Below are 144,179 nucleotides of genomic sequence, written 5' to 3' on the forward strand. Positions count from 1 at the left end.
CCTGAGATTCTGACATAAATGGTCTGGAGTTTAGCCTGGGCATTACATTTCTCAAAGCTCCCCTGGCTGATTCCAGTTGCTGTAGGTTCTGACCAGGATTGCCTGACTCTGGAAATCTCTTTGGATCATCTCTCCTGTGGAGTTGGTATAAACTTCTCTCATATAAGTGCTATTCTTTGTAAGCTTCCTTGAAACCAAAGCTTAATCTAAGACTGCTCAATGTGATCTGGTGGCCGGCAGCATCCGAGTCCAGGTACCTACCCCACCCCCAACAGCTGAAACAGAATCTGCACTTTAACAAGATCTCCAAGTGTTTCATTGCTTATTAAAGTTTAAGGAGCACAGCAAAGTGGCCTCAAACTACGCATTTCTAAAAGCTCCCAGATGGTGTAGTTGGCTGGTCTCTGGTCCACAGAGTCAAGAATCTAAACCACTTTTGTCAATGTGGCCCAATGAGGGTGTTCAGAAAAATTATGGGGGAAGCTCATTTTCCATGTCACCACAAATCTCCTGAATCATACTGTCTGGAAATCTGCCTTGTTAACAACCTGCTCATTCCAAGATAATGCTTGCTTACACAAGAGGAGCACTGAGGCACAGCCAACGTCTCCCGAGAGTGGGAACCATTCTCTCCTTTGAAAAACCAGCCCTCTCTAATTGTTTCAAAGCTCCCCTGCATTTAGCCTAAATTGGCCCACAGGAAACAGCATGACTCTCTAAAGAAAAATAAACTGTCCCTTCCTTAGCCTTTCAGATTACTCAAGATAGTGTTTCTCTTGCCTCCATGGATCTTCATCAAGTGTAGATTTCCCAACAATTGCTCCCCTTCCTGTTTCTTACTCTCCTGTCTATTCCCCTCATCCCTACACTGGAGACCTTCCAGTTTCCCAGACCCCTCAAAGTAAGGCAGCTCCAACCAGAGAGAAAACCTCCAAGGTGAGCAACGTAGTATACGAATCATATCATCATTAACTCTGACCAGAACAAGCTGTTTTTTAATAGTGCAACTAGCCTTAGCTTTTTTTTTAAGAATAGCTATATATGTCGTATTAATTCAATATTAACCTTCTGAAATCCCCAAAAGATGGGGTATATGTATACATATAGCTTATTCACTTTGCTGTACAGTAGAAACTAACAACATTGTAAAGTGAAGTGGCTCAGTCGTGTCCGACTCTTTGCGACCGCATGGACTGTAGCCTATCAGGCTCCTCCGTCCATGGGATTTTCCAGGCAAGAGTGCTGGAGTGGATTGCCATTTCCTTCTCCAGGGGATCTTCCCTACCCAGGAATTGAACCCAGATCTCCCGCATTGCAGGCAAACGCTTTACCAGGGAACATTGTAAAGTAACTATACTCAAATAAAAATTAATTTTTAAAAAATGTTAAACTTCTGTTTAACCACAATTCCTATGTTCCTTTCCCCTTGCGTCACCAACAGCTGTCAGCCTATCGCTATACTTTCATAATTATTTATTCAGGTTAAGTATAACATTTCTCCCTACAGTGAAAAAGTGAAATTGTTACTCACTCAGTCGTGTCTGACTCTTTGCAACCCAATGGAATGTAGCCCGCCAGGCTCCTCTGTTCATGGAATTCTCCAGGCAAGAATACTGAAGCAGGTAGCCATTCCTTTCTCCAGGGGAACTTCCCAACGCAGGGATCGAACTTGTGTATCCTGCACTGCATATTCTTTACTATCTGAGCCACCTTATTCATTCAACTTAAGTATAGCATTTTCCCCTATAACCCAGATACATTTCATCACCGTGATCTCTGACAAATGTGTACTGGTTCAGGTTCTAATACTGAAAAAACAGTCTCCAGATTCAAGTTCAAGTCTGATCTCTACAGCTCTTCTGTTGGTCCTTAAGCAAGTTCCTTAGCCTTTAAAATAAAGCCTACTTTTCATCTATAAAAAGGCATAATAGCTCCTATCTTATAGGATAAATGTGAGAAGTCACTGCAGCCTACCAGGCTCCTCCATCCATGGGATTTCCCAGGCAAGAGTACTGGAGTGGGTTGCCATTTCCTTCTCCACAATAAAGTATAAAGCTGTGTAAATAATAAACAAAAGCATCCCCAAGCTATGAAGAATTTACAAATTTAATAACCACAATGCTGACTCATTCATTCATGTCTTCCACCCCCACATAAAGTAAACAGTGCTCCTGAAATTTTATGAGAAACAAACAAAAATCTGTCTCTACTACCATCCAGGACCCATTCTGGTTTAGCTTTTCCTTTTGTGAAGAGTTTCTGTGCTCTGTTGACAAAAGAGGAAGGGAAACCTGGCCCAAGAGCCGTGAAACCAAATCGCAGGATGGCTCTCTAGAAACCAGCCACATGGAAGTAGACAAAAGCAGAAAACCCCTTTCATGTCACTGACATGGGTGTCAAAGTGTTCAGACTGGGTATATACTTCCAATTTCTTACTTAAAGAGGAACTCAAAGTTGCTGAGGGTTCTGACTGTGAGAATTCCGTAGAGCCAGGGTTCCCAAGCTAAGGGGGATATGCAGGGAAATGTAAACTATAACATAATAGATGAAATGGAAAGTAATATGTCCCAGCCACATAAGATGCCATACTTCCCAGAAAGTTCCCCATAGTTATTCAGGGGCAATGGGGCTTCATATAGAAGTCTGTGAACTTGTATAGATCCACCCACGAGTGTTAGTTTCCTAGATGGAAATGAGTAAGAAGCATAGAGTCCAAGGCCTAGTCAGCAATTAAACCTCTCCACCTCCAAATCCTCACTTCTTAAAGTAGAGACAATTTCAAAAGCACAAGCCTCAGATTCATCTCCACAAAACTAGGAAACGCTTGGTCACCTTCAACGCTTGGAAGTCTTTGTCTATGAAATTTCCAGGTGCCTTTTCAAACACAAATCTTTGCTAATATGCATGATTCACAAATTAGAAAGGCTGAAGTTTTTATTTTTTTAATTTTTGAAATGCTTTTTTCTTTCCTTCTTGGGTCGTGTTGTGTCTTAGCTGCCTCACATGGGTCTTTCGTCGAGGTACGCAGACTCTCCGGTTGTGGCGAGTGGGCTCTCTAGTTGTGGCCCACGGGCTCCAGAACACGTGGGCTCAGCAGTTGCAGCATGGGGGCTTAGTTCCCCGACCAGGGATCAAACCCAGGTCCCCTGCATTGCAAGGTGGATTTGTAACCACTGAACCACCAGAGAAGTCCCTAGAAAAGCTGAAGTTTTTAGAATATACTTTTCTAAGAGACTGATTAAAGAGTTCTGCCTTGAACACACAGATAAGACAAGGATTAAATATACTTCAACTACTCAAGTAACAAACACCTAATATTTATTAATAAATTAGTACACTTGAAGGCATTTTTCTGATATCAGTCCCTCACCATTATACCCACAAACCCCACCCACACAAAGGGAGTCCACACCACCTCTGCTAGAATCCATCAACTGAGCATCAGACAGCACGTCTATAAATGGGAGCAGAGTTGCAAATATATCAGTAAGAGTTCTTACAGCTGCAGCCATTTTTAATTAAAGTGATTGAATGAAGGAAACCCACCAAGACCAAGGCCTTGAGGGCAGACTGGACCTATTGACTATGTGTGTATAAAAAACAAGACATCTTGTCAAGCAAAGCTGGGCAAATTCCCTTTGGAAAAGGTGCCGGTTGTCACCAGCACTTCAATTGTGACTTTCCAAAGTGCAGCAATAGGTTCCAGAACAGCTCAATCCCTAAATGATGAAGTTCAAGTTCTTTGGTGGCCTGGTTGTCAAGCCACTCGAATAGTAAAGTCGTGATGGCTTGTGAGGACTTCATGTCTCCAGCCCAGAGCAGATTAGCGTAAGGGGAGCACAAGTAATCAAGCATTCAACACGGTGTCCAGGTGAAAACCATACAATCAGCAACAGTGTGGTCAAGTTTCAGCCATGAATATGAACTATCCAAAAAGGCATATTAAAAAGATAACTCAAAATCTAATTGCATTACAGTAACTCAATGGGGTCTTACATTTCTCAAACCCTTAAGAAAATCCATAAATGACGAATAATAAAATAGTAATAATAAAAGCAGAAGTGGATTTTGAGACACAAAGACGGCTTATAGCATTCATAAGATGCCATGACACTTTTGAGAAGTTAAGAGCCTCACAATCCAGTGTGTGAGAAAAGCCACACTGCCTTTGTGGTTCATTAAGTGAATTTAAAGTGCACAGAACAATTTTGAGAATACATACAAAGGCAAAACAGAGAAAATAGGGAACCTAAAAAAAAAACTTCAGTGGTGGATATTCTGAAACAGTCGAAAAGGCTTATATGCTAATTTCCCAGATGGGTTTTTAAAAAGAAAGAACTCAAAACACTGGCCATATACTCCGTTAAACACACACGCGCGCACACACACACCAAAAAAATAAAAATTAAAAAAGAAAAAAAAAACCACCACCCTGCCACTAAATTGAGTAATTTCCAGAGTGCAGTATTCCTCATGTTCTACAACAGGTCGGGAAGGTGACTATAAACAGAGTCCAGGAGGGTCTGGCTGGCTTCCTGGCTCTTGACTCCAATGATCTCAAAGAGCCGATCCAGCTTGTCCTCGGCCTGCGGAGTTTCTTCAATCACCCGCAGCTCCTCAGGGTTCAGGATGTGGAGCATGTCATCAAAAATAGGCTGCAAGTCGCAGGGGTCCAGGCGCACCTGCCGCAGCACTGTGTCCTTCTTTTCTGCAGGGAAGAGAAGGGAGAGGACAGCTGTAAAGGGACCGCGTTAGGGAACAGGAGGGTTAAGGTGACAGTGATCCCCTCCCCAGGCTGTCCCCACCCCTGACAAGGTGAGGGAGTGAAGCTCTGGCACATTGTAAACAACACGGTGGGTTTTGCCAATATTGTGCATAAGATAACAAGCAAGACTGGCCTAAGGATATGCTTGATTGGGTTGTTAATGGAACATGACATTTTGCCTGGACTCAAGTGACTTCTAAGTTCTTCCAAAACTCAGGAGGATGCTGAAATACTTAAAAAAACTTAAAAGAAAGAAATGTCACTACTTTTCCCATCTGTAGTGTGTGTTAGGAAGCAAAGATCAGCCCAGTCTTTCCCCCACAAACATTCCAAGTTAATAATCAGCTCATCTGACTTTCTAATTACACTGTTATATTTTGGGCTTCCCTGATAGCTCAGTTGGTAAAAGAACCTGCCTGCAGGAGACCCTGGTTCAATTCCTGGGTCGGCTACGCACTCCAGTATTCCTGGGCTTCCCTTTGTGGCTCAGCTGGTAAAGAAACCACCTGCAATATGGAAGACCTGGGTTCTGGGTTCGATCCCTGGGTTGGGAAGATCCCTTGGAAAAGGGAAAGGCTACCCACTCCAGCATTCAGGCCTGGAGAAGTACATGCGGTCGCACAGAGTTCAACACGACTGAGCGACTTTCACTTTGTTATATTTTAAAAGTAAACTTCTAAGAGCCAAGGCACATAAATAAAATAATGCTTTGTTGGGTCATATCTTAAAATGGGGTAAGAAACTAAACTATTATTACCATTATAAAATGTATTCTCTAAAAGATGATATGTACCAAATTACAAACTAAAATATAAATCTTTATAAGAATAAATATATGACTATATAAAATATAAACATGTAAAATAGAATATATTTTATAAATATGTAAACTATAACATAAAATATAGCCCTTTCAGTAAAATATAACTGGTGTTACCCAAACTAGGAAATTTCTAACAAAAGTCAGTCATCAATATAGTATACCTGTTAATTCCCTACCCTGCTATTCAGAACTGCAAGTAGCAGATTATTTACCAAAAGCGTCAGTCCAGAATCTTTAAAACATTATTTGCAACCAAGCTTAATAGAGCGAATTTTAATGTGAGTCAATAAAACCTATACTCCAGACTCTCAAGATAAGTTATACTTTAAATCCCTGTGTTCTACAAGCCTGGTAAATAATTTGCAAAAAGGAAAAAAGAAAACCCTGCCAGACTACACGTTATCGGACTTTCCCCGAAACACTTGATAACATCATGAGGACTAAGGGTGACTGATACTCCTGGACACAGGCTCCCAGCCAGACAGGAGGGGCTGTAAAGATTTTCCAGGCAGGTCCCGGGTGGGTAATGATGTAGTTTCTCACAGGCTAGCCTCACCTCAGAGGCCAGAGTAGGTCATTCAGCTGATCCTACTCCTACTGGAACGAGGAACTGATAGAGGGAGAGATCCCAGGGGCTGTTCTGGAGGAGACTTAAGAACGAATGCGGGTTGCCAGCCATCTGTACCTTTGGTTATAAAGGAGCCATTCCTGCTCAGCGCGGAGGACCCGCTGGAAGTGGAGTCACAGCGAAGGAGGGGCTCAGACTCATCCACGAAGAAGCCCTTGTTCTTGTCCAAAGGGGACGGTTCCACTGTCAGGAGCGTGGAATTCTCAAGTTTCGTGTTGGGGCTGGGGATCGGGCTGGGGCCGAGCGGGCTGGGGCTCATGGGGAGAGCCAGCTTGTCAGTGTCCAGCTGTGGGAAGAAACAAACCATTGTGAACTACATAGTCCAAAATTATAGAAATTATAATGGACAAGAATCTGAAAAGGAATATATATATATATATATATATATATATAAAAAACTGAATCACTTTGCTGCACACCAGAAACTAACAGAATATGGTCAATCAACTCTACTTCAACTGAAAACATAAACATAAAATTTTTAATTAAAAAATTATAGAGAAAAATGAAATTAAAAGCCCTTTCCAGACACTTTTTGTTCCACTTAACATTTTATAGAGAAATTCTCCCATTTTGACAGTCCATAACTTACATTATTGCTATCTAGCAATACATACACATACACACAGACTCATAAACCCTTCAAAATACACCTGAGGATTATGTATGAAGATTAAAAATGAGGAATTATGTGTATATCAAGCTGTTACCTCACAGGAGTGTAACTGGACAAGAAAGTGAAAAGGAAGATCCCCAACCTACAATATAATTTTGTACCACTGGAAATAGGTTAGATAATATACAGCATATTCTTGTCTGTTTCGAGATGAATTTGTGTGCCCCTAAAACTCATATGTTGAATTCATAACTCCTGATACCTCAGAACATGACTGACTATTTTGGGAGACAAGACCTTAAAGAGGTAATGAAGGTGCAACTGGGCCCTCATCCAATGTGAACAATGTCCTTGTAAGAAGAGATGAGGACACGGACACACAGAGGGGAAGCCACACGAAGACACGGAGAAGATGGTCATCTTCTGCACACCATAAAGAATCAACCCTACCAACATTTTTATCTCAAACTTCTAATCTTCAGAATTGTGAGAAAATACACTTCGGATGCTTAAGCGTCCCTGTCTGTGATACTTTATCACAGCAGCCCTTGCAAACGAATATACCGTTCTCTTTACAGGTAAGGAAAGAGGCCCAGAGAAGATAAGTGACTGTCTTCAGGGCACTCAGCCAGGAAGTGGCAAAACTCAGACTAGACCCTACATCTCCTGATTCCCATTTCAAACTAGCTCTGGGACTCAACCGTGTGGAGACCAGGTAGGATGATGCCATGGTGGCCAAGTGAGGTATAATTGTGGCTTGTACCAGGATGCACATGGAAGATGGGCAGAAGTGACAAGCAGTATCACCCCATTTTGCAGGTGAAATAACCGAGGCCCAAGAGGGCACACAGATCCTGGGAGAAAGCCAATGTTCAACTCAGCCCAGCTGGTTATCTCTACTTGCCCTTGTCATTTGACACCATAGGTTAGAAATGTGGCAGGTACTGGTGGCATCTCCCAGTCGGTTGACTTATCTTTTTATTTGCTCTTCTGGCTGGGAGGGATATCCGGGAGCCAGGTGGCCAGATGACACAGGGCAGGGTTCAAGGGATGATGTGTGCTCTTCCCAGAGCTATTAATCACCCTCATTATAAACCTCATGACTCGACTCCATGCATGTCAAGCGAAACACTTTCAAGTTCCTCAATCAGGAGGACACTGACCCTCATCTCAAAGCCTGACGCTGACCAGTGGTAAAATGTACAAAGAAAAGCACAACTGCTTCTTTTACAACCTCTGAGCCCAGATAAATTCTTGCAACTGAGTGCAGATTCTGAAGACCTCTGATGATGGCACGTCTAATGTCCCCAAAGCATCTGTCCCCTGTACAAACCACCAACATCCTGCTTCTGCTGCCAGTGCAAGCTTAAGATTTGGGTAACATGCATTCCCACCAGTCCCCTTCTGATCCACAGCCAAGCTTTACAGATACGTTTTTTTTTTTTTTTTAACGTGGACCATTTTTAACGCCTTTAGTGAATTTGTTACAATATTGTTTCTGTCTCATGTTTTGGTTTTTTGGCCTGAGGCATGTGGTATCTTAGTTCCCTGACCAGGGATCTAATCTGTACCCCCTACACTGGAAGAGCAAGTCTTAACCACTGGACCACCAGGGAAGCCCTTATAGATATGCTTTGAAGATCTGAATTCATTAGGCCTTGGCATGCGCCCCTCCTCCTTGAAAATGCACATGGCCATTCATGAACTCAATTAGACAAAGAACACTTGTCTACACTCCAGTACACGGATAATGCAGTCAGCCAATATATAGTGCACTATTCTTGCTTTAAAAAGAAATTCCCACCCACAAGTCACATGCCAACAGACTAAGAAGTCCACCCACCTGTTTCCTGAACTCAGTTCATTATTTAATTTTCCCCCCATTTTTACCAAAGGATCTTATCAGTGGAAATTAAGCACATGATTCCCAACACAATTTGGAAAGATAGAATGCTGGAGCGGTGCTGTCCAATCATTAGCAGTGAGTCGAGTGAATGGGAAAATGCCACTAGGAATGGTTTTAGCATCTCCACAATAGCGCTCACAATCGACTGTTTGACAAGCATCTTTCTAGAAAATCAGTTTTGCTACCAAGTAGAGATATCTGTTACTAGGTACAAGATACACAGTAGTTGGTTGCATTCCAGATTTCTCTAGAGTTACCTGCATTTTTTTGCCTATCAGAAAAAGAAAAAACTGCCCCTAGAAACTTCTTTCCTCCCTTTATTTTCCTGTTGACAATATCTATCAAAATTGGTTTGCAACACTGAAACTCAAACATTGTATTACCTGTGCTTTCTCTAACAAGAAATTGAGGCTTGGACTTGCGTGGTGGTACAGTGGATAGGAGTCCACTGGTCTGGGAAGATGCCACATGCTGTGGAGCAACTAAAGCCTATGCTCGACAAATACTGAGCCTGTGCTCTAGAGCCTGCGAGCCTCAACTCCTGAAGACCAGGCACCTAGAGCTTGTGCAACAAGCGGAGCTACTACAATGAGAAGCCCGAGTACTGCAACGAAGAGTATCCCACGCTCACCACAACTAGAAAGCCCCCATACAGCAAGGGAGACCCAGTGCAACCAAAAATAATAAACAACAGAAAAAGAAATCGGGGCTTCAGGATGTGTGTAATAATTAATTCTTTATCAGTTCAGAAAGTTCATGGTTCAGTATTGAGTTTATAGCAAATAAAGAGCACTTATAAAAAGATTCAGGTACTAAAAAAGAAGACAAATGCTCTAAACAAGAAAGCCAGATGTCTACAGAAACAGGCTATATCCTCCTGGAAAAGATCTGAACATAAACTTATCAAAATATTCACAAAAGAGATCCTGAGTAACTTAGTTTTTCCTTTTTCTTCTTGAAGCTTTCCAAATGCTCTACAGGGACATTAACTTTTTTAAATTAATTCTTTTATTGAAGGATAATTGCTTTACAGAATTTTGTTGTTTTCTGTCAAACCTCAACATGAATCAGCCATAGGTATACATATATTCCCTCCCCTCTGAACTTCCCTCCCATCTCCCGCCCCATCCCACCCCTCTATATTGATACAGAGCCCCTCTACAGGAACATTAATTTTTATAATTAGAAAAACAATGTTATTTTAAAAACACACTCACCACTGGTAAGTGTGTTTTCCCTGTTAACTTGAAAATGTGGCTGTAATAGTTCTTATTTTTATTGATAGCCACGGAACAGGACAGCTGGAAAATCATCTACTTGACTGAGCACCTCTCTATACTTTTCTTAAGCGTTCACAGGTACAAAAGGACAACAGTCCTCCCAACTTATTGCAGCGAGGCAAATACTGACTTAAAGGCCTCTGGGAAAACTTGGCCAGTAAAGGCAATGGATCCACCAGATAGATATTTGAAGTTCCTTTGGAGAAACTTGAATAGTAGAGTTGTTTTTGCTCTATAGCCATGAGGTAATCGTGCTAACTTAGAAGACTCAGTTGAGAAATAAGGGTTAGACAGAAAGACAGACCAAGAAGGGGGAGGGAGCAGGGACTGTGAGGAGAGAGCTTCCCAAGTAGCCCAAATCTATATGGGTCTATGGTGTGAAGCTCAAGACCACACGATTTGACATGACTCCCCTCTTCACATACATACACTACCATAGATGAAGCAGATGATCAACAAGGACCTACCATGTAGCACAGGGAACTCAGTATTCGGTAATAACATCTACAGGAAAAGAATCTAAGCAACAATATCACAATATATGTGGATGTATAACTGAATCACTTTGCTCTACACCCAAAACTATAAACCCAACACCACATTGTAAATCGCTAAACCCCAATGATTTTGGCCAAATGAACCCCAAATGTTCTCCTGATTAGTTTCCATGCAAAGGCACTTTGTCCTTCCAGATACTGTATTTATTGGTCCAAACGGATAAGAAAAGAGAGATAAGTGGTTCACCGTACTTGACACCTGAGTCATACCTAAAGCTTCACTGCTGACTACTTGCCTTTCTGATTTACCAGAACCACTGAGTACAAGGAACCAATCAAAGAGATTAGGTACACAAGCTATTGACTGAGATTTGTGGCCTTGAATGTCTCTGGGTTACAGAGGCTTGGGCAGCGTTGGTGAGAACAACGATGTAACTTGTCCCAGGTAGCACCGGAAAGAGCAAACTCTAGTTTATTCTTGCAACCCACCCCTCCCTCCCTCAACCAGCTCCCCAAATCCACCTGCCCGTTTTGGGTGCGCAGTCAAATCACAACCTGAAACTGAAGCTCAAAACTCACTCCCCTCTTAACACACATACACTACCATAGATGAAGCGGATGATCAACAAGGATCTACCATGTAGCACAGGGAACTCAGTATTCTGTAACAACATCTACAGGAAAAGGATCTAAACAACAATATCACAATATATGTGGATGTATAACTGAATCACTTTGCTATACATCCGAAACTAACACCACATTGTAAATCAGCTATACCCCAATGAAAAATTAACGCTCCTCTTTTAATATCAAACCAAAACTCACTTCCCTGTTGACTGGCCTTTCCTAGGATGATGCACTGTGGAAGCCTGAAGAGTTTCTCCAGCCCCAGGGATGGTGGACCGTGGATGCAGAAGATGTAGTTACGGCGAGGGTGGTAAATCAACAAAACAAGGGTTTGAGAAGACTTTGCTTCTCTCCTGTGATGGAACAGCATCCCTGAGGATACTCTGCAAACATGAAAGGGTGCAGGACTCCAGCCCCAGAAGCCTTCTTTTCAGCATGTTTCATGATCTTCAAAGTCAACTCCTAAGAATCAAAGTCATGCCAATCCTGGAACATCATGGCAAGGGAAGAAAAGAAACCTATGGATAACTAGCTGTGTGGTCTTAGAAAAACCTTGTCCCTTTTCAGACTTGTTTCCTCATTTCTAAAAGAATAAGGTTACTCTAGGTCATCTCTCTTCACATTGTCTCGCTTATTGTTTGTCTCACTACGGCTTTTTCGTTCTCTCCCCTCACCACCTGCAGACCCCCCAGCTCCCTTTCTCCTTCCAAGTTACTCCCACTGGTTCCTCAACTAAGGTTTAGCACTGAGTTATTTTCAATTACTACCCAATTACAATCTCCCCGTGGTTGTACAATCTGTTTTCATAAAACTAATTAACAACTTTGATGCATCAGTGATCTCCTGAAATGAAGCCTTAATTACCCAGCCTGAATGCCCTTTGCCAATCTGCCAAAATGGTTCAACTTAACCCCTTGGCTCCTGGCATCACCCAGTCAGATTCCATAAGACCCTTCTTTCTCCCCTCTGTAGCCAAATATGCCTGATAGGGTTAAGGAGAAAGCACCTTACAATCAAAAGTCTCCCTTCCAACTGAACCTTCCCTCCGGCATCCAATACTTAGAAAGTAGGAAGAATTCTTATGCCACATTTGTGAAAATTTCTATCACTTAAAGATGGTTTTCAAAAACACATTTGCTAAATTCAATGGAAACTAATTGTTATTCCATCTGAGTTGACCAGTTGTTACTCAGCTCCAGTAAACAAAAAAGGACTTAAAAAAACGTCATCATCAATGCTCAGCTAAATGATGCAACACGAATATACAAATCTATTTGATGCTAAGGTAGCTCTTATTAGCTCCATTTTACAGATGAGCAAACCATGGCTCAAAGGGGTTTAAGTAACCTCCCCAAGATGACAGAAGCCACTGTTATTTTCTCCAAAGCTCCAGATGTGATTCTAATGAGCAGCCATGTTTAAAAACAACTGGACTATATGATCATCTTTTACTTTCGTTGTTTGTTTCACTTTTTCTGTTTCATGTTTAGCACTCCCATCTCATTTACGTTCTCCAGTTTCTCTGTCTCTCTTTCATTGTTGTTCTTTTTCAAGCTTTTATCAAGTGTAATAGAAAAGCATTTGTACACACAAATACATAAATAGTATTATAATGTAATATATATTTTAGAAAACTTCTCCATTTTTGTCTAGCTAAAAAATTTATGACATTTTGATTCCACTTGTTTAAGTATGAATAGAATACTAAATTTCTAATTTATATTCACTCAAAATTTTGATACAGTTCCACTTATTCAGACATCTAGTGTTACTGCTAAAAGGCTAGAAAGCTTACTATCTAGTGATTTTAAAAAAAAAATTGAGGTTTGAAACTTCTAATCCAATTCTGAGAATATACAGAAATACTATGTTGTAAAAAAAAAAAACAAACAGGAAATTAACATGTGATACAGTATTATTAACTAAAATACAGATTTTGATCAAATTTCACTAACACAAAAATATGATGTCACAATTACATTTAAAATATATTTTAAAACTGTGGGCTTCCTTGATGTCTCAGTTGGTAAAGAAACCGCCTGCAATGCGGGAGACCCCAGTTTGATTCCTGGGTTAGGAAAGTCCACTGGAGAAGGGATAGGCTACCTACTCCAGTATTCATGGGCTTCCCTTGTGGCTCAGCTGGTAAAGAATCCACTTGCAATGTGGGAGACCTGGCTTCGATCCTTGGGTGGGGAAGATCTCCTGAAAAAGGGAAAGGCTACCCACTCCAGTATTCTGGCCTGGAGAATTCCATGGACTGTACAGTCAAAAGAGTCGGACATGACTAAGCGACTTTCAGTTCAGTTCAGTTCAGTCGCTCAGTCATATCTGACTCTTTGCGACCCCATGAATCGCAGCACGCCAGGCCTCCCTGTCCATCACCAACTCCCGGAGTCCACCCAAACCCATGTCCATCGATTCGGTGATGCCATCCAACCATCTCATCCTCTGTCGTCCCCTTCTCCTCTTGCCCTCAATCTTTCCCAGCATCAGGGTCTTTTCAAATGAGTCAGCTCTTCCCATCAGGTGGCCAAAGCGACTTTCACTTTCACTTAAAATCTGTAGTTGTTTCTTAGAAAGTTAAATGAAGAATTCTCATATAAGTCAGCAATTCCACTTATGCATATGTATCCAAAATAATTGAAATCTGGGAATTAAACAGATACTTGTACACCAATGTTTAGAGCAGCCAATTCCCAATAGTCAAAAGGTGCAAATAGCCTAAATGCCCATCAACAGGCTAATAGTTAAACAAAATGCTGTTTATACATATAGGGAATATTATTCAGATTTTAAAATGGAATGAAATTCTGATACATGCTGCAACATGGATGACCCTTGAAACTGTTAATGCTGAATGAAACAGACCAGACACAAAAGATTAAAAATTACATGATTCTACTGATAAGACACACATAGAATAGGCAAATTCACAGAGACAGAAAGTAGAACAGTAGTTACCAGAGACAGAGGAGCAAAGATCATGTGTCATTATCATTCAATGGGCAGAGAGTTTCAGTTTGGGATGATGAAAAAGTTCTGGAGATGGATGATAAAGGTTCACAGCATTGGGAATAGACTTAATCCCTCTGAATCGTACACTTAAAGATGATTAAAATAGTAATTTCATGTTATGTGTATTTTACCACAAAACTTCAAAAAAAAAGATCAGGTTTGATCTAGTTTCCATCCAAGTTAATCCTCTTTGCTGTGTCATATCACTTGCTGTCTAGACTCACTGTATTTACAGATACTGACAAACCCTGTAAACTCAATACAAAGATATCACATGACCACAGGGAGCTGCTCTGCCCTGTCCATCAGACTGCAGGAGCCAGAGGACCCATAACTCAATGGCAGATCTTGCACCCAGGCTGGATGGCTGCCCGGAGGTAAAGATGAGAGATTATGTAAATACCAGATACTTCAACTGTGGCCAATAACCTTGTTTTCTATTAGAAAATATTTCAGATCCCAACAGACCAGTGACTACTTAAAAAAACACAAATTCAATTTCCACTAAAGGTCTATCTCAAATGAATTACAGTCACAAATAAAGAGATAACTACAACTATTTAAGGATGATGATATTATCTCAAGCTTGTTTCCCCCACTCTCCCAGCTGCCAACATCAAATTAAATTTCATGACCTTTGATAGGTCTACGTAGGTATGTAAGACCGGGTTCTGATAAAAAACGAGCACTTTCCTCCTTACCATACAAGTATCTCCTGATACTGGAATCTATGTGGTTCCTCTGTTTAGAGAAAAGGAATTCAGATAATAAGAAAGGTTTTGTTACCCAAAGTTATGTGGTTCCTGGACTTCAGATCTAAATGAGAGTTCAGATAATGATGGTTACCAGCCCCACCTCCTCAAAATATGTACCTGAATCTATTTAATTCCTAAGTTCAGATACTAAAGAATTCCTGTACAAGATGATTTCTCCCTTAAAAAAAATCCCACCGCCAATAAAAGGGGAAAGTTTCGTTAAAGTCCCTGCTGATAGGAAACAATGACTTTATTTTTCTGAGTGTGAATTCTTGTTTCAATACAATCCAGAGAAAGGGGTCATGAGAAACAGCAGCCAAGTTTACTCAGGAAAAAGTTTTGCAAACATAAAGAAAAAAGAGGAAATTGAGAAGACGATGATTCCTAAACCTTTAAAAGAAAGGTTGGCAGTTCTAACAAATTTGGAGGGAAGTCTTACAGAAAGAAACGTGGAGTGGAAATATACATATACACATACACACACATAAACACAGATAAAGCAAAGATGTCAAAACATAATTGTTCAATCTAGGTGGTAGGTTATGCATGTGCGTTGTACTATGCTTTAATTTTTCTTTGCTTCCTGAGTCTTTTTTTTTAAAGGAAGGACAATAAATGCATAAAGAAGGGCTATGGGCCAAATAACCTGAAGGCAAAAATTCCCCAAACTTTTCCTAAGCTTCTGACTGTTAAGTGCTCTGTCAATCTTCCTTCTTAACTTCTCCCGCCCAGCCCAGATTATAGGAAAGGGAAGCAAAGAGGGGCTTCTATTGCATAACTAGGGGACAGAGCTAACATTTAAATCTAAATCATCAACTGGCAAGCGATGATTGCCACTAAGACACTGGCAATGATTGCAGCTAAGACACTGCAGCCTTAATGCTTTCTAGATCTCCTTTCTAGAGGTCAGGAGATGGAAGCAGCAACAGAAGTACAATGTCAAGATGCCAAGATGTTCAAGGTCCCTGGGAACCCCCGTGCCAGACAACAGAGGTAGCAGAGTTGAGTGAACACTAAAATATGCATTTCCCAGGTGAGCTGCAAGCCAATAGCAAAACGTGTGGAACAAACTCACCCACCCTCAGGAAGCTCTCAGGATTAACTTGACCCAAACATGCCAAAACCACTAGAGTATTATTTTGAAAGACACCCTCAACCCACCCTAGATTGGTCCAAGCACAGAATAATTCAAGAATTGTGTTTCAACTGCAACCTTACTTAAGATTCTATATAAACATCAGCCCAGGTTATATAAGCATCACCAACTCAATGGACATGAATCTGAGCAAACTCCCAGAGACAATGAAGGATAGGGGACCCTGGCGGGCTACAGTTCATGGGGTTGCAAAGAGGAAGACAGGACTTAGCCACGAACAACAACAGGTTAGCTGGCCATGGTGTTTCTCCTTTAAGCATCTCAAGCCCCAGTCAAAGCAGTTGCTATAGTCTTATACATGGTGGTTTAGACCCTAAGTCGAGTCCAGACTCTTGCAACCCCATGGACTGAAGCCTGACAGGCTCCTCTATCCATAGGATTTTCCAGGCAAGAATACTGGAGTGGAGTGCCATTTCCTGCTCCAGGGGATCTTCCTGACCCAGGGATCGAACCCGAGTCTCCTGCACTGCAGGCAGATTCTTTACCAACTGAGCTACGGGCCAGGGAAGCCATCTGTCTATAGCGTATATATACATACCATTTGCTAATCCTGATCTTAAGAGTTCATTTCAAAACTGAATCCCAAGGGCTAAAAAACCAGCCACATTTAAGCCAAGGTGTGGTTGCTAGCCAATCCTTGCCTTAAGCAAGAGAATTTAAGAGAATTGGGCGTGCAGGGTAACAGGCACAGGAAGCCACAAGCAATGCGGTATAAAGCTGCCAGAGCTGGTAAGAACCAGCTGGCTCCGGAGGGAGGCGAGGAGGGCGTGGCCGCCCAGCTGCGGAGCGCGTGTGTGTCTGCAAGCTGTCCAGGCTGCTGACATCAACCCTGAGCTGATTCACCAACCGGCTTTCTCAAAAAACGGAAGTGAGGAGAGTAAGTCAGGGGGGCTCTCTGAGTTCACAGCTGGAGCCAGCTCACAATCAAATACACCGCCCAGCCTTACAAGGGCTCAGCCCCCATCATTACAGGAGGAGTTGGCCCTGTTGGAAACGACAGGGTTCCCTAAACCTCACTCAGTGAGACCTATTGCTCATTAGGAAACCTTTCCCACAAAAAAAAAAAAAAAAGCCTTGGGACTACTCTCATCACGAAAAAAAGACTGCAAGAATCATAAGCTTGCCTTAAGACACGATAGAAGTATCCAACTATATAAAAGGAGGTCCTGTGAATTTATAATTTTCCAGGTACCTGTGTACTTAAGATATGTATGGAGACTTATTGTGCAGTAGCTTTGATCCTTTAATTGGGGTTTATTAATCCTATGGTAGGGTTTCCAGGCGGTGTGCTTAGTCGAGCTCGACTCTTTGCGACCCCATGGACTGTAGCCCACAGGCTCCTCTGCCCATGGGGGTTCTCTAGGCAAGAATACTGGAGTGGGTTGCCACACCCTCCTTCAGGGGATCTTCCCAACCCAGGAATTGAACGCTGGTCTCCCGCACTGCAGGCAGATTCTTTGCCATTTGAGCCACCAGGCAACCCCGCCCTCCCCCTCCCCCCAGGTGGTGCTAGTGGTAAAGAATCCACCTGCCAATGCAGGAGAGGTAAAAGATGTGGGTTTGATCCCTGGATCAGGAAGATCCCCTGGAGGAGGGCATGGCAACCCACTCCAGTATCCTTGCTTGGAGCATCCCATGGACAGAGGAGCCTGGTGGGCCGACTGAGGACTGAAGCGATTTAGCATGCATGCAGACAATCAATCTTATGGTATTGACCCACCCAACCAGAGGCTGAGGTATTGTTCCAAAGGGCCTTTGGTAGCTGCCAGTAAGTTATTTTAATATTTGTCTTAAAGTTAACAAGTATTATAATGAAATAGTCTACATGATGCTAAATAAAGGCTTTAGAATGGTTTTTTTTAGAAGTGTGGACAGAAAATAATTTCATAAAAACACATGACCTTGAAATAAGTAGGCTCAAGCTGATCTTTCTGACTCAAATTCTCTGAACTTCCCAAATCTGATTAAATTAGTGTCACTTAATAAAAATCTTAGTTGAATTTATGCCATTAGAATTAGACTATATGTGGTACACAGTGCATGGTACAGGTGCAAAAGAGAACTCTGAAAGTACTTGCCCCTCACTAATCAATGATGTCAGCTTCTCATTTTCCTTCCAGTGTTAACTGTTACCAACTCCCCATGGATTCTTCCAGAATAGTCTACACTTACACCAATCTGGTAGGTACATATATTCTTCACCCTATTCCAGACCTTCTCTTTCATTCTTTACAATTTTTTTTTACAATATGGTAGCACAGTTTAGGTCCATACTGTTCTGTACCTTTCACTTTTTTGTTTAAAAATGTATCTTGAGGTTAAGCACATAAAGAGCTGACTCACTGGTTTGGATAAATGCATACTGTTCCACTGTATGGATGTTCCAGAGCTTACATAACTAGTTCGCTATTGAAGGGCATTTGTGTCGCCTCTACCTTTTTGTTACTAGCAAGTGATGCTACAATGAATAATTTACCTGAACCATTCTGCACGTATGTAGGATGTATGTAAGGATATACGTAGGATGAGGTGGAGGAGGGGTGGATTGGGGGGTTGGGATTAGCAGATGCAAACTACTACATAGAAAATGGACAAACTACAAGGTCCTATTGTATAGCACAGGGAACTATACTCAATATCCTGTAATAAACCATAATGGGAAAGAATAAGAAAAAGAATGTGTGTGTGTGTATATATATAGAGAGAGAACTGAAACACTTTCTTGTAAAATAGAAATTAACACAACATTGATTTACAATATACCTCAATAAAGTAAATTTTAAAAAAGAACATATGTAAGATGTATTCCTAGGAGTGGGCTCCATGGTCAAAACACGTGTATTTTGGTCCATGCCAGATGGCCCTCCACTGGGGTGGGCTCATGTGGACACCCATTTGCAATGGATACTGTTCCACCTTCTCTATTCCCTTTACAACACAAGAGTGGAGTTATACCTTTCTCTCTCTGCCAGTCTAAGAGGTTAACATTGCATCTCAGTGCAGGTTTCAATTTGAATTTTTCTATTTTGAGCAAGGTTACAAAAAAAAATCCCTATACCTTTAAGAGCCTTCAGGATTTCTTTTCTGTGCACGCGCTTATTCACAAACCATCCATTTTTCTTTTGGATGGTTGGTTTCTTAATTAACTTGCAAAAATCCTTCATTATTAAAGGAAATTAACCCTATATTGCAACTTTCCCAGTTATTATTTTGTCTTTGGTTTGTATATGGTGTTTTCTGGCTCATATACATATTAAGTAATTTAATTTTTCTTGTATGGCTTGTGTGTTTCATATCATTCTCAAAAGACACTTACTTATTGTGTAAATAAATGATTATAAAAACCAAACACTTCCTCCACCTCTTTCCCTAGTACTTTTTTCCCTAAGCCATTTTAATGTTTGGTCGTTTCAGCCTGCCCCTGACTCAGCCCAAACTGTGGCTAAATCAAAGTTTCTTCTGTTACAAAAAAAAAAAAGTAATAGGGAAATTAGAAATGACAGCTGTCTCTCCCTCAAGGAAATGGTGAGGAATAAGCAATTACCAGATGGTGCTAGTGGTAAAGAACCCGCCTGCCAATGCAAGAGACAAAAGAAACTCGGGTTCGATGCCTGGGTTGGGAAGATCCTCTGGAGAAAGGCGTGGCAACCCACTCCAGTATTCTTGCCTGGAGAATCCCATTTTCAGAGGAGCCTGGCAAGCTACAGTCCATAGAATCACACAGAGTCGGATACAACTGAAGCGACTGAGCACGCACGCACAATTGATCAAAACAATGAAATTAACTAGTGTACAATAAAGCCTACTGCTGACTGAAATATAATTCCTTAACAGTCAGTGTATATGCTTTTGGCACTTGGGTTATAACAGATGAAGAGACAAGTCTCATGAACATAGGATGGAGAAGCCAGGCCAAAACCGAAAGATATTAAACTTTGTCTGAATATGAGTTTTGGCTTTAAAAAAACAAAATATGACATCCAGCACTGGTAATTCATGGAGAAAACAAGCTTCTTTTCATAATATTGATTCTGTTTCTCTCGAATGCACTTTTTGAGGAAGCCAGTAAGGATGTGGATTAAAGGGGCAGAAAATAGTTTTACCTCCCACTCCCCGTCTCTATCATCCACCGATAGACTCAGCCTTTTCTGAATGTAGAGACACCGTCCCAAGAAAAAAAGAAAAGCCCATTTCAAGTCCCCTGTATGGCCATTTCACAGAGGATATTCCAACATCTGGCTCACACATGCACCCCTCCTATAAAATGCCGGCATCTTGAGCGATGATTCTGTTTCTGTGTGTTTTGGTGTGTGTCTGTTTTCTTTGTTTTTTTAATATAATTTTGAAAGATTACTTTTCATTTACAGCTATTACAAAATATCGGCTGTATATCCTTTTAGCCTATCTTACACCCAATGGTTTTACCTCCCTCTCCCCATCTCTTATTTTGCTCCTCCCTGCTTCCCTTCCAAACTGCTAGTTTGTTCTCTATTATCTGTGAGTCTGATTCCTTTTTGTTGTATTCACTTGTCTGGTGTATTTTTTTAGATTCCACATATAAGTGATTTATATAGTGTTTGTCTTTCTCTGTCTGATTTATTTCACTAAGCGTAACACCCTCCAAGTCCACCATGTTGCTGCAAATGGCAAAATTTCATTCTTTTTTTTTAACGGCTGAGTGGTATTCCATTGTATATAATGTGTGTTTTCTTTTAGTATCTCTAGTGCCTAGTACAGACATTGAAACAAAATGGGTGTTCCTTTAATGTTTGCTAAATAAATTGCTTGTGTCAAACCATCCCACCTTTAAAGGCTAGGAAAGGGACTTCCCTGGCAGTCCAGTGGATAGGACTCTGTGCTTCTACTTGCAGGGAGCACACGTTCAATCCCTAGTTGGGGAACTAAGATCCTGCATGCCACGTGGTGCAACCAAACAAAAAAATTCATTAATAAAAAAGTAAAGGCTACTAAAAAAAAAAAAGAAAGAAAGCATGTCTAAGTATGTGTGTGTTAGGGAGGGAGGGTATACCCAGTCCCAAGATCCCAAGAATCTGTTTCCCAGACTTTTCTATCACCTGTCACACTTCAAATGCTTTAACATGTCTGAAATTGGGCTGTATCTAACAACTATAATTCACAATGTTTTCATTGCTTTCTTAGTGGTACCTATAATAATGGTACATACATGGCTGACACAGCTTTCAACAAAATACAGAAATATATGTTAATTCTAATACCTGTTTCTCACAGGGCCATGAAGCTTGCTAGATAAAAGCAGATGCAAAGCACCTAGACAGTGTTTGGGACACGGCAGATATGTGGCAAACACTGGTTCACTTTCTCCATAACATGCATTTACAGAAAGTAGACTGCTATTGCTTAAGTCAAAAAAGGAGTGTATGGAACTCAAATTCCAACCATAAAACAGTAGCTAAGATGTACTGAGCCCCACTAGTAGATGTCAAGTGCAGGCCTGGGCATGTACAATCATTATCTCTACTATTTACATGAGATTTCACCAGATGTTTATGAGACAAAGGTCTAATTGTTGGTTATGTCAGCTCCTTTTGCTAGTTCTTGGAGATTCAAAGTTCCAACTCCTGCACTTGATGTGAAGTGAGACACTGAAGCCTCATTCTTGTACCTTTCCTATTACAGAACAATGAACCTTCTGATAAGCTTGCTACTGAACCAAATGAAACAAAATTCCAAGGAAAATACATGTTCTTCGTAGACTCAAAAGTTTGAGAAGACCTTAGTGTAAAAAAAACAGATGGGGCTCCCTGGGCAGAAACCTCATGAGAAAGTCTTGGACAAGAAGACCAAAATATACTCTTGAAAGAAATTAGAGTCTGTCTTTAAAAAAAAAATTTTTTTTTAATAGAAATGTATACATCTGTCCTTATTTTCTAGGTATATTGTCGTGGGTTGAGTACCCTTATCTTCTGATGTTACAATTCCTCATGCACACTTCTATTACAACACTTGCCTATGCCACTAAATTGTCATTATTTGCACATGTGTCTCCATCTCGGTGAGTAAGCTGTTGAAAGGCACACACCTTTCTTCTTTACATAGTATTAGGCACACAGCTGCTGCTCTACAAAAGATTGTTGACTAACTGAATGAAACCATGGAGTATGACAATAAGTAGAATGGCCTGAAATGTCATTAAATGTCTAAAGGCTTCTTCATAGGCCTGGCTCCTTTGTACACAACCACCACCTTAAACACAAGCATTGCTCAAAGTATCTGGCCTTTCGTGTGTCAGCATGCTTTTACAGAGTCGGCTTCTCACCATACGGCAAGTTCCCCAGAACCCACAGTCACACTCTGCAAATTAAGTAACTTGACCTGAAATGACCCCCATGCAGTGGCCACATAGCAGAAGTCAGGGGCTCGATACATGCCAGTTTAGCTAACATCTCAAGGCCTTAGGACAGTAATCCCTGTTTTCTAAGAGACGGTCAACTGGCAAGTTAAGGGCAAATCTGAAAAGCCAAAAAGTCAACAGCTAACTGTACAGCTGGTATTTGCCTCCACTCGCCCTCACTATATTAAATTTCTGAAAAGAGCTGCTCTCAGACAACGTAGATCAAGACAGCTGCATCCTGTAGCTGATAAAAAAAAAATTCAGTAACTATAGTTCCCTTTTCAGCAGAAGCAGTGGTACTGTCCTCACAGACAGAATGCCAGTGCTCATCATCTCACAATTAAGATTCTCCCAGCAGATTATACAGAGCAAAACCACTCAGTCTCCAACACAGAGTCCACTATGGTTGAGAGAGAGAGAACTGTCCCTGGGACCGAGGTCTCCAATGTGGTTTCTGGAAAGGATTAAGAATTTCTAACAAAGAATCATTCTACTATATAGACATTAACCACAACAATACTGGTTTCAGATTCATCAATTCATCAATAAAACCATACATTACAGTATGGTTTTAATCTAGCTAATCTCATGAAAGGAGGGAGAGAGGGCTGAGACACCCCAAACCCTCTGCCTGATCAACACCAACCCTTTGTATTTGTGAATCTCTGGTCAAAGCAGGCAGCTAAAGTAATGCTTTATACTATTTTAAATGATTGTGGTTGTTTTTAATATGATCATTCCCTTTTATTGAAATGCAGCTGATTTACAACGTTGGGCTGGTTTCCGATGTACAGCAAAGTGATTCATTTTCACAGATACTTCCTTTCTCATATTCTTTTCCATTATGGTTTATTACGAGATATTGAATATATTAATAGTTCCCTGTGCTACATGATAGGACCTTGTTTATCATTTTTAAATGTACATAAAATTCCTTTTCCCTCCCTTTCTCAAAATGAAACTCTAAAGGAAGGCTGGGAAATTCAAATTACCACGACTTCTGAACCTAGCCAGTAAGCATCACTTTCATATCCTACGTTTTTACATCCCATAGTTTAACAAGCCATTATCTGATTTAATGCTAAAAAAAAGAAAATATACCACTTGAATTCCCATTTTAAATAGAAAAATAAGAAGCAGAGAAATCATTTGCCTAAGGTTTCCTACAGAGAAAGAAGCAAGTCCAAGATGAGGGGGGAAGAAAGGAAAACCAGTACACTGGGTAAGCCTATTTGAATATAAAAAGATCCGAAAAAAAAAAAAAAACCAGCAACAACATAAAAGGAAACCTAGAAATCCAGTTGCTCAATTCTGTATCCTTTTTCTGACAGCCCTTGAAAGAGCAGGCCGTTGTCTACATACACCATCCCCTTTGTTTCTTCACTAGAGAAAACATTCCTGCCAGCCTAGGAACACTCACTCAGGCAGTACAAGAATAAATATTTACAACTAGCTGGAATTTCCAGTTCTTGGGCACTGAATGCAGATGGCAACCCTCATGCTTAACCGTCTGCCCATCAAGCAGTCTTGAACTTGGCAGTCTCTCCCTATCCGACACAGTGACCCTTGGTGTTCAGGATTTAAAGAATCTATTGATACGTGAGTTGGAGCTGGTCAAGAACATTCTTCCATCTCTCTTGCCTCTAGAGCCTGGGAATAATTGCAGTGATTCATGGTAAACATTCACCAAGGGTTTTCTCTGGGTCACACTCACCTAATTTCACAACAGCTCAGAGGACAGGCACTAAGGGTGTTCCCATTTTCTCATGGAAAAACCGAGTCAGTGATGCCACGTATGTGACCAGGACAGGAATTTAACCCGGTACGCTCTTCACACTGACATCCTGACTTGGAGCCTTTATGTTGATAAACTGCACACCCACCAATTCCCTCCTCCCTCCCTCCTGGGTTTACTCCCTTAGATAAAAGATGTACACCTTTCTTCCCTTCAATAGCAGGTTTCTCTGTCAGCAATGACTCCGTTTTTCCTTGTCTTTGCATTGCCCAAAGTGCCTGGCATAATAGTGCCCATGCAATTTGTTATGTAATACAGATTTAAAAATAAAATTGCATCCTCTCCCTTGCTATTTAGCAGGGGAAACTTAAACTCGGGCTAGAAAGTACTGAAAGAAAAACTAACTGTCAAGTTTAAGTTCCATTTTTCCGGCTCTCCTTCAAAAACAAAGCCCAAATAATGCAATTTATTTTAGTCAGTGGGCATATTCCTGATGAAGAAAGACAGAGTTTATTGCTGGAAACCAACGCTAAGTATTCTTTAGGCCAAAGAAAAAGGATCTCAGGCAAACATGGGGAGTGAGCAACAGAAAAAAATCAGTAAGCAGGTAAATCTACATGGAGTGTGACTGTGTAAAATCATAATAATTATGCCTTTGGGAGGCTAAGAAATGTGTAGTGTTAAAATGTATGACAGTAAGTCAGAAAGAGAAAAACAAATACATAATATCACTTAATATATGATATCCAGAAAAATAATACAGATGAACATATTTGCAAAGCAGAAACAGAGACACAGGCATAGAGAATGGACATATGGATACCGGGGGACGGACTGGGAGACTGGGATTGAAATATATACACTACTGATGTTATTGTTTAGTTGCTAAGTTGTGTCTGACTCTTTGTGACCCCCTAGACTGTAGCCCACCAGGCTCCTCTGTCCATGAGATTTCCCAGGCATGAATACTGGAGTAAGCTTGCCATTTCCTTCTCCAGAGGATCCTCCTGACCCAAAGACTGAACTGTATCTCTTGCACTGGCAGATGGATTCTTTACCAGGAGCCACCAGGGAAGCCCATACACTATCGATACTATTAAAATAGATAACTAATGAGAAACTGCTGTATAGCATAGAGAACTCTACTTAGGGATCTGTGGTGACCTAAATGGGAAGGAAATCCAAAAAAGAGGGGATATAACTGATTCATTTTGCTGTACAGCAGAAACGAACACAACATTGTAAAACAATCATACTCCAATAAAAATTATTAATAACTTAAAAAAATAAAATGTATGACAACAAAACACAAGAGGGGGATAAATATGTTTAAAGTCTTTTAGGGCTGTTGTGTTTTCTGGAAAATAATAAAAAGTACACATTTATAAAACAGTTCATAATTTAACTGTGTGTGGTAATCTCTGGGGTATCCATTAAAAGTAAAGTAAAAAGAAAAAAAAAAGTGTACCTAAGAAGTTAATGAGAGGAAAAGTAGAATAATAAAAACACCCTATTTACAAGAAAGGAAAAGGGGAAGAGAACAGATAAGACAAATATAAAAAATAATAAGATGGTATATTTAAACCCAAATATATGAGTAAAGAAAGCATTTTTAAATTACATTAAAAAATGTTACCACACTGAAATTTTCTTAACAACAAAACTATTAGAATAGATTTTTTTAAACCTTCAATATATTTACTTACAAAAGGCTTTCTTTATAAGACACAGGAAAAAAAAGTTAAAGGATGGAAAAAAGAGACAACATACAATTTGGAAAGTTGTATTAGGCTTTTGTTTTGTTTTTTAAAGAGTTCTGGCAAAATCCCAGTAATTTCCAACTACTGTCCTTTGCCGATTCTCTCAAAAGTTCATGCCTGGGACGGAAAGAATAGAGATGATTCTGGAAGGCTGGGGTCCATTTTCTTATTGAACTTGAAAGAAGAGCATCCTGAGAAACTCAGGCCACACTTCAGATAAGAAAAGAGTCAGGCAGGTGAATGAAAAAACAAACTGTGATACACCCAGACAATGAAACAGCACTAAAAACAAATCCGCTATCAAGTCATAAACAGACGTGCAGGAAGCTTAAATGCAGACGCCTGAGTGAAAGGCGTCAATCTGAAAAACACCCCATGACTCCAACTACACGACATTCTGAAAAAGGCGAAACTGTAAGAGACGCTGAAAAAGCTTAGTGGTTGATGGGGGAGGTGTGGGGAGTGGGGAAGAGAGAAATGGGTAAACCATGGGGAACTGTTTGGCCAGTGAAAATATTCTGTGTGATAATGATGGACATGCGTCATTTACCCAGACCCACAGGACTGTACAGCACCAAGAGTGAACTCTAAGGCAAACTATGGACTTTGGGTGATTATGATATGTCATTATAGGTTCCCTCTTGGTAGAAACTCTTTTGACGGACACCCCTGATACCCCTCTTTTGACTGATAACTGATAATGGTGAATGAGGGGGAGGCGGTGCATGTAACTTCCCTCTCAATTTTGTTTTAAACCTAAAACTGCTCTAAAAAATGGTCTTTAAAAAAATTCAAAGAACAGTACACCATAAAGTAAATTGTACTTATAATTTGTTAATGCATAATTTTGTTTTTAAGTCAGACTCTGGATGTGTTTAATACATAAATGGCTAATAGGCCACCAAGGTTAATAATGGACCAGCTGTTCCTGACAGAGGTAACCAAAAGGAACACCAGGACCAATCCTCTGAGTGGAACATAACATAGGTGTTCTCAGGCTCATGAACAGGAAAAAAACATTAACCATTTTAAACACACACACAAAGTCATTTTCACACATTAAGAGCCCATTAACTCCTGGGGCAAAGTCTCAAATTGCCAGCAATACCACCATACACACAGAATACAAATCCACCAGAAAATGGAAAAACTAAGTCTCAATTAGGCCCCCTGTGTTCTCTGATTCTCTTGTTTGACTCCACAAATCTGAGAGATAAACTAGGAACAAGCTGCACCATTAATAAGAGCTGGCAACCAGAAATCCATGCTCACTGGCTATTAAAATTAGAATCGTAGCTGGGTCCACAACACTGCCAGACAATGATGGACATAGTTAACACATGGAACAAGAAGCTTCTGCCCTCTCAGCCTTCATCCCTAAATGCGGGCCAGACGAGAACCAAGGAGAAAGCTACAGAATGTTTGAGTGCTGGTGTCTCTTAAAAAAGAACAAAAAATAGACACTAAAATATTTTATATATATGGAGGAGATGTGAACAAGGAAAAAACTACTCTCCCTGACATGCAGTCTCCTCCATGGAGTCTGCATCTTTGGGCCCGCCTTTCCCAGGACCTAGGACAGAGCCTGGAATAAAGCAAGTGCTCCGTTGATGGAACTCAATGGAACCATCAGAGAAACATACCAAGGTTACTTGCCAAGGTCACCTGGTGTAGACGATACTCCACTACCGTCATCACCAACCCCAAAAAGAAAGTACTTTAAAGACTAGGAACAAATTCTAAATGACTGCTGAGTGTACACAGAGCAAGAGGACACAGATGTGCAGAAACCAAAAACGAAATAAGTTTTAGGCAAATCTGACCGAACATCGCAAACCTCAGCCAGTCCTCCCAAGAAAGAATGGATTGGCACATAAACCACTGTTGGCTCTTCCTCGATTAAAACGAGGATGGCTCCCTCTTTCAAGTTAGCACAGTAAAACAAAGCCCTACCTATCTTTCTCGTGGGTCCTTTCAGCTGTCATTTTTTTAAATGTTTTAAATCACAAAATAATATTTTCATTATAAAAAATAATTTTAAAAATCACTTCTCATTCTACTGCCTAAATTTAATAGAATATTAGCATTTATGCTTTTTCATTTTCCTGTGTTTATATTTGTTTTTTCTAGTCAGAAACCTCCTTGTGAACCCTTAACAATACCTCGTGATCATCCTTCCACATTATTAAATATTCCATTTAACCAAATCCTATCACTGCATCAATTATATTTTCTCTTTTTTGGAGGCAATATCAAGGTGATCCAGTGACTTATTCCCAAGTATCTAAATCCTTCTTCAATCTGCTGCTTGCCCTGACAGTTCTTTCCTTAAAGCTGAGACTCCAAGGAAGCACAATGTTTTGCCTCCTGAGTCCCTTTGTTTGAACTGCAGTCTTTTATTTAATTGGAGGCCAAGCATCTCCTTTTTCTTTCCCCAAATCCAGCTACTCAAAGCCTTGTTTTAGTTGAGAACCATACTTAATTGAGATGGTTTCTCAGAAAGTCAAAAGACACCGTGTGTGCCTTTGAATGCTTACCCCTGCCTCTATTAGTAAATCTTTTTTTCTGAACTTCCACATTTCAAAGGAGTTAAAAATACACCGAGATTGTAAAGTAATAATCCTTCAATTAAAAATAAATTTTAAAAAGTATACTAGGAGCTTTAAAGACTATCTTCAGAGTCAATTAGCACCAACGAACTTTTATCCAGTCAGTCACTTAGATAAAAGATTCACCTGATGAATGTTTATTTCAATAATGAAGTACACTGCTAGTATAGAAAGATGAAGGCATTGGGACTTCTTAAATATATAAAATTGAGTCCCTTGATACACAAATGTGGTGCAGAATGATAGCAGATTAGAGTGGACCAGGGAAAAAACTCTCTCCCTCACTCTTTTAGGTAATGAGTTTAGACCACTGGAAAAGAACACAGGCAGAATGGTCTTTTAAATTTTAAGTGGTTTTTATCAAGTCTCAGCAGCAGTGTTTTTCCTTGAGAATACATTGCAAAACTTCAATCGAAATCTGAGAACTATGATTCAATAGCCAAATTTGTAGTTAATTCACAGCCTTTCAGAGAAGTACTTTATGATTAAGGAAGGGCTAAGTAAATACATCATAACTGTAACTGTGCTATGTATAACACCTTCAGTAGGTCAGGTATTTTATATACTTTACTCCTAGAGTCTTAATGAACTCGGGTAAGAACTGAGATAACAGAGGCAGAGAAAGTTGAAGTGAAACATACTTGGTCACTCAGCTAGTGTCAGAACCAGGGTTCCTATCCCGTGCTTCCTGATGCCAAAACGGGGCTCATGGACCAACGACTATAAATAAATCACCCTCCCAGGTCCCATCAGTTTCATCTGAGACACTGATTGGACAAGCCCAGGGAGAAATATCAATCTTGTTACTAAACACTGCCAGCCCCACCTGCATCCTCGCGGTTACTTGGTGATACGAGGGAGCCTTCTTAAACCACATCACTGAAAACATCAGCTGTTAGAGGAAGGGAATAGAAAAAAGTCTTCCTTCTTGCTTTTGTTCAAAGTGTGTTATGCAAAATGAAACCGTAAATTGGGGAAAAAAGGGAATAGATCTAGATGTACAGTTTGATGCCAGAATCCATCCCAAAGGCAAACATTCTCAGTTTTGTACATTAGAAGCACTTGTAGGGCTTTTAAATATACTGATTTCTAAAAGTACTCGTTCTGAGTCCTGTCCTCAGAAATTCTAATTTGGTCTACAGTGAGGTCCAAGTACCAGAATTTTTTAAAAGTTCTCTAGATGATTAATGGGAAACCGCTTAGAAGCACTGCCCTAGAAGAGGTGTGTGTGTGTGTGTGTGTGTGTGTGGTGTGAAGCTTAATAGCAACGAGCAGTTCTTTTCTCTTCTGACATATACCTGGTAAAATCTGGAGCTCAGGGACCTAAAGGTTAGTGGGAAGGACAGACAGCTGGGCTGCGTTACCTGGGCCGTGTCCTCCATGAGGCCACGGATCTTCTCCACCACATCGTTGCGCCGGTGCTGGCGCAGGGCGCTAATTAACTGGGCCAGGCTGGCCTCGGGGCCCCGGATGGTCCAGTGCTGAAGCGCTGCGTAGGCGCGCTCGTGGTCTGCCGTGTACCCGTTGGAGAAAGCGGCCACCTCCCTCTCGCTGGCATTGCACAGAAACTGATAGATATCCTTCCACTGGCTTCCCACTTGGGCTGCTACCAGCTTCAGGATGTCAATACCTATACCAGACACAAAACAAAATAAAGAAAAAGTACAGAAACATGAGGGCTTTATAGAAGGCTGTTCTGGTTTAACAAACTTAAAGAAGCATGCTTTCCCATGCTCTAATCAAGGGAGTGCAGTGTCTTCTAGAAGCGCTTGGCATACGCCACCCATCCTTGGGATGAGTTAGCCCACCTTCTGCAAACGTCACCTCAGGAAAGTGGAACCAGAAGAAGGAGCAACCTGGAAGAATAATAAATCACCCCTTAAAGATGTTTTGAAAGCCAAACTCAAAGTACTCAAGGTGAGTCCTTTATTTGCTGCTAAAAACTGGAATCAAATAAACAAGAGGCTCCCAGATGAAAAGAAAAAAACGGTGACTTCATGAAATCTAGAAAAAGGTAAGTCACAGGTTCAAACTGCAGTGGAGTTAATCCAGCACTGTCTGGGTAAAGGGTGTTGAGAGTTGAGGCTATGGTGTCCAATACACAAACTGACAAAACACCCATCTGATCCAGTCCAATTCCTTCTCACGCTTTAAAATACTGTAAGGCAACTTTCTCATCTATTATTATTCAGTCTCCTAAGTTGACTTGCACAGTTATAATGAAGACAACAGCAAAATGACAGTATAATAACAATAGCTATTATCTTCCAGATATTATGTGAAGGCATTAGCTCCTGGAACATTTTTATAAAGTATTAACATTTCAATTGTCTGGGTTTAAAAAAAAAAAAGAAAAGTAAGATAATTTGCCCAATATCACAAAGGTTGGATTTTGAACCCAACTCACTGGATACCGAGTCATTCTAGCTCATTGGTTACTTGTAAACCCGTCACCGTGGATCTGTAGTTCCCAGATCTGATGATCAGAGTGTAAAATGCCAAAATCAAATCTTGGGGTCTGATAACTAGGATAAGCACCTGCATCCACCTGCTGTGAAGTAGGGGCTTCCCTGCATGGCAAAATTTGGTGTCCTCCTCTATAAGGCACCATCTCTCTGCAATTATGCATTGGCTTTGCCCAAATTTATCCAATATAACCCCACAGTAAGGGCTCTGGTAGTTACTACGACAGGTGAATGAGTCCTCTGAGTCAACACCATATCGTTCAATAGCCATACTCACATGCCCAGATACCAGAGTTATTATAGCTAACAATGTCGGCTAACTGTAGCTAGCAAAGATGATGTGGTGTATACACACACGGTGGAATACTACTCAGCCATAAAAAATGAAATAGTGCCATTTGAGCAACATGGATAGACATAGAGATTATCATACTAAGTAAGTCAGAAACAGACAAATAACATATGATACCACTCATATATGGTATCTAAAATATGACACAAAAGAACTTAGTTACAAAACAGATTCACAGATGTAGAAACAAACTTATGGTTACCAAAGGGGAAAGGGAGTGAGGGAGGAATGGATTAGGAGTTTGGGATTAGCAGATACAAACTACTATATAAAAAATAGATAAGCAACAAGGTCCTACTGTATAGCATAGGGAACTATATTCAGTACCTTGTAATAAACCGCAATGGAAAAGAATCTGAAAAAGAATATATATGTGTCACACTGAATCATTTCATTGTACTCCAGAAACTAACACAACATTGTAAATCAACTATACTTCAATTTTTAAAATAAAAATCTTGGGAAAAAGTCTTTAAAGCATTTACTACTCAAAAAAAAAAAAAAAAAAAAAATGGAGTCAAGTTCCCAAGTGAAGCTTGGGGAAGAAAGCAAAGGAAGAAGAGTTTACCAGGATGGTTAATTGAATTTTTCAATTAACTAGAAGTTAGTCAGGAGGGAAAAAAACAAAACATTTTTTGCTCCAAGTAAAATAAACTATCCATTTGTGCCTAAGAAGAGAGCACTAAGAATTCCAGAAGTGTCCTTGTAAATGGAAGACTCTGTGGTTTGCACAGCCATGGAAACCCTTCCTCAGTCACAGCGTGCCACTGAGGCAGATGACTTGGAAGACTGTGAATATCCTGAACCAATCCCCCGAAAATGGTTTCAGAAAGTAAGTGCCTGGTAGCAGGCTGCTTTCTTGAAAACTGTAAAACTGGGATACCACACTTTGAGAAATGACTGTACTTCTCACACTATTTTCCCTGGCGGTGTGAAATACTCTTGAACCCACTGCTTGTTAGTTTTCATAGCAATCATTTAGCGATACATAGCTTTTGATTTCAAGCAAACAGACTCCTCAAAAAAAAAAAAAAAAAAAAAGTCCTATTTAAAACCCCGCAGGTAACTTTCAGAAGCAAACCAGTTATTTGTGGTTGATGTAGTCGATTCTTCCAAACACCAAAAGGCTGCTTCGTCCCTGAATCTTAATGTAGGTCAATTCGAGGAAGGCCCACAGTGTCTTGCATGGAAACACGACTGTGTTTTCTTGTACGTGGGACCTTTGCTTAAATCTTCGTGATGCCAGCGACAGTGTGGCTTTGGGCAAACCACTAACTGTCATGTTCATTTCCTCATTTGTACAGTGGAGATACTCAGGACGGTCCCTGGGGATCAGCTGATTAACATTTTCTATAGAGTCGATTTATTTTTGGAAGTACCCTATCATTATAAATGCTCCATACACTGAGCACTACAACTTAAGACAAAATGCATTTCTGATGCAAACACACAGGCTTTATGGAGTAATTACAGAGTTTAAAAGGCTTACGCTTAACAATAGCTCCTTCTTCTGAAAGCCAGCATTTATACTTTTTTTTCAGCCACAAAAATTACAAAAAAAAAGAGGAAAACACGAAGAATGGGTTCAATGAGATTTTCCTTCAACTAAGATTGACTGGAAGCTAAATTTAAGGACCATGAATCAGGTTTCACCTTATTCTTCTACTATGTAAACATGGAGTCAACTCATGTGAACCAGCCTGGCCCCTCCCACTGCAGAGCTGATAAAGACAAAGATGGCAGAGGCAACCACTAGCTCTGGAGACCCCAGCCTCTCAGCCTAGCACAGGATTACAGACCACCACAGAAGAAGACCACTCTGAACTAGCCCATGACTCTAGATGTACCTTGCCCAATCCCACCATCGCCACCAAAGGGAAAAGAAAAACCTGCAGAGTATTTCAAGAGTATTCACTGGGCAGCCACTGTGTGCTAACTGTTTGCTGGAGACTGAAAGCCCTTGTGAGATTTTAAGACAAAGAGTTTAGCACCAAGAAAATGAAGTCAAGCCGATGGAGCACAAAATTTGATGGGATCTGAAAGTGTTCTTTGTTTAGAAAAAAAGTTTCAGGCAAAATCAGTAATGCAAGTATAGGAAATGCAGTAGAATGATTAACTGAGATCACTACCTCTGGGGAGGGAGGGGGGCATTACTGGACAGGTGCACAGAGGGGACTTCAAAGGTATCCACAAGGTTCAACTTCCAAAGCTGCATGGTGGGAGAACAGGTCTTTGTATTTTATTACTGTACTTGATATTTATTTTTATTATTCCTTTTAAAGCTATATATGTAACATATATATATAACACTTCTACAGACATGTATTCATATACAACTCATATATACACATACTATTATGTGGGATATATAAATTTTCTTTAAGTGTTTAATTTTATTGGTGAGGAATCTCATGGAGTAAGACTAGAGACTAGTTTTAAGGCTGCCTAGCTAGCTCGGAGAAGGCGATGGCACCCCACTCCAGTACTCTTGCCTGGAAAATTGCATGGACGGAGGAGCCTGGTAGGCTGCAGTCTATGGGGTCGCAAAGAGTTGGACACAACTGAGCGACTTCACTTTCACTTTTCACTTTCATGCATTGGAGAGGGAAATGGCAACCCACTCCAGGGTTCTTGCCTGGAGAATCCCAGGGACAGGGAGCCTGGTGGGCTGCCGTCTATGGGGTCATATGGAGTCAGATACGACTGAAGCAACTTAGCAGCAGCTAGCTAGTGGTACCCCTGCTGTGGATCATATGGAATGTGGTGTCATAGAGGAACATTATTATTCACTTGAATTCTGCTCCTAGGGCACAGCCCACATATGAATGCACTCAGGGTTGGCCATGATGTGTGTGCTTCTTCCTGGCCTGTTATTACTGACCAAGCAGATGCTGGGAAAGTTTTTCTCTGAGGATACCAACTGTAGTTCTTTAAACTACGGTCCCTTTAAAAAAAAAAAAAAGGAAGTTTCAGCAAGCTTTTTCTGTACAGGGCGAGAGTAAATACTGAGAACTATACAGTCTCTGCTGCAGGTTCTCAATTCTGTTGTTAGGTGACAGCAGCCATAAGCAACACAAACGAGCCCATGTGCTGGTAGCAGTTTAAACTGCTTTAAACCAGGACGTACGGAATGAAAACAGCGAAGAGACGAATGTGTTTAAGCATAAGCTTTTTGCTGGTACTACATTCTCATCAGTTACAAGACTGAAGTATCAAATGGCAAAAAGACTTAGAGAAGCACTGTGTGAAAAGAAACACACACACAAAAATGAAAGTTCCTACTGCAATGATTAACCTCACTGTGAAATGCTAGTGAAATTGAGATTGAGACCAAGTCCCTGCTTGGCAGGGCGCCCTGGTCATCTGTCCATCAGAGTTCGGAGAATTTTCACTGAAGACAGTCACTAGGCGTTAAATCAATCTCAACTTGTTTAGCCGAACTTCTTTTTCCTTAGGTTGAAAAGCAATATAATTGTCAACCCATCAAAGTGCTGACTGATGGGCAATGAGGTTAACTTCGCTTTTCTTGTGTTTGCAGGTCCTGGAGCTCTGGGGGATGGTAGAAGTTTCTAAAGAAGTAACTGAAGGAGTCAAGTCCTATAAACCAGGGGATGTACTAGCCAGGGGCTGCATCTGAGAAGGTGGGCCTGGCCCAAGGGAAATGGCTTGTGATTTTTAAGGCGCAAGAAGTAGAAAGATCACAAATGTATAAATCCCAAGATATGATTTCAAACTCTATGACCTGTTAGTTGTGTGACTTTGGGGCAAATGACTTATAAGATTTCAGTGTCCTCATCAGTAAAATGAAAATACCACTTCTTATTTCATAGGCCGGATAAGGAGATGGATGGGGTCAAGTGTTAAAACTATAAAGCACCTTGCTTCTCCTTCCTCTGTTTCTTCCACTTCTGGACCAGGGTCACTGGAGCAACGAATCTGAAAGGTAGGAGGAGTTCTACAAAGACAGAGGCTGTTAGCACCAGGATCACGGGCACTGGACGATGAAGACAGGCTCCAGCATCCCAACCTCCTGGGTTTCTTGAAATCTCTCTAGTATATGTCCGAAGGGGCATCATTGCACAAGACAATAGCCACCCACAGAAAGGGACGGGTGAAAGGTCAATGCCGCCTCCCCTGCCACTCGCAGAGTATCAAGACAACACTCGGGGGCTCCCTCTTCTGAGTGAGCAGAATGCCCAGCTCCACCCTGAGGAAGCTCAAGAAAAAGGGATGAGGTTATCATGAAAGACACAGTATTTTCCCAAACATTATAAAACCCTGAGTTAGATATGATCTGGGTGACAATCCTCTCTGGAGGCTCATTTCTTTTCAAGCTTCATGTCAATGCCAGCATGCAAGAAAGGGTTTGTCCTCTTTTAATAACAACCCGAACTGACTTTTATAAAGAAAGTATTAAAGCTCTGTTCTTTTGGAGATAAACATCTGAAATGAGTGCCATCATTAAGAAGCCACTGTAAAGCCTTCCCTGGAAGAGACACAAGAAACAGTGATGAAAGAACTGGAGGAAACAGAGGTCGTGTGGACCCCACGATACAGCCCTCTGAATTTCATGCTACACAACCATGAAGTACAGGAGTGAGTACATCGAAGGGATGAATGTGTTTAGTATAAGCTTTTTGCTGGTACTACATTCTCATCATTTAAAAAGATTTCCACTGTATCCCCCATCCTTGTGAAATGTATAGCAGTTCTCATTATCCTTCTAGAAAAAGAAGTGGGGGAAGAGGAGGGACAAATAATGAAAAAACTCTCATGGAGGCAATTAGTACACAAACTCTTCCCAGGACAGATGACTCCACAGTTATCCCTGTGCTGGTTTCTACACACACACACACACACACACAGACACACATACACACACAGTCTCCTGAGACATACATGTCTCAGGAAAACAGGACACATGAGCTCAAAACCACTTCACTTCTACCCCCAGCCTGACTCCTGACCCCAAACATGCTCTTCACCAACACATGTTGTAAGCTCAAGTTTGCCAACAGCAGACACAGGGCAAAGACGGACACAACACAGATAATGTTTGTATAGCAATGGAGGTCAAGTTCAGAAATCTGAATAAAAGCCTAGCTTTAGCATTCCATGATGCCCTATGCAACGGTCATGTTCTCAGAGATGCCTTTTCTGGACCTCTTTTGCCTGAGCCCCATGCCTGCTCTCATCACCATGATCCCCACTAACTCCCGGAACCTAGCAATAATAAAAAGTACAATGAGTGTCTCTGAATGAATGAATGGGAGCCATTTTGTCATCCCGTCCCTCTTGCCTAAACTGCTCACCCCCACCATTTATCATCCCCTTAGTCTGTAACTTAAACCCCTGAGAATGTGAGGGACCAAAGGCTATCACATCCTTGCTGTGTGGTCTGGCCAGATCGACAGTCTTTATCATGATCAGAAGTTAGGCCAACGTGTGGCTTTCAGTGAGGGGAACCCAGGCTTCCCGGCACAGGAACCCAGGTATTGTGCAAGAACCTCTCCCTCTGCCAGGGGTTCCATGGAGGGTGGTCCACTGTTTGCACATCTGAGCCCAGAGCTCATGAGGCAAAGAGGTCCCACCAGGGTGGAAACCCCCTCCAGAGATAAGCTATCCAAGTCACGGTCTGTCTGGCCTGATAACACAGTAAATGCTCCTAAAAGCAGACACCGCACACATGAATGTGTTTTGCAGTAACCAGCATGTCATAGGACGGTTAGAACATGCTCTATCGGGACTTCCCTGGCAATCCAGTGGTTAAGACTCTGTGCTTCCACTGCAGGGGGCACAAGTTCAATTTCTGGTGGAGGAGCTAAGATCCCGCATGGTCAAAACATAAAAATAAAAACACACTGTGTCTACAATGATCACTCCCAAAAGCATCACACGGAAAACTGCTTCATCCACGCCGGGAACTTGGTTTGCCCCAAGTTAAAAATACTCCTTCCCTGTGGAGGTGAAAAGCTGGGGGAACTGTTTCGATTTCATTTGAAACCCTAACGTGGTTTCCAAGGCAGAATTCATCACTATTTTGTTGGAGGTTCAATGGGCAATCATTACAAGCTCAGATGAATCTAGGGAGCCGCTAAAAACCACCGTGCAAAGGTCTCGTGGTTTATGGAGGAACTGTTTACCAAGGGCAAACTCTGTCAAGACAGTAGATGGTTTTCCAGATGGAAGATATCAATTTCACTGAGGCTGTGAGAACAACTAATAACCTTTTCTTTCATTTCTCAGAGGAACACACACACAAAAAAACACAAAGCCAAAAATGCCCTCTTCCTTTATCTTAGCCTGTATCTAAAGATGCTGATTTATTCATTCAATAAAAATGCATTGAGCTCTTACTGAGCACCAGACACAATTCTAGGCACTGGGCAGTGGCAATGAATGAAGCAACACAAAATCCTTCCCTGGTGAAGCCTACATTCAGTTGGGGGATACGGGAAGTAATGAAATTCCATGTGTTAGACAGCCAGCCAGGAGAGCTAGGGAAGAAAAGAAAGCAGAGGGAAAGCGATGGAGCAGGCTGGGCTGCAATTTTAGATACGGGCCTGCTCCCTGGTATCTCAGAGAAGGGTCCACTGAGCTAACGTTGGAATCAAGCCCTAGAGGTGAAGGAGTGAGCCCTGTGGGAGAACACCAGATGCGAAGGGAGGAAGGGTGTTGACCCGTACACTGAAGGGCAGGAAGGCCGGTGTGGCTGGAGCAAGTGAGCCATGGGGAACATGGTAGGCACTGGAGGCTGGAGCTGACTGGCTGGCAGGGGAGCACAGATCACACTGGGCCTCCAGGCTGCTGCTGTGCATGCAAAGGAAAGTCACTGGGGTCTTTGACTTGTCAATGACACGAATGACACTATCTGACTTACATCGAACAGGATCACTCTGGCCATTGTGTCAAGAATAAACTAAAAGGGCCACAGGCAAAAGCAGAGCAACCAGTTAAGATGTCAAGGCAATGATTCAGGAGAGAGGTGACAGTGGCTTGGGCCAGGGTGGTGGCTGTGAAAAGGAGGGGAAATGGTCAGCTTCTGCATCTGTTTTGAAGGTAGAGCAGGTGGGATTGGCTAATGGATCTAATATGGGGTGAGAAAGAAGGAAAGGAGTTAAGGATGACTCTAACACGCATGAGTGCTCAGTCGTATCCGACTCTTTGCAACCCCATGGACTGCAGCCCACCAGGCTTTTCTGTCCTTGAAATTCTCCAGGCAAGAATACTGGAGTAGGTTGCCATTTCCTACTCCAGGCGATCTTCCCAACCTAGGGATGACTTTAAGGTTCTGCTTTAATCAGGGGGAAGACTGGAGGCGCCATCTTCTGCACTGGGTAACTGATGTGGACTGGATGGTTCAGGATTCAGATTTTCCCAACTGAAGTGGGAGGTGCCTATTGGACATCTGGGTCCGTCAGGCAGGTGGGAGGCATTCTGCCTGAGTTCAGGTGCAGGATCCAGGCTGGGAAGATGCACTTGGAAATGAGCAGCGGATAAATGGTATGTAAAGCCATGGGTCACCCAGGGAGGGAATGTGTGCAAATGGAGCCTGCTCTCCGTTATTCAGAGGTGGGGTCCAAGAGGAGGACCTAGCCAAGGAGTTGAAGAAGGAACAGCCAGAGCTGTGGGAGGAGACCCAAAGGAAGGAAGAAAGGAACCCAGGGAGCCAACAGGCCATAGCGGAAAACTCAGAACTGAACAACGCAGTTACAATCAGGCTGTCAGACTTCATGGAGAAGAGGCAGGACTGGGGCTAAAAGATTGCCACCATATTTTAGACATTCTAAGATATCTGAAAGCACTTTTTAAAAATTGCAGTACAGCTGATTTATAATATTTCAGGCATACAGAAAAGTGATTCAGATACACAGACAGGCTGACAGATAAGACAGATACTCTTTTTCAGATTCTTTTCCAGTATAGGCTATTACAAGATATTGAATATAGTTCCTCGTGCTATTTGGTAGGACCTTATCATTTATCTATTTTATATATAGTGAAAGTCACTCAGTTGTTTCTGACTCTTTGCGACTCCATGAACTCTATAGTCCATGGAATTCTCCAGGACAGAAAACTGCAGTGGGTAGCTTTTCCCTTTTCCAGGGGATCTTCCCAACTCAGGGATCAAACCCAGGTCACCCACATTGCAGGTGGATTCTTTCCCAGCTGAGCCACAGGGAAGCCCTATATATAGATAGTAGTGTGTATCTGTTAATCTCAAACTCCTAATTTATCCCTCACTCACCCCTTCTCCCTTTGGTAACCACATTTATTCTCCATATCTGTGAGCCTGTTTTGTAAATAAGTTCATTTGTATCATTTTTTTAGATTCTACATATAAGTGATATGTTTTTAATCAATGCCTTTCCATAGCTCAGTTGCAGTTTTTTGTTTTTTTCCTTATTTTCCTTATAAAATAACAGTGCATCCACAATCAGTGGCATCTTTAATTTGACAAAATATAGTAAGAATTTTTTTAATTTGTAAACTTGAACCCACCTACTTTTTACAATTTGACATATTAGCAACCCAACACATCAAATTCTGTACACACATTACAAGGGTAATAACTAATTACTCATGAAGAGCAATCAACAGAATTCTAGCAACTCTTCCTCCTCTGCAAAATCTGCTTACATAAACCTGACCAGGTTGATTCAAGGACACTCACTGGTAAGGAACTTTTTTTCCCTGCTTGTATTTTAGCCCTACGTGGTGAAAATGCTGATGTGTTTTTCCAGTATCCCAAATAGCTTAAATTCAAAAACTGTTAGTTAGATAAATGAGAGACTAAAATATACATCAAAAACAAATATGCTCAGTAGCTCAGTCGTGTCTGACTCTTTGGAACCCCAGGGACTGTAGCTAGCCAGGCTCCTCTGTCCATGGGATTTTCCCAGCAAGAGTAACAGGAGTGGGTTGCCGTTTCCTCCTCCATAAAACATAAATACCTGTCCTCTAAAGTCTAGAGGAAGAAGTCACCATAGGGTGGGCCTGGGAAGGACAGCAGCCTTCCAAGAGCAAAGGCCACACCTCCCTCCACTCTGCACGAGGTAATGCTTTTGAAGTTGTCAGGGTAAGAGGCTTTTCTCCTACAATGGCTGTGTGTGCTTTATAATTCTCAAACATCCTAGAATCCACCGAAAGGTGCCGTCTGCTGGAAATAGCATTACTGGAAGCAGAGGTGGCAAAGACAGAGGGTGGAGAGTTGGGGACTGGAAAGCAGCCCGCCTGCTCCTGCCTATTCCCCGTGAGATGACTGCAGCCCTAAGGACACAGCAAGGACTGGGCAGCCTCGTCAATGGAAGAATCTGCTCCCTTCAGCCCGGCTCCCCGGTGTTTACACTTCAAGTCTACTTCCCATAGGAAATTTGGGCTGACAGACAGGATGACTGTCTGGAATCTGGAGTCCAGGAGGCTTCTGGCAAAGCAAGGAAGGTTTCTTGGTTGCAGCTGCTGCTACTGCTGCTGCCATCCAGGGCTGAGAAAAGCACTACCAAGTTCAACAGATGTGAGCTCCTATGAGCACAACTCCATCACCTCGGACTTCTTTGAAACAGCTTTTCTGTTTCCAAACGGCCCTCAGAGCCTGCAGCCCTTGGGTACCTGGTTTGAGAATGCTTCTACTGCAAGCGATCCAAGAAAAAGGGAAAAGGAGGAAATCGGAGTGGCTTCCGTGGAGGCAAACTCATTACTGATGACAATTTTATGGTTGTTTTATTTCAGAACAAGTTGGGTTTTGCGAAGGGAAGTAAATTTTTCTTGATTGGGCATGGTAAAAAAAAAAAGTCAACCACAGAAACCTAGAAATTTCTAACACTGGAAAAATTAAAATCCAGATTTTTTTATAAATCCAGACTCTGAGAATCAGAGAGCAGTGTCCACAGTCAGATCAGTGCCTGAGATTAAAACCTGGCACTATTTCTTTATAGCTGTGTGACCCTGGGCAAGTGACTCTCCGAACCTCGGTTTTCCCACCAGTTAGAACTGGACATGAAACAACAGACTGGTTCCAAATAGGAAAAGGAGTACGTCAAGGCTGTATATTGTCACCCTGCTTATTTAATTTATATGCAGAGTACATCATGGGAAACACTGGGCTGGAAGAAGCACAAGCTGGAATCAAGATTGCCAGGATAAATATCAATAACCTCAGATATGCAGATGACACCACCCTTATGGCAGAAAGTGAAGAGGAACTAAAGAGCCTCTTGATGAAAGTGAAAGAGGAGAGTGAAAAAGTTGGCTTAAAGCTCAACATTCAGAAAACGAAGATCATGGCATCCGGTCCCATCACTTCATGGGAAATAGATGGGGAAACAGTGGAAACAGTGTCAGACTTTATTTTTCTGGGCTCCAAAATCACTGCAGATGGTGACTGCAGCCATGAAATTAAAAGACGCTTACTCCTTGAAAGGAAAGTTATGATCAACCTCGACAGCATATTCAAAAGCAGAGACATTACTTTGCCAACAAAGGTCCATCTAGTCAAGGCTATGGTTTTTCCAGTGGTCATGTATGGATGTGAGAGTTGGACTGTGAAGAAGGCTGAGTGCCGAAGAATTGATGCTTTTGAACTGTGGTGTTGGAGAAGACTCTTGAGAGTCCCTTGGACTGCATGGAGATTCAACCAGTCCATTCTGAAGATCAGCCCTGGGATTTCTTTGGAAGGAATGATGCTAAAGCTGAAACTCCAGTACTTTGGCCACCTCATGCGAAGAGCTGACTCATTGGAAAAGACTCTGATGCTGGGAGGGATTGGGGGCAGGAGGAGAAGGGGACGACAGAGGCTGAGATGGCTGGATGGCATCACCGACTCGATGGACATGAATCTGGGTGAACTCCAGGAGTTGGTGATGGACAGGGAGGCCTGGCGTGGTGCAGTTAGTTCATGGGGTCGCGAAGAGTTGGACATGACTGAGTGACTGAACTGAAGTGAAAATGGTGATGGCAGTAGCTCACCTCATAGGGTTAAGAAAATTAAGTTAAACTTATAAAAATGTTTAGAACAGGATATGGCATTCAGTAAGGATGATAGCCCGCCAGACTCCTCTGTCCATGGGATTTCCTGGGCAAGAATACTAGAGTGGGTTGCCATTTCTTTCTCCAGGGGATCTTCTCGACCCAGGGATCAAACCAGAGTCTCTTGTGTCTCCAGCATTTGACAGGTGGATGCTTTACTGACGAGCCACCACGTAAGCCCAAGGACGGTACCAGTCATTGTTAAAGAAAAGTAGACAATGAAAACTTAATGGTGGCAGAAACCTTTCTTATAAGGTTAGAAAATCATATTAGAAAGTCACAGTTTATTTGGGTGATTTGCACCCCAAATCACCTCAAGATCTTGCCTGTGTGGGTAGTAGCAAACACCCCCTAGTCCCACTTCAGAGAAACATGTAAAGTGGAAAAGTACTCATTATTGAATTCCTAATGCACTTCATTTGTTCTTCATTTCTGAACACTGCTTATGGTGGCTTTAATAATTCAGATGAAATGTTATGTCATTCTTGAAATCTGATTGAAGAGTATATTAATGTTGTTCAGATACATCCAGGGCACAGCTTCCAGTTACTGCATTTGTCCCCAACTAACCCCTGCAACTTCGGAGAAATATTTATAAGAGAAACACAATCACGGTTCCCTTCCTACAATTTGATTGTTTCTTACTGCTTCTCCTGGAAAGAGGGTGAAGTTCTGCAGAGCTGTGAAACCGGGAAATGGTCTTCCTTCATAAGCCCAATAAAGACCAGTTCGATCCCGAGTTTGAGGCCTGGTTTGGGAAGATCTCACATGCCACAGGGGAACTAAGCCCTGCACCACAACTATTGAGCCTGTGCTCGAGAGTCTGAGAGCCGCAACTACTGACGCCCGAGTGCCATAGAGCCTGCGCTCCTCAACAAGAGAAGCCACTGCAGGAAGAAGCCTGTGCATCACAGCTAGAGAGTACCCCTGCTCGCCACAACTAGAGAAAGCCCTGGTGCAGAAACGAAGGAAGATCCAGCACAAACAAAATTACATAAATGAATAAAAATTTGAACAAAGACAAATTCTCCTACACTGGACCAAGCCCAAAGGAGTACAGTGCCAACTGGCCAAGCAAAAAATTGCTATGACTTTAGAAGTGAAGGAAACATATAAAACACACAAAATGCCACAGCATTCTCAGTCTCCCTTCCTCCTGGCCACGTAAGACCTCATCTTGTGTTTCCAGCACTAGGATTCCATGAAAGTAGGGTAGCAGTTTTGTGGAATTCAACTTTAGAACCATAAATCCATAAGGGGTGAGAGGATTCTCCCCACAAAAGAGATGGTCTTGATGAGAAAGGTAGGAACCACTGGTCTGGCTTCAGAGTGCTGGGGTCTACAGGGCATTCAGGAATACAGCACCGTCTGCTTAAGGTGAGCAAGGGGTAATGACCTCTTATACAGAACACCCAGGACTAGGTGATTTTATCCTCACCCTTATCCTCCTGAACAATTCAGTGTGAAATGGATAAGGACCAGAAAATGATCTTACTATACAGGATTATCTGCTGCCCAGAACTCACTGCAATCAGATCAACAAGGTATTGTTTCCAGAGGCCTCTCTGAGCACCTGGAATGGTTTTTCTGAAACAGAACCTCTCTTTGTTATGGGATTTTACCTGAGTGTACCTTTGAGGACAGCAATTTGGAAAGAACAGATCTTCCTTTAAAAAAAAAAAATCTTAAATATAAACCTCCCAAGGCAAAATCCTAGGGAAAAAGGTTAAACTGCTGAAAGAGATAGTAACATCTGAATGAGATGACTGTGATTTAGCTGGAAAAACAGAATGCTGAAGCTCTGCTTCCTCAGAAGGTAGGGTCAGGTATTGTTTGATTTGGCTTTTCCATTCTTTCTACAAAATAGGATTGTTTCAAGGACACAGACATGGTAGTTTACAAGGTTACGGCGGCCATAAAAACGCCTAAGATCGTTGTATTAAGTTGCTTTGTGTTGCTGGACTAGATTTACTTCTATAATTTCCTGTATTCTTGAGAATTCTGAAAACTACACCACAAGAGACTTTTAGAAATACAGCTGTCCATAACCTAATCCATAAACACAGCTACTGAAAGAATGGAGTCGCTTCTTTAATTGAACAGAATGGACACATTGTTTTCTGCTAACTATATATTAGAACAAAGGTTCTGCCTGGCCACTTAAAGGACAATTTAATGAAATACCAGATCTTAGGCAAGACCCTATATCACAGGAAAAAGTACACTGTCTATCACAGGCCTTTTACTGGGTCAGCTGACAACTGAGGAATATGCATGGTAAATTAAAATATTGTATCCATGTTAAACTTATTGAAGTTGAAAACTGCTATTCTTTAAGACTATATCCTTTTGTTAGGAAATAAATACTGAAGTATCTGCCATAAATGTTCATGAAATGGTTCAGAAAAACTATTTTATGTCTAGCCCTCCAGGCTTCTCTGTCCATAGAGTTCTCCAGGCAAGAATATTGGGTAGCCAAGCCCTTCTCCAGCGGATCTTCCTCACCCAGGGAATGAACACAGGTCTCCCACATTGCAGGCAGATTCTTTACCATCTGAGCCATCAGGGAAATTACCTATATATTGCATATTATGTTACATGACATTTTATATATAACTAAATTACCTGGCACATTTTATAACATAAAACATATATATTTTTATAGAAAAAGAGCAAATGATAATGCAGAAGGGCAAAATGTTAGCAATAGGTCAAGTGGGGACATGAATATATTCTTTGTACTGATTTTGCAATTCTTGTGTTTTTGCAATTATATCCATATAAAAATGATTTTTTTTAAAAAGGGAGAATTGGAGTCTTCCTTCTTCAGCTGCCAGCAAAAGGTTGTTTCATTCAAATCTGTGCAGGCTCATCCCAAGTAGGAAGTTCACCCGTCTTTCACTTGGTTTGACATTCACACAAATTAGCAAAGGGAAATAAAATGAGTTGTTTTGTTAAACTTCCTCCACATTTCTGATTATAAGCCTAGCATGTGCTTATTAAAGAAAATTTGGGTAAAAAACAAAACCAATAAGGGATAAATCCACATAAACACCACCAAACTGAAAGAAACTTCATTGTCACTTTGGCATATTTCTTTTCGGAATTTATTCCCAAGTTTTAAGACAGCTAAGATTATATTATATAAGGTGCGTAGTATGGTGGCTTTTTCTATTCTTTAATCTAGTATAAACATTTTCCCATGTCATGGGTTAAAAAAGAAAAAAATCTCATAATCCTCAACCTCAACATAATATTCATAGTCATAATATGGATATGCCACAATTTACTTAGTCAATTCCCTAAAACCAACCCTCCGATTACTTTTGGTTTTTATTTATTATACATGATGTTGAATTAAAAGTTCAAAATCCTGTGCTTAAATTTTTTTTAGTATTTCTGATTTATATCTTTATGATAAATTCACAGAAATAGAACTGCTGGGCCAAAGAGTATAAGCAAGTTCAAGACTCAATACAAAAGGTCAAACCACTTTACAGGAAGTTAAGCTTTATGCCTTTATCTTTAAGGAGAAAGATCCTGAATGGGATTATCAAAACTTGGGCTGAAATCTTATTTAATATTAAAGAAATGGAAGTTTTACTGCCACAGTCTGAAAACTGCAGCCTTCAGATCACACTTAGCTACCAGGACAAGTTTCATTAGCTATGATTTGCCCTCCAAAGAGAAAAAGCTGAAATACTCCAGCCCGTACTCCTACACACTGATAACTAGGTAAGAGATATGGGGCCAGCCTCAGGTGATCAAGATACTAAGCTTTGGGTGTTTAAAACCCAAAAAACCTTCCTATCTTCCCAATAGAAATGAGATCCTAAAAATATAAGGGGGGGGAAATACATGTGGGTAAAGTGATAGGAACCTAAAGGCAAGGTTCAAATTTGAAAAAGTGCACTTCAGACAAGTTGCCTTTTTCCTCCCTCTATTTTCTCAGCAGCCTCCATCAGGAGATACGGATTCAGTCCCACCTTCGCTGAAACAAAAGACTGACTCCCCTGGGTCAAGGCAGCCAAACCTCTCTGAACTTGATCCCTTCACCTGTTAAACGACAAAGTTGAACAAAGACCCTGAAGGTCACTGTCACGTCTCATTCGGAAATAACTGTCCTTTAAATGCCCAGGGGAACCAGGAGAGATGAGTTATTCTCTCTGAACATTACCACATCACATGCTATCCACCTGATTTCTCCTATCACAAACAGATCAAACAGCACTTGGTATAAAAAGAGATTCCAAAAACTGTGGAATCGCTTTTTGGAACGAGTTTGGCAGGCTCACCATGGCCATTGCAGTAGTAGATCCACTTCTCCCGGTTCTGGGTGGGGGCCATGGATTTCTTGAGCCCTGCCTTTTCCACAATGGCGCTGGGATCCTGCCGGGGCCCCTTCTTGAGAGTCCTCGAGCTTTTCCGGATACTGCACACCACTATCACCACCAGCACCAGCAGCAGGAAAAGCACAATCATCCACGGAAGGTGCTCGTTGATGTCAAAATGCTTGTGTGGGTTCTGCCTGGGGTGGCCCCTCTTGAGGCCTTTGATGGGCGTGCTTGACTTCTCACCCCCAGTGGCCTCCATGGACGGCAGCAGCTTCAGGATGTGTCTGTGGTGGGGCCCTTGCTGGTGGTTCGCTACCTGGAGCTTGGGGAAGGTCTTGTTCACGCCCTCCTCCCCACTCGCTGAGCTTGTGTTGTCAGGGGCTGTCCCTTCCTGGGTGCCACTTGGCACCTTTGGTCTAACAGAGGCAGAAGAGTTGGATTCTGTTGAGTTGATGCCTAGAAAAAAAAGAGTAAGGAGGGGGGAAGAGCTTTTCTATATGGGGGGTATCTACACATTCCATCCTCTTCCTAGTCATCTCCAAACCAGGTCAGATAATCCAAGAAGAGATGACCTATGGAGCTTTAGAATAAATGATACTGTACATTTTCACAAAGACCTTGACAATGCCTTTATGTGAGAGGTTAAAACTCAGCTTAACAGCTAAACTCACTCTCTCCTGCCAAAAGCAAGGGCATCCTCAGGGACCAAGCCTGAGCTTCACAGTAGCTTCCCCTGTGCCACGCGTACCACGTCAACTCTTACTTGTTTTGATTATTAGAAAACTAGCTCCAATTGAATTCCGCTGTCTTTTAATTTCTTTATTCTTCCTCTCCCACCAACTAGCTATTTCAAGATACAGTGGTAAAATGAAAACATGACTAAGATAAAGGAAAGAGTTCAAACTCCAGTCTAAGTTAGACCAGAGAAAGGTTTGGTGGGATTCTCAGTGAACAAAATAAAGCAGGACTTGCTTAGTATGTGCTAGTAATACAGCAGCAAGATTTGGGCAGGCAGCTTAGTGGACTGTTTTCAGAGAAGCTTCCACAAGCAATTTTCCATTAAGGAGTGAAAGCCAGGGATTTCAAGTCCCGAGAGACAGGACCTGACCCCTGAGGAAACCTGGAGAGATCACAGGAGCTCTCTGAGGCTGCTTCTTCATTTCTAGTGGCGGTTGTGAGAAGGCCTTCCTTATGGGGTCTCATCAGAAGGTCAAACATAACCACATGTGAGAGCTCGCTGGACAGTTTTCGGCCATCATCTCATGAAAATTAAACTCAATCAAAAGGAATGTGAAAATAAAAGCTAAATGTTATTCTTGCCTGAGATTCAAAGAATTCTGAGGAAAACTGGGATATACTTGATGAAGGACATAAAGTCCTATGGGAAAAAAATAAAAAACTCTTTTCCAGACGTGAACGCCAGTTACCTTCAACATGACACACCATCTGCTTGTTTCCTGACACTCCTGCCTGATCTTCCTTTTCTCAGACTCCCCTCGGATCCAACATTCACCTTTCCTTTCCAGATGTCGTGGTATTTTTCTCCCCTTCTCCTGACCTTCCAGCTATGTCTCCCCAGGACTGGCTGGGTGTTAGAAAACTTTTAATCTGAAGGGACCTTAAAGGAGCCAAATCACTCATTTACGGTGTCATATGCTTGACAAGTTTGTGACCAGGGCCTGCAGAAGTTCAGTGATTTCCCTAAGGCTACATGCTGACCTTGTTTCTCCTGGTTCTAATTTTCTAGCTTGATGTCACCTACTTCTCAGATATTTATTCCTCCCTAATAGCTAACACTTCTGAGTCTCAATGTTTCTAATAGGTCCATGGAAGCTAGACTTTAAACAGCCACAAAAGGCAAGCCCCATCTTCAAGGGGTGACTTTGGAATAGACAAGATGGAGAAAGCATCGTGGCTCCCCGCCCGTTCTTGGTACCGCCCCACAGGGCTCGGAGCCTTCCTCACATACACGATTCACGAGGTTAAGTTACCTTTGGGAATGAGAGTGGAGGAAGGGACATCGTGGGGTTCCGTGTGCTCAGGGCGTGAAAGGCTGGTTGTGCCAGGGGAGGGTGGGGCGGTGCTGGAGGAGGACGGGAGCGGGCCGCAGACATTGTCTGCCTCCTTGGTCCCCAGCTTGATCACCACCATGTTCTGACTCAGACAGTCTGTGTACGCTCTGCATCTCATCACACTGGAAGGCACGTCGGAGAAGGTCCCCCGAGCACACTGCTTACACCGCACGTCCTCCATTTCTGTCCCCTTCTTCCGCACCCCCCACCCCACGGGGCACACCGTGTGGGGGGCACAGGTACCATTCGACTGGAACATGCCAGGTGGGCAAGTGCATTCTCGGTCAGTCAAGGCAGTACAAGGTAATTTCTCGATCATCGGCCAGGGGCACCGCTGACTACACTCGTGGCATTTCTCGATGCCATTCTCGTGTCTGGTAAAGGTCCCCGTGGGGCAGCTGCTGCAGACACGCAGGCTTATGTTGGTACAGTGCTCGGACACGTAGGTTCCTGCTGGACACTTATCACAGGTGAGCACCTGGCCGGTGATGCGGTCAACGTGGTGGTATTTGCCAATGAGACTTGGTGCCTTCTGCTCTGGTTGAGCCCTGGTGGTACTGAGGAATCCAAGCTGAAAGAAAAAAAAAAGGGGGAAAGGAGGAACAAAAGCTAAGAAGATGTTACACAGGAAGAGGAGGAGAAAGGATGGAATAATCCCTACCCGACCATCATCATTCCCATTAAAAGTCTGACCAGTACTTTGCCACTTTTTTTAACATTCATTCATTCTCTCTAGTTGTGGCACACAGGGGCTTAGTTGCTTGGTGGCATGTGGGATCTAGTTCTCAACCAAGGATTGAACCCAAGTCTCCTGCACTGGAAGGTGGATTCTTAACCACTGAACCACCAGGGAAGTCCCCAGTACTGTGCCCTTTTAACAGCTATGTCATAAGAGAGAGAGAAAAAAAACCAGACTACAATTCCACAGGGGATCTGATCTCCTGGCTGCAAAGTTTTGGTTTTGTTGCCTGACTTTTGCCTCAGCTTTCTTTTTTTCCATCTGTAAAGTGAAGCTGCAAACTGATTATAAAATCAATGGAGAAGATGAACATGAAAGCACTTTGGGACTCATATTAAAAATGCTACACATTAAAATCTTAATGCAAAAGGAAAGTAACTTGCCGAATAGTGTCTTCCTGCTGCAACCCAACTAATCGGTAGCCATTTCTTGACACCTGGACAAATCAGCTGAGATGGCAGGATGACAAATATTCAAGCTGCTACTACAGGTGACCCAGTTGGCGTTAACCAATAGACAAAGTGTGATTTTTTTTTTCCAAAGGTTTTGTCTTTACAAAGCTAAATGACCTTTTCTTTTTATTTTGTAAACCAGAGGCAGGCCCTTGGTGTTCTGAATGAGCTTTAAACAACAGAGTTAATACTTTCAGATGCTCCTATCTGTTGAGGCCAGGCTCAATGGAGCATGGACCTGCAGCCACCTAAGCGCCTAAGAACAAAGCATGGGAAGGAGGGCAGTTAAAGTTCAAAAACAACATTTAAGAAAATTCCCTATAAAATGTAAAAACAAGCTGAGATGATGCCTAAAAGCTGATGCTAGGGAAGACATCTAAATCAAGAGACACAGTCAATGAAAAAAGCTGAGGAGAACAGGAGCCAGAAAACCTGAGGCTGGTTCTCTTTGATCGAGATTCTTCCATCTCTCCTTGATACAGAGGCAGGGGAATTAAATCAAATTGCTTCAAAGCAAGCCTGGGGCCTCAACTGCAACATCAACATTACCTTGAGAAGCTTTTTGAAAATCCACATCCCCAGCCCATCACCTGAGATCAGGTGGATCTGCAATGAGGCCAAGAATCTGTTTTCGTCTGATTTGGTTTTTAAGCTTTCCCAATGATTCTGATCCCCAACTAAGTTTTGGACTTCCTGAAACAAGATGGGCCCCCTTGGGCTCTAATCACCTGAGATTCCGAGACCCACTTTGGAGACAACCCAGTTCAACTGTCAGATCCTTCCCTCCAACCCTCACACAACCTGGCACTTTCTACTGTTTTTTTTTTTTTGGCTGTGTCATGTAGCCTGTGGGATCTTAGTTCCCCAACCAGGAGAACCCTAACGTTGAACTGGGAGCGTGAAGCTTAATCACTGGACCACCAGGGAAGTTCCCTTATTGCTTTAATATTTCTCTTTTAAAATCATTATTTATAACAAAAATAAAAATTCTTTTTTAACTTTTTATTTTATATTGGCACATATTTGATTAACAATGTTGAGTTAGTTCCAGGTGTACAGCAAAGTGATTCGGTTATACTTATATATGTTATCTATTCTTTTTCAAATTATTTTCCCATTTAGGTTGTTACATAACACTGAGCAGAGTTCCCTGTACAGTAGGTCCTTAATGGCTATCAATTTTAAATATGGCAGTGTGTACATGTCAAACCCACATTCCCTAACTATTCCTTGTAACCACTCTAATAATTATGGAATAGAGTGAAATGTTTAAGTCTCTGCTCAAAGCCACCCACCCCCAGAGAAACACTCTCTTGATTATGGTGTGCATCTTTCCAGACCATTTTCTGGGCATTTACACATAAAATACACATACATGCTTTCACTTGGCCAAGTTGGCTACCTCAGGTTTGGGTTTGGTTTACATATATAAAGGGGAAAGGCTATATATACCCACTATTCTATGACTTGCTTTTGTTCATCTTCTAATACTGCATCACTGAAATCTTTCCACATCAGAGCACACAGACTACTTCCTTCTTTATAGCAGTCAAGTACTCTAACAGCACGGATATGCCTTTGAACGTGCACATGTAAAGAATTTAGAGATTCTTCTTACTGAGGACAGGTAGATTGCTTCCTTGTCCACATGTCAGGTACCCATGCATCTTTCTATAATCCATATTCACCTCCTTCCCTTCCCACTCCACACTAGTTTCTCTTTTCTTTCCTTCTCATCGCAAATAATAGGTACAATCATGCTATTCTCAGCCTTTTAAGAACCCCTTTCTTCAAGGACCAAAGAAGCCACCATATAACCCATAATTTGGAACCTCTTGGTCCTTCTCTTCTTTACTACTATGAATTTACTAGATAGGTATTTTCAGACTGTGGGAGGACCAGACCTGAAAGAGAAAGACTACCTGGGCCAAGATGTAGAGAATCTTGTCCAGATTCTGCCTTAAGATCAATTCCGCCTGGGTTCACATGCTTGTAAAATTAGCAGGTTGGACGAGGTTGTATTCAATTTAAGGTGTATTCAACTTCAAGGTGTCTGTGATTGTCAAAGTTCCACCTTCTCCACGAAGCCTTTACAACCATTCCTAGACACTCATTCCAAGCCAGTGAGCAAACTCATCACATTTCCTGTTTCTTTTGTTCATCATGTTGGTGCCTAATTACATATTGCCTTGTAATGTTAGTTGATGACTTCCAAAGTGTATATACTTATCTTCCCATAATGACTGTAAGCAGCTCGAGGCCAGGGACAACCACGTAGATTGCATTTCCTCCCTTGCTCAACCACCTCAATGATGAAGACCATGGAAATGATAAACAAAGCATCCTCTGAGCCAAGGGTCAGCAAACTACATCCCACATGCCACCTGTTCCTGTAAATAAGACTTATGGGAACCTAGGCATTTATTTGGGCTTCCCTGGTGGTATAGTGGTAAAGAATCCACCTGCCTTGCAGGAGATCCCTGCATGGGGTTCAATTCCTGGGTCAGGAAGATCCTCTGGAGAAGGAAATGGAAACCCACTCCAGTATTCTTGCCTGGGAAATCTCATGGACAGAGGAGCCTGGTGGGCTACAGTCCATGGGGTCGCAAAAGAGTTGGACACGACTTAGTAATTAAACAACAACAACAGGCATTCATTTAGGTATTGTCCATGGCTGTTTTCATGCTATAACGGCAGAGATGGATAACTGCAAGAGACCATATGGCTGCAAACTTATCTGCCTCTTCAAAGGAAAAAAACAAAAAGCCTGCCAATCCCTATACTGAGCAATCAAAAGAAATGTCAAAAATGCAGGGACCAGGAGCTCCCTCACTGGAACACTCATACCTCCTTGGAGAGTCTAGCAGAGGATGGAGTTCATGGCTTCCTTTCTTGAGCACTCATTCCAACTCACATGCCAAATCTGATCCTTCCAACCCTTGTTTAAAACTCTCAGTGGCCCCTCACATGACTTAGGGTGGATGCAAAATCTTTACCAGAGTTAGGACTTCCTCCAAAATCCCAACCCTGCTGTCCCCTTCCCCACTTAAAACACGTCTCCCATTCACCCCTTACGCCCTTTCCTTAGGTTAATAAATGTTTTGTTTTTAAAATTTATTTCACGGAAGTATAGTTGATTTATCAATACAACGTTGTGTTAATTTCTGCTGTCCAGCAAAGTGACTCAGTTATACATATATGCACATTCTTTTCCATATTCTTTTCCAGTATGGTTTATTGCAGGACACTGAATATAGTTCCCTATGCTATATAGTAAGGCTTTGTTGTTTATCTATTCCCTATTCCTTTGTTTTCTATATGACAACCATCATTCTGTAGTTATACATTTATCTGTGTAGTGTGTCTTCCCCTCTGGACCACAGGCTCCATGAGGATAAGAATAGAATCTATGTTATATGCTCATGTTCTCCAAGCCCTCGAGGACAGTACTCAATGCATGGTATACCTGACCAGGGTGTGTTGGCTAAATGAATGAGTGGATTTGTAGACCATAATTAATTAGAAGCAGCAAAGTAAAGGGTGGGAGTGGAGGAGGTTGCTGGGGATGAACGCAGGTATAAAAGCAAGTGACAGAAAGCCAAGATGCCTCCACCATGTAGCCACCATATCTCAAACAGGCTGGCACCCATTAGAGTTTCACCTCTAAAGCCCCTGAGGATATCATTCCGTTTTCACAGAACCGTAACTGGCTTATAAGAATTATGCTCTGTGTGGTGCTTAAGATGACAAGAAAATGTAGCTCTCATTTCATAAAAAGATTAGAGTAACTTGGTGATTAGAATGATAAGCAGTATAACAAGATTAATTCTCCAGAAGTCACCTATGTCCCATCCTGATTTCAAGTTTAGCTATTCGAAAATTTTCATTTACTTAGAGGACACTTATTTCAACAACAACAATGATAGATGGACAAAAATCAGTGTACCATCCCAAACTGCACAGGATACAGAAGCACGACAAATACTTGCGAGCTGATTAAAAGGGAAAACCCAGGACACAAAGCACTTTTCAAGGAGGGAAGGTCTCCACGCTCACCTTGATGACTTGCATCACACCTGTCCTGTTATATCACTCTTACCCTAGGACACAGGGATGGGCCCAAGAGACACCGGATGTGCTAATGTATGTCAGGATGTTGACGCTTATTTTTGTTTGTTTTCCTTTTTAAGATTTTTTTTTTTTTTTTGATGTGGGCCATTTTTAGTCTTCACTGAATTTGTGACAATACTACTTCTCTTTTCTGTTTTGGTTTTTTGGCTGCCAGGTATGTGAGACCTTAGCTCCTCGACCAGGGATTGAACCCACACCCCCCTGCTTTGGAAGTCTTAACCACTGGACTGCCAGGAAGGTCCTGACGCTTACTTGTCTTTAACAATTCTTATCCCATGACCTCATCCTTCTAACAAATGAGGCAAAGAGCCTGTGCAGTTTATTAGTAAATGTGTTTGTCATTCTTGCTCCCTATCAAATCTCAATCACTTTTCATAGAAAATGAGCAAACTCAAGGCAATGATAAACTTTTGTCTATTCATAATGGATCAGCAGGAAGACTGCTTGTGAGCTTACTATAGAAAAATTGTTAATACTGCCTAAAACTAATATGTCAAAAGGAATCTCAGCTTCCTTGGATATGATAACTAAGGGAAACAAGTTATTCCTGAGATGGTAACTCTAAAAACATGGTGAGGATGAAACATACTAACAGGGACTTCCCTGGTGGTCCAGTGGTTAAGACATCACCTTCCAATGCAGGGGTTACAGGTTCAATCTCTGGTCGGGGGGGGCCAAGATTCCACATGCCTCTCGGTCAAAAAACCCAAATGTAAAACAGAAGCAATATTGTAACAAATTCAATAAAGACTTTAAAAATGGTCCACATCAAAAACATCTTTAGAAAAATAAAATATACGAACAGATGCTCATATGGCAAAAAGCCAGGCAGAGTAGAGATACTTCCAGAAGTTCTGACCATTTTATTTTCCACATCACATTAAATTTGTAATCCTAAGACACTGGCTGCTTGGAATTCTAGAGATTTGAAGGGAGAAAAAGAATGTACCAAGAGAAAGGTGCCAAGCAAAAAGCTTCTGCAAAGCACAGAGACCCGTTACCAGTTACGTTATATAAATCTGGCCGACTCTGGCACTGTCTACTATCCTCTCTGATTTAAAAAAGCCTTCTGTTGCTAAGGCAAAAGCAGGGACTGCCGTTCAAGCCGGCGAATCCAGAGAATGCTGAGGCTAGAATGTGCTGACGACAGGACCAGAAGGAGGCAAGCTCAGAGGAGATGGAGGGGAAAGGGGAAAAAAAAGCAAGACAGAACCAACCCAGATGCTGTCTTCCTTGGAACCTACAATGCAGGAGAGTGTGTGTACTCAGCCTTCAGGGGCCTGGACCACAGAAACACATCGCCCGCCACCCATCACAATGTTAGTGTGTCACGTTAGTTGCTCAGTCGTGTCTGACTCTTTGTGACCCCATGGACTGTGGCCCACCAGGGTCCTCTGTCCATGAAATTCTCCCAACAAGAATGCTGGAGTGGGTTGCCATTCCCTTCTCCAGGGCATCTTCCTGACCCAGGGATCAAACTCGGGTCTCCGGCACCGCAGGCAGATTCTTTGCCATCTGAGTCACCAGGGAACCCCACCCCGTCATCCATCACAACAGCTAGTCCTATAGGCTAAGACCCCACCTACATGGAGAAGCCAAGTTATAAATAAGACAGTGGTGAAGGTGAAGAATTTACAGAATCCTCATTAAAACTGCCACCACCAGCCAGGGCAGCAACTCTAGCCTGTATAAACAAAACCTAATTTAGGCTGAAGCATCTGAGCAAGCCCGCTCTACCAGATCCTGATCAGGGTGCGGGGGAGGGGGAAAGCAGTTTAACCTGTGTCTCCATTTCTTCATTAGTAAATGGAGATGATAATAATAATAATATAATTAAATAATAAACTAAAAATAATTTTTATAATACAATAAAAATAATACATAAGATCACAACCATAGGATTGTTTTCGCAATTGTTACTACAGATAAGAGCAGGTGAAACAGTGATGATACAAGGTAGTTCTTCACGAATGCTATTTTAATCATCACTCCTTCTATTTATCATCGTACTCTAGTTTAGCTTCAGTCCCTTGGGCTTAGACAACTTTTCAAAACACTCCAATTAAAATACACATATCCAACAGAGAAGAAACTAGTGGTTACCAGTGTAAAGAGGAAAAGGGGAGAAATGATATGGGGAAGGGGGGCCAAAAGGTTATTATGGAATTATATGAAATCATATATATAAGGGACTTCCTGGGTTGAGTGGCCTAGTGGTTAAGAATCTTCCTTTCAAGACAGGGGACTTGAGTTTGATCCCTGGTCAGGGAACTATAAGATCCCACATGCCTTGGAGCAAATAGGCCTGCATGCCACAACAAGAGAAATCCAGGCAATGCAACTAGAAAAGTCCGAGTGCCTCAAGGAAGAGCCAGTACAAAAATAAAAAATAATTTCAAAAAAGAAATATGTATGAAACTTCCGAAATTTGCAAAGCACTATAGAATTTGAAGAATCTTTAATTCAATAAAAATAACAATAATCCCTGTTTTTTACACTAGTTAAATAAAGGTGTAGCCTTCTTTTATTTGAAAAAAAAAACAACAACAATATGCCAATAACCAATTCCTGATAAGTGTGTCAAAGACTCCAGATTTTTAAAAAACTGTAATCCTAAAACATACCCTACTAGGCTTGGAGCCCGCCACAAAACCAAAAATACAGACTGCATGGCAAGGAGGTAAAAGAGAAGCAAGAACCAACTGGCATTTCCAGACAGATTTAGAATACACAGTACTGAGCAGATGAGCAAACGCAGGAGGAGAAAGGATTCGTTATTTGTTGGTACACTGTAGATGAATGGAGGGAAAGCTAGGGAAATATTTTCCAGAAGGAATTTTTCTGATCTTGTCCCACAAGATGTTGATCATTCTAGGGTCTAAAACACGGGTGAATAAATCCCAGCCAGCTCCCTGCTTTTTCATAACCCACAAGCTTAAGGTTTTCCCATTTTTAATAGTTGGGTTAAAAAAAATCAAAAGAAGCATAAAATTTTATGATACATGAAAATGATTTGAAATTCAAATTTCGGTGTCCACAAATCAAGTTGACTTGGAACCCAGCCACACCCCTCTTCTGGGCATTGCCTAGGTCTGCTTTCAAAGCACAGAGGCAGATCTGAGTGGTGTCCACAGAGATCGTAGGGTCCACATGGTCAGAAATACTATCTAGCTCTTTACAGATAAAGTTTACCAACCCCTGGCCTAGAAGTTTAGGAAATGATCCTCACTGGAGTCTTCTCTTGGAGAGGCACAGCTCATGGCAGCCTCATGAAGGCTGCAAGAGGCCCAGCCCAACCCAGTAGGGCTGCAGAAAATGGTGACTTAGCTTCCCAAAGCTTCCCAAACTTATGTGACCATGAAATCCTTTACTCACATCAGGAGTATGAACATCCTGCACAACACACTGATGTAGTTCTCACCAGCAACATGCTAAAGTCCAGAAATGTCAACAAATCCAGCATTACTAAGATCAAATATAAAATTCAAAGTTGGACTTCTTTGGCAGTCAAGTGGTTAAGGTTCTGGGCTCCCACTGCAGTGGGCATGGGTTTGATCTTTGGTAGGGGAACTAAGGCAATGGCACCCCACTCCAGTACTCTTGCCTGGAAAATCCCATGGACGGAGGAGCCTGGAAGGCTGCAGTCCATGGGGTCGCTGAGGGTCAGACATGACTGAGCGACTTCACTTTCACTTTTCACTTTCATGCATTGGAGAAGGAAATGGCAACGCACTCCAGTGTTCTTGCCTAGAGAATCCCATGGACAGAGGAGCCTGGTAGACTGCCGTCTCTGGGGTCGCACAGAGTCGGACACGACTGAAGCGACTTAGCAGCATACAGCTAATAAAAGCTTATAACTGAAAACGTAAAAAATTAACACAAAGCAGGTTAACAAAAATTGCACTCAACAGTGGAGACAGAATACTAATTTTAAGGATAAATTGTTTAGTTGCTAAGTTGTGTCCGACTCTTTTGTGACCCCATGGCCTGTAGCCCGCCAGGCTCCTCTGTCCATGGATTCCCAGGCAAGAACACTGGAGTGGGTTGCCATTTCCTTCTCCAGAGGATCTTCCCAACCCAGGAATCGAACCCACGTCTCCTGCATTGCAGGTGGATTCTTTACTACCGAGTTTCCTGATGGATAAATTGATAATATCCCTTGCAACTATTGAAATGTAAATTTACACAACCAAGGACCTTTACATCTCTCTATTAAAGCAGCATAAGTAAATTAAAATGATAAACTTCAATGTTGGCCAGCTTGTGGGGTAGTAGGTACATTTGTAGGTTGCTGGTGACAATCTAAATGAAATCGGTCTTTCTAAAGACAATCTGGCAACATGCAGCAAGAACCAGAAAATGGTTCATTCATTTCCTGTGACCCAGCAATTCCACTCTGGAGAACACACATCAAAAGGACCTCACTTTTGGGAACAACCCAAAAGACAAAAGAGCAACTGGTTTGTACAGAGACAACTCTGTCAGTGCTGTTTGCTTGCAGCAGGAAAACAATGAGAACCACCACCACGGGTCCAACGACAGTAAGGTGACGCAACACACTGGCAACCAGGGGAGACGTCGGCATAGAAACCGGCAGGCAGGAGGGCTGCACTGACGTGAACCACAGCACCTCAAATTCACACCCAAACTTTGGGTGACCCAATCTTATCCGCTCCTTCCCCACCCACCACTTCAAAGCAGTCAGACCATCAGAGACTCAACTTAAGAACCAGGAAATCATGGGATTTCCCTGGTGCTCCAGCAGTTAAGACTCCATGTTTCCACTGCAGGGGGCATGGGTTTGATCCCAGATGAGACCAAAAAAAAAAAAAAGTAAAAAATAAAATGTTCTTTGTTAGTAAGTCAAACACCCTTGAGATACAGCTCAAAGTCCTGAGACTCAGTTCAAGCTCCCACTACACTCTAACTTGTCCAGAATGAATGAACTGTTAGTTTAGAGCAAAATCCTTCTGGAATTCATTCAACAATCATTTATTGCTTAAATATTGTGTGTCAGGGCATTGAGCTAGAAACACAAAGATGAATAGTGCGTTGTCTGTCGTCTATAAGGAGCTGAAAAGGAATAATAACAACAATGGCCTTGAGCATGCTGTATGGAGAACCAAACCCAATCCTTATCTAATCAGTATTTCTGGACCAGGTACAGAAGATTTCAACCAAAGGAGAGAGAGGAGCCATGGACTTGCAGAAGTAAAGAGCAAGGAGTGACTAACGACTAGATTATTCTGGGAAGCTGTCACCATTTGCCTTTTTTCCTCCTCATCCTCTTGCCTCTTTTAATCCTGGATATACTGACCGGGCCATACCTAAGATGACATCTGATAATTCATCAGAATGCCAACCTCCTTCCAGGAGCAATGATCAAATTTCTTCTCACCTTCTGCCTTTCTTTAGTCTACTCAGCATCTACAACCTATGAAAAGACATGCTGAAAAGTTCCCTTAGGAGAGAGCGCCACGTTTGACAAACCACATACAAACAGCTCACGTGAGACGAGACTGTGCAAATCACAGAGCTCAACCAGTTTCTAAGAGACCTGAAATGAAAAGTTAACAAAGAAAATGCTAATAACAGATGATGCAAACCTGTGGTCTGATCCTGTATGAATAATCAGGCCGTCAGCAAAGGAAACCCTGAGAGGTCCTCGAGTTCTCAGGATGAGTTGAAACTAGCCTGCTAAGCAGAATTCATGTCATACTGTTACTCACTAGGCAAATATTTTTCAAAATGACCCCAGAAGCAGGAAAGCACAGCATCTATTCCCTATTTATAACATTTCAGTTTGCAAGAGAATCTTTCCATCTTAACTGTGGAACCAATGCCGGTCAGAGTCACACCATAGGAAAATGCTTGCCAGTGGCTCCACGCCCTTCCCTTTCAATCGGCACACACAGGTTACTCTTACGCTATAATCAGCCCTTTAGGCTAAACTTCCAAATGCCACCATGGAGCAGAACCACTCACCCAGTGGAAAGAGAATGTTCGACTCTCAGGTAAAAGTATTCCTTTAACGGGAAACAAAATTCCAGTAAATTAAGGTTGCTTGTGCCCGACTCACACCTTGGCAGAAAGAGCAGTGTGTATGAAGTCAGGCTGACTTAGATCTGAGTCCTTGCTATGCTGCTGCTGCTAAGCCACTTCAGTCGTGTCCGACTCTGTGCAACCCCATAGACGGCAGCCCACCAGGCTCCCCCGTCCCTGGGATTCTCCAGGCAAGAACACCGGAGTGGGTTGCCATTTCCTTCTGCAATGCATGAAAGTGAAAAATGAAAGTGAAGTCGCTCAGTTGTGTCCGACTCTTAGCGACCCCATGGACTGCAGCCTACCAGGCTCCTCCGTCCATGGGATTTTCCAGGCAAGAGCACTGGAGCGGGGTGCCATTGCCTTCTCCGAGCCCTCGCTCTGGCAGTTGCCAATTTCTTGACCATGGCTTCTCCTAAGCCTCATTTCCTGTAAAAATGGGGCTAATGCTACTGCCTCATGGACTTGAAGGGTCTATTGAGATCATTTGTAGAAGCTATTCAACACAATACCAATAGTATGTGCTCAATAAATAGAAGTTTGATAATAATCAATATCAATGATTCATCTTAAAAGCCGTTAATATTCCTCCCCTCTATCAGGACCAAAGCCCTCTTAGAGCCACTGCTGCTCATTTGATTCCAGAACCTGTCTCACTCCTCTCCTCCCTGCTAAATCCATTCAACTCAGGCTCCTTTTCCCAAAACAGATTTGCAAATGGCTCCAAGCGCCACACCCTGAGGACACTTTGAGCACAACTTTCCCACCACAGAAGCACCTGTCATCTTCACGGCCAGGGTGCTGATGACTGGGATTTTTTTCCAGAATCCAGAAAAAAGGACTCTTCCTGGTGGCCTTTAGCATTTCTCAAGGAGAGTGAGATCACGGGACTTCCCTGGTGGTCCAGTGGTTATGCCTCCACACTTCTAATGCAGGGGGCACAGGTTCGATCCCTGGTCGGGGAACTAAGATGCCACATATCTACCCTTTGGTGTGGCCATAAAGAAGAGAAAGAAGAATGAGATCACCACTGCTCTGAAGCAACAGCCTAAACATCCGTGAGCCCTGTGTTTCTACAGCCCCCGTGAGTGTTCAGCAGATACCTGCTGACATCAGCCAGTTCCTTCCTACTTACAAGCTCTGCACAGATCCTCTTCTCTCTTGGATTCAGGCTGGACATGGAAGGTGGTATGGAAGCCAGGTGGCAGCACACAAACCAATTTAGGATGCCTGTTTACTTTCTGGTATTTGACAAATACAAACACTGGGGCAAGGCCAGTATTTATTCACCATCTTGCCCCTTTCCTAAAGAATCGCAGCTCAGCAGCTGCTACTCCAACTACAACGCCCAGTGTCCTACGAATGCTAAAGGGGGTTTCAACTTGGGGGCCAGGATAACTCCTCTTGCAGCTTCAGTTTTCATTCTGTCCAACAGACATTATCTGCGCCTAATGCTCCAGACCGAATCCATTCCAAATGGTCATCAGGCACAAGCCCAAAGGCAATGAGAGACTTCTGTCACTGAAGAGAAGCACCTGAATCTTCCAGGAAGTTGCCGAGTGACCTGGTATCACCAAGTCTTTGCCAGGCCTGCTTGGGCGAAGAGGGCCAGCAGAGTCAGTGCTTCCTGGAAAAAGAGGCACTGCAGTTGACAAAAAGCCACTCAATTCACTCTGGCCCTGGAATAATCTGATGATGCCTCTGACCATTTCCCATTGCACACATACACACTCACACACACACACAATTAATAAAGTTCCCTTAAGCCAATTATAGTTAACATGCTTTACAAACGGCCAGATGAGCACAAAACCTATTTGCAACGTGTCCCCAGAGTCTCTAAAGAAACTTCACCTCTCACCCTCACAGTCAAGCCTAAGGCTGAAAAGTGATGTCTCCTCATTCTGATCTACAAATAGACAGGATGCAGAGCACCTGCTGAAGCCAACTTGAACCCACACCCACTCACTCCATCTACTTGGAGAAAGGGGCCTGCTGCAAATGGTGCTGGAAAATATCTTACTAACTGTGCTGATCACCTCCAGCTGGAAAGACTGTGTCCAAATTTAGCCACACTAAAATATGCAGTTTATCGAGTTGGTGGATCGAGGCTGACCTACTCCTGGTATTTTCTCAGCTTTGGGTAGTCTGCATTCCATTACAAGGAATTGTTTTCTTGCTGATTTGATGTGCCTGTGTGTCTTCTTTATACTGTAGCTTTGTTTATTTGCTTTGTACTGGGCTTGTGGCAGATTCAGCCATATGACTTTAGAAACAGCTGAGAATTCGGATGAAAAAGCTCAATCCCATCCTATACAGTTTGACAATAGGGATGGGAGATTCACATCGTATGTGAGAAACCCTGCCTTCCAGGACAGGTCAACATACCTGACTTGCGTGATCATGGGTCATTTTCTCTACCAAGACTAACAGATGTTATTCTGAGACTACAAAAATTTTTCTTTTGACTTTCAGACTAAAAGCCACAATTTCTTCAAGTGGTTTTTTTTTTTTTTTTTTTTTTTAATGTAGACCATTTTTTAAGTATTTAGTGAATTTGTTTACTATATTGCTTCTCTTTTTGTGTTTTGGTTTTTTGGTGGTGAGGCATCAGGGATCTTAGCTCCCCAACAAGGGATCAAACCCTCACTCCCTGCGTTGGAAGGCGAAGTCTCAACCTCTGGACCTCCACGGAAGTCCCTCAAGTAGTTTAAAGATGCTAACATGCATCACATTTTGTGTATGACTTTGAGTATAGTACATTCATCTGTGGGTTCTTTCTGAAAGTGTGAAACTCAACCAGCACTACTGATAGCTATGTACGTTTATACACCATATACTTCGTACCTATAGGGCAAGATCCAAGTTCTAGTTCATCCCTGGGTTCCCACTACCAAGAACAGTGCCTCCCAGAGTAAGCGCTCAATGTAGGTTTGTTAACATGAAAAAATAATCTGCTTCCCCCATCTACGCTGTTTTTCCCCTCCAAGTTTTCCCTTGCAGCTTTCACACTCTAGGACTGTGAAGTTCAGGTGTATATAAAGGAGAAAATCTTTTGGATATAACATTAGCTCTAATTTGAAGTTTTCCTTGAACTTGTCACTTAGTCTAGAATCTTTTCAGGACTTCAGCCCCAACCAGCTGCTCCACACCAATCTAGTCAAATAGCCGAAGTCAAATGCCAGGATGCTAGATGATTAACTTTAACAAGCAAAGGTCAGGAGATGGCACCAAGACATTTAGTCTCAACAACAGTGACAAACACCCATATGTGGGACTTTCTAGGTCTTACTGTAAGAGCACTCACTTGAAAGCTCTTACAGTAACTGTCCTTCTATCTGGAATTCATAATATATGCAGATTAGTGGTTTCTAAAATTTCAGACCTCATTTTCTTTATCAATAACATCTCCTTTTTCTTCTGACTGCCCCACTGCCAATATTCTATCTGTGCAGTCAAAGCAAAGCTCCTTGAGGGCAAGAGACATCTCTGAGTGTGTTGTTAGCCTATTCTAGGGCATTTCTTAACACTGGCACAAACCTCAAGGTCTCATTCATCTGCTCTCCAGATTTTTGGCCTGAAACACACAATATTTTGCCTTTCAGTGTGTGGTTTACTTTCCAATATCATGCAGACATCTCAACACATCAGAAACACAAGTGCAAGCAGCAAGAACACTTTCCTCCAAAAGTATTCATGCAATTCTCATCAGTGTCCTACAACAAATCAAACCACCAGCCTCAACTCTCCCCCAGTGAGTCTTCTCTCTTGTTACATTTCCTCATCAGGCAATTTGGAGTTGTGAAACCTGCAGAGTGGCACAGCAGGGAGGCAGTGAGTTGTGAGAGAGAGACAAGTGATCCTGGGTCCCAGTACCAGTGCCCGCAACACTTGGGAGCAGGGTGACCAGAACTGCCAGTGAAGTTTTTGCAGTCTCCATTTTCTCAACTGGAAAACTGAGCTCATCCCACTGGCTTCACAGAGATGTTGGGACTAAGATAGGTACTATCTATAAAGCACCTGTCACCTACAATAATCATGTTATATGCTGTATATATATTATATAAAAAGGGTTTTTAAAGCTTACAGTAAGTTCTCCTTCAGTTAGCCTGTCATCACAAGAAAGAATCAAAAATGATGGCAGTAACAAATATCTTCGCCCTAAAAGAAGAAATATTTGAAAGAGGAGTAACAGAAAACCATGTGCCTTGAGCATGCTGCCGTGTGGACCTGAGCTGCAGTACCTGAAGTCTGTCATTTTCACGGGGCCAAGAATCCCAATGGGATAAAGAATCCTTATAACAATATCATGAAATCATCATTTTTTATTTCGGGCCACATTGTACAGCATTTAGGATTTTAGTTCCATGACCAGGGATGAAACCCGTGCCCAACCGTGGAGTCTTAACCATGAGATCATCATTTCATATGCTATCATTGCCTGGGCTAAGGACTGTAGCTGGTAGAGTGGGAAAAATAAAAGACATTGCTTCCCCACCCTGGTGACCCCTGTCCACCCTCTCAGTTTCCCTTCAGGACAAAGGGGTCAACTCAGGCCACTCAATGAACTCCAGTGGAACTTTTCTATTATAATTAGCAAAAGAATAAGGACTCTCATTTTAGTTAATATCTCAAGGTTGCATCTAAGCTCCACTATAAATTACTTTTCAAAAAAAGACAGGCAAACTTACTTTCTCAAGTCTTCAGTTGCAAATCCAGTGCACAATTTTTTAGGTCAACCAGACTTAATGATTTCAGAACTTTCTCTGGAGGTTAAAGCAACCTATGCTTTAATTACACCATGACCTTACTTAAAGCATCTCATGCAGAAATGTAAAGTCAATGAAATATTGCACTGACTTAAGACTTAATCCAGGAGTGGACTCCAAGGGGAGCATAGGTGTAGGGCAGTAGATCTAAGACTGAGAAGGAGGCAGCTTGAGGATGGACCTACCTCCACTGATATTGGGCTCGATGTTCCCCAGGACTTAGATGGGTTTCTCTCCACACCGACTGTCCAATCCATGCCCACTGCTTTCAAGGACCCTCCCAGCCTACTGCCCACCATCCAGCACCCTTGTGTCAAGGACACAAATCTTGACTTTGCCACTGCTATAGAATGGGCAGAAAAGGGTCTTTGAAGGGAGTCTGGGACCTGCCTCATTATAAATCCGAACAGCACCAAACTTTTCTTTAGTGTCTCTCTTCCCCTTTAAAATCAGCCTCGCACAGGGAACCAGAGTGTCTGTAGGATGAATTCCCAGGCCATAGCAACTGCAGTGCCCTGGGATCTAAGAGATCTTGGTTGGCCGGGCATTGAGCCCTTTTCGGGAAGGAGACAGCAAGCCTGCCTCTCCCTGACACGGCCTTGCCATGAAAATAGGCTCTTGCTTTTTTGTTTTTGTTCGGTTCTTAGCTAAGAATCTCCATCCACCCGGCGGACACAGAAAGATAAGCACGGAAGCTTATGGTGGCTCGTGGGTTTGATCTCAAATCAATTTTCTTCTTCCACCTAATTCATCCCATCCCCCCGCCAACATATGGAAAGGCCGGGAAGGGATGTGGGGAAGTTGGGGACAAGTTTTGGGTCGAAGGTGCTTTCAGGCTTTGGCCAGATAAGTGATGGAGAGAACTAGCTACAGGGCACGCCCTGGAGCTGAATGCAGACCGGGTGCAGAAGAAGGAAGCTGCTCCACCCTCCATGCGCACCTGCCCGGCCACAGGTAAGCGAGGGATGGAGAAAAACGGGGGGGAAACTCAGCTTCCTTTATGGTGGGCTCTCCCCTTCCCCCACTCAAGTGTCAGCGCGCTGGCCGCCTGGCTGGGAGCCGGCGCTTTCGGGGCGCCTGAGAGTGGGTCTCAGGATTCCTTCTTGGGCGTGCCGAAACCGGGACCCACCCAGCCAAGGCGGAGAGAAGGGGGAAGGGGGCCAGGCGCCCGCTCCGAAGGCGAGGCGCCGAGGTACCCGGCGTTCTGGGGGGCCGGCGCGCCCGGGTCCCGCGCTCTCCCACTGCAGTAGCATCCCGACATGACACTGCAGCTGCAACAAAGCGGCGGCCGCCGCCAGCCTCGGCTCCCCGGCCCCACACCCCGCGGAGGGGGTAGCGGCTGGTGGCCATGGGGGTGCGCCGAGGAGATGGGGGCCCCGGAGGGGCGGAGGAGGTGAAGAAACCCTGAAATGCGCAGGAAGCCGAGTGGCCATCTCCAGCGCCTCTCCCGGCGCAGCCAGACTGCAAGGAAAACAATTCGCCTTCATTCCGGAGTCGGGCTGAGCTCTGCGGCTCCCCCAAAATGACCCGATCCAAGCCCTTGGATTTGTTGCCTGCCCTCGCTCGCAACCTGCGCCCCCCTGCACCCAGCACCCCGAAGCCCCGGCCCCGGGACCCGCCCCGCTCCCCGAGCGCGGCGTCCTCGGCTCCAGCGCGGCCGCCGCCCCCGGCTCCCGTCTACCCCACCCGGACCGCTCACCAGGAGAAAGGAGCCCGCGATCATCGTGGCTCCGGCCATGCGGCTGCAGGAGGCCAGGGCGGTGCTGCTGCTCGTGAAGGTCCCCATGGCTGAGCCTGGGGCTCGCAGGGCGCCCGGGGCGCGTGGCCCCCCGGCAGCTTGAATCGGCGGCTGCTTCTGCCCAGCGCCGCATCCACAGCCGCCTCCCGAGCCGGGAGCCCATCTACCTCCAACACCCCATGTGCACTGCGGCAGCCGGACGGCCGGACACAGGAGGGAGGCGGCGAGCGAGGCTCCGGGGGCGCTTAGCACCTGCCCAGCTGCGCGCCTGTCCGGACCGGGAGAAGCAGCCGCTGCTGCAACCCGCACCTCCCCGTGCTCTCCTCCGACAGCGGCTGCGGAGAACCAGGGAGGAGGGCTGGGCGCGAGAGAACGAAGGAACAACTTCCCATAGCGAAGCCTCCGGCCGCTGCCAACCACCGTCCTCCGCTGCCCTGACCGGCCGGCGAGGGACTGAGTCGTGTGGCCGCCGAGCGCGGGGAAACACGTGGTGGCGCCGAAGGGGCGGGGAATCGGCCCTTTGTGATGTCATCGCGAAGGAGGCCGGGCTCTTTGTGCGAGCAGAACTGAGAAGGCGGTCCAGAACAAGCAAGGAGGTGCAGGATGCCCCCTGCTGTTCGCTGAAGAACTTGCAGCTGCTTTCTGACCCAAGGAAAACGTTGCGAAGGTATGCACACCCTTGACCCAAATTTCCCTCTTTTTACTAAGATGATTCTCAGTAAGTTATTTTCTGTGACAGACGCCTTTCTATTGTTTCTGGCTCGATGAGTAAGAGAAAAAGCAAAAAGCATTTAGACCAACGGTGTGCCATAAAGAGATCAGCGAGTTGGTTCCCAAACTTAGCTGCGCTTTCGAATCACCTGCAATGTTTAAAACAAACTTTGATGCCTGCTCCCACCCTAGAGATTCTGTTTGAATCGGAATAGAATGTGGTCTGGGCGCGTTGGGATTTTTTTTTTTAACTTCTCCGGGTGATTTGGGGAGATTTTGGAACAAAATTTGAAATCCTCTGGGTTAATAAATGTAATTAAGGAAATCCAGACTAAAGAATTCCAAACCTGGAGTCCACGGAAGTTGGATCCATAGATGGTCTTCCAGAGGCCTTGGAAACCCCTGAAATATGTGGGCAGGTGCATTTTCCTAAATAAAAGATCCAGAGCTCTGAATCAATTTATCACAAAGATAAGAAACACTCTCCCTCCAAAAACATATTAAACATTTTTGAGTTGAGTTCCAAATGCCTTTGTGGGAGGTGGGTGGATCGGAAACAAGAGCAGCCAGAGCATTCCTGGCCATAGTTGGCATCGCCTGCATTTCTGAATGTGAGTGAGGACCTGCCATCCCTTTCGTTGTCTCCCCTGGCGGGAGGCAGAGTCTCCCAGCAGCACCACCATTTCTGGTATAGTGTCCATCGTCTAGATTCTGACAGCATTGTGTGCTCAATTGCTCAGTCACGTCTGACTCTTCTCAACCCTGTGTACTGTAGCCGGCCAGGCTCCCCTGTCCATGGAATTTTCCAGGCAAGGATACTGGAGTGAGTTGCCACGTCCTTCTCCACGGGATATTCCCCACCTAGGAAACGAACCCGCATCTCCTGCGTCTCCTGCATTTACAAGCAGATTCTTTACCACTGCGTCTCTCCCAGCACAGGGCACACTATACTGAAATTGCCTCTTTGGCCATCTGGTTCACACCACTCATTTGTGAACTCTATGGTGCTGGACTTCTCCTAGTTTCCTTGACCCCTTCTACTTAAAGATAATACACTTTCTCGATTATCTGCTTCAAGAATCAGTACAGTACCTCTGAAGGTAACCTACAAGGGAAAGGTGCCAACTATTTGTTTTCTTATTAAAATATTGTGCTTTGGCCTTTGAACTATGCACACGTGAAAGATGCTAAAAATTAATGAGGATTAATTCCAGTCTGTTCTTTCAAACATCTGCCAGTAAAGAAGATGATTGTTGATAAATATTGGAGCATAATGTGTACCGTCTGGTGAAAATCAAAGTTCTAGGAAACATTACTACTAAATATGGAATGTGAGGGAGAGGATTATGTTTGCACTTGAATTTCTCAATCTAGTTCCAGAAGGAGGGAGATGCATTGTATCTCCATAGATAACAGCTTCAATTATTTCTTCAAAACTTCAAAATGACTAATCAGTACCATCGTAAGTCTTGTTTATGGAATTCCCTGGTGGTCCAGTGGTTAGGACTCAGCACGGTTATGCAGGGGCTTGGGTTCAATACCTGGTAGAGGAAATAAGATCCCACAAGCTGCCTGACAAGGAAAAAAAAAAGTCTTGTTTAAAAGAAGTTGGGGAACTTCCCTGGTGGTCTAGTGGTTAAGAATCCACCTGCCACTGCAGAAGGTGAAGATTTGATCCCTGGTCCCGGAAGCTTCCACATGCCTCGGAGCAACTATCCAGAATATAAAACTATTTTCCCATCTCCAGTGCACCCATGTATGACCGAATTTCTGGCCAAGCAGAATGGCCATGCATGTCTTCTGGGAAGTATTCTCCCTGGCTAGACCTTAACTGTCCATCATCCCTCTCATTCAAGGTCATGAAGACCTGCTATTTCTCTCCAATTTAATTGTAGTTTCATTTTGTCTCTGACATTTTTTTCTTCCTTGCTCCCTCTCCAGTATACTTGCCTGGAGAATCCCAGAGACAGAGGAGCCTGGTGGGCTGCCACCTATGGGGTCGCACAGAGGCGGACACGACTGAAGCGACTTAGCAGCAGCAGCTCCTCCTCTATACCCCTTCTACTCCTGCCCAGACGATTACACAGACTTCATGATATCTGTCTCATGTTTTGCCTGGACCTCTCAGTCCTGCAAAAGAAACTTTTCTTAACATCCTAAGGATAATGAACATTTTAGCGCCTAAATCTGATTATGTCCTTCTCTCACCAAAAACCCAACAAATATTCCTCATTTCTCTCAATTTGAAGAGCAAAGGCCTAGTAAAACCATTCATTCTAATCTCTGATTATGGTTCAATCCTCCCCATGGCTGCAAGTTGAGTAAACATATACAGATAAAGCACATGGAGCCTTTACTTCCTACATCCAGTTTCATTCCCACTGCCTGCCAGTCCCCACAAACCCCAGATTCTTCATGCTAATTCTGCTAGATCATTGTGTTTCTTACCTGCCTTGTCTTTGTCATACTTCTGAGTCCTTGTTAGGTTTTGTTTTCTTTTCAGTTCACCTCTGCTTGTTGATTTCCTATGAATCTACCCGTTGAGACCAGCCTCAAGTGGTACCTCATCTAAGAATGCTTTCCTAACATCTTTCACCTTCTGTACCCTTATACGGAAAGACACTTGTTCCTTCCTCAAGATTTTTCCTACATGTCTCTGTTATTTATATGATATGACACTGTAGTTAGTTTTCCTGTCTGTGTTGCTGGCCACATTTTGAGCTCTGTGGGGCCAAAGTCTGTGTCTTAATCATCTTCTATCTCCATAGTCAAGATTCAAGATATTGACCTGGCTCAATAAATATTTGTCAAGTGAAACATAATTGAAAAGTTTGACAAACCATGGGACAGTTAACACACCTGATGTACCTTTTCCTTTTCCAAGCCTTAAATCAAACATCCTGAGCTGTGTTATACAAATAATAAAAGGTTTAATATGTGTTTTGCTAAAGTGCCATGTCCTGGACTTGGGTTTAAGTGTTTTGTCTTCAGCTTTGTTTCCTTAAAACAGTTCATTTAAGAACTTGTCATTCTTAGGGACTTCCCTGGCGGTCCAGTGGTTAAGATTCTGCACTTCCAATGCAAGGAGAGGGAGTGATTCAGTCCCTGGTCAGGGAACTAAGATCCCACGTGCTGTATGACACAGCCAAGAAATTTTTAAAAAATAAATTTAAAAAAGAACTTGCTGTTTTTTGGCTTAAGAAGGAATATCAGCCATTCGGCAGCACATTGCGATTTTAAGCACGTGGGCATGATTTGATCAAGTCTCCACAGAGGCATTCTACACAGAAGGCATTCTTGCATAAGATCAAATGGGAATAGAACTGCAAAGCAGGCATGGTTCTGAAAGCTTCCTTCTCTCTTGGCTAGTAAGAGAGGGATGATTTGATAAGATAAAATAGCCAATCTTTTGAAGGTATAATACCTTTGTTTCAATCTTGGGGACAGTGAGGTAATTAAATTAGTTTCTTTTTCACCTGGAGCACTGTGAAAGGTGGCATTGACCTTGAATTGTCCATCATTCATGTGCTATACTTCACACCTGTAATGTTCCCATTTTGCTATATGCTTTTCCACACAGGGCCCCAAATAATTTCTCACTTCATGGGTGAGTTGATGAGAAAGTAGGCCTCACTTAATAGTTTAATCAAAAGACAATAGATTTGCTGCTGCTGGGATCAAATCTCCATTATACTACTTATTCATTAAGTTTGGGTAAGTACCTTCAACTTTTTGAGTTTACCCATTTTTAACATAGTAAGAAATATCTCCTAGTGCTGTTAGGAGGAATAAGTAAGATAAAATATGTACAATTACCAGCACAAGGCTTGTCCCTTACTATGTACTCAATATTCCTTCTCCAAGTTCCTTTTTTTGAGAGGCTTATCTGTTATAATCTACTGTAATTAGAGAAGAAACAGTAGGTTGGAAAATTTGAAATTTACTCCAAGACCCATTAGAATTGGGAGTTAAGATGGATAGAAGAACTGCTTACTCTGTTTATTATATGAATGAAAAAAAAAAGAAAAGAAAAATTGCTTACTCTGACATGATGCAATGTAGTGTCAAGAGAAGTGCAACAGTCAGGAGATTTGATTTCTGGTCTCAGTCCAGCTTCATAGCTCACCTGCTGAGCCAATGCACAGGAGGTGGCCTCACAGTAACTGACTGTTGGTTGAAGAAGATCCTTTGGATAAATAGTTACTCCAACACCTCTCCTGAGCCATTCTCTGTTTTTATAAGTGATAAGAGCAGCATTAAAAGCCTCTGACAGTGTTTGTCTGCGCCTAATGTATGTTGGAATGAATTTTAAGGTTAACTTAATATATTTCCTATGAACAGATTCTACCTTTCCCCCCGCTCCCTCTGCCTGTATAGTAGGCCCTCACCAGCAGTGTTATACAAGGTACCTAGAATAGTCAAATTCACAGTCAGAAAGTACATTGGTAGATGCCAGGGGTTGGGGGGAGGGGGGCAGAGGACGGGAAGGGGTTAATGTTTAATGGGGACAGAGTTTCAGTATAGGAAGGTAAAAAATTCAGTAAAAGGATGATGGTGAGTGTTGCACAATAAGGTGAACGTACTTAGTGTCACTGAACTGTATGGTTAAATATGGTTAAAATAGTATACTTTATATTATGTGACTTTTACCACAATAAAACAAAAGCATTTTTAAAAATATAAAAAATGAAAGTGGAGACCTTGAAAAAAAAGCAGCATCTGAAAAATGGACAGAGAAGCAAACTTTTTTAGAAAGAGAAAATTGGACCCAAAATCATTTACTGATGGAAATTTAGTCAATATAACCACTGCTGCTAAGTCGCTTCAGTCGTGTCTGACTCTGTACGACCCCACAGACGGCAGCCCACCAGGCTCCCCCGTCCCTGGGATTCTCCAGGCAAGAACACTGGAGTGGGTTGCCATTTCCTTCCCCAGTGCATGAAAGTGAAAAGTGAAAGGGAAGTCACTCAGTCGTGTCTGACTCTTCCCGACCCCATGGACTGCAGCCTACCAGGCTCCTCCATCCATGGGATTTTCCAGGCAAGAGTACTGGAGTGGGGTGCCATTGCCTTCTCCACAATATAACCACGGTACCACCCAATTCACCAACCCTACACACCCTGCCTCACCCCTTCAAGAGCCCATAGGGGTTTTTTGCATGATTCGTCTTTGGTGCCCTACCTGCATCAATTGATCTAAGGAAAAAGGGATTTTTTTTTTTTCCTTGAGAGGGAATTTTCCCTCCTGATTTGATATTTTTTCAATTTTATTCTTTACAGCAATTACTATATATAGTATTTGACAGAGTGTGTCTTAAAGTTCTTCTTGGAATTTTAAACATTAATACTTTCAGAAGTATAAATGTTACAAACTTTAAAAACTATTTGAAAGCTTCATTTTTTTAAACTTTTTCATACAGTTGCCACATGTTTTAATGTTTTAAAAAATTCACATTTAATTTTAATTTTTGTCCCTCTCATCGAAGTTAGCAAATATTTGACAAACAAAAATTAAAACATTAGCCATTCAAAATTCACCAAAATGCATAAAGGTATAAAACTTGACATATTAACACCTTCAAATGATTTTTTTGTTGTTTGTAACATATACATTGTTGAAATAATGAAAGGCTTAAAAACCACTTTTAACATTTGAGGGACGTTCTGCACACTCAATGTCTTAGGCTCAGTTGGACTAACTTGCTTATATCTGAAGTCAGTTTTAAAGCAGCATTAATTTTGCTTGGAAAATAATCGTTTTATGGAAATATCTTAAATATTCAAAAGCCTTAAGAGTAATCAACAAAGTGGTTGTCACTTTGTAAGATTTTCAGCCATCTCTCTTCACAGCACTGAAACTAATATTAAATAAAAAATTCATAATGGTGAATACCATGGATAATTGCATCTTAATGTAGTCTGTTCTAGAATTGACTTATGAACAGGGTTGTTTGAAAACCTATCCTTCTTTCATGTCTATTCCCAAATCAGTTAGATTCTGTCTTTAATCTAGAAACAGTTACTACTTTTAAAAATAAAGATTGTAAATCACTTCACTGGTAATTTATGCAATTTTTCTCTTAGAAGTAATTGGAAAAACTAGTTTCATTTTAAGGCATTAAGTTCTTTCTTTCCTAATAAGTATATCTGTTTACAAGCAATTAAAAATTTTTTTAAATAACTTCACCTTAATTTCTGTCGCCTTCTTTTTTCTTTTTGTCTTTGGCCATGCAGCATGGCTTGTGGGATCTTAGTTCCCCAACCAAGGACCAAACCCAAGTCCTTGGCAATGAAAGCAACACAGAGTCCTAACCACTGGACTGCGTGGGAATTCCTTATTACTCTTTGAAATTCTCCTGTCAGATGCACTGAACACAGGAATTTGCAAGGTAGATAGAGCACAGAATTTAGGGACGGGAAAGCCAGGGATGGAAGGTGGAGTGTTATTTCTGTCGAACTCAGAAAAAGGTACAACTTGAAATTTCAGGTCATACATCAACTCTTACTTTGCATGATTACTCTATGCCAGACATTTTTACAAAATCATACTATAATAATCCTATGAGGTAAGAATCCTTAACCATGTATTACAGATGAAAAGACAGATTTTCAAAGAGGCAAGTGACTGGTCTAAGCTCATATGGCCAAGTGATAAAGCTAAAATCCTACCCAGTTGCTTAGCGATGATACCTGTCGGTGGCAGAAACTCAGATCTAGTTTGAAAAGTACAGCTTTATTCAGTTAAAGAACCTGAGACCAGAAAAGAACCTGAGATACATCCTCCTCTTACCTTCAACCCTCGCTGAAGACAGCTCTCTCAGTTCACTGTGTACACTGCCCCCAGCCATTAGGTAGCCAAACAATTGAAAGTTTAAAAAAAAAAATGTTTTTTTTTACCTTTTGATCCCATTCACCCATTTCTCCCATCCCCACCCTCCACCTCTGGCCACCACCAATCTGTTCTCTGTATCTATTAGCTTGCCTTTGGGAGTTTTGTTTTGTTTTGGGGGCTTCCTTGGTTGCTTAGATTCTGCCTGCAATGCAGGAGAACTGGGTTCAATCCCTGGGTCAGGAAACTCCCCTGGAGAAGGGAATGGCTACCCACTCTAGTATTCTTGCTTGGAGAATTCCATGGACCGAGGAGCCTGATGCACTACAGTCCATGGGGTTGCAAAGAGTTGGACATGACTGACCGACTAACACTTTCACATATAGGAGAGTCGTACGATATTTGTCTTTTTCTGTCTGACTTTTTTCACTTAGCATAGTGCCCTTGAGTTCCATCCATGTGCTATAAATGATGAGTTTTCCTTTTTTTTACACACATACTACAGTTTCTTCATCCACCTATCCATTGATGGACACTTAAGTTGTTTACATGCCTTGGCTATTGTAAATAGTGCTGCAGTGAATATGGGGGTCAGTCAGTCAGATCAGTCGCTCAGTCGTGTCCGACTCTTTGCGACCCCATGAATCGCAGCACACCAGGCCTCCCTGTCCAGCACCAACTCCTGGAGTTCACCCAGACTCACATCCATCGAGTCGGTGATGCCATCCAGCCATCTCATCCTCTGTTGTCCCCTTCTCCTCCTGCCCCCAATCCCTCCCAGCATCAGGGTCTTTTCCAATGAGTCAACTCTTCACATGAGGTGGCCAAAGTACTGGAGTTTCAGCTTTAGCATCATTCCTTCCAAAGAACTCCCAGGGCTGATCTCCTTCAGAATGGACTGGTTGGATCTCCTTGCAGTCCAAGGGACTCTCAAGAGTCTTCTCCAACACCACAGTTCAAAAGCATCAATTCTTTGGCGCTCAGCCTTCTTCACAGTCCAAATCTCACATCCATACATGACCACTGGAAAAACCATAGCCTTGACTAGATGAACCTTTGCTGGCAAAGTAATGTCTCTGCTTTTGAATATGCTATCTAGGTTGGTCATAACTTTGCTTCCAAGGAGTAAGCGTCTTTTAATTTCATGGCTGCAGTCACCATCTGTAGTGATTTTGGAGCCCAAAAAAATAAAGTCTGACATTGTTTCCACTGTTTCCCCATCTATTTCCCATGAAGTGATGGGACCAGATGCCATGATCTTCGTTTTCTGAATGTTGAGCTTTAAGCCAACTTTTTCACTCTGCACTTTCACTTTCATCAAGAGGCTTTTTAGTTCCTCTTCACTTTCTGCCATAAGGGTGGTGTCATCTGCATATCTGAGGTTATTGATATTTCTCCCGGCAATCTTGATTCCAGCTTGTGTTTCTTCCAGTCCAGCGTTTGTTTTTTGAATTAGTGTTTTCATTTTTCCCTGGAGAAGAAAGCCAATTTTCTTCCCAAACATAAGAGGGAGAAGCAAATCCTCTGAAAGAACCTGTCATAGGGTGATGACTCAGATATCAGGGCTTTGGAAAGGATGGGTCCCTTTGTCTCACAGGAAGGCTGAGCTGGTCCCATGCAGAGGCTGGGATCTTGAGAAGTGAAGACTTGCCCAAAGTGAAGACTCTAAGGGCCTTGGAAGAGTGTAAGAGGTCGCGATCAGTTACACCTTCAGGGGATACAGGCGGACTTCTCAGTAGAGATGACACATGAGGAGGGCTTTCCTGAAGGGCCGCATGGCTCTACCTTTGAGACATTCCACCAGAGGAGCAGCCAAGCAAAGGCGTGAGGGTCCTCCAAGGCTCTGAATGCTGTGGCCCCTGGAGACCCATTCACCTTTACCTACCAGTCCCATCCAAGGTTACTCCTCTCCAGCCGCACCCACTTCCCTGCTGGTTCTCAAACTCACCTAGCAAATCCTGCCCCAGGGCTTTTGTATTTCCTTCCCTTCTCCCCTATCTCTTCCCTCCTCCCTCACCACTCACTTGCCATCTCCTCAGAGATGTTCTCTCCAACTCCTTTCTTTTTTTTAATAAACTTTATTGGAATATGGTTGATTCACAATGTTAATTTCTGCTGTACAGTAAGGTGATTTTGTTATACATATGCATATATCTGGACTTCCCTGGTGGCTCGGACAGTAAAGCGTCTGCCTACAATGTGGGAGATCCAAATTCGATCCCTGGGTTGGGAAGATCCTCTGGAGAAGGAAATGGCAACCCACTCCAGTACTCTTGCCTGGAAAATCTCATGGACGGAGGAGCATTGTAGGCTACAGTCCATGGGGTCGCAAAGAGTCGGACACGACTGAGCAACTTCACTTTCACTTTCACTTCCTTTCATACATATATCCAGTCTTTTTTCTTTTTTTTCTTCTTTTAGCTTCTTTCCCCATATAGGTCATTACTCCAACTCTTCTTTCTAAAATAGCAATCCGTGTTATTTTCTGCAATCTTCCCTGTTTTATTTTGATCAGCGTTTTTCTCTACCTGGCACTGTATTTTATCTTCAAGTGTTTATCTTACCATACTCTGTCTCCCTCATAAGAATTAAGCCCTGTGCTTACACAGCATTTAGCAGACTTGGAAAGAGTCCCCCTTTCTGTATTGACCTTTTCCCTCTGCCTCAGAATTCCATCACCCACCCAGAGGGCTTCGCATAAAAACTCTTCCCAGTCAGAGTAAATGTCCCTCACAATTCATTTTTTAATCCAAAGGAGATTGTCTTATCCCCATTTAACCTTAGCTATCTTTTTTCTTGGACAGCTGTCTCCAAAGGAGCCGTTCTGCCTCTCCCTTGCCTGCCTGTGGCCTGGTCTGTGTCAGGTTCTCTGCTGTAATTCTTAGGACCTGTGTCAGATCTGGGACTAAAAATGTAAAGTGGGACCCAGTGTCCCAGTGATGCTTTTCTCCAGACTGATCAAGCTTTTTGGATGCAGACATATAGTTGGTGGAGGGCTGGGTATTCAAATTGAAACTTACAACAGTTGGGTGTTTAAGTTGAAGCTTACAGCAGAAGGGAGAGGGGAGGGTATGGAGGTTACCTACAAGGAGGGCCTCAGAGATGGATCCCGAAAGGCATGCTTAGAAAGTGGGAATGAAGGGACAGACGGTCATCCGTGGCTGTGACAGGAATTCCTCCCCAAATATCCACATCCTAATTCCCAGAACCTGGGAAGTTTACCTCATAAGGCAAAAAAAGACTCTGCAGATGTGATGAAGTTAAAGATCTTGAGATGGGGAGATTACTTGGGGTTGTCTGGTGGGTCATAAATGTGATCACAAGGCTGTTTATATGAGGGAGGTAAGAAGGTCAAAGGATTGAGGAGTTGTGATGACAGAAGCAGAGGTAAGAGTGATATACTTTGAAGATGAATGAAAGCTAGCTATGCACTCAGGGGAGTAGGTGACTTCTAAAGTGAAAGTCACTGAGTCATGTCCGACTTTCTGCAACCCCATAGACTATACGGTCCTTGGAATTCTCCAGGTCAGAATACTGGAGTGGATAACCTTTCCCTTCTCCAGGGGATCTTCCCAACCCAGGGATCGAATGCAGGTCTCACCCATTGCAGGCAGATCCTTTACCAGCTGAGCCACAACGGGAGGTGACTTCTAGATGTTGAAAAACACAGGGAAATGGATTCTTCCCTAGAGCCTCTGGGAGGAAACAACCCTGCTGACAGCTTGACTTTAGCTCAGTGAGACTGATTTCAAAGTTCTGATTGCACAATGATGAGAATAAATTCATGTTTCTTTAAACCTCCTCTTCCCTCCAAAGAAAAGACTGTAAGGACTGTCAGCTCCCAGGGTGTCCCCTGAATTTAATCAGGAAGCCACATTCATGGCATCATCATCATCATTATCATGGTCCTCACCATCCTCGCCCTTAACACTCTCAGGATCACTATCACTGCTGACAGGACCTCAGCAACAGTATTGACTGAGCTCTTGTTGTCTACCAGGTTCCTTGATAAGTGTTTTATATGTATTATTTAATTTCTTATCTATAATAACTCTCCATGGAAAATACTATTATTACCCTTATGTGAGAGATGAAGAACATAGGATTGAAAATTAACTTTTTGCACAGAAGTTTCATAGGCTTTCTACCAGGTAGAGATGCACTTTCTTCTTATTTCATGGTTTTGCCAAATGGTGTTAAACAGGGTTTGAGATTGGAAGTAGGGGAGCTGGTGGGGAAATGGATCTTATCCCTTAGTATATTACTTTCTTAAATCTGCTCCCCTTTGAGGGATGTTTGGCAGGGGAACAGACATCCCATCCATGAGAACCAAGCTAAGATAGAGTCTTAGTCCCTGATCCATGACTCTGGCTGTGGGTCCCTGGAAGACACTCCAGTAATAATCACCATTTTCAAGCCTACCGTGTCCTGGGCATGCTATAAATGGAATTTCTAAGCTTCGCAACTATCCTGCATGGTCTGTTATGACTGACATAGACAACAAAATAGAATCTTAACTAGTTTAAAGGACTGTTCAGGCTTACCTAACTAGTTAGGAAGTGGCCAAGTCCAGATTCAAAACAAAGTTAATATCACAGTCCACATTGTTTCAGTGATACTAGGCCACTCTTTTTTATTTTTATTTTTTGACTGCATTGGGTCTCCCTTGCTGCCCGTGGACTTTCTCTAGTTCTGGCAAGCAAGAGCTCCTCTCCAGTTGCGGTGCTGGCCTTTTCATTGTGGTGGCTTCTCTTGTTGCAGAGCACAGGTTCAGTAGTTGCGCTACACAGGCTTAGTTGCCCCAAGGCATGTGGGATCTTAGTTCCCAGACCAGGGATCAAACCCATGTCCCCTGCATTGGCAGGTGATTCTTAACCCCTGGACCACCAGGAAATTCCCAAGGCCATTTTCTAATACTCAACTCCCACAAACAAAGCACATCTTGAGGTCCTTTGGGGTTTACACCCAGCCTTGGCTTCAGTATCTGGTCTTGGCTTAACTGGGGCCTCAGTGGGTGCTATGACTACAGTGGCTGAGATTTCTGCAGAGCTGGGCATTTCATAAATGGTGTTCTAGCCTCTGAAACCAGATCACAGCTATCCCAACCTTGGGGGTGGTGGCTTGGCTAGTTGCTTGCTCAAGCGAGCCTCAGGATTTCACTCTGAGATGGTCACGGGTTCCAGGGGTGAGGACGTGGCCATCTTTTATTAATTATTCAGCTAACTCAGCAGGTAATGCAGATGAACTCAACCTTGGACCTGGCACCCTGGTCTCTGCTGTGCAAATCTGGCTTCGGATTCCACATCTCATCTTACACTCTGTCCTCTTGTCATAACTGGCCAAAGTCTACAGAAATTCAACAGTAAATAGTTATCCAGTGTCTGTTATATGCCAGCCTCTGTGTGAGGCTCTGGATATTCCAGAGAACTGACTCTCCCATCACAAATGGGAAAAAACAACAGAAAAAAAGTAAACTAATTGCAAGTTTTGCTAAGTTCTACAAAGAAGCAACATCCTAAGTGATGTGGGCAGGAACTCTCTGAAGAGGTTCTTCAGAGAACCTGAGTCCAAAGGAAGAAAAAGAGCAAGATCTCTTGAAGATCTTGAAAAAGAGTATTTCAGAGAGTAAAGCCTTTAAAGAACTTAACCCCTTCCAGGCACTGAAGGAAGGGGACAATGCCAAAGATGGCCGATGGACGGTCAGGGCCACATCGTGTGGGTGCCGTGGGCTTTGATGATCCTCTGGATGTTATTCTCAGAGAAGACCGTTGAAAGCAGAGGACAGTTTAAGCTGAGAGTGAGACGTCATCAATGATATTAGAGGACTGACTTGCCCTCCAAACATTAACGCAAGTTCGCGTGCCCAACGCAAAGTGAGGCCAAAAAAAGTAAGAGTTTGGAGCAGAGAAAGGTTTATTGCAGGGCTACAGGAGGAGAATGAGTAGCTCACGTGCTAAAAAGCCTCTAGCTCCTCAAGGGGTTTCAGCCAAGCATTTTTAAAAGGCAGGTGAGGACGTGGGGATCGTAGGGTGTGTGATCAGCTCGTGTACAGTTCTCTGATTGGATGATGGTGAAGTGGCGGGGTGGTGTCACAGGGCTTTACATTATCAGTCCTTAGGCTCCAAGATGCCTGGGGCTGTATGCCCCTGGTCAAGAGTTACATCTGCCATTTGGTGGGGTGAGAGGGAGCTCACATCTGCAAGATAACTCAGGAAATGTGCATCAGGTACTATCAATATGATCTAGGTGCTTCAGAGAGGAGCTAAAGCAGAGGACGTGGGGAAGGCCTGTCCCAGGAAGGCCCATAGTGAGTGTCCTGCTCAGTTATACCAACTCTGGTTGCGCATTTCTCCAACAGAGAGATGGAGGACAAAATGCAAGCCACACCTCAAAGCAGGCTCCCTCCCCTTGCTGGAGGAAACTGAGTGTTCACTCAGATATGTTTCTCTGGACTTGGGAAGGGGGTCCTGGCCTTGTTCCCAAATCTGACACTGCGGCTTCTTTACAACTCAACCTCAAAGATAATTTTCTTTTTTTTTTTTTTTTTTGCCTTAAACATCATCATGCTCTTTCACTATTTCCCAGTCTGGAAATCTATCCTAAGAAATAGTCATCAGTGCAAATAAGGATTTATTTAGGAGACTTATTTGTTGTTTAGTGGCTAAGTCATGTCTGACTCTTTTGTGACCGCATGGACTGTAGCCTGCCAGGCTCCTCTGTCCATAGGATTTTCCAGGCAAGAGTATTGGAGTGGGTTTCCATTTTCTTCTCCAGGGGATCTTCCCAACCAAGACCAAACTGCATTGAAGGCAGATTCTTTGCCACTGAGCCACCAGGAAAGCCCTAAGAGACTTATAAGCATCATTGCAATAGTGAAAATTTGAAAACAGCCTAAATACCTACCAAGAGGGAAATACTGTAAATTAATTAAAATTAATATAAATATTAAGAATATCAATACATATATTGTATTGATATAGTATATTGACACAAACATCAATATATTGATACGCACAATCTCATTTTTATTTGAAGCGTTGAAATCGAGCAGGATCCTGTGGAGCCCTCTGGGGTACAAAAGCCTTTCCATATCCCCCATTCCTTTTTTTTTTTAATTATTTATTTTAATTGGAGGCTAATTACAATACTGTAGTGGTTTTTGCCATACATTGACATGAATCAGCCATGGGTGTGTGCCGGGGACCAGCCCCGGCTGATCCAGGGTATTCGAAGCAGGGACGGTGTCGGCGACCTATTTATTTAAATATTTTATCAAAGATATAAAGAGTAATAGGATGAGGATAGCTCAGTGAGGAAATTCAGTGGAGAAAAGAGGCTGAGTAGCTTGGTTTACGCAGGAGACCAATAAAACTTCAAGACAAGAAGTTTGCACCACTTACGTAGGCCGCAGGCGGCCTTGACACTGAGGCCTCCCTGGTCGGATCTTAGAAGCCCAGGCAGAATTAGTAAGCATGGTGGGTTCCGCGCTCCAGATGGAGACTCAGCCAGAGTGAGAGAGAGAGCGACATGGGGAGACCAAGTTTCGGTGAACAAGGCCCGCACTTTATTTTCCAAAGTAGTTTTTATACCTTAAGTTGTGCATAGAGGATAATGGGGGAAGGGGTGGAGTCATGCAAGGACAGCAGTTCCTGGTCCTAATTGAAGCCAGGCTTTCAAACTTATCATATGCAAAAGTTCAGGTGAATTACATCATCTTCTGGCCAGGAGGTCTGTTAACATTTTAAGAAACTTATCTTTCTCTAAAGGTGATTATTCCAAAGTCAGGGACCAGCCTCCAAAAATGCATTGGACAAAGCTGCATTCCTATAGGGCAAAGGTGTGGTGGGCTCAATCAAGAAAAGAATTAACTCAAGGGTCCAAGGTTACAAACATTGAGGCTACAACTTACATTTCTATACACCCATTATATCAATCAATACACTGCCAAGGACACAGTAGGCAAGGAGTATGGAAACTTAGCAGCAAACATTGGCCCAATAAGTGAAAAACCCTTCACCAATACAATTTCTAATCAATCTTTTAACTACTCAAAGGAATCTGTGTTTAGACAGTTTAGAATATCTCCTGCCTCTCACAGTTGGGAGGCTCTGAACAATCACATGTGGCTGGAAAAACCTATTCAGGCAGGCTAGAGGACTTCCAAAGGAGTTTGTAGGTTAAACACTGTCACACCAAGGAATTATTAACTGGAGCTGTAAGCTAACTCTTTTTTCAGAGAGAGGTAGTGGGGGACAGCCCCCCATAAAGTCAGAGGTGTAGGTGAAAGCACAAAGCAGAAAGTAGGCAGACTCTGGTTTTGGGGGTAGATGCTCGAGAATTTCCAGGGGGACTCCTGAGGCTCGATCCCGCCTTTGCGTATGCCGAGCCTCCTTCCTCACGACCTTTGTCATGGGCGGAGTTCCTCACGCTGGCTCCCGGCAGTGATAGAATTCCAGTTGAGCTATTCCAGATCCTGAAAGATGATGCTGTGGAAAGTGCTGCACTCAATATGCAATATGCAATATGCACTCAATATGCAATATGCCAGCTCCCGGCAGGTGTGCATGTATCCCCCATCCTGAACCCCCCTCCCACCTCCCTCCCCATCCCATCCCTGAGGGTGGTCCCAGTGCATCATCTTTGAGTGCCCTGTTTCATGCATTGAACTTGGACTGGTGATCTATTTCACATATGGTAATATACCTCTTTCAATGCTATTCTCTCAAATCATTCCACCCTAGCTGTCCATCAGCAAATGAATGGATAAGAAAGCTGTGGTACATATACACAATGGAATATTACTCAGCTATTAAAAAGAATGCATTTGAATCAGTTCTAATGAGGTGGATGAAACTGGAGCCTATTATACAGAGTGAAGTAAATCAGAAAGAAAAACACCAATACGGTATATTAATACACATATATGGGATTTAGAAAGATGGTAACGATGACCCTATATGCAAGACAGCAAAAGAGACACAGACATAAAGAACAGACATTTGGACTCTGTGGGAAAAGGTGAGGGTGGGATGATTTGAGAGAATAGCATTGAAACATGTTTGAAGAAAAAGGCTTTACTCTCCTAGGGCTTCCCTGAGTTCCAAAGAGCAGATTTAAGCAATTGCTAACTATAGAAGTGAGGGAATGCAGAAACAAAGGAAACACAGTTAAGAAACAATAGTGTAGCAATAAAAGAGAGTCCTCGTTCTTCCTCAAGGGAAATCCTTAATAATCTGATAGGAATCTTTAGTTGTTTTGCAGGAACTAAGGCCCCCACGCAGGTGGGGGAAGGTAACTACCTGCTGAAACCCTGCAGCTGCTGCTGCTAAGTCGCTTCAGTCGTGTCCAACTCTGTGCGACCTCAGAGACCGCAGCCCACCAGGCTCTGCCGTCCCTGGGATTCTCCAGGCAAGAACACTGGAGTGCGCTGCCATTTCCTTCTCCAGTGCATGAAAGTGAAAAGTGAAAGTGAAGTCGCTCAGTCGTGTCCGACTCTTCGAGACCCCATGGACTGCAGCCTATCAGGCTCCTCTGTCCATGAGATTTTCCAAGCAAGAGTACTGGAGTGGGTTGCCATTGCTGAAACCCTAGTTGGAACCAGAAGGTAGAAGATTGAGATTCTGTATAACCACCAGACAGAAGGAAGTCATCCACCTGCAGCTCTCACTCACCGAATACTGCCTTTAAAAATTAATCCCTAAAAACTATTGGGAAGTTCAGGTCTTTTGAATACAATCCACTTGTTCTTCTGCTTGGCCCTGCAATAAAGCTTTCTCTGCCCAGACTATGATGTCCATGTTTGGCCTCACTGTACATCAGGCACATGGACTTGGGTTCAAGAACAATAAGTGTAGAATGAATGTAAAAATTAAAATGTTTACAAAAGTAAATATGTTTGGAAATATCACCCAGTCCCTAATAGGCACTCTTATAATATTTGTTGGTTAAAAAAAAATGTTACTGAACAAAGTTCATGTTCCTGACATGTAGAGAAGCCAAATAAAGCAAAAAGTCAAGAGTTTGGAGCAGAGAAAGGTTTAGTGCAGAGTGAAGCAAGGAGACCGAGTGGCTCATGCTCAAAAACCACAGACTTCCCAATGGTTCAGAGGAAAGTTTTTAAGAGGCAATATTTGGGGTGAGGGCTGCAGGGTGTGTGATTTTCTTCTGACTGGTTGTTGATGAGGTAACAGGGCGGTTCTCTAGGAATCTACTCAAGCCTGAATTTGCCATCCCATCCTCCACCTGCGGTGGGGGGCTGGGGGATTGGTTCTGCAGAGAAACACAAAAATATTGTTTCGTATATTCCTTGAGCCAGAAGCAGGACCCTGCCCCAAGGCTGCACGATTATTTCTTGACCGTTCCTCCCTTGTTTCTGCATCCCCTCTCTAAATTCCTCTCTCTTCCCTGATCAGCATCTGTTTGAATCTATCCTTTGGAACTCAGGGAAGGTCAGGAGGCTGAATGAAGTCTATTTCCTACAAACAAGAAACAGGAGACACAGAAAGAATTTGTCCCTGGGAGCCCCACAGTTTCCTGCTCTCGGTTTCAATAACTCTCCAGGAGTACATGAAAATTAACTTCAGGTCTATAAATGATAACTTACCTCTGCCTTGCAGGAGAGTACAATGAGTAACGGAAAGTTAGAGATTTCTTAAATCAGAAAATTTTCCCTTATATAGGGACTTTCCTATCCTTCACCTTGTGTCTTCTAAGCCTCTTATAGAGCATTAAAAAAAAAAAATCAAGCATGCTTTAGAGCATAAAATGTGCTAATTTTTGCCTATCTTGACATCCCTAATCTGGGCCGTGTCCCGAAAATTTATTAACCTCTGAATCTTCATCAGTGAAATTAAGGTGGTGACCAGGGACAAAATATATGTAGAAGAGACTGGAAGCTATATTTATTGGCATGAAGAATAAATTACTGTGTATATGGTAATTGGAGTAGCCCTGGGAAATCTGCTCCCTTTCAAATCTTTCCTTCTAGCACAGCCTGAAATGCCACATTAGAGAGTAATTTGTTCGGCTTAAGGCATGGTTAAAATATAAATACCCAGGATAGAGACTAAGTTATTCTCAGTTATAATTAGTTTATCGAGTCCTTTTCAATAATTCCAGGATCTGAGCCCAGGCCCTGCTCTATGGGAGAGTGAATGCCCGGTGGGGCAGGAGATGCTAAAGTGGCTAGTGAGGAAGAAACACACAGGACCAGTGAGAACCCAGGGGAATCTGACATGAAGAGGAGGGCGTGGAGTTAAATGTCTAAACACATGGATTTAAGCCCTACCTGGGGCACCAATAGTTAACGGGAGAGGGTGCATGGAGAGGAAGTTCAATGCTGCCACCAAAAGTCCTGTCTAAAGGAAGCAAATTACTGCCACCCTGGGCACAGGCGATGGATCCCAGGACAGCTGATCCCTAGGTCAGGCGGCTATCTTTGCGAAGGTCTGGCACAAGAATATGGTCCATGAAGAATAACTATGAAACAAGGAGACGATCAGTTCCAGAACCAAAAGTCTTGGAGGCTTTTTTTTTTTTTTTGACCTTACCATATGACTTAGAAGATCTCAGTTTCTGAGCAGAGACTGAACCCCTGGCTGGTGGTAGTGAAAACCGGGAATCTCAACCATTAGGCCACAGGGAACTCCTGTTAAGGTAAGATCACGTGTCCCACACACAGTGAGGCCAAACAAATGGAAATGTCAGAGTCTGGAGCAGAGAAAGGTTTATTGCAGGGCCCTGTATGGAGACGGGTGGCTCAAGCCCTAAAACGCACTGAGTTCCCCAAGGGTTACCGGAAAACACTTGTAAAAGCCAGGTGGGGGTTGTCACAGGGTCTGTGATCAGCTCCTGCACAGTTCTCTGATTGGCTGATGGTGAGTAGGGTGATGTCACAGGAGTTAACTTTATCAGTCTTTTGGCTCCAGGAGGCCTGGGGCCATGTGCTCATGGCCCTCAAGAAGTTAATATCTTCCATTTAGGGGAGTTAGGGGATCGCATCTGCAAAACAACTCAGGAAATTTGCATCAGGTACTTCAGAGAGGAGCTGAAGCAGAGGATGTGGGGAAAGGCTGTCCTGCGAAGGCCCTGGGGTTCCTGCTCAGTTATACTCCCTCTCCACTTTAAAGGCTGGACTGAGAGAGGGACTTAGCAATGGGTACAAGCTGATGATCCGCAGAGACCAAGCAAGCAGAAATTACAATCAGGAGAAGCCAAGAGTCAGCATGAGCTACAAAAAGACCAATGAGTTTTTTGGTTTTTTTTCCCCCAAGTTATTAACCTAAAGCAGCAGAAGTAGCAGGAATAGCAGAGGCATAAATAAGAGGAGTGAGACTGTCATCAGGCATAATTCTTGGGGAGGACTAAGAATTCCCTGATGCTGGGAGTGTGGCTGGATGCCTGAGTTCTGTGCTGCATTAACCCCTGCAGAACCCAAAGAATGTTCTAGTATCCATAAAGCATGACTGTATGACTGATGGGATGCATCTTACCTTTTCTGCTTGGACTAGGTGGACCAGCCCTACCACACACCCACACACACACACACGCACTCGTGAATATCCCCCATCAATGGGAGATATCAGAATAAGCCTCTGTTGATTTCAGCTCCAGAGCCTGGTTAACTTGACATGTTTCCTTGAGCCTGTTTTTTTCCAAAATGAAAGAGCTGGATTTCACTAGACAGTCTCTAAGGTCCCATCCAAATACTGCTCTTAGAATTTTATGAATCCAATTAGGATGTGAAGAGATTAAGGTTTGTTGTTGTTGTTCAGTCGCTAAGTCACGTGTGACTCTTTGAGACCCCATGGACTACAGCAGGCCAGGCTCCCCTCCCATTCGTTGTCTCCCGGAGTTTGCTCAGATTCATGTCCATTGAGTCGGTGATACTATCTAATCATCTCATCCTCTGCCACCCTGTTCTCCTTTTGCCTTCAGTCTTTCCGAGCATCAGGGTCTTCTCTAATGAGTCGGTTCTTCTCATCAGGTGGCCATGTTTTTGTTATAATGCCTTCTCCCACACACTAAGGGAGCTAACATCTAAAAATTTCTCTCTTCTTCACCGTGGGCTTTTTTGTTGGCTCAGATGGTAAAGAATCTGCCTGCAATGTGGGAGACCCAGGTTCTATCCCTGGGTCAGAAAGATCCCCTGGAGAAGGGAGTGGCAACCCACTCTAGTATTCTTGCCTGGAGAATTCCATGGACAGAGGAGCCTAGCAGGCTACAGACCATGGGGTTCAAAGAGTCGGACACAACTGGGCGACTAATACTTTACCATGGAAATCCAGTAAATATTGTGGTTTGATATGGCAAGACAACAGGAGAGAGCCTGAGACAGGTGGTGTGGTGGGGGAGGCGGCGGGAAGGGCTTAGGAGTGGAGAGATGGAGAAGTAGAAATTAGCTCAAAAGACAGGCTGAGAGACAGAGCGGGCTGAAGCAGTCAGGACTGAATTAGGAAAGCTTGAGGTTTGCTGCTTTCAAACTAGTCCTAATTACATTATTTGAGTGTATGTAATGGGTCTGGTGCCTTTTCTCCAAATGATGTTGACACATGTCTGCTCAAATAAATTAATGCTCCCATCACTATGGACTCATTTGGTTGGGAATGACAGGAACACATGCTGACTGGAACAGAGACGAGGAGAGAGCATGGCAGTGGGAGAAAGAAAGGCAGAGACATTATACGATTGATTAGACCTTCCCTTTGCCACAGAATAACATCCAAACTCCCAACTCCGTGCCTTCCTGGCCCTGCTTCCGTCTTTCCCTTCCCACTGCACATCCTGAGCCAGCCATATTGTTTCCTAGTGATTTAGTTCAATTTCATTTTATTTCTTGCCTTTGTGCATCCTGTCTTTTCTGCTGGAAAAGTCTTGACTCCCTTACCTATGCAGTGAACACCTATTCTTCCTGCAAAACATGTATCAAAATGAATACCCGCCCCCACTACAAAGTAAACTCTGATAGGGCACAGCCCTTACTATCTCATCCATGAATATATATCCAATGGCTAGAGCAGTGTCTGACACTTAGCTGCCACTTAGTCGATGTTAGGTGGATAAATTAATGGATGGATGGGAGGATGGATGGATAGATGGATGGATGTGTGGGTGGGTGGATGGATGGACTACTCATAAGGTTTTGCCTTCATCCCTACAAATCTCTTTTGCAAATCTTTCCTTTCCTGATGTCCTTTTGCTACTGCTAAGTCACTTCAGTTGTGTCCGACTCTGTGCAACCCCATAGACGGCAGCCCACCAGGCTCCCCTGTCCCTGGGTTTCTCCAGGCAAGAACACTGGAGTGGGTTGCCATTTCCTTCTCCAATGCAGAAAAGTGAAAAGTGAAAGTAAAGTCGCTCAGTCGTGTCCGACTTTTAGCGACCCCATGGACTCAGCCTACCAGGCTCCTCCATCCATGGGATTTTCCAGGCAAGAGTACTGGAGTGGGGTGCCATTGCCTTCTCCTGATGTCCTTTTACCACTTAGTATATATCTTTATTAGGTGTTATTCCCCAGAGACTAAAGTTTCCTAAAGGGGAGGTATCATGCAACAATAGAGGCAGAGAGTATTGGGGGTGAAGGGAGGAAGAGATCTGCTATTTATAACCACAGATTTCCATTTACCAAGGCTGGATTCTGCAAACAGAGACCCCCTACTGTGCCACTGAGCTCTCAAATATCCAGTGAGCCTGGAACCTGGGACCTGCATACCTTCACAGAAAGAAGAATTTCAAGAGATGCGGGGAAGAAAGGAGGAAGGTGGTGTGACTGGGCATCTGTGCAGGGACTGAGGAATGACTGGAGATTAGATGATCCTGCCTTTGGGCTTTGTAAACCCTCCCTAAGTACCCTTAAATCTTCAGGGAGTCCCATATCACGTGCTTGGAGTGAAAGTTTCAACAAGGAAGAAGGGGCAGCACCTAGAATTTTCCCAGGTGAGTCATCAACCTGTGAACTCAGGAAAAACAGGAGGTCAGATCAGAATACACAGGAAGCCTCCTGAGAATAAAGTCATCTCAGGGTGGACTTTGAATTCCCACAGGGCATGGAGTAAGTTTCAAGGCAATCATGTCTGAATATTTGGGAGCAGGGAAGATTCAGCTGATGGCTAACTCCTGGAAGGCTGAACAAATTTGTAGAGGGAAGGGAAAGATGTGAATATGTATAACTTATTTTAAGCACAGACTCCCTTTTTTATAGTCAGATGTTTATTTTAGAATCAACCTAAAAATAATTAATTAAAATTAATTTTAATAATCTGATCTGACAATTTGACATTTCCTATCAGCTCAGGGAGCAGAAACCTTCATGGGCTTCACAACATTTTATTTAGATGCTACCTTTGAGGGAGGCTCAGCAGAAGCCACTGCTATATTTTTAGATGCTTTCTTAGCCCTCTTTTGCTTCCTTGGCAGCCTTGTTAGGTTGTTACACTTGAGCCTTTCTGATTGCTCTTGTGCTGTGTTTAGTCACTCAGTCATGTCTGAATCCTTTTGACCCCATGGACTGTAGCCCACCAGGCTCCTCTGTCCTTGGGGATTCTTCAGGCAAGAATACTGGAGTGGGTTGCTATGACCTCCTCTAAGGGATCTTCCCAACCCAGGGATCAAACACAGGTCTCCTGCAACGCAGGCAGATTCTTTACTGTCTGAACCACCAGGGAAGCCCAAGAATACTGGAGTGGGTAGTCTATCCCTTCTCCAGGGCATCATCCTGACCCAGGAATCCAACTGGGGTCTCCTGCATTGTAGGCAAATTCCTGAATTGTAGGCTACCAGGGAAGCCCTGATTGCTCTTAGCCTTTATATTAGCAACAGCTACATCCATGACGGCCTCTGGAATTTGCATTGTAAGTTCTTTTTTTTTTTCTCCTTCGGGCTTGTCCTTTTTATGCCTTCTTCTGGGGAGAGCAGTTCAGTTTAGCTGCCAAGGATTCTTCTTGGAAAGGAATGCCAATTTGCAGCTTGCATTATGAAACTGGAGACCCTTCCAGTAGATCCTGGTGTAGAGCCTCCCACGTTCAGAGTAGACTGTATACCCTCGGAAACTGCAGAGCTCAGCCCTCATGTCTGTGGCTACCAGGGAAGTGGAAAAAATGGCAAATAGAAGAATGGGGTCTTGGTGCAAAATAAGGAAATGAAGATGGTACCTTTGTAATAATAAGTGCTACTCAAAATTCGAATTTTCACTCACAAACTGTCAGCAGAGTCTTTAGCAAAATTAAAAATGGGGGTAAATTTGTCTTAACCCCTTATCCATTTCCTCCCAGATGTGAGGCTTTCTCCTAAAATCATTAGCATTGCCAAAGGATAGCTTTCGAACCCCAAAGGACCTCCACAGGAAGGAATTGCGTGTGTGAGAAAAGGGAGGGAGGTTTTATGCCCAAGAACTTTAGGATTCTCTTCCTTTTCACTGGGTCAACAAAATTCCCCAGTAGATTAAGGAGTAACCAGAGAATTCACCTTGCATCCTCAGGCCCTTTCCCTCTGTTATGTCTTCCTGCCCAGTATTGAGCACACAGATAGTCTTCATAACTAACTGTGTTCGCTGTGTACAGAGTCTCCACTATCTTCCCCCATCTTCCCTTCTCTGTGCTCAGGGTGCTAATTTAGGATCCTAGTATCTCAATTTGTCTCCTCTCCATCAATTTCCATCCTCCATCAACTTGTCTCAACATCTGCACCCTATTATGAAAAATTAAGAGTCTTCAGGACTGCTCTGGCGGTCCAGTGGTTAAGACTCCAAGCTTCTGCTTCAGGGGTCACGGGTTCCACCCTTGGTCAGGGATGGAAGAGCTTACATGCCGCACCCAGAAAAGAATTGAGTCTTTTCCCATCCGCATGTCTCCTGCACTGCTTCTTCAAGTCTCTGCTTCCTTGGGTAGAATCTAGTCCTTCCTGTTCTCCAAACAAAACTCTTTTTACAGGTTCCTACCATCAGAATTCCTTGTTTTTGTGTCTGTTTCCGTGTAAGATTGTGATTCCCCCAGGATAAAACCATGCCTTAGTTCTCTGCCGGAGAAGGCAATGGCAACCCACTCCAGTACTCTTGCCTGGAAAATCCCATGGACAGAGGGGCCTGGTGGGCTGCAGTCCATGGGTTCGCTAGGAGTCGGACACGACTGAGAGACTTCACTTTCACTTTTCACTTTCATGCATTGGAGAAGGCAATGGCACCTCACTCCAGTGTTCTTGCCTGGAGGATCCCAGGGACGGGGGAGCCTGGTGGGCTGCCGTCTCTGGGGTCGCACAGAGTCAGAAACGACTGAATCGACTTAGCAGTAGCAGTAGTTCTCTGCGGCTCACTCCAATGTACTTATTCCATGACTATTGAGTGAATCATGGGCATGAAAGAAATGTTTTTAAAGTAATTGGGAAGCTCTCATATTCAAAGCTCCCCACAATTTGGAGTGAGAGCATTGTAATTAGTAAAAAAGTGAAGATTTGGTAATAGACAACTCATGTTTCAGTTTAATCCCCGTGACTGAGCAGCTGTGTTGGACGAGTCCCATAGCTTGTAGCTATGAGGCTCATAGCTTGAGCCTCAGGTACTTCCATTTAGTTGTTATGAGGATGGGATGTAGGCTGCTGGATTTCACATCCTGACTTGCCCTCTTGCCAGCTCTGAGATCTTGGGCAAGTTGCTTCACTTCTTTGTCCTTCAGTTTTATGGGTATGCAAAGTAAACCTCAACAAGGCTGTTGTATGAACTGAGTACATCGAAATGGAACTGGATTGATTTATACGTATTAAACAAATGGCCTCTGTATTAAAGCCAGGGTATAATTACTTTAAGTACCTTTGAAGGCTAGAAGCCCTTCATAGAAATTTGTATTTCATTAAAGGGGGTGGAGTCCTTTGGCCCATGTGTTTTGGCAGTCACGCTGGAGTTGGCTGAGTGATTGGCTTCCTGGGGACAACCACAGCATGGAAACTAGAAGGGCAGTCCCTGGGCGCTCCCACCATGCAGGGCACTTGGCTCCCTGCACCCCCCAACATAGGAAGCACCCCTTTTTCCTGTGAATCTTGGAGAAACGGGCTGGTTATATAGTTATATAGCCATAAAATCATCCATTTGGCTTAAGGATTTGAGATGAATTGCAGCTTTCAGTACCATCCCTTACCAGTTAAACAGTTTTTTTTCTTTTTTAAAAAAACATACAATATTAAAAAAAATTTTTTTAATCTAATTATTCTTTTTTTTTTTTTTTACTGCACTTGGTCTCTGTTACTGTGCATGGGCTTTCTCTGGTTGTGGCTCACAGGCTCTAGAGTGCCAGCTTCGTTGCTCCACGGCATTGGGATCTTCATGGACCAGGGATCAAACCCATGTCCCCTGAATTGTCAGGCGGATTCTTAACCACTAGACCACCAGGAAAGCCTTATCTTTTTTTCTGACTGGGAGCAGTAGGATGAAATTGAACTATTTCTGTGGTTTGGTATATCATTCCGGGCCTATATGAAACTATGAGTTTAAATGAACTAGAAAAAAAGAATCCTTTTTGACTGTGGGTATTGCCGGGTTATCTGGAGAAAAGAGTGATTATTTAATTTAGATTTATCGTAGGAAAAATGAAATGTCCAGCTCCATTTGTGACAACAAAACAAGGAGCAGTTGAGTCATCGCTGTGTTTGTGGACAGCAAAACAAAGGATCTGCTTCCACTTGGTGATGCCCCCTTTAAAAGCATACAGATAAATGAGTGTAGCCTCTCTGTAGCTGAAAATACTGCACTCAATTTTGTTTTACCTAAAAAGCCATTTTCTGTTGAGAATTCTTTTTTTCTATAGCTGATGGCCAGTGGGGATATTTTAAGAGAAAGGTGAGGGTCTTTCTCTCCTTTATCTGTTCATGGTACTTTAGCAGTATGCAGCCAAGCTCCTGTTCTAATGAGTGTTCTTTGAGGGAAAGGTCAGAAGAAGGAAAAAAAAGGCTCACGCCCAGCTCTTCTGGGTGAGATAAAACTTACACCAGGAAGTGAGATTACAATCAAGACAGAAAGTTACCGAGTTGCACCTGTGGGTGCTGAGGAAGTTCCAAGAAGGGAGAGATCAACTGGAACCAGAGGAGTCAATAAAAAGGGGAGAGAATATGTAAATACTGATTTGAGTGTCTGCTCTAGTTTTTTCATTCTCACAACTTGAAAATTATGTATTACTTTCCCCATTCTGTTCAGGAAATTGCAGAACAGTGAGATTTCAACCTATACCCAAGTTCGTGCAGCTCATGAGCAATTGAATTTAGATTGGAGCCTAGGTTTGTCTGTATCCAAGGTCCTTGCTCATCCCACCCTTTCTTGAACCTGAGACTTGAGGAATGAATATGAATTGGATGGGTCATGGTATTAAGGTCGGGGTGTTGCAGGAAGGGGGACTCCTTCCAGGGCCCCAAAGGGGTTCTTGTCTAACACTTGGAAATAAATTGTCCAAGGAGACACACGAGCTGACAAAGCAAGAGACTTTATTGGGAAGGGCCACCCAGGCAGAGAGCAGGAGGGTAAGGGAATCCAGGAGAATTGCTCTGCCACATGACTCCCAGCTTTGGATTTTATGGTGATGGGATTCATTTCTGGGTGGTCTTTGGCCAATCATTCTGACTCAGGGCCCTTCCTGGTGGCACATGCATAGCTCAGCCAAGATGGACGCCAGCAAGAAGGATTCTGGGAGGCGGTAGGGCATGTGGCATCTCCTTTTGACCTTTCCCGAATTCTTCTGGTGGGTGGTAGCTTGTTAGTTCTGTGTCCTTACAAGACTTCCTGTCCTAAAATAACTTATGCAAATGGTTACTATGGAGCTTGGCCAGAGTGGGAGGTTTCAATCAGTGAGCTTCCCCTAAGAGGGGTGCTCCAGGGCTAGTTCAGTGGAAGGAAATATAGTTTGGACTGGTGTTTTATGAGGGTGAATCCTCTTTTTTTTCTTTTCTTTTAACTTTGGAAATTGCTGCATAGAAATACGCCAAGGAGAGAGAAAGCATCCCAGTGACCTTCTCCCTTTGGGAACTCTCCTGATGATCTATCTGGTGCCACAGATTTTTGCCTTGACAGCTATGCATAGACAGTCCATTCCAGTGCTGGAAAGTTCCAACAGCCTCTCCATAATTTTATGAGCAGATGGCAATGTTTGGACCATATTTCAGGACTTACAGATTTTGTCCAGAAATTTTTATTTTCATTTTCTGGCATTAATTCATATAATCTGTGACAGCTTGCCTTGCTGAAATATCTTCTTTTTAAACTTTACCTTCCCAGTTATGTCTCTACCTGACTGAGGTACTGACTAGTTCAGACAAATAAATAGTCATTTTCATAATAGTAATTCATGCCTAGTTTTTACAAAAGTAATTCAAACTTTGATTTCTGCAGAAAATTTCCAAGTCCATTTCAAAAGTAAATCTCCCTAATTCTGGTGCTATCTCTGTAAGGTAGACAGAATGGAAAGGAGAATTAGCAAGCATGGTTTCACTGCTAGTCATTCATACATATGTTATCTCATTGTATCATCATCATTAATATTATGGGCTCTCAGACACACAGACTAGGACTAACAGGACCAACCATACTCCGTTTCTGGTGCACTATTGATGCCACCAACCACATAGTACCTTTTTAGTTTCAGTTCAGTTCAGTCGCTCAGTCGTGTCCGACTCTTTGCGACCCCATGAACCACAGCATGTCAGGCCTCCCTGTCCATCACCAACTCCCAGAGTTCACACAAACCCATGTCCATCAAGTCAGTGATGCTATCCAACCATCTCATCCTCTGTTGTCCCCTTCTCCTCCTGTCCTCAATCTTTCCCAGCATCAGGGTCTTTTCAAATGAGTCAGCTCTTCGCATGAGGTGGCCAAAGTACTGGAGTTTTAGCTTCAACATCCGTCCTTCCAATGAACACCCAGAACTGATCTTTAGGATGGACTGATTGGATCTCCTTGCAGTCCAAGGGACTCTCAAGAGTCTTCTCCAACACCACAGTTCAAAAGTATCAATTCTTTGGCACTCAGATTTCTTTATAGTCCAACTCTCGCATCCATACATGACCACTGGAAAAACCATAGCTTTGACTAGACAGACCTTTGTTGGCAAAGTAATGTCTCTGCTTTTTAATATGCTGTCCAGGTTGGTCATAACTTTGCTTCCAAGGAGTAAGCGTCTTTTAATTTCATGGCTGCAATCACCATCTGCAGTGATTTTGGAGCCCAGAAAAATATAGTCAGCCACTGTTTCCACTGTTTCCCCATCTATTTGCCATGAAGTGATGGGACCAGATGCCATGATCTTAGTTTTCTGAATGTTGATCTTTAAGCCAACCTTTTCACTCTCCTCTTTCACTTTCATCAAGAGGCTCTTTTTAGTTTAATTTTATTCATTTATTTTTGTCCTCTTCATCTTCCATACTCAATGTCATTTGTCACCTCCTCGCCCTCCATTCACATCCATACTCCTGTTTTTAATGTCTATTAACTAAAAGGCCTCTTGATGAAAGTGAAAGTGGAGAGTGAAAAAGTTGGCTTAAAGCTCAACATTCAGAAAACGAAGATCATAGCATCTGGTCCCATCACTTCATGGGAAATAGATGGGGAAACAGTGGAAACAATGTCAGACTTTATTTTTTGGGGCTCCAAAATCACTGCAGATGGTGATTGCAGCCATGAAATTAAAAGACGCTTACTCCTTGGAAGCAAAGTTATGACCAACCTAGATAGCCTATTGAAAAGCAGAGACATTACTTTCCCAACAAAGGTCTGTCTAGTCAAGGCTATGGTTTTTCCAGTGGTCATGTATGGATGTGAGAGTTGGACTGTGAAGAAGGCTGAGCACTGAAGAATTGATGCCTTTTAACTGTGGTGTTGGAGAAGACTCTTGAGAGTCCCTTGGACTTCAAGGAGATCCAACCAGTCCATTCTGAAGGAGATCAGCCCTGGGATTTCTTTGGAAGGAATGATGCTAAAGCTGAAACTCCAGTACTTTGGCCACCTCATGCGAAGAGTTGACTCATTGGAAAAGACTCTGATGCTAGGAGGGATTGGGGGCAGGAGGAGAAGGGGATGACAGAGGATGAGATGGCTGGATGGCATCACTAACTGGATGGACGTGAGTCTGAGTGAACTCCGGGAGTTGGTGCTGGACAGGGAGGCCTGGCATGCTGCGATTCATGGGGTCGCAAAGAGTTGGACACGATTGAGCGACTGAACTGAACTGAATTCTATCATCCATGCCTTTAGTCACAAATTCTGTAACAATGAACAATAGGAAGCATTATTTTATGTTTTATATCAATTGCATTGTGATAAACATTTCATTATGCTTTTAACTTTTAGGTTCAATAAGTATATTTGTGAACTGTCCTTCTTGATATATATATATATGTGTGTGTGTGTATATATATATATAGTTCCTTCTTTCTGATTTCTAACCTGTATTTGATAATCTGCATATACCACACATGTTCATCCTTTCTCTGTTCAACCTTTAGTTTGGTTCCAAATCTTTACACTGACAAACATTAACAACAGCGTTGCCATGAATCATCTTCCCCTGTTTCATGTTGTGAAAGGTTTTCTAAGGTACCCACAAGCATGGAATTTCCTGGGTTATAGGCTAAATGTGTACCAAATTGTTCTCCAAAAGCTTGTAGTCTCATCAGCAGTATGTGAGGCTTTCTGTTTCCCCATTTTCATCAGCATTTGACTGCCCATAACTCAACTTTTGCCCCCTGTTGAGAGTAAAAGGGAAACTTATTTTAATTGCATTTTTTATAACTGCTAATGAGGCTAATTCTCATGAACTCACTAGCTGTAAGAGTTTCCTCTTTCTGTGACCTGCTTAGGTCATTCATTGCCCATTTTTCTATGAGATTGCCCATCATTTTCCTGCAGAAATTCTTGTATATTCTAGATGTATATCCATTAAAAATGTACAATATTTTATTATTAATCTATTTTGTAAATTTAGCCACCTGATGTGAAGAGCTGAGTCTTTGGGAAAGACCCTGATTCTGGGAAAGATTGAAGGCAAGAGGAAAAGGGGGAGACCGAAGATGAGATGGTTGGATGGCTTCATCAACTCAGTGGACATGAGTTTGCTTAAACTCTGGGAGGTGGTGAAGGACAGAGAGGCCTGGCGTGCTGCAGGTCATGAGTTGCAAAGAGTCAGACACGACTTAGCAACTGAACAATTTGTAAATAGTTTATTTCAACTGGAAGTCCTTAGTTGCCTTCCTGTCTCTCACCCTTCCTTGAACAAAAACTTTTTAATGTAGTAAAAAACAACAGATTTATCCCTTTACAATTTTGGAGTTTTGTTTAAAAAAATCACTACTACTTGTACTTCCAAAACGGCAACGAGGAACTCTGTGGATCACTCCACGGATACAACTATAAATGGTGAAAGTTACATAAAATAGCCATTTATATAATCAAAGAAAACAAAGAAACTAATTCAAAAAGATCCATGCATCCTAATGTCACAGCAGCAGTATTTACAATAGCCAAGACAGGGAAGCAACCTAAGTGCCCATCAAGAGATGAAAGAATAAAGAAGATGTAATATATATATATATATAATGGAATATCACTCAGTCATAAAAAATGATATCTGCCTTTGTAACAACACAGAAATACTTAGAGGGTATTATGCTCAGTGAAATAAGTCAGACAGAGAAAGACTAATACCGTATGTTAACACTTACATGTGGAATCTAAGTAAACAAACAAATAAATATAAGAACATAAACAGGCTCACAGATACAGAGAACAAGCAAGTGGGGAGATGGAAGGGGGAAGGGAAAGATAGAGGTAGAGGATTAAGAGGTGCAAACTACTATGTATAAAATAGATAAACTACAAGAATATACTGTACAACACAGGAAAGAGAGCCAAGATTTCGTAATAACTGTAAACGGAAAATAATCTGCAATTACTATGATGCATACCTCAAACTAACACAACATAATGTGAATCAGCTCTACTTCGAATAAATATGGAAATTGTCCTAGAAGCTGAGAGCCATTAAAGAAATATTCATTCAAGAACATACACTAAATCTCAATGATAACTACATGAATCTGCACTGTTTGAGCCACCACCGTTCCCTCCTTCCCTCACCTGTGTCTCTTCAATGACCAAGGCTCCAATCCAAGGGGATGTGGCCAAGGGGATCCCTCCCATCTCAGCTTCCAATCGTGGACCACAGTGGACTCACCAGGAGTGACAGACCGCCAGCATTTCTCTCTCTTCCCTGGAAGAAATGCCATCAGCACCTCCTCTTGCTCACATGAATCTCAGTCATTACTACTCTCAGTCATTTTCAGTTTTTTGTTTTGTTATTTGCCATCAATTCCCCTTGAAATGGGCAGACTGTGTTCATTCTCCCTTCTTTAAAGGTAAGGAAATCAAGACTTAAAGATATTAATACATATTAACATTTATAATAAAACATTATTAACATTTATAATGATAAATCATCCAAACTCAGTGATGTAAATGCTGCTAAATGTTTAACAAATTTTCTAGGGAGGGACATGGATGAAGAAGCTCTGAATGATTTGTTGTTGTTCAGTTGCTCAGTCGTGTCTTTCTCTTTGCAACCCCATAGACTACAGTACGCCAGGCTTCCCTGTCCTTCACCATCTCTCAGAGCTTGCTCAAACTCATGTCCATTGAGTCAGTGATGCCATCCAACCATCTCATCCTCTGTCTTCCCCTTCTCCTCCTGCCTTCAATCTTTCCCAGCATCAGGGTCTTTTCTAATGAGTCAGCTTTTCACATCACATGGCCAAAATATTGAAGCTTGACCTCCAATTTCCATGGTGTAAATATTCTAACTACAGAAAATTTTAAGCTACCATCATGATGTCCCTGAACTTGAAACAGAGCAGGAATTGACCATGAGGAGGACTCTTGGAAAGGAGGTGGAAACTGATATTTCTGAGTATCTGTTATGTACTGGGTAATCTGCAAGGTGCTTCCCCAACATCATCTTCCCTCATCATGATAATAAATGTTTGTGGTAGGTATTCATTATCCCAATTTTAAAGCTGTGGAAAATAAGACTTAGGGTTAGGTAACATGCCCAAGGTTGTTTACTAATAAATGGGATGATATTTTGGCTAAACCATTGGGAAACCTTCTCCCCTTCTTCTTCTTCTTTTTTTTCCCCCACATCATATGGCATACAAGATCTTAGTTTCCTGATCATGGATCGAACCCATGCCCCGTGTATTGGGAATGTGGAGTAGTGGATCCAGCGAAGTCCCTCCTTCTCCTTTACTTTTCAACTCTCCTATATATTTAGGTTCTCTATCATTGACCTTTGTGAAAGTCCTATTTTTACCTGGATTGATATGCCAGGTAAAAATTGATATTCCATCAAGGCTCTGCCCAAGACCAAAGTGATACCAGCTGGACTTACCAAAGATACCGATAGCTGCATTTCTGGCTCCATTGAACATTATGCATTCTTATAAAATATTTTATGATTTACACAGAACAGAAGGGCCAAGGGACAAATACAAGTATCTGTGTGGTCACTCGGGATCTAAGACATCCTTCTGCAGGCTTGGGTCTATGGACGGCATCAATGCAAGCAGGACACATGGAATAAGACAGCATCAGTGGTGTGTCTGGGATAGGAAGAGAAGCCCATCAGGATGACAGAAATTTATATGTCATTTAAACTCATTTCCAGTAACCACTGCTGCTGCTGCTGCTAAGTCGCTTCAGTCGTGTCCGACTCTGAGCGACCCCATAGATGGCAGCCCACCAGGCTCCCCCATCCCTGGGATTCTCCAGGCAAGAATACTGGAGTGGGTTGCCATTTCCTTCTCCAATGCATGAAAGTGAAAGGGCAAAGTGAAGTCGCTCAGTCATGTCTGACTCTTAGCGACCTCGTGGACTGCAGCCTACTAGGCTCCTCCGTCCATGGGATTTTCCAGGCAAGAGTACTAGAGTGGGGTGCCATTGCCTTCTCCATCCAGTAACCACAGCTACAACCAAAAATGAGTTTATAAGCAAGATGTTTCAGGGGAAAATGAAACCAAATAAGTGGGTGAGGGAGGCAAGGGACTATTTCTGAAGCAAAATTTCATCTTCAAAATCTAATTATGAGTCTAATTAGTAGACAGTAGTTTCTTTTAGCATGTAAGAGAACAGTTCCTACTTTCTCCCATCTGAACATACAACGATGTTATCAAACTTGACCTTCTCTCCCCCTGGAGTGTCAAAAACAATGACAAGTACCCACGACAGTGCTGTGCCTCGTATGGTTTACCTGCGTGTCTTCTAATTTTTAAAACAACTCAAGACGTTTGATAGCATGGCCCTGTTTTGATCTTGGAAGTAAGACTTAGATATTTAAGTGACCTGCAAAGACCTCAGTTGGGATTCGAATCTGTGTCTACTTAGCCTCCAAGCATACGATGTCTCCATCACCCCATCCTGAAACGCAGGACCCAGACCAAAGCTTTGTTTACTCAGCTGCCTCTCTGGGGCCCCCTTTCTGCCTTCTGTTTCTATTGTTCTATGTTTCCTTGTGTGGCTGGTCTATTTGATGCCAATCTCAGTTCTGAAAGCTGGGTGAGTGGCACCTGGCATGTGGGTACACAGATAATTAAAAGACACTTTCCACCTGTCCTGTGTTCTCCTAGGTGAGGTAAACAGCAGCTAATGAAGCTTTCTGACGTCCAAGTTAGAGTCTTAGGGAAAGGCGTGGTGCTCACACACCCATGTTATAGATCACGCAAACAGAGGATTAGGGAAAGAACCAGACCTAATCAAAACAAACGAGCAGGAAGAAAAGCCTAACACTTTGCCCTGTTGCCTCATCCTTAGAACCTGTTTACATTGATTACCTTTGAGGTCATGTTATTATTCTAAAACTTGATATCTGGTGATCTGTTTCAGAACTTCTCCAGATGGACAGATTATCTGAGTCAGAGGAATATTTTGCCCAGACTGTTCAAGATCTAGTTAATACAATTCTGTGCTCTGTTTTATGGTAGAGAATGCACTATGTACCCATAAAAAGGACTTTGGAGAGATATATATATATATATAATTTTTTTTTTTTCCAAAGATACCTGCAGTATGACAGTAGACTGTGGTACTGGAAAACTTCTAAAGGTATATGAGGGAACCCTTCCTGGTAAAAGAAACATCCAGAAAACACCCTGGGACCCATGGGTATGTACATTTTAGTTTCAAAATATAGTGGTGACATAGCTTGTGACATGAAGAATTTGTGAAACCAGCGTATGGGCTGTTCTCTAGCGTGTGTCAAGGAGCCCGAAGACATGTTTTACCATCTGTGGTGGCTCTGAACCATTTTGATTTCAGTGTCCTTGGGAATACCAAGTGATGCATGAGTCACTGAGTCAACACGTTTGTTAAGTATGTACCGTGTGCAATGTACTCTGTTACAATCTGCAGATTCAATAGGGAACAGGACAGATGGTCCATGCCTTCATAGTGTGTGCAGTCTAGGTGACAAGTGGATATTGTTCAGGTAATTACAGGAATACTAATATTATTAAAGATAGCCACACCAGATCTAACTGGGCTCGAGACAGCTATAATCATTCTGGAGATGAAAAACCAAGACTCGAGGATGTCATCACAGACCTAGAAAATCTGATTGACCTGGACTTAATCCAGATTTTTCAGACTCCTGTATACAAATGTAGGAAAATCAGGTTCAATTTATGTCATTTTAACTGACAGGCTGTACCAAGAATATAGATAACATATTCAAAAGCAGAGACATTGCCAACAAAAGTCCTTCTAGTCAAGGCTATGGTTTTTCCAGTGGTCATGTATGGATGTGAGAGTTGGACTGTGAAGAAAGCTGAGCACTGAAGAATTGATGCTTTTGAAATGTGTGTTGGAGAAGACTCTTGAGAGTCCCTTGGACTGCAAGGAGATCCAACCAGTCCATCCTAAAGGAGATCAGTCCTGGGTGTTCTTTGGAAGGAATGATGCTAAAGCTGAAACTCCAGTACTTTGGCCATCTCATGCGAAGAGTTGACTCATTGGAAAAGACTCTGATGCTGGGAGGGATTGGGGGCAGGAGGAGAAGGGGACGACAGAGGATGAGATGGCTGGATGGCATCACTGACTCAATGGATGTGAGTTTGAGTGAACTCCAGGAGTTGGTGCTGGACAGGGAGGCCTGGCGTGCTGCGATTCATGGGGTCGCAAAGAGTCGGACACGACTGAGAGACTGAACTGAACTGAACCAGGAATATAACTATAAAATAAATGGGGAATTCACTTGCAGTCCAGCAGTTAAGACTCAGAACTTTTGAAGTGGGGGTCCCAGGTTCAATCCCTGGTCAGGGAACTAAGATCCCACAAGCCCCAAGGCACAGCCAATAAATAAAAGAGCTGTGCTATTCATTTATAACGTTGGGTCAGGGTTCCAGGGACTCTCAGAGCACAGCTGAGATCGGTATGTAGAGAGAACAGAATATGCTATGTAGCCTAACTACAGGTCAAAATTGTGTTTGTCCTTACTTCCTATCTAGTTAGGTAACCAAGTGGCCCTAACCTTTCCCCTCTCCAACAGCACTATTCCTTCTTTCTTTCAGTGATTCATGCTCAATATGGTAAACCTAATGTTAATGCACTTCAATTTATTCAGTTAACAAGCTTCAGCTCATGAACTTCCCTTCAGTTGTATATCAGACATTGTTCTAGGTCCTGAATATACAGAGGTGAGTGTATATCAGACAATATCTCTATGCTCCTGGATTTCTAGTCTACAGTCTGGTACTCAATAATTACATTAGGATAGCCAATAGCTGCTTTCTTCCCCAATATAGCTTAAAAAAGAAATTCAGGGGTGATTTCCCTGGTGCTCCAGGGATTAGGATTTCATCTTCCAATGTACGGGATGCAGGTTCGACCCCTGGTCAGGAAGCTAAGATCCCACATCTTTGAAACCAAACAACAACAACAAAAAACAGAAGCAATATTATAACAAACTGCAGTAAAGACTTTTTAAATGCTCCAGATCAAAAAAAAGAAAAATCTTTAAAAAATTCAGAGACTTCATGTTCCCATTATCTGCTATAAATTCCTTCCCATGTTCTATTAATCTTGCCCACGGTCAGTGGTCTGTGGTTGAAATACTTACATAATGAATGAACTGAGCCATGTTTGGAAGATCTCCAAGCCCAGTCCTGTAGCCAAACTTCTGGTTAGTCCTTCAAGTCAGGACTAACAAATTGCTTGGATGGAATAATAAAAGTTGATCAGACAAGGATATGTATTAATTATCTAAAGAAAATTCAAAGAGGAAAACAAAATGGAAGGGAAAGCTCTTGTCCCTGTAAAAGTACACCATTTAAATCACAAATAAAGTAGGCAGAAGTGACCCATGGATGAGTATCAACCTGGAACTCTAGTTCTGATGACAAATACAAACTTAAGAAAGAGTGAAATGCATTCAGTCAAGAGCTATTTACTAGGAGCTCGTTAGACATCAATTTGTGTTCTAGGCACGGAGAACAAAGCACTTCAAGTAGGCAGTATGCCTGCTTTGTGTCTCTTATGTTCCAGTGGGAGCCCAAGGCAATAAATAAATTATTGAATAAACCTGTAATACAATGTCAGGTGTCTAGATAAAAATGATGTAAGGTAAAGGAATATGATTGATTAAGGATATTATTTTATATAAGGAAGTCAGAAAAGGAGGAGACATGAAGTATGAGACATGAGAATGTCTTGGGGAAGAAAGTTCCTAGAGGGGACAAAGGCATGAAGTGTGGTTGATTGGCATTTCAAGAACCAGGTTAAAAACCAGGAAGATGGACGGGAGTAAATGGAACTGCATTTTTCAGGCCTTGGTGCCCTCGCATTCCTCTAGCAATTCTTTCAAAAGATACTGCTTTGATATTCCATCTGAGAGCAGGAGAACAGATGTTAAAAACATGGGTGGCCATCTACCATTAATGGAGTTAATTATGGGAGCACCATGGGGGAGTTTAGATTTAAAGTGTGCATTATTATCCTCCCCCGCTTTCTTATCTCCAAAGGCCTACACTGCGAGGCCATGGAGCAGAGGGAGCCATCCACCTTGGTGAGATTTACTGCTGTTCAGAGGGCTCCTCCTTCTCTATATCCAATTCATATGTAGGTATGCTTTTATAGTTTTTTTGTGAGGATTTAGATTAATTTTTATGTTTTTCAATATTTTATTTATTTATTATTTTGACTTCCCTGGGTCTTAGTTGTGGCTCGTGGGATCTTCATTGCAACATGCGTGCAGGATCTAGTTCCCCGATCGGGGATTGAACTCTGGGCCCCCTGCTTCGGGAGTGTGGAGTCTTAACCACCGGACCACCATGGAAGTCCCATTGTACCATCTTTGTTTATAACGTTTTACTCCTGAAGAACCGACACATTGGAAAAGATCCTAATGCTGGGAAAGATTGAGGGCAGGAAGAGAAGGGGGTGACAGAGGATAAGATGGCTGGATGGCATCACCAACCCAGTGGACGTGAGTTTGAGCAAACTTGGGAAGATAGTGAAGGGCAGGGAAGCCTGGCATGCTGCAGTCCATGGGGTCATAAAGAGTTGGACACAGCTGAGAGACTGAACAGCAACAGCTCTTGAAATTTCTTCAGAGCAGACCCTATTCATTTTCGTTGGCCCTGCAGAAGATGCCGGGGGCTAGCTCTCCCTAGGAACACATGTCAGGATGTGTCCAACAGACATCCTTTACACACTAGGTCATGTTCATGATCTTTGTAGCCCTTGTCCTCATAGATATAATGCTGAGTGACCACGTATGCATGTTCTTCCTCACAGTTGGAAATCAAAGTCATAATGGTTCCTCTGGATTCCAGCTTCCCACACTGCTGGTTACCTGAATTTAAGAAAAGAAGTTGCTAGAATAACAGGAAAAGAACAAAGATGTCTTCGAGTGGGAATACAGCATGCCATTACTGATGTGTTTGTAGGTTGTTAACTCAGTGCCAGAAAAGCTACTTCTTCTTGAGCTCTATTGCTTGTACTGAAGGTCCTTTGACATTAGGAAAACAGTTTGGTTAAACTCCTGGAGAAAGAAGAATCTTTCACCATGGATGTGGTTTGCCTGAGTTGGAAATTTGGGCATAAATAAAAGAAAAGTAGAACTGCATGTAAAAATAGCTAACTTGACCAAGGATTATGAAACTGTACTAAGCCTGTCCACTAAGCCTTAAAAATAGAAACAAATATCTGTTCTGTTCTTCATCTATTCTCAGTAAATCCTTACCATCCTATATCATTTTGCCCTGGTTCTCTTTTCTTCATATGTTTCAAAGAAAAACCCTTAACCCATTGGTCTCACTCACTTAACTCAGCTCTCAGAATTTTGTCTGTTCGTAGCTTCTTTATGGAATCTGGGGGAGTAAAACCCAGATTCTGCAAAGTCATGGCAATGAACTAGACCTCGGTTTCTCCCTCCCTAAGCTGACAGGTTTACCGGGATAAAGGCATTGCCTCTTCATGGACCTCTGTCTCAGCCATTTCTTGTTTGTTTTTCTTTTTTTTTTATGACAAAAGCTAAAGAACTAATAAACTGACACATAGTGCCTCCAATCCAGAGGATGAAATAGGTTATCTTTAATCTGAGTCTTCCCTGGTGGCTCAGATGGTAAAGCATCTGCCTGCAATGCAGGAGACCTGGGTTCGATCCCCTGGGTTGGGAAGATCTCCTGGAGAAGGAAACGGCAACCCACTCCAGTACTCTTGCCTGGACAATCCCACGGACGGAGGAGTGACAGTATGCCAGTTAGGAAGTAATCAAATGGCCCTTTTTGCCTGAGGTTTTTAGATGCCATCAAAGTTTCTTGATCATGTAAATCCTATCATTTCGTTTGCTGACAAGATTAGAACTAGCAACCTGCTTCCCCATATCAACAGATACAGTTACTGTTTCAGACAACTTGCCCCTAGGAACAAATTCAAGCTAAGGCAGGGGTTTCTCACAGACTGCTGCCAAGTAGTTATTGAGAACATTGTTTTGAATTTGCAGTCTGCCTGCATATGCGGGTATTACCTAATATTGCTGCCAATTCCCTGAGATTATTGTCTCCAGCTTCACCAACTAATAGGTGCTGCTGTGTTAAGGGGCTTCCCAGGTGGCGCTAGTGGTAAAGAAAGTGAAAGGGAAAGTCACTCAGTCATGTCTGACTCTTTGCGATCCCATGGACAATACAGTCCGTGGAATTCTCCAGGCCAGAATACTGGAGTGGATAGCCTTTCCCTTCTCCGGGGGATCTTCCCAAACCAGGGATCAAACCCAGGTCTCCTGCATTGCAGGCAGATTCTTTACCAAAGTGGTAAAGAACTTACCTGCGATGCAGGAGACATAAGGGACGTGGGTTTGATCTCCTGGGCAGGAAGATCCCCTGGAGGAGGAAATGGCAACCCACTCCAGTATTCTTGCCTGGACAATCCCATGGACAAAGGAGCCTGGAGGGTTATGGTCCACGGCCTCAAAGAGTCAGACATGGCTGAAGCAACTTAGCACGCTGTGTTAAGGATATCCAGTTCTTCAGCGGTTTCCAGACAAAAGTCACTCACACCCAGGCGTTTTGTAACTCCAGAAATACCAATTAGACCCTATCATGGATTATCTTCTATTAATTCCTAGTGAGTGAGTGAGGTCACTCAGTTGTGTCCAACTCTTTGTGACCCCATGGCCTGTAGCCTGCCAGGTTCCTCTGTCCATGGGATTTTCCAGGCAAGAATACTGGAGTGGGTTGCCATTTCCTTCTCCAATTAATTCCTAAGTGATTTCTTAATACCCACCACCCATTCTCCCTACCTCTTCTGCCCTGGAATGCTATGCACACTTTCCCCCTGTTATCTGCAGAATTGTTGCTACTGTTTAGTCACTAAGTCATGTCCAATTCTTTTGCGACCCCATGGACTGTAGCCCACCAGGCTCCTCTGTCCCTGGGATTTCCCAGGCAAGAATACTGGAGTGGGTAGCCATTCCCTTCTCCAGGAGATCTTTCCCACCCGGGGATGAAACCTGTGTCTCCTGCATTACAGGTAGATTCTTTACCACTGAGTCACAAGGGAAGCCCCATCTGTAGAATAGTTGTCCTTTATTCAGATCTTGGACACTTATTTCATTTTGAAAAATAATTTTAACCAAGCATCTTCTCAATAATAGTGGGTCTCACCCTATAACAGTACCTGTACAGGCTACTATGAAAATAAAGATCCTCCAGCTCATGGTAAAAAGTAAGAAGAGTCCATGATGAGAGTGTCTGGCCATCTCTGTGTGAAGTGGAACCATATGGCTCTTTTTTTTTTAACCAATATTAAAGTTTTTCTTTGGCCGTGCCAGCTCTTCGTTGTGGCACTCTGCATCTCCAATCTTCTTTGTGGCATGTGGGCTGTTTAGTTTGGCATACAGACTCTTAGTTGAGGCATGTGGGATATAGATCCCTGACCAGGGATCAAACTTGGGCCCCCTGCATTAGAAGCACAGAGTCTTAGCCACTGGACCACTGGAAAAGTCCCACGGCTCTTTTATGTAAGACTGGATTACACAGATACAGGGGTCTTACAGAGACTTACAACCCAGTCTTTGGGGGTAACAAACATCTCTTTCACTGGTTTGCCACAGCATCTGTAGCTCCCATCACTGTATTAAATAAATAAATAAATTGGTTTAGTTGCTAAGTCATGTCTGACTCTTGCAACCCCATGGACTATAGCCCGCCAGGCTCCTCTGTCCCTGGGATTCTCCAGGCAAGAATATTGGAGTGGGTTGCTATTTCCTTCTCCAAATACATTGGGGATATATATATATATACCCCTCTCAGAGTGTTTAAACATGTTAAGAGAAAAGATCAGGCTGTTGAGACATTGGTGCAAATTGTCTTAGCTGCCCTTTGGAAAGATGGGAGAAAAGACTGAGAAAGGACTCCAGAAAAGACAGGGTTGATTACATTATGGAAGGACTGGGAGAGAGTAATATAGTTACCTGAAAATTGAACTATTCATGGTAAAATGGGCAATAATGGGGCAGCTCAGTAAGGAATGACTCTATTAGCTTGGGCTCTTTAGATGATAAGGAACAGACACCCAAATCACACTAATTTAAGAAGGGAATAAAAATGACATGTATTGGTTCGTTTATCAGGAATGGATGCTGGGGCAATTCCCATGTCTGAGAAATAAGCTGCAGGAACCCGCTCTGAGGGCAGAGGTGCTCCCAGACACCAAGACGCACCACCTCTTTTCCCATCACCCATTCCTGCTTTTCTTCCCCTTGGTTTTATCCCCCACACAGTAGAGAAGCTGGCTTAGAGGAGCCCTAGCCTTAGGTCCAGACACAGAGAGGACTTCTTTCCATTCCCAGATGAATTTCAAATAGGGCTCTGGTTGGCCTTCAGTGGGTCACATGACCATTATTGCATCCTGGGGTGGGGTAGGGGAGAAGCCCCACCAGAATGATAATAAGGGGAAAAAAGGGAACAATTACCCAAAGAAAAGAGTGCTGTAATCTAAAGAAGGGGGATGAGGAAGTATGGTAAGCAGACGAAACAATCCATAGCTGTCACCAGCCTCCCAAGCGACCCTAGATGGCCCGAGAGCAGGAGGTACCCAGAAAGATGGAGTGCTGACACTAATGCAGCAAAGGATATATCCAAATCTTCGAGCACAGCCCTCCTCGGCTACAAATAACACTAAAAATTTCTGAGAACAGAAAGCAACCACTAAGATGATATCGGGCTGAGATCAACATAAGATCCTAAGGAGAGAAATAAGCAAATTATGTATCCTAAAAGATAGATGTCACTTAGACATCACAGAACGGTATGATGGCTCAGTTCATCTTAGCATCTTTCAACTTCCCCAATAAAGGCACTCAATAGATGAATTGTGAATGCATGAATGACTTAATATTTCATATTTTCAGGTATAGCTTTCAAAGATGGATTACCTCAACCACTTCCATCAGGAATGTGAACCAAGAGATGTAATTTGGAAAAGTCAATCCTTTTCTCACAGCAGATTTGCACCTTCTGGGTACCTACCAAACTAATAACAAAACTCCAAATGCTATATTTTCTGAATTTTTTAGAAATTACGAAGAACTGGGGAAAATTATCTTTTAAAAGCACTCTGATCTTTAATTATTTTAATCATACCATAGATGGGTAACTCTCCTTCTCTTTTCTTTTTATAACTATTCTCAAGCCCCAAATCATTCCCAGATAAAATTGCAGGAAAATGCTAGTGCATTTTCACCTTGTAGAAATTCTCATAGAAACTCATTGGTATGAGAAGGATGGATCCAAACGCCCTGAAAGCAGTTGCTTTGTGGAGTCCCAGGGGATATAAATGCATAAACATAAGCCTTCTGGTGTTTGGGAATCACAGCAGCCAATATAAATAAATCATCTGTACAACAGTAACTTGAAAAAATACAAATGCAGATAGGAAAATGAAAAAAATGACTTTTGCCAAAATGTTTCACAAACAGTTGAGAAGGAAGACAAGGGGATAGCTAATAGATTGGATAGTTTTAAGAGGCCATGAAGGTGAAAGTGTTAGTCACTCAGTTGTGTCCGACTCTTTGAGACACCATGGATTGTAGCTCCCCCAGGCTTTTCTGTCTATGGGATTCTCCAGGCAAGAATACTGAAGTGTGTAGCCATTCCCTTCTCCAGGGGATCTTCTTAACCCAGGAATGGAACCTAGGTCTCCCAAATTGTGGGCAGATTCTTTACCATCTGAGTCACCAGGGAAGCCCCAAGAATACTGGAGTGGGTAGCCATTCCCTTCTCCAGGGGATCTTTAAAAAATCTTAGTAATAATTTAAGTAATAATAATTCTGACATTTTTTGAAATATCAGAATATTTACCACAGAAAGCCTCTGTGGTAAATTTACACAATCTATGTTGATTATTTGCCTGCCATTAAAATTCACACACACACACAAATTTTCAGGCCAGGTCTTTGTAAAATTTCCTCTCGAGAAGACTTACTCAATGGAAAACAACATTCAATTATTGGATTATTTTATCCAATCTGTGGGAACCAGGCAAAAAGCTCAACTTTTTGGTGCAGACATACTTCTGGAGTCATGCTCTCAAGTTTGGATGGAATGGCGTTGATGCAGTTCTATCCACAAATCTGAAATACCACCTAGGTGGCAGTGTTGAATGAGCTGACTGCCTTTGACAGCCACCTCAGAAGCTGAGTGGCCTTCCCTGATGGCTCAGATGGTAAAGAATCTGCTTGCAATGCAGAACACCTGGGTTCTCTCCCTGGGTTGGGAGGATCCCCTGGAGAAGGGAATGGCCACCTACTCCAGTATTCGGCCTGGAGAATTCCATGAACAGAGAAGTCTGGTGGACTACAATCCATGGGGTCACAAAGAAGTCGGACACAAATGAGCGACTAAACACTTTCACTTTCAGAAGCTGAGTAACACAGATACCATATCTGTGATTTAAAAGTGAGATCACAGCTGTATTTTCCAGTTTGGGAGAGAAATAAGAGAGTAGCAACCTGAATCCAGGAAAAGAGGAGCCACAGAAGTTAAGAGGACCATGTAAACTTTTGATTCTAAAGGGGTACAGATCTGAGACCTCCCTGGTTGTCCAGTGGTTAAGAATCCACCCTCCAGTGCAGGAGATTCATGTTCGATCCCTGGTTGGGGAACTAGGATCCCAAATGCCACGTGTGGCCACTAAGACTCAATACAACCAAATAAATAAATAGGCACAGGTAAAAAATGAGTTTTTTCTTCCTTTTTTCTTACCCTCGTTCTTTCTTCCATCTCACAAATTACCTGCTTGTGGAGCTTAGGAAAGCTTTTTTTTTTGATTCATGTAAAGTACCAAGAAGTTCCCCACCTTTGAATCCTAGAGCAATTAACCAATTTGACAGAAGACTAGGATTCAACTTATTCCAAAACCACCTGGAAAATCATCAGTGTCCTAACACAGCTATCTCTACTGCCTTATGAGAAAATGAGATGTGGTAACTGAACGACCTTTGGTTAAGCGGTTGATCCATTTCCAAAATATTATCCTAATAGCTTAAAAGGCCATTAAGAATAAGTCCTGCAAGTCCTGCTTGAATTGAATGTCAGGGATACAAAAGCCACATGCATCTTTCTCTTCGAGGATTGATCCATGCGGCACATATACTTTTTCTTGTCTTTTAACTCATGGAGAGCTGCAATGTTAGAACTGGTTGTAAAGGGTGTGTTCCTGAAGAATCCGTGCAGAAGAACAAGAAGCTGAAGGGTCAGAAGGATCAGACACTGTCGGGGTGTTTCAGAGTCAAATTGCTTTTTTTTCCCCCGTGAGTCTCTTAGCTCTGAAAGTCTGTTTTGTTTTGTTTTTAACTCAGTTTTAATCCAATTACCTCTTTCTTTGTTCAAATTGACTCTTGGCTAGGGTAACCAGGAGCTTTAATTTCTTTCCAACATTACCTCATGTTTTAAAAGCATCTTTAAAATCTTGATGTCTTAGAAGATCTGCATGAATATCAAAATGTCTCTATTTCTATCTTGCGAATCTGGTAACAATGAGTCTTGATCAATGCTCTTACAATGATCAATATAGTCAGCAGAAGCAAAACCCAAATGCTTGACCAAGTGTTTCTAATAACATGAAAAGTCACAGGACAGCAAATCTGCATGTTCCTTGAAATAATGGCCATATTTTGCACTTGGAAAGCATACTTAGTGCCTGCTTTTATTAACAAGATTTCTGATTATACATGTGTGCTCATTTTAACAAGTAAAAGCATAGTGAACACATGCTATAAAAGCATAGTAAACATTAACAATCTCTCCCCTCACCACTTCATCCCCACTCCCCAGCCAGCCCTCCCCACTCCCACTTTCAGGTCAGCACTTTGAATGCCAATCAAGTTAAGGGCTCATGGATACCTGCAAGCATCCTTTAGTTGCAGGCTGGAATTCAGGGAAGATAGGAAGTACTCTCAGGGGTCGCTTTTCTTCTATAAATGGAAAGCTTGGGATAGATGTCACCAGACATACCATGGGGTTGTGCTCCAGAAAAAGGATCCTACCTCTATGATCCTACCTCTACGGGTTAAGTATTGGGATGTGCTTGCAAGTAGGAAAAAATAACTTTGCCCTTGGGTACCAAAAGGGTGAGTATAGATGCTAACTGTTCCCAGGTTTCTGGGGCCATTATCTGCTAGCACCTGATAACCTTGTCAGAAATTGAGTTGAAGTCTCGCCACCCCAACTCTAAGGAGGAGCAGTCCTTGACTCAGCCCACTTACTGCCAGTGACGCTAAGTAGGACACAGGGACCAAATATCCAAGCTTTCTGCTTGTCCCTCTAGAATAACTTATCTTAAAAGCTTTCTTTGTGTTTATCCCTGCATGCAGATTTGTATCTCTGTGTAGATGTTGGCATTGATGTTGTGTGTTTCAATGTGTGTATATATGCATTCTCTCTCTCTCTCTCTCTCTCTCTCTATATATATATATATATACATAGTATATGTGTGTGATACACGTAACACCTATTTGAAGGGTTTTTATTAATTTTTATTGGAGGATCGTTGCTTTATCACATTGCGTTAGTTTCTGCTGTACAGCAAGGTGAATCAATTATATGGATATGTGTAGCCCCTCTTTTTTAGGTTTCCTTCCCATTTAAGTCACCAAGGGGCATTGAGTAGAGTTCCCTGTGCTATACAGTAGGTTCTCCTTAATCATCTATTTTATACACGTTCATGATCAGTTATGTCCAACTCTTTGCAACCCCATGGACTATAGACTTCTAGGCTTCTCTGTCCATGAGATTTCCCAGGCAAGAATAATAGTAGTGGTTTAGTCACTAAGTCGTGTCCAACTCTTGTGACCCCATGTACTGTAGCCTGCCAGGCTCCTCTGCCCATGGGATTTTCCAGGCAAAAATACTGGAGTGGGTTGCCATTTCCTTTTCCAGGGGACCTACCCAACCCAGGGATCGAACACGCATCTCCTGCATCTCATGCTTTGGCAGGCAGATTCTTTACTACTAAGCCACCTGGGAAGCCTATTTTATACATAATAATGTATATATCGGAGAAGGCAATGGCACCCCACTCCAGTACTCTTGCCTGGAAAATCCCATGGACAGAGGAGCCTGGTAGGCTGCAGTCCATGGGGTTGCTAAGAATCAGACACGACTGATCGACTTCACTTTCACTTTTCACTTTCTTGCACTGGAGAAGGAAATGGCAACCCACTCCATTATTCTTGCCTGGAGAATCCCAGGGACGGGGGAGCCTGGTGGGCTGCCGTCCGTGGGGTCGCATAGAGTTGGACACGACTGAAGCAACTTAGTAGCAGCAGCAGCAATGTATATATATCAATATCAATCTCCCAATTCATCCTATCCCCTTCCTCCTCTTGGTAATAAAGGAATTTTGCAGGGGAGTGGGCTTTTGTTTTGGGCTGCAACTTACAGGATCTTTGTTCCCCAATCAGGGATTGAACCCAGGCACCAAATTCTAACCACTGGACACCAGGGAATTCCTGTAAAGGGGTTTTTAATATTATCAAAACAAAAAAGGTAATGGGATCCTACTAGACACATTATTCTATAATTTTTTTTCATTTAGTTCTCCAATTAATAGTGAGGAAATTAAGGGCCAGAAAAGTTAAATGATTACAGTCCAGCACTAGGAACCATATAGTGACTGAGCAGAATTGAGATCTTTATGCCTTCATCTCCTACACCACCTGCCCCTGATGCTACCTCATGACAACATGGGCCTTGCCTGAGATGGGATCGGTAGGTGTGAGACCCTTGCTGATGCAGAGCTGCACACTTTCTGCTCCTCCACAGAAGTGCAATTCATCCCAGATCCTGCAGAGCTGAAGCATCAGACAAGGCAAGTCTTGCTTTTTGTTCCTGTCTAACAAAGGGCAACCCACTCCAGTATTCTTGCCTAGAGAATCTTCATGGAGCCTGGTGGGCTGCAGTCCATAGGGTCACAAAGAGTCGAACATGACTGAGTGACTAAGCATAGCACAGCACAAGAAAGGGACAACAAGTCCCAGGGAATGTCCCCTGAGCCTGAAAGTGGCAGGTATCCCAGAGGCAGAGTGAATAAGTGACACAGAGAGATCAACTCTAAAAATTCTGTCCTAATCCTTGTCACAAAAGCTATTTGTATAAGGTGGCAGTTTTTTTCATGCACCCCAAAGATGAGGACAATAAATTTGTCCATTTTTGACACAATGTTATTTTTCAGTTTAAGGGAGTGTTTTCTAAGTGTCTGTCTTGTTATTCTGTTATTTAGATGAAAAGTTCTAGGGACAATTGTCAGATATTACCTAGTTGTTCCCGAGTTATATCATTTTTTTAAAAACAGAAATCAGTAATCAAGTAAAATGTTCTGAGTTCTGTGAGTCATTCAAGCAAATTAATCAAACCCAAGGAAGGGACTGAAAGAACCTTTGATCTACAGCCTGTTGGTCAGAAGCCCAAGTGACAACTTGGGCTTGTAGTGCATGTCTGAACTCGACCGGGAGACAGGCTTGTAAGATTGAGTCCCAAACCTGTGGGATGTGACACTGTCTCCAGGTCGTCCCCACACATATGGAGGCTGGTTCCAGGACCCTCTAGGATACCAAATTCCGAGGATACTCAAATCCCTGATATAAAATGGCACAGTAGAGCAGGCCCTTTGTATCTGCAGATGCAGAACCCACAGACGGGAATGACCAGCTGTAGTGTTAGACTTGGGTTGAATTGTAGGACACCCTAGTGGAGTCAGAGAATTACTTGGATGTATGGAACCACCCCTCTGCCCTCCACAAACACACACATATATGTTGGAAATTCATTCCAGAACTTTAAGCTGTATAACTCTCAGAAGGGAGAAATTACATCCAGCTCCTCTATGGAGATTTGTTGGGTGGAAGACTGGACACTGCTAATGGGTTGACTCCCAACAAAGCTGGTCTTTAACCCACCCATCCAAGAACTCTCATACCTGCTCTTTTCCCTTCTTCTCCATACCCGACAACCAGCATCCTCTTGGGGAACTTGCTGTTGTCCCTCCAGTGGAAGAGTAGATAGGACCTGTTTATCTTCACTGAAATGTGAGCAAGGCAGAGTTGGCTAATACTTACGGCTTCATCAGCACTGGATGGGTGGGACATTGGCCCCACCAAGCCACTGGGGGAATCTCTTGAGAATTTTCCCCACATAGCTACCACCATGTAGCATATCTAATACTCAGTAAGGTTCAGTGTGCTTAATAAATGCTGGCTCATGAATTAATTACCTCTTATTTCTGTCTCTGGTCAATACAGAGCATTTACTCCAGGGTTCTCCACATAACTGTGGGCATTGTGTACCTTGCTGGTAATTAGATTATGCCCTAGGGAGCTGTGGCTGAAAGTAAGCCTGTCCCAAATGCCATGTTTCAGAGTCCTAAGTAGAAAAAACCATAATTGGCTGCCTCCTTAAGAACAAAGAGAATGATGTCTTGTCTGCCCTAAGAAGGATATGCAAGATGGACACAAGCCAAAAATTGTTGCTGTAGGGAAATGAGATGTTTAAATGACAGGGTAAACCCTGTGAATATAAGTAAGAGTAAGGCTCTCATCAATGCTTATGTAAATACTCTCAGGGAAGGCAGGCTACCACTGATGTTGGGTCCGCAGGGGTGCTGCAAAAGTTTGAAGATAATCACCTGTGACACTCGGGCTTTTCTTGGGACACAGTTTTAAACAGCTGACCTTATTTCTGAGCTGAGTGGATGCCAAAATTCAGTTTCTGCTCAGTTGGAACCAAATTCATTCCTAGCCATCTCTCAAGTGAGTTGGCAATAGTGGCTTTGCATTCTTTGTCCTACTTATGCAGAATTAATTTCGGGTCATTTTGAAGTCTTTCTCCTCTGGGCTGGGAAACGGGGGAGGGAAGCAGCACGTGGCTTTCTGGGCCCACGTTGACCTTTTTGTGTGACTGCTTTGCTTTCCACTTCCTGCCAAGGCCTGTTCATGTAGTAAGGTGAGCAAGTCTACAATTAGGGTTGGCATCAATTCCAAAGCATCTGTTGAGTAATCACCATAGATTGGGTACCCTATTGATGCTGGAGTGACTGGCCTGGAGGAGGAGTATGGTTTACTAAGAAAGTGATGGAGGAAGAACGTGGGCTCTGGCATCAGACTCTGGTTTCTAGCCTTGACTCCCCTACAGACCAGCAAGGAGAACTTGACAAGGCATACCTTTGCTCTGTAATCAAGCAGGACCCAGGAGATCTTCCCAAGACAGGCCTCCCCCCATATCCTCTGCTTTAGCTCCTCTCTGAAGTACCTAGATAATAGTATTTGATGCAAATTTCCTAAGTTGTGAAGCCACCCCACCACCAACACCACCGAATGGAGGAAGTACTTGATGACCCTGAGCACATATCCCTAGGCCTCCTGAAGCCTAAGGACCAAAACAGTTAACCCCTGTGACACCATCCTGCTGTCTCACCATCAGCCAATCACAGAACTGTGCACGAGCTGATCAGGTACCCTGAGACCTCCCCCATCCCACCTGCCATTTTAAGATGCTTTGATGAAAACTCTTCTGGGAGTGAGAAGCTTTTCAGGGCATGAGCCATCGATCTCCTTGCATGGCATTGCAATAAACCTTTCCCTGCTCCAAATTCTGACCTTTCAGTTTGGCTGGCCTCACTGTGTGTTGGGCATACAGCATTAACACCACCACTGCAAAATGGGGTCATAATCCCAAATTTGAGAAAATTGTATTTGTAAACTAATTCAAATCACATATATCTCCAAGATAGCCTAAAACATACAGAGTACCCTCAAATGCAACTCATAATAATAAAATAAGTTATATATTTTTTACAATGTATCCTTAATCCCTTATCTCTAGAAGTGGGCAGTTGAGAAAGGGAATAAGCCTCACACAGTGGAAGCAAGTACAGAGAATTGCAGAGGGCAGGTGACCAGCTTCACATCACTGATAAGGGGAACAGGCGAAGGAAAGAAGACAGATGTTTCACAATGTACATTAAAGGAAATAAGTGCTGTGAGCAATGAGAAAGCGCATCACAATTCCTGCCTGGGGATTTTCCCCCATCATCTATCATCCAAGCTTCAGTACTCATATAATTAGAAAATGCAGGGTGTTTTGCTCTCCCTGTGGTGAGCGTGCCTAATTAATTCCATTGCATTCCAGTCAGATCACATGAAATCAACATATAAATTAAAAGCTGTTTGAATCTCTGAGATGAGGTGCAACGTGTGACTTTTCTACTTGAAGAAACAATAACGCTGCTACTCTACTAAACAGCCGACAGAAGAAAAGCTTTTTTCCGCCCACCCTTATGGACTGTAAAATCAAAAAGACTGGGAAAATTGTCTCCGAAGTTTGACTGAGGTATCAGTTCAGTTCAGTCGCTCCCAGTCGTGTCCAACTCTTTGCGACCCCATGAATCGCAGCACGCCAGGCCTCCCTGTCCATCACCAACTCCCGGAGTTCACTCAGACTCACGTCCATCAAGTCAGTGATGCCATCCAGCCATCTCATCCTCTGGTGTCCCCTTCTCCTCCTGCCCCCAACCCCTCCCAGCATCAGAGTCTTTTCCAATGAGTCAACTCTTCGCATGAGGTGGCCAAAGTACTGGAGTTTCATCTTAAGCACCACTCCTTCCAAAGAAATCCCAGGGCTAATCTCCTGATCAGACTGAGGTATAGTCTGATTTATTAATGAAATTAGTCCCAGTAATTATAATAATGTATATATGTTTATGTAATAGTGAAATGTATGTATAAATAATGTGTATGCGTGAGTATGTAATAGTGACAAGTGGCTTTAGTGGTAAAGAAGTGAAAGTGAAAGTCACTCAGTCGTGTCCGACTCTTTGTGATCCCATGGACTGTAGCCCGCCAGGATCCTCTGTCCATGGGATTCTCCAAGCAAAATACTGGAGTGGGTTGCCATTTCCTTCTCTAGAACCCGCCCACAAATGCAGTAGACATCAGAGACCAGGGTTCAATCCCTGGGTCAGGAAGATCCCCTGGAGGAGGACATGGCAAATTACTGCAGTTGCTTGCCAGTAATTCTCGACTGGAGAACCCCATGGACAGAGGAGCCTGACAGGCTACAGACCATGGGGTCACAAAGAGTCGGACACAACTGAAGCGACTTAGCAGCAGCAGCAGTATATGTAATAATGTGTATGTTCATGTAGGTACATGTAATAGTATAATTCATGTATGTATACATAAAATTATAATAACATAACAACTATCCTCAATGGGCAATCTATAAACTCTACAGTATAACTTTTTGCACATGTGAAGTCCTTTAAGGTCACTGACCCTCTTAATTAAAAACCAGGACATGTGAAACCCATCCACGGGTATTCAGAGCTCCAGGAAACAGGGGCCATGGGAGTGAAACTGAGATATGTAAGGCATTCACTGTCCTCCAGAAGCATTTCTGGTTTTCTGACTTGAAGATGTAGATATTTTCAACCTTTTAATTCCAGGCTGCCTTAGTCTTGTCTCCTATGTTGGGGCACCCACCGTATGAATAGCCCTGTCTCACTGAAGAGCAACAGCCTTTGCCAGGCCACTTCCTCATCTCTCATCTGATGCAAACCATTTGGCTTACCTCTGTGTGACATCAGCACCTTGAAATGTGCGCAAATGGACCAGAACTTCCAAAATATCCATGAAAAACTAATTCACTCTCAATTTAACACAGTCTGTCTTTGAAAACCAGTTTTTGGTCAATGAAATGTTTGAGTCAAACGATCATGTGACCCCATTCTTTCCATATATGCTAACACAGCTTGATGATTTTAATTCATGATCATTTTTAACTGTCTCATGAAGACATGATTTTTTTTCCCCCTAAAGCATTCATGATGCCAGGATTGCAAATAAAAATGTATCCTTCCAGGCAGCTTTGGCATATCATTCATTTTCTTTCTCCCTTCCTAGGTGAGCTTATGTTGGCTGTGGTTTCAGAGTATCACTGATACACTGTTCCCTTGTAATTAATTAATTAATTTATTTTTGGTAGCAGTAGGCCTTCATTGCTGCACACACGCTTTCTCTAGTTGCAGAGCACAGGCTCTAGGCACTTGGGCTCTGCAGCTATGGTACATGGACTTAGTTGCTCCATGGCATCTGCAATCTTCCTGGACCAGGGATGGAGCCTGTGTGCCCTGCATTGGCAGGTGGACTCCTAGCCACTGGACCACGAGGGCAGTCCCACAGTGTTCCCTTTTTAGGGACAGACAAATTGAAGCTGGGAAAAAGTGTGGTCATGCGAAAAGAAAACCCCAGTTTTTTTTAATAATTTTGAAGACATTGTAGAAATCATCTAGGTCTTCTCTGAAAAGCGAGGGGTTCTGAACTGAGTTTCCCTTGTGTCTCCTCCCCCTTTACATGCCCTGAGTCTGTCACCCACTCAGCTTTGAACTCTTGGATGACAGTCTCTCAGGATGTCCAAAGCCCCTCACAAGTCCTGGTACCCAGTAGGCCCTCATTCCTGGTTTGTTAAATGAATAAATCATCCTGCCTTTTTTTATGCTTTTTTCTGTTAACTGAGAAAAAATGCACAATGTAAAATTTGAGAGTTATGTATTATTCAGTGGACTTGCTGAGGATTTAAGCCCAGGAGGCAGCCTCTTAGCTCTGAGGGACTGCTCCAAAGAGGTGGGGGGCTGGGTGTGGCAGGATATATAAGAGTTTTTGTAACAAAGATCAGGTAGTCAGAAGCTCAAAAGATTAGTGTTAAAGACAACCGTACGTACCAAGGAGAAGGCGATGGCACCCCACTCCAGTACTCTTGCCTGGAAAATCCCATGGATGGAGGAGCCTGGTAGGCTGCAGTCCATGGGGTCACTAAGAGTCGGACACGACTGAGCGACTTCACTTTCACTTTTCACTTTCATGCATTGGAGAAGGAAATGGCAACCCACTTCAGTACTCTTGCCTGGAGAATCCTAGGGACGGGGGAGCCTGGTGGGCTGCCGTCTATGGGGTCGCACAGAGTCGAACACAACTGAATCGACTTAGCAGCAGCAGCAGCAGCAGTGTTTCTCTATGTATGGAAAAAATGCAAGAGTCTGGGCTCATTGAAATTATTCCTTTGATGTGCACCTCAGCTACCTGGGGCCAATATCCTGTGTGTGTGTTTCGGGGTGGGGGGGGGTGGTTTTTCAGGAGGTGTCTGCAGTTGGTTGATGACTTGATGACTGCAACATCTTTTGTTGACTGATATGGCAGCGACATTTTTCATCCATAATTCTAATACCTTCTGAATATAGTAAGAATCATACATTGCCATTCGTGGCTCACAATTCTGTTCTTCAGGATCACAGAAGCTTAAATTTTCCCCGTTCATATTTTATTCTGTTCCTGTACAGCACATGCATGTACATAAATGACTTCTCAGGGCTGATGCTTGAGATGGATCAGGTCCTTAATTCATTCCGTAACTATTTGCAGAATGCCTACTAGGCACTGGTGTTACAGTGCTGACTAGACACACTTCCTTCTATCAAGGAACTTACAGTACATGAAGGAGACAGACAAGTTAATATAAAATAACATACCTGCTATGAAGGGGAAACACAAGGAGCTGTGAGAATAGAGGAGTGGTTGATCTGGTCTGAAGAATTCAGGGAAGATTTCCCAAAAGAAATATTAAAAAAATTCAACCCTCAAAATTAAATAGGAGTCAGCCAGGTGAAAGTGAGGAGGAAGGAGGCAGACAGTTGAAGGCAGTGAGAACTACAGGTTGCTGAGCTGGTGTTTAGTTCGATGGCAAAAAAGGACTCCTGAGAAATGCAAATAAAAACTATAATGAGCTATCACCTCACACCAGCCAGAATGGCTGTTATCAAAAAAATCCACTAACAATAAATGCTGGAGAGGGTGTAGAGCCAAGGGAACACTCCTACACTGTTAGTGGGAGTGTAACTTGGTACAGCCACTATGGAGAATAGTATGGAAGTTTCCTTAAAAAAAGTAAAAATAGAGCCTCCACATGATCCTGCAATCCCACCCTGGGCATATATGCAGAGAAAAGGATCTTTGCACTCCAGTGTTCACTGCGGCGCTGTTTGCAATAGCCAAGACATGGAAGCAACCTAAGTGTCCATTGATAGAAGAATGGATAAAGATGTGGTGCATATGTACAATGGAATATTACTCAGCCATGGAAAACAATGCCATTTGCAGCAACATGAATGGACCTAGAGATTGTCATACGAGTGAGGTAAGTCAGACAAAGAAGGAGAAATATCGTAGGCCATCCCTTATATGTGGACTCTAAAAAGAAATGATACAAATGAACTTACAAAACAGAGACTCACAGACTTGAGAATGAACTTATAGTTGCAAGGGGGAAGGATGGGGAGAAGGGATAGTTAGAGGGTTTGGGATGAACATGTATACACGGCTATATTTAAACTGGATAAACCAACAAGGACCTACTGTCTAGCACGTGGAACTCTGCTCAATGATATATGGCAGCCTGGATGGGAGGGGAGTTTGGGGGAGACTGGATACATGTATATGTATGGCTGAGTCCCTTCACTGCTCACCTGAAACTGTCACAGTATTGTTAATCGGCTATACCCCCAATAGAAAATAATAAGTTTAAATTTTTTAAAAAAGGAGTAAAAGAACGACTGTAGAAAGGGTGTAAGCAGGGGAGTGATATGATCTACATTGTATTTTAGAAAGATATTTCTAGTTGCAGTAGGACAATTGGAAAAGGAAAAGATCAAAGGCCAGAAGTATAAGCAGTCTTTTATTTATTTTTTCAAAGTATTTATTTATTTGGCTGCGTCAGGTCTTAGCTGTGGCACTCAGGATCTTCGATCTTCGTTGTGGCAGGTGGGGTCTTTAGTTAGGGCGTGCAGGATCTCTGCATTGGGAGCTTGGAGTCTTAGCCACTGGACCACCAGGGAAATCCTAAGCGGCTTTTAGAGGGTCGGTGAAGGTGATGATAGTAGCAGCAGGCATGAAGAGAATTAGATGGATTCTGGATTCATAGAGGAAGAGAGAATGTTTGTAGACGTGTGCATGTTGGGATTTTGGAGGAAAGAAGTCAAGTTTAATATTTGCTTGGAGAAATTGGGTGGATGGCGTGTTATTCACTGAGATAAGAAATAACCACTAAAGAGCAACATGTTAGGAAGGGATGATGAATTCCGTAGGGCAGTCAAGAGATCCAAGATGTGGTGCTCAAGAGTCAGTGGATTATGTGGATCTGGATCACAAGAGAGAGTTTTGGGTTAAAACGATAGAATTGACAGTCATCAACATATATAAATGGGCTTCCCTGATAGCTCAGTTGGTAAAGAATCTGCCTGCAATGCAGGAGACCCCAGTTAGATTCTTGGGTTGGGAAGATCCCCTGGAGAAGGGATAGGCTACCCACTTCACTATTCTTGGGTTTCCCTGTGGTTGTGCTTGTAAAGAAACCGCCTGCAATGAGGGAGACTTGGGTTCGATCCCTGGGTTGGGAAGATCCCCTGGAGAAGGGAAAGGCTACGGGTTGCCATTGCCTTCTCCTCCATTATAAATAGAAACATATAAATAGAAGCTAAAGCTATTAGAATGCATATCCTGGGGGGAGGAGAAGAGGGCCAAGGAAATCTAGGAAATAGCAGTCCTTAAAGGTCATTTCAAGGGAATTCCCTGGTGGTCCAAGTCATTGGGACTCTTTGCTTTCAGTGCTAAGGGCCCAGGTGAGATCCCTGGTCAGTAAATTAAGATCCCACAGGATGTGCAGTGCAACCAAAAGGAAACAAGATCATTCAAAATACTTAGCTTCCTAAATGGAAGATTGGGGTGAGTGCATGTAAGCTAGTATATATAGAATGGATAGCCAGCAAGGTCCTACTGGATAGCACAGGGAACTATGTTCAGTATCCTATGATAAACCATATAGAGAAGAATATTTTTAAAAGGAATGTATGTATATGTACAACTGAATCACTCTGCTGTACAGGAGAAATTAACACAACATTGTAAAATACCTGTAGTTTAAGTAAAAAAAGATACTTAGCTTCCTACTTAATGTCACCTGCTCAGTCCCCTTGGCTAAGGATCAGATTCACTCTAGCTCAAAAGAATCTGACGAGGTACCTTTCATTATGGTCTCAACCAGAAACTCCACGAAGGCCAACGCCAGGCCCAAGGATGTCTCAAATAAATTCTTAATTACTCAGTCAGAAAGATTGGCAAGTATTCCCTGGTCATGTGGGTATACAGTAGAGGAAATATTAGTGTAAAGTATAGGGATGCAAAGGCATGTTCCTGAGATGAATGCAAGCATGTTTTCATAGATTGCTTTGAGCACTACGGACATAAGAGGCATACCTGCTACGTCGCTTCAGTTGTGTCTGACTCTGTTACCCCATGAACTGTAGCCCACCAGGCTCCTCTGTCCATGGGATTCTCCAGGCAAGAATACTGGAATAGGTTGTCATGACCTCCTTCAGGGCATTTTCCCAACCCAGGGATCAAACCCAGGTCTCCGGCATTGCAGGCAGATTCTTTACCGTCTGAGCCACCAGGGAAGCCCAAGAATACTGGAGTGGGTACCTATCCATTCTCCGGGGGATCTTCCCAGCCCAGGAATCAAACTGGTGTCTCCTGCATTGTAGGCGAATTCTTTACCAACTGAGCTACCAGGGAAGCTCATGGACATAAGGTACTATAACATAAAAATCCACCTAGGATGTGTGTGTCTTGCATTTGTCTCTAAGATGTTACTGGGGACGGAGCAGAGGCACTACAGTTTCTCTGCTTTCACCATCTTTGCAAATCACAGACACAACTTGGAGAAGATGGCAATTGTGATGACATCAGCAGAGTGAGATCTATAAAGAGCTACAACCACAGGGACTTCCCTGGCTGTCCAGTGGTTAGGGCTCTGCACTTCCACTGCAGGGGACACAGGTTCGATTCCTGGTCAGGGAACTAAGATCCTGCGTGCTGCCTGGTGCAGTGGGGAAAAAACTCATCTGTTTAAAAAAAAAAAAAAAAGAGTTACAGCCACAAAAAATCACTTTCATCCCTGACAATAAACTGAAAGCAAGAGCTTTGGGCATAATATTTGAGTCACAGATGTAGGATATCTCGGTGATCACAAAGGCAGATCTCAGAAGTATTTCTGCAAACAGGGGCAGGCAGAAATCCATAAATAAGCAAATCATCGTTTCTTTTATAATGTTGTAAAGCCTTTGGAAGATTGTAGTGATTTTTTATATTGTTTGGTATCATTTCACATAATCTGAAGTATCCCAGAGCTATTTGAGATCCCATCTGTTGAAACCTTTCAAGGTTGTTGTCAACCTCAGAACAAATGTTTTGATTTATTAAGGAGCTTAAATCAGACAAGGGATTCTGGAGGATGTAGAACCATCCAAAAATTGTTATCTTAAGAGATTTATTTTCTTAATCATGAATCTGTTACAAACTTCATGTTAAGAAAAGCAAACTTTCTGTGGGTGCTCCCTCCAGTTCTGAGAATGTAATGAATCCCTAAGATTAGACCTCTTGGTAAAAATAAACATGTGGATTAGTGGCAGATAATAGGCTACCCAAAATGGAATCGTATATCCTGCTTAAAAGCCTCTCAAAAAAAAGCCTCTCAAAGTTTTAAACTCTTTGAACTTAATAGGAATCTGAATATACACTGGGACAGAGGAGCCTGGTAGGTTACAGTCCATGGGGTCCCAAAGAGTTGAACACGACTGAGTGACTAACACAAGATAATTTTGTAAATAAAAATTCATCACTTTTTATTTCCTTTGTAGTGGGACATACTGATTAAAACAAAGCTCTGGTTTTTATTGAGTACTTTCGACTGAAATATAATTGACATAGAACACTATACTAACCCTAAGTTTACAGCATGATGATTCCTTAATTATGTATATTGCAAAATGATCGTGGTAAGTCTAGTTAACATCCATCAGCATGCATAGTTTACAAAAACATTATTTCTTTAATGAGGACTGTTAAGATCTACTCTCTTGGCAACTTTCAAGTATGCTACCCAGTGTTATTAACCACAGTCACCATGCTGTACATAACATTCCCATGACCTTTGTTTTGTACCTAAAATTTTGTCCCTTTTGACCCCCTTCACGTTCATTTTGCCCTCCTCTCACCCCTCACCTCTGGCAAGCAGCAATCTCTTCTCTATCTGTGAGTACCCAGCATTTGTTATATAGGTAAAGCACTTTGGTGGGATCTCCTGAGCTATGAGTAGAGAATATCTGATAGAAAGCCTAGTTTGAGTTCACCATGTCTCACTCTGCTGTTGTTTAGTCGCTAAGTCATGTCTGACTCTCTGCGACCCCAGGGATCACAGCACGCCGGGTTCCTCTGTCCTCTACTATCTCCTGGAGTTTGCTCAACTTCATGTCCATTGGGGCAGTGCTTCTATCTAACCATCTCATCCTCTGCTGCCCTTTTCGCCTTTTGCCTTCAATCTTTCCCAGCATCACGGTCTTTTCCAATGAGTCAGCTCTTCGAAACAGGTAGCCAAAGTATTGGAACTTCAGCTTCTGCGTCAGTCCTTTCAGTGAATATTCAGGGTTGATTTCCTTTAGTATTGACTGGTTTGATCTCCCTGAAGTCCAGGGGATTCTTGAGTCTTCTCCAACAATACAGTTTGGAAGCATCAATTCTTCGGCACTCAGCCTTCTATATGGACCAACTCTCTCATCTGTACGTGACTACTGGAAAAATCATAGCTTTGATTATATGGACCTTTGTTGGCAAAATGATGTCTCTGCTTTTTAATACACTGTTTAGGTTTGTCAGGGCTTCCAGGTGGCTCAATGATAAAGAATCCACCTGCCTATGCAGGAGACGCCAGAGACTCAGGTTCGATCACTGGGTCAGGAAGATCCCCTAGAGGAGGAAATGGGAGCCTGTTCCAGTATTCTTGCTGGAAAAATCCCATGACAGAAGAAGCCTGGAAGGCTACAGTCCATGGGGTCGCAAGAACTTGGGCGTGACTGAGTGGCTGAGCACATACTGAGAACTAGGTTTGTCATAACTTTCCTTCCAAAGGGCCAACCCATTTTTTATATGACTGTAGTCACCACTTGCAGTGACTTTGGAGCCCCCAAAAATAAAATCTGTCACTGCTTCCACTTTTTCCCCTTTTATTTGCCATGAAGTGATGGGATCAGATGCCATGGTCTTTGTTTTTAATATTGTGCTTCAAGCCAGCTTTTTCACTCTCCTCTTTCACCCTCATCAAGAGGCTCTTTAGTTCCTCTTTACTTTCTGCCATAAGGGTATCATCTGCATATCTGAGGTTGTTGATATTTTTCCTAGCAATCTTAATTATAGCCTGTGATGGCATTTCTCATGAAGTACTCTGCGTATAACTTAAATAAGCAGGGTGACAATATACAGCCTTGACGTGCTCCTTTCCCCATTTGGAACCAGTCCATTGCTTCACGTCTAGTTCTGTTGCCTCTTGACCTGCATTCAGGTTTCTCAGGAGGCAGGTAAGATGGTCTAGTATTCCCATCTCTTTAAGAATTTTCCAGTTTGTTGTGATCCATCCAATCAAAGGCTTTAGCACCATCAGTGAAGCAGAAGTAGATGTTTTTCTGGAACTCTCTTGCTTTCTCCATGACCCAACAAATGTTGGCAATTTGATCTCTGGTTCCTCTGCCTTTTCTAAATCCAGTTTGGACGTGTGGAAGTTCTCGGTTCACGTACCGTTGAAGCCTAGCTTGAAGGATTTTGAGCATAACCTTACTAGCATGTGAAGTGAGTGCAATTTTACAGTAGTTTGAACATTCTTTGGCACTGCCCTTCTTTGGGATTGCAATGAAAACTGACCTTTTCAAGTCCTGTGGCCACTGCTGTTTTCCAAATTTGCTGGCATATTGAGTGCAGCACTTTCACAGCATCATCTTTTAGGATTTCAAATAGCTCGGCTGAAATTCTGTCACCTCCACTACCTTTGTTCCAAGTAATGTTTCCTAAGGCCCTTTTGACTTCACACTCCAGGATGTCTGGCTCTACATGAGCAACCACACTATCATGGTTATCTGGGTCATTAAGATCTTTCTTATGTAGCTCTTCAGTGTATTCTTGCGACCCCTTCTTAATCTCTTCTGCTTCTGTTAGGTTTTACCATTTCTGTCCTTTATCATGCCCATCCTTGCATGAAATGTTCCCTTGACGTCTCTAATTTTCTTGAAGAGATCTCTAGTTTTTCCCATTCTTCTGTTTTACTCTTTCTTTGCATTGTTCATTGAAGAAGGCCTTCTTATCTCTCCTTGCTATTCTCTGGAGCTATCCGTTCCGTTGGGTGTATCTTTCCTTTCTCCTTTGCCTGTCACTTTTCTTCTTTCCTCGGCTATTGTAAAGCCTCCTCAGACAACCATTTTGCCTCCTTGCATTTCTTTTTCTTTGGGATTGTTTTGGTCACTGCCTCTTGTACAATGTTACCAACCTCTGTCCACAGTTCTTCAGGTACTCCATCTACCAATCTATTCGTCACCTCCACTATATAATCATCAGGGATTTGATTCAGGTCATACCTGAATGGTCTACTGATTTTCCAGGCTTTCTTTAATTTAAGCCTGAATTTTGCAGCAAGGAGATGATGATCTGAGCCACAGTCAACTCCAGGTCTTGTTCTTGCTGATTGTATAGAGCTTCTCCACCTTTGTCTGCAAAGAACATAATCAATCTGATTTTGGTATTGACCATCTGGTGGTGTTCACGTGGACAGTCATCTCTCATGTTGTTGGAAAAGGATGTTTGCTATTACCAGTGTGTTCTCTTGACAAAACTCTATTAGCCTTTGTCTTGCTTCAGTTTGTACTCCAAAGTCAAACTTGACTATTATTCTGGGTGTCTCTTGACTTCCTACTTTTGCATTCCAGTCCCCTGTGATGAAAAGAACATCTTTTTTTTTTTTTTTTTTTTGCTGTTAGTTCTAAAAGATCTTTAGGTCTTCATAGAACCGTTCAACTTCAGCTTCTTCAGCATTAGTGGTTGGGGCACAGACTTGGATTACTGTGATATTGAATGGTTTGCCTTGGAAATGAACTGAGATCGTTCTGTCGTTTTTGAGATTGCCCCCAAGTACTGCATTTTGGACTCTTGTTGACTATGAGGGGCTGCTGCTGCTACTAAGTCGCTTCAGTCGTGTCCGACTCTGTGTGACCCCATAGACGTCAGCCCACCAGGCTCTCCTGCCCCTGGGATTCTCCAGGCAAGAACACTGGAGTGGGTTGCCATTTCCTTCTCCAATGCATGAAAGTGAAAAATTGAAAGTGAAGTCGCTCATTCGTGTCCGACTCTTATCGACCCCATGGACTGCAGCCTATCAGGCTCCTCTGTCCATGGGATTCTCCAGGCAAGAGTACTGGAGTGGGGTGCCATTGCATTTCTTACAAGGGATTCTATAGTCTTCCTTTTGACAGTTTCCCATGTTGCCCACAAGGTGGCACCATCCACCCGAGACAATCCTGCTCTTCTGAGGCAGAACTGCTGCTGCTACTGCTAAGTCACTTCAATCGTGTCCGACTCTGTGTGACCCCATAGACGTCAGCCTACCAGGCTCCCCCGTCCCTGGGATTCTCCAGGCAAGAACACTGGAGTGAGTTACCATTTCCTTCTCCAATGCATGAAAGTGAAAAAGTGAAAGTGAGGTCGTTCAGTCGTGTCCGACTCAGCGGTTCCACGGACTGCAGCCTACCAGGCTCCTCGGTCCATGGGATTTTCCAGGCAAGAGTACTGGAGTGGGATGCCATTGCCTTCTCCATCTGAGACAGAAAAGCCCCTGTAAATACATACACAATAGATAAGAACACAGTTCATTAAAATAATAATAATAAACTTTATTTCTTTTTGCAGGATTTTTAGGTTCACAGCGATTTTGAGCAAAAGGTACAGAGGTTTCCCATATACCCTGTGACCCTCACGTACATCCCTTCTCCATTTTCAACATTTCTCCTCATCCCGCCCCAGGATGGTACCTTCTTTACAACCAATGAACCTACACTGCCATATCATTATCACAAGTCATAACTTTACATTAGGGTTCACTCTTAGTGTCTTATATTCTATGGGTTTGAACAAATGTATAACGTCAGGTACTCACCTTTAAAGTATCAAACAGGGTGTTTTTGCTGCCTTCAAAATTCTTCATCCTGCCATCCCCTCTAACCCCTGGCCACCAATGATATTTTTACTGTAGCCATAGTTTTACCTTTTCCAGAACATCATATAGTTGAAATCATGCAGTTTGTGGCCTTTTCAGATTGGTTTATTTTGCTTAAGTAATTTGCATTTAAGTTTCCTCCATGTCTATTCATTGCTTCATACCTCATAGTGTATACTTTTTAAATTTTATTTTTTATTTTATACTGGGGCATAGTTGATTTACTAATGTTGTGTTAGCCTCAGATGTACAGCAAAGTGATTCACTTATATATATACAGATATCTCTCTCTCTTTTTTTTTTTTCAGATCCTTTTCCCACATAGGTTATTACAGAATACTGAGTAGAGTTCTCTGTAGGTCCTAGTCGTATAGGATAATTTTAAGTCAAATATTGTTATCTCAGAAAGGGCTTGTATATACCTCTACTTATATAAATCAAAAAACATAAGTCAGTCAGGTAAGTGAAAGTAAAATTTCCCCAATGATTGAACATTAACTTTTTTTTTTCTCACTCAATCTTCCAGTTGAGGAATTTCCTTACATGAAATTGGGTTTGGTCCCAAAAGTGAGAAATGGTAAGTCATTATGTTTTAAATCCACAAAACCTATTTAAGCTGTAATTTTGCTGTCAGAACTTCAGAACCTACCATCACATCTAAAAATATTTCTATGGAGAATGCTTTAATTCAACTTAGTTATGTCAAAAGAGTGTTGTCTAGTCTGCACACTACCCCAAATAGAGGGGATTTCTTCAGCTCCAAGCCAGAGTAGCAAGTTGTAGTAGAGGTCAAAGACAGAAAGTTTGGTGGACTCTTTTTATTTTCCCATCTCATCAGAGTGGGGCCATCAGCTTCATTTTCAGTGATGTTTCAGGGAATCTTAGCCCACCCAGTGCCCCCACGCATCAGAAAAATCCGTGTGACCCCATGACTGCCTTGGAACCGCAGAACCTTGTTAAGATTTTCCAAGGACTTTTTGTTTGGTTAGGTTTGGTTTTACTGTTTAATTATATCAGGAAGCAGGAAAGGGGTCAAAAAACCAAACAAAGAGAATTTGCACGTTGCTGCTGCTAAGTCGCTTCAGTCGTGTCCGACTCTGTGTGACCCCATAGACGGCAGCCCACCAGGCTCCCCCGTCCCTGGGATTCTCCAGGCAAGAACACTGGAGCGGGTTGCCATTTCCTTCTCCAATGCATGAAAGTGAAAAGTGAAAGTGAAGTCGCTCAGTCGTGTCCGACTCTTAGGGACCCCATGGACTGCAGCCTACCAGGCTCCTCCGTCCATGGGATTTTCCAGGCAAGAGTACTGGAGTGGGGTGCCATTGCCTTCTCGGAAGAATTTGCATAGTTTCAAACAATTCCACAATAAACAGTCTCCCAAAGAGAGTTGTACGTGGCATTCATTGAAATGTAAATGAAATTAACCTTTGATGGTTCTCTCTGTTCTACCGTTTGTTTAGCTTCCTTCTTGAGAGTCCTGTCCAGTTCTTGTCCTCCAAGAAATCTGTCCATCATCTCTGACTCCCATTCCTCCCCACCTCCTTCATTTATTCAATACTTACAGGAAACGCTGCAGATACACACAGCAGTTTGAGAATACAAAAATAACTAAAGAAGATTTAGTTACATTTGGACTTCCCTGGTGGTCTAGTAGCTAAGCCTCTATGATCCCAGGAAAAGGAGCTAGGGTTCAATCCCCGGTCAGGGAACTGGATCCCACATGCTGTGACTAAGACCCGGTACAGCCAAATAAATCATTCTTTTAAACAAGATTTAATTACATTCAGAAGAAAACATTTTTTTCCTTTTTTTAAAAATTGAAGTCAAGTTGATTTACAATATTTTGTCAGTTTCAGGTGTATAGCATAGTGATTCAGAATTTTTGCAGATTATATCCCATTATAGATTATTACAAGATATTGGTGTATATTTGAAGAAAACAGATTTTTTTTTTTTTTGGTCCAAGTTTTCCTTCTTCAGAAAAGAAAGCTGTTGTTCGTTTTTTCTTACGAGAACTCAGGGTGAGGAGCGGATTGGGAAGTGAAGACTTGAACCAAACCTGAGGATGCTGCAGAGTAGACAGTCCAAAATCAGTCTCAGGAAAGGGGTAATATGATACCTGATGTATGCTTTACATCCGGTAAGTCCTCTAGTACTTTATTCAGGACCTGCCTAATCAAGAAATCCCTTTCAATTTTAAAGAATGTCATCTAGTTTGCTGCCAGCATCAGGATGCCCCTGCCCAGTGACTTTCTCTGGACAATGGAGTCCTTTCTGATGCACCTGGCTCAAAGGACCTGGTGTAGTCCTTAAAAAATGGCTAATGAGAATTCCAAAGAACATATGTAGACACTCCCCTCTCTAGGAGGTAGACCTTAATTCCCTCTACTTAAGGTCTTAGTGGCTCACCCTTCAAAAACCATAAAAAGAACTTCCAAACAGTATAGGAAGGGGGAAAAGGGAACTTTACCGTGTTGGAGAAACCTGGCAGATACCAGCTGGACCAAGTCACTAGGGTCGACATCACCAGCGTTGTCATGTCGCTATCACGCACCCTGTGATAGGACGTGATGCGATGTGATGTGAAGGACACTTCACCTCTTCTCCAAAAGCCGTGATCCCAGTCTAACCGGAGAAAACACCAGAGAAATGCAAATCGAGGGGCATTCTACAAAACAGGGCTTCCCGGGTAGTTCATCGGTAAAGAATCCAGTTACAATGCAGGAGACACGGGTTCAATCCCTGGGTCACGAAGATCCCGTGGAGGAGGAAGTGGCAAGCCACACCAGTATTCTTGCCTGGAGAATCCCACAGATACAGGAGCCTGGCGGGTTACAGTTCATGGGGTCGCAAAGAGTCAGACATAACTGAGCGACTGAGCAAGCGCGCTGCAAGATAACTTACAAGTACTCTTCAACTACTTCAAGTTTATGAAAACAAGGGAAGACTAAGGAACTGTCACAGGTAAGAAGAGGTTAAGGAGACATGATGACTAAATGCGATATGGGGTCCTGAATTCTGGAACAGAAAAAGGATGCAAGTGAAAACTGGTGATGTTTGAATACAGTTTGTAGTTTCAAAAAAATGATTGGTGGGAACTAGTGGAGCAATATTCCATTTCCTTCATCTGCAGAGAGTTAGCTCTGGGGTCTGTTCTCTGCTGGATCCCAGAGTTCCCAGCGTGGATTAAGTCTCGGTTGTTCAGAGTGGTGACTGGTTTAATGATTCATTGTCTTGGTGCTTTCTCTCCCTTGCTTCTCTTCCCCACTCAGCAGTATTATTCAGGATCCCACATAAATCACATCCTCTTAAATCCTTGTCCCACAGGGTCTGTTTTTAGGGAAATCCAAATTAAGACTATGTAAACAAATGGATCTTAAAATTGTGGTTAAATTTACATAACACAAAATTGACCACTTCATCCATTTTAAAGTGTGCAGGTCAGTGGCATTACATCATTGTGCAACCGTTAGCACCACCCACCTCCAGAATTCTTTTTTATCATCTCAAACTGAAAACTCTATACCCATCAACAACTCCCCATTGCCTCTCCCTCTTCGACCATCCCCATACTTCCCAGTCCTTGATAAACACTCTTCTACTTTCTTCTCTATAAATTTGATTGTTCTAGGTACCTTGTATGGAGAAGGCAATGGCACCCCAACCCAGTACTCTTGCCTGGAAAATCCCATGGACGGAGGAGCCTGGTGGCCTGCAGTCCATGGGGTCGCGAAGAGTAAGACACGACAGAGCGACTTCCCTTTCACTTTTCACTTTCATGCATTGGAGAAGGAAATGGCATCCCACTCCTGTGTTCTTGCCTGGAGAATCCCAGGGACTGGGGAGCCTGGTGGGCTGCCGTCTATGGGGTCACACAGAGTCGGACACGACTGAAGTGACTTAGCAGCAGCAGCAGGTACCTTGTATAAGTTGAATTATACAATATGTGTTCTTTCGTATCTGGTTTATTTCACTTAACAGAATGTCTTCAGGGTTCATCCATGTTGTAGCATGTATCAGAGTTTCATCCCTTTTTAAAGCTGAAGGATATTTCATTGTATGTATAGATCATGTTTTGTTTATCCATTTGTCCACTGATCGACATTTATTTCTACCTTTCAGCTGTTGTGAAAAATGCTGTTATGAATGTTCATGTACAGGTATCTGTTCCAGCCTCTGTTGTCAATTCTTTTGGGTATATACCTACTGGATCATAAGGTAATTCTGTGTTTCAGTTTTTTGAGGAAACACCATACTGTTTTCCACAGTGATTGCACCATTTTACATTCTCAACAGCTATACACAAGGGTCCAGTTTTTCCACCTCCTGGTCAACACATGCTATTTGCTGTTGTTATTGTCGTTGCTTGTATTAGCCATCCTAATGGACAGAGGATGGTATCGAATTGTGGGTTTGATTTGCATTTCTCTAATAATAAGTGATTTTGAGCATTTTTTCTTGTGATTATTGTCTGTTTGTGCATCATCTTTGAAGAAATGTAAATTCAAGTCCTTTGCTCATTTTTTAGTCAGCAATCTATATTTTTGTTATTGAGTGGTTGGGAGTGAATTCTTTACATATTCTGGATATTAGCCCCGTATCAGATATATGGTTTGTAAATATTATTTCCCATTCTCTGAGTTGTCTTTTCACTCTCTTGATAATTTTCATTTTTATAAAGTCTCATTTACCTATTTTTCTTTTGTTCCCTGTTCTTTTGGTGTCATACCCAAGAACTCATCATCAAATCTAAAGTCAGAAAAATTTTCCTGTATGTTTCATTTCCCTCTTTTTTGGCCACATGTGGGATCTTATTTTAGTTCCCTGACCAGGGATTGAACCCATGTCCCCAGTTGAAAGCCCTCTGAACCACCAGAGAATTCCCTTTCTCTGTTTTCTTCTAAGAGCTGTGTAGTTTAAATGTAAATCTAATTACTTAATTATTTGGCTGAGCCATGCGGCATGTGGGATCCTAGTTCCCCAAGCAGGGATCAAAGCTCTGTCCCCTGCACTGTAATTGTGGAATCTTAATCACTCATCCACCAGGGAAGTCCCAAGGCATTTTATTTTTAAACCTCAAATCGTTCTTAGGTTTTGTGAAAAAAGCCTATAAAACACATTTAATTGTTTAGAACTTTGGGGCTGGAGCTTTAGCAGAACAGTTTGATTTTATAAAAATCCTAGGGGACTGCTCTGGCAGTTTAGTGGTTAGGAATCCACGCTTCCACTGCAGGGGGCACAGGTTCAGTTCATGGCTGGGGAACTAATATCTCACGTGCTGCACAGTGCAGTCAAAATTTTTAAATAATTTAAAAATTCTAAAGGAAAAAATTTCTGAAGAAAGAAATGCAAATCATTTTAAAAACTCTGCCTTTCAGCTAGAATAGGAAACACTGAAATGTGTTTTCTAAACCTGAAGGTTCCTTACGAAAGATTAGTATTTCAACAAATCATAGGCGGGAGATGACATTAAAAAAAAATAATAGTTAATAATAGCTATTCCTGCTGCTTGTCCAGAAATGCTTTGGGTCTGAACAAGCCTGGCAAACCCTCCTCGCCTATGGATAATCATTAACCAGCATATCAAATCCCCATCATTTATAATCAGATGACGTTGACTTTCCCTTCCCAGAACTACAGCTGGAGAAAAACAGGGCAGAATAAGTTAAAAGCAAATTTAATTTATTCTGATTTTCTATAACTGGATAACTTGGGCTTTCTTTCCTCATTTCTCCCAAGAAATAGTCCAAAGGATTATACAATTAGTTATCATGTCCCAAATTAATAACAAATTGATGAAAGGCAGGAAAATGAAACAAAAAGTCAATAATAAGCCAACACACATTTATTAGATTCAGTACTTATGATATGTTTAGCAATGATGCCAAAAATTTATATTTTGTTGGCTGAATTTGGCTCTAAACTTTCTACAGAGAAATTCAACTTCAATATCTCCTGCTTTAGATCTTGGCAAATATTTTATCAGCATGCTGAGAAAACAAACAGCATCTCCAGCCTCCAGCCCTCCTCTTTCTCCTCTGTGTTTTGTATGTTACTCTCTGCTTTTTAAAGAGCAAGCAGGCCAGATTCTTGACCTGCTCCTTCTCCAAACTTCACTGGCTCTGTAGCTGGTGGGCAGTTAGGAAGAAGTATGAGTTCCAGGTATTGGATCAAATGCTTAATTAATAGTAGTATCAGGATGAAAATATTTGGAATTGCCCAGAAAACAGCTGTGGGTAGCTGAAGCACCAACCTTCTGAATTCTGAGTCATCTCTGTGGAATGGAATACAGCATAAATATGTTCACACCCACTGAATTTATCTCAACCTCTGGAAATTATCTTGAACCAAACAGGGATCTCATTGCATGGGCCCTCAGGCTTACCCTCCTGGGAAAAAACCTCTCTCTGTGGGAAGAATTTGACATATTTGCCAAGAACTCTGAACCACCAGGAAACTTTAAAGTAAACTTCATATGGGGAAGTGGAGGTGGGATGAATTGGGAGATTGGGATTGACATATGTACACTGCTGCTGCTGCTGCTGCTAAGTCACTTCAGTCGTGTCCGACTCTGTGCGACCCCATAGACGGCAGCCCACCAGGCTCCCCCGTCCCTGTGATTCTCCAGGCAAGAACATTGAAGTGGGTTGCCGTTTCCTTCTCCAATGCATGAAAGTGAAAAGTGAAAGTGAAGTCGCTCAGTTGTGTCCAACTGTTCAAGACCCCATGGACTGTAGCCTACCAGGCTCTTCCGTCCATGGGATTTTCCATGCAAGAGTGCTGGAGTGGAGTGCCATTGCATTCTCCGATATGTACACTGCTATGTATAAAATAGAACGTATTGTATAGCAGAGAACTCTACTCAATGCTCTAGAGTGACCTAAATGGGTAGGAAATATAAAAAAGAGGAGATACATGTTTATGTATAACTGATTCACTTTGCTGTATAGCAGAAACTAACACAATATTTTAAAGCAGCTATACCCCGATAAAAATTTAAATAACAAAAAATGCATGAAAAATAAATAAAAGAACAGTTCATGTTTCTGTAAGTGTTTTCTATCATATGAAAGTTTTTGCTGAGGGCTATCTTAGAGTCTTCTTCAACCATCCAGCTCTATTGCAAAAAGATATGTTTCTTTTTTTAATTTATTTTTGGCTTCCCTGCGTCTTCATTGCTGCATGGGCTTTTCCTCTAGTTGGACAAGCCGGGGCTACTCTCTAGCTATGGTGCTTGGGTCTCTCATGCAGTGGCCTCGCTTGGGGAGCACAGGATCTAGGGCGCAAGGGCATCAGGAGTTGTGGCTCCCAAGCTCTGGAGCACAAGCTCAGTAGTTGTGGCTAATGAACTTAGTTGCTCCATGGCATGATTGAACCTGTGTCTCCTACACTGGCAGGTGGATTCTTTACCACTGAGCCACCAGGGAAGCCCCTAAGACATGTCTCAATAAGGAACTGAAATACTGGCAGCTGGTGCTGGTAGCTAAACACTGCTCCATTATTTATGCACATAAATCAACTCTGAACTTTCCATAGCCCTTTGCTCTTGTGATATCATCCTTCTACAATTATATTTCTGGCCTGACTCCCTGTAATATAACTTCACTTGTGCTCAAGGAATCAAATGCATTATAATATTAATATGAGTAAAATTACATTAATAGTAAAAACATTAAAAGTTAAATGCTTGCATACCTATCATTATTAAATTGCTTCCTCCACTGAGTTGATTGTTAATGTAAATATATATATATACACTTAACAACCATTTTTATTGGTTTTTACCCTTAGGTTAGCATTAATGTCTCAGTCTTAAGAGATATTTGAAGGAAAAAAAGTGTATGTGTATGCGTGTGTGTGTGTGTGTGTGTGTGTGTCTGTGGTGAGGGTGGGCAGAGGTTGAACAGATCAATGAGATTACATAGATAATCAATAGTAGAACCAGGACTGGAGTACATATTCTTCCTTCAATTTGCTCCTTGACACAGACAAAAAGTAATCAAAGTAACCCATTACCCAAAGTAAAATAAAACCAAACTCTCTAGGCAAAAAGCATTTACTATTCCCCACTGCTGATTTTTTTCCCCCAGAATTCAACATCTTCCTCTGTCAATAATAAAGCATTTCTTTGCAGTTGAGAGTTGAGTCTAATTAGCTTTGCACAAGGAGAAGGCAATGGCACCCTACTCCAGTACTCTTGCCTGGAGAATCCCATGGATGGAGGAGCCTGGTAGGCTGTGGTCCATGGGGTCACGAAGAGTCTGACACGACTGAGAGACTTTGCTTTCACTTTTCACTTTCACGCACTGGAGAAGGAAATGGCAACCCACTCCAGTGTTCTTGCCTGGAGAATCCCAGGGACGGGAAGCCTGGTGGGCTGCCGTCTATTGGGGTCGCACAGAGTCGGACACGACTGAAGCGACTTAGCAGCAGCAGCAGCAGCTTTGCACAAGGTTGGTCTTCTTTTCACTTCAACATGGTGGCAGCCTGCTGAAAGTTCTTATTGTTACTGGTGCTAAACTATACTTGAGTTTAGCACAAGGAGGATCTGAATCTGATGTTAGTCCGGTCCATCTTGTGTTCTGTAGAAAGTTCTCATTGTATAAAGATCTCACTATACATAACCCAGTGTTACCAATAACACTTTCTTCAGCATTTGCTCAAATACAGTATGAAAGAGAAGCTCTCTGCTGACCTGTAAACCCATTTTGAGAGCTGAATATGAACTACCCCAGACTTCATCTAACCGCATCATGGAAAGGAAAGCAAAACTCCTCTATATTGAAGTTCATGGAAAGGAAAGCAAAACTCCTCTATATTGAAGTTCCCTTGTCTGTTACATTAGGAAGTTGGGCTCAATGGCCTCAAACCATTTTGAGCTCCATGAAAGCTGATTTTTACTTTCTGTAATGTTTTAAGACCTTATAACCACAGAGATGGGACCTATCGTTAGAAATTTACTTACACAATTGCTCCTAATGGGATTTCTCCCTTTCAGAAGAGGCTTCTAATTTTCCATGTCCCAACTTTCCTTACCCAGGGTAGTTAGAGATGGCTTTGTATATATTAATCCATGGAATGGTTCATATCTTATAAAATAAAGCAAGAACTCAAACCCGGAAGTTAAATGTCTTTTGGGGGTTTCTAAAGAAGTCAGAGTTACAGTCCAAATTTACAAAGGGTTCCAGGGCTTCCCTGATAGTTCAACTGGTAAAGAATCCGCCTGCAATGCAGGAGACCTGGGTTTGATCTCTGGGTTGGGAAGATCCACTGGAGAAGGGAATGGCTACCCACTCCAGTATTCTGGCCTGGAGAATTCCATGGTCTGTATAGCCCAGGGGGTTGCAAAGAGTCAGACACTACTGAGTGACTTTCACTCACCAAGTCTGATGTTAAATATTATGTTTTTATTTAGAGATATGCTGCACAGATGATCATTCTCCTTTCTTTATTTAGTGAATAGAGAACTAGATCTGGCTGACTGTTTATATTTCTTGTTAAATGAAAATGCAAGAATCCTGTCCCAGCATGAGTCAGTCTAGTGATGTTTACCGAGTGAAAAATAGCTACACTTTCCAAAGGAGGAGTATGAGGAAATATAATGGAAATAAAAAATGTATATCCCCCAGAAAAGGCAAATATCATGTGGTATTGCTTATATGTGGAATCTTTCAAAAAAAAATGGTACAAAAGAACTTATTTACAGAATGGAAATAGAGTCACAGATGTAGAAAACAAACTTGTGGTTACTAGGGAGGGAAGTTGGGGAGGATAAGGAGATTGGGATTGACATATACACACTACTATATAATGGCACCCACCCCAGCACTCTTCCCTGGAAAATCCCATGGACGGAGGATCCTGGAAGGCTACAGTCCATGGGGTCGTGAAGAGTCGGACACGACTGAGCGACTTCACTTTCACTTTTCACTTTCATGCAACCCACTCCAGTGTTCTTGCCTGGAGAATCCCAGGGACGGGGGAGACTGGTGGGCTGCCGTCTATGGGGTCACAGAGTCAGACACGACTGAAGCAAGTTAGCAGCAGCAGCACATTGAAAAATAGATAATAAGGACTTACTGTATAGCACAGAGAACTCTTTCTTCTAAGTGCTCTGTAATGACCTATATGGGAAAAGAATCTAAGAAAGAGTGGATATATGTATGTGCTGTGTGCTGTGCTTAGTCGCTTAGTTGTATCTGACTGTGACCCCATGGACTACAGGCCTGCCAGGCTCCTCTGTCCATGGGGATTCTCCAAGCAAGAATACTGGAGTGGATTGCCATGCCTTACTCCAGGGGATCTTCCCAGGGATTGAACCCAGGTCTCCTGCATTGCAGGCAGATTCTTTACCATCTGAGCTACCAGGGAAGCCCTGTATATACGTATGTTTGTTTATTTGTATTAGGCTATTTGAAATACTAGAAAGGAAGTCACCAAGGAAGCCACCAAGGAAGCTATCATATTCTGCTCCTGCTAAGTCGCTTCAGTCATGTCCAACTCTGTGCGACCCCATAGACAGCAGCCCACCAGGCTCCTCTGTCCCTGGGATTCTCCAGGCAAGAACACTGGAGTGGGTTGCCATTTCCTTCTCCAATGCATGAAAGTGAAAAGTGAAAGTGAAGTCGCTCAGTCGTGTCTGACTCTCAGCGACCCCATGGACTGCAGCCTACCAGGCTCCTCCCTCCATGGAATTTTCCAGTCAAGATTACTGGAGTGGGGTGCCATTGCCTTCTCCGTGTATATATATAACACTCATTTTGCTCTACAGTAGAAACTAACGTGCATGTGTGCATGCTAAGTCCCTTCAGTCGTGTCCAACTTTGCAACAGTATGGACTGCAACCCACCAGGCTCCTCTGTCCATGGAATTCTCCAGGCAGGAATTCTGGAGTGGATTGCCATGCCCTCCTCCTGGGGATCTTCCCAACCCATGGATTGAACCCAGGTCTCTTAAGTTTCCTGCATTAGCAGGAGGGTTCTTAATCATTAATGCCACCTGGAAAGCCCAGGAACTAGCACCACATTGTAAATCAATTATACTTCAATAAAATTTGCTTTTAATGTCTATCTCTTCTGGGCAGCTTTCAATTCATCAAGAGAATACAAGTAAAGACTTGTTTTATCTAAAATGCTGAAATTCACAACTAAGCACAGTAGTAATACTGTAGGAAGTTAATATTACATGACTGTGTGTGGTTGGTCGGGTGACTGAAGCTGTATGGGGGTGAGAAAGAGAAAATATTTTCTAACAGAGTGAGCTTTAAAGGCAAGGAGGGGCATGGTTAGGTGAGAGGAAGATGGGAGTTCTCAGACAGAGGAACTGGGTAGGTATGCCTCTGAGATAGGAGAATGCCAAGAATAAATGCGTAATTCAATGTAGAAGGGATCATAGACTCGCCTTCCAACATTGATTGATTTTATTTGGCTGCACCGGGTCTTAGTTGTGACACATGGGATCCTTGCTGTGACATGAGAGATCTTTAGTTTCAGCATGGATGGAACCATGGACCACCAGGGATGGAACCCGGCCCCGGCATTGGGAGCTCACAGCCTTAACCCCTGGACCACCAGGGAAGCCCCTTGATATCTATATTAACTCTCACCTATTTACTCATTTAGGAAATACTAAGTGTACTATGTAACACTCTTTGGACTTGATATCATTATCTAACTGAAAATACCATTACCATGATGATGAATTACAAATAAATACCCTCTCTTTCCAACTCTGTTCTTACCATCTCTTATCACCCATTGTTTTGACCCGAGCATCCTTCCACTTTATCATGGAAGGAAGTCTTTAAGTTCACTCTGTCAGAAATCAACAGAACTGTTAACTGGTCAGGCATTCCCCATAGAATCCCAGAGGGTGGCCAATTAGCACCTCAGAGTCAGGTCTCATCTTGTAACCCTGGAGAGCGGCTTTTCGGCATAGTGTTCTGATCATTCTCCCATGTTTTGTCCATAAGAGTGAGGCAGAGTTCTAGAATCTCAGAATGTACCCCAAGGCTATTCCCTATCTGAATAGACAGCATCCTTTCAACTTTCTTTTCCTCCTGTGCCATTTCTCCCCTCTCACACATAGTTTTTCCATTCTTTTTAAACTTTTAGCACTTATAGGGGATGTGCTCACACGTGTAAAGCAAAATCCCAATTAGAGTTGATGGGGGATTGGCTACCTAAAGCAATAAGAATCTAAGAGGTAAGTAATCCAAGGCTTGCTCTAAGGAGCTAGGCATCTTTCATTCTCCTACTTCTTTATTCCTTAGCACCGATGGCTGCAGTCCCAAACATTCTACACATTCCAAGTAGAAAGAAGCAAGAAGGAGATGATTTCTACTCGTCTATGTCTCACTGTCCAAACTAAGTCACATGGCTGTGTTAATTACCAGGGAATCTGAGAAGGCAAGGACTTCAGTAAAGGAAAGGCTAGGTAAGAGCGGGCTGGGGTTGGTGATAAGTATGCCCCTGCTACAGATTCTAGCTCCAAAGTCCTACATGCCCTTTGTTATTCCTCTGCTTGAGTTGTCAGTCATTATTAGACACGTCTGTCACTGCAGTTGGATGGATTGAGTATATGTGTTTGGCAGTAAGGGCTGCTCTGACCAAGGCTTGAAAAGAACCCTCAAAGTGATCAGTTTCAGAAGAGAACACGTAAAAAATGCTCAAAACTCTCCCTCTGAAGATGTACCACTTCCTAGCATTTTTTCCTTATCTCTTAATACTACGAGAAAAACGTGTGTTGCCTTTCCACTCTGAAGCTACAGTGGAAAATGTCACTTTCTATCCATCTAGTCTCAGGAGATGTCAAACTAGGTACGAGGAAGAGATTGGAAATAGAATCACTCTTCCATGCTTACTACCTTCATTTGGGTCCATAATCATCCCATTCAACAGGTATAAATCTTAAGTCCTTATCTTATTCTTGCTTTAAGAATAAGTCCTTATTCTTTTTATCTTTCGGCCCTCACAAATATTTCTCCCCTCTAATTTTCCTAATGTTGTTATGGACACACTATTCAGCCACTCAGTCTGCAAAGCTGAGAGTCATCTTGGCAATTTCTCCATTACATACTTCCCTACCACCAACAGGTTTACAGTCTAGCTGGTTCTTCCTTTCTAATGTCTCTTCTATCTTTTCTTTCCATTCCCTTTGCTACTGTGCTGTGGCTGCTGCTGCTGCTGCTAAGTCGCTTCAGTCGTGTCCGACTCTGTGCAACCCCATGGATGGCAGCCCACCAGGCTCCCCCATTCCTGGGATTCTCCAGGCAAGAACACTGGAGTGGGTTGCCATTTCCTTCTCCAGTGCATGAAAGTGAAAAGTGAAAGTGAGACGTGTCCGACTCTTCACGATCCCATGGACTGCAGCCTACCAGGCTCTTCCATCCATGGGATTTTCCAGGCAAGAGTACTGCCGTGGCAGGCACACCCAAGTTATCACTCTCTCTTTAAAATGTAAACCTAAAAACAAACTCAAAAGCAATTCATCTGTTTCTCCCACCCTTCACCACTTCCCTATGGCAACCACCAATCTGTTCTCTTGCATTTTTGAGCTTGGTTATATGTGTTTCTCATATAAGAGAGATTATATGGCATTTGTCTTTCTTGGTCTGACATTTCACTTAGCGCAATGCCCTCAGGGTTCATCCATGCTGGTACAAATGGCAAGATTTCCTACTTTTTTCATGGCTGAGTAGTAATCTGCTGCATGTGTAGAAACCACAATTTCTTTATCTATTCATCCACTGATGGGTACTTCCATATCTTGATTATTGTAAATAATGCTGTAGTGAACATGGAAGTGCAGTCATCTTTTAAAATTAAGCTTTTGTTTTCTTTAGATAAATATTAAAAAGTGGACCTGCTGGATCATAGGGATCCAGCAGGATCATCTGTTTTTTAATTTTCTAAGGAACCTCCACACTCTTTTCCATAGTGACCATAGCAGTTTACATTCCTATCAACAGTGCATGAGGGTTCTGTCTTAGAGAGCCAAGATCTTTTAATTGAAGATGGATCTGCTAACTTGTCATTCTAAGTTCTCTTTTTAGAATAGGCATACTTACGATGCATCATTTGTGGTTTCCTGGATATGATTTTTGTCAAGTGGAGAAAGAACTTATATACATTGTGAAACAAGTACAGAACCCATCTAGATTTCAATGACTTTCCCTTAGTCTTTTGCTATCGTTTACAGATTTGATAAGTTGTTTTGTTACCAATTCATCTCTGTGTAGACCCTCAGAAATATTCAATAAACTATGAAAAACTTCAACCACTTTTGTTTCTGTACTCATATGACATTGGTTTACACTGTGCTTAATCAGAATCTATGGAGTTTGTTTCCAGATAAGAATGAGCACACTTCTGTCTCTGAACAGAACACACAAAGCAGCTATTTGTCCAAAAAGTAAATAATGGCAAAATTTGAAGGAAAAAGCCTAGAATTTGAAATATCACTGACTGAAGCATTGCTAAATTTACTACATCTTTTTCTCTGGTCTTCCCAAGGCTTAGACCCACAAGCGGACAAAGTTGTAGAAGTTGGCAGCAGAGTGGTTAAAGAGAGCCCCACCTTTCAGATGTGAGAACCAACATGGAAGTTCAGGAAACTGGAAAGTACCAAAATATCTGGAAGAGAGGACTGTTCAGGAAAGTGACCCCATAAATTTATTTCTGAATCCTGAGCTCATGCCAAAGTAGCACATACTCGGATCTGACTCAAGTCAACACTTAAATTTAACAGACAGGCTACCTGCCCACATCGCAGATTG

General features: G+C 42.7%; 1 protein-coding gene across 1 annotated transcript; it reads right to left on the reverse strand.

The window, feature by feature from the left end:
- Nucleotides 1-3,296: 3,296 nt before the first annotated feature.
- TNFRSF21 (TNF receptor superfamily member 21) lies at nt 3,297-67,133 on the reverse strand. Its single transcript, NM_001076911.1, has 6 exons — nt 66,632-67,133; nt 48,719-49,370; nt 46,689-47,183; nt 29,916-30,181; nt 6,274-6,502; nt 3,297-4,708 (listed from the first exon to the last, which is right to left on the reverse strand). The coding sequence occupies exons 1-6, from the start codon at nt 66,716-66,718 to the stop codon at nt 4,479-4,481; spliced, it is 1,959 nt and encodes a 652-aa protein (NP_001070379.1). The 5' UTR covers nt 66,719-67,133; the 3' UTR covers nt 3,297-4,478.
- Between the last annotated feature and the right edge of the window lie 77,046 nt (nt 67,134-144,179).

This window comes from Bos taurus, chromosome 23 (genome assembly GCF_002263795.3).
Source record: "Bos taurus isolate L1 Dominette 01449 registration number 42190680 breed Hereford chromosome 23, ARS-UCD2.0, whole genome shotgun sequence".
Taxonomy (NCBI): Eukaryota; Metazoa; Chordata; class Mammalia; order Artiodactyla; family Bovidae; genus Bos; species Bos taurus.

What these genes read in the sequence shown, in the direction of transcription:
- TNFRSF21 (NM_001076911.1), bottom strand. Translation starts at nt 66,718, where the DNA reads ATGGGGACCTTCACGAGCAGCAGCACCGCCCTGGCCTCCTGCAGCCGC. An exon ending in TCGCGGGCTCCTTTCTCCTG is followed by an intron (nt 49,371 to 66,631) that starts GTGAGCGGTCCG and finishes TTTTTCTTTCAG; the next exon opens with CTTGGATTCCTCAGTACCAC. An exon ending in CTACTACTGCAATGGCCATG is followed by an intron (nt 30,182 to 46,688) that starts GTGAGCCTGCCA and finishes TGTCTGGTATAG; the next exon opens with GTATTGACATCCTGAAGCTG.